This window comes from Trichosurus vulpecula, chromosome 6 (genome assembly GCF_011100635.1).
Source record: "Trichosurus vulpecula isolate mTriVul1 chromosome 6, mTriVul1.pri, whole genome shotgun sequence".
NCBI lineage: Eukaryota > Metazoa > Chordata > Mammalia > Diprotodontia > Phalangeridae > Trichosurus > Trichosurus vulpecula.
Genome location: NC_050578.1, coordinates 191,079,868 through 191,224,046, shown reverse-complemented (window position 1 = coordinate 191,224,046; position 144,179 = coordinate 191,079,868). Strand labels below are relative to the sequence as shown.

At 38.9% G+C, this 144,179-nt stretch overlaps 1 long non-coding RNA gene across 1 annotated transcript; it reads left to right on the top strand.

The window, feature by feature from the left end:
• The first annotated feature begins 29,797 nt into the window (after nucleotides 1–29,797).
• On the top strand, nucleotides 29,798–114,373 carry LOC118854380. The gene is made up of 4 exons (XR_005010715.1): nucleotides 29,798–29,879; nucleotides 32,949–33,067; nucleotides 97,443–97,543; nucleotides 114,054–114,373. It is a non-coding gene; the product is annotated as an uncharacterized LOC118854380 (long non-coding RNA).
• The last annotated feature ends 29,806 nt before the right edge of the window (nucleotides 114,374–144,179 follow it).

Sequence of the window (144,179 nt, the reverse complement as noted above, 5' to 3'; positions counted from 1 at the left end):
TGATCTGCGTTTGGAGTCAAAAGAGCTAAGGCATTTACAAAGATCCATCCTGAACCAATCTTTCTTGTCTTCCACAGAAAGTTTCTTCCAAAAGAACGTATTTTCTCATGATAGTGTATGATGTGAGCATAGAGCTAATTATCCAAATGCAACTTTAAAATCTGTCAAAATTCATGAGTGCCCTGCACTTTAAAAACATTGTTACTATGGAAGGCCATTAATTACCGGAATACCAGTTATAATTGCCTACCCTCAAAATTGATGAACAAAGTCATTTTGGAAAGCAATCAATTTGAAATCTAATTTGTTGGCGAAATGAACCATATAAACAAAATGCCACTTGCAGTTTGACTAAAATGAGATGTGCTTAACGAGCCCATCATCGGCTGCGATCCTCATCATGATGGGTCACAGTGACATCAGCTGTCATAAATCTGATCCAATGCACACAAAGCAGGAATAAATAGAGCAGTTGGGTAAGAAGGAAACAGGAAACATATGGCGCCATGGCTCCTACTCCAAAACTTTGAGGCTAGCTCTGGAGTGAGTCTTAGGATCACAGATTTAGTGGTGGGAGGGACCTTAGTGGTCATCCAGACCAAGCCCCACTTTGTAGTTGAAAAAATGGAGGCATGACAAGGTTTAGAGAGTTACATAAGGCCACATAGGTTATAAGTAGAACCAGAATTCAAACCCAGGCCTTCTAGCATTCTTTTCATGCCACCACACTGAATGGCTACTGAAATCAGTGCAACAGTACATTACTGTCCAACAACAAGACACATTTATATGTTAAATATTTCCATGTTGGGTACCATGTTAATCATAACATGAAACAGATTCTGACCTTTAGAAGCCCCGATTCCATTGGAGAAAAACAAAATATACCTGGAAAATTAAATGTAAAATGTATACAAAGTTATAAATTTGGAGATGAGAGTTTTAGTGCTACGAAGATCAAGATAGACTTTTATCAGGAGCTGTCACCTGAGATTGTGAGAAGTTAGGGATTCCATGTACAGATGAAGAGGTCATGCATTCCAAATGTTGGTAAAGATCTGCGTGAAAGCGTGTAGGTGGGAGAGTAAATGTCATATAGATTGATTTGGCTAGAATATAGAGAGAATGAGGAAGACTAATATACAGGAAGCCTGGAAAGAGAGGCTGGAACCAGAGTGTGAAAGACTTTAAAAGTCAAATGCAGAAGTTTACATTTTCCCTGAGAAGCAAGAAGAAGCTACTGATTTCTTGATGAAGGGAGTATCCGGTCTATGTTGTATTTTGCTCTGACAGTAACTCAATGTGGGTATATAACAGTAAAATCCAATTTACTCAAGAACAAGTAAGAATAATAAACATTTGTTAAGCAGCCTTTTAATAAGACTAAAAAGCATCACTTACTCTCTTTCTGGATTTGTATCTGAGACTTTTAGGCAATATCCAAGTAGCAGGCATCATCACGGAAGAGGAAGAGGTACATAACTTTCAGCTCTGGGTTACTGAAATATATTTTCAAGAGGTGAGGGCCGGTGAATGGTTTAAAAGATGCCTCAGGATCTTAGAGTCTATTCTTTCAATGAACATAAAGCTGCTTTCTCTCTTCCTTAGCTGCCATTCCTGTATCAGTAGATTAACTAGTGACTCAGTACTTGGTATTTTTATAATAAAACAAGAGATTTCCCAATTTTTCACTTAACAACTTCATAAAAATGTTTTCACTCAATGGTCTTTGGTTACATTTTTTGTTGTTTTTCAGTCATTACAGTCATGTCCAAATCTTCATGACTCTATTTGAGGTTTCCTTGGCAAAGATATTGGAGTGGTTTGCCATTTCTTTCTCCAGCTCCTTTCTCAGCTGAGGCAAATAGGCTTAAGAGTCTTGCTCAAGATCATGCAGCTAGTTAAGTATCTGAGATCAGATTTGAACTCAAGTTCCTCTGACTCCATTGTGCCACCTAGCTACCCCTAACAGACCAGGCACATGCCCTGCAACTGATTTTGTGTCTGCGCATGAGATCCATCTTTGCTGTTTAGAGAGGCTTGGTTACTGGAATGCAACAGATGATGAATGCTTTTGGCCACAGTAATTCATGAAGACCTTCAATTAAGGTGTGGAGTGGCTATGATCTCTCTCCAATGAAAGGATAGAGTACTGCACTGATGAATTCATAGATCCTTTAAAGTATTACAATAACTATAAAGAAGACAGGTATTTTTTAGTTAGAAATTTGAAGCAAGATGGAATGGAAGAGATGGAATTGTAATAAAATTCTATTTCAATGGAGATGAACTTTTTAGAAAAATTAACAGATGAGCTGGTTTATATGGATAGTTACCATGTGTATAGGATGTATAGGACATTTGTACCTGTGGTGTGAGGGCCTGCCTAGCCCTTTTCAGGGTTGCTCATCCCCTTTTGGTATCCACCTGGCACTCAACTCTCACCCGTGGCTCCTAGAAGCTGCAGAATTCACAGTGGCATCACCCTGGTAAACTATCTCAGCAGACAACCTAAACCAGGTTGAGGGTAACCGATGGCCTTCAAACCAGTTGGTGAATTGTGTGTCGGGGTGTCTACCCAAGCATGTGAAGACTTCCCCCAGTGGAATGAGTGGATGAGAACAATTTGGTCCAACAGCCATGAAGGCGGCTGAAGTAGGTGCTGTGTAGTTTTGTCAGACATCAAAGATGCCAAGGCCATGCAGTGCATTCAGGGCCATTGCCAGTCATCGTGACTTTTGTCTTGCCACTGGACTCTGATGACTCTGAAAGAGAGAGTTAGTATGATAATGTTGTGTAACTCTGTCTTACTTAAATACAATTCACACACGAGTCAAGACATCACCCTGTGACGTCGTTGGTCCTCTTCAAAAATGACTGATGAACAAGAGACCACTTATTTATTATATTATTTATAAATAGTAAAATTTATTTATTTTTATTTATTTAATTTATTTTAAATAAATAAAATAAAAATTCCAAAAAAGAAAGGGCATCTTACATAGCACTTTAGAACTGCATAAATATGGAGTCATGATGTAGGAAGGAAGCAAAAGATTATCTTGTTTAACATTTCCCTTTTTTGGCTGTGCCCCTTTACTAGCATCCATGAAGTTCATATAACCTTGGCTTGACTCAATTGGTTATGGGAAGCTCACTCTTCAAAAGGCAACACATTCCATCATAGAAAACTATAATTCTTACCTATATTGAACCAAAATCTATGTCCTTGCAATGTCCATCTGTTTATTGTCCATAATGTTGCTCTCTGAAGTCAAACAGAGAAAATCTACACTTATTTCTATATAATAACTTTTTAGATTTTTGAAGATACCTATCATTTCCCAATTACATCTTTTCCCCAGGATTAGCATTCTTAGTTACTTAACTGGCTATTTAGATGATGTATTATCCAGACTTCCCAGAATCCTGGTCACCTTCTCATGCACGTAGGAAATGCCTAGTAAATGTTTGTTGGGCACTTGGCTTGTGGGGGAAGCAGCATGATATGTGTAATCAAAAGAGAATTAGATTTGAACTATCAGACCTGAATTTGAGATGTCCTAGCTATGTGATCTTGGAGAAGTTTCGTCACTTCTAGGACCGCTGTTTCCCTTTAAAAAGAGGAGGATAAAAAAAAACAAACATAAAAAAGAGGATTTAATCAGGTAATTTCTAAGGTATATTCTGTTGTGGGCCGAGTTAGAGCCAAGCCCTGTCCTCCTCGGACCTCCAGGCCCAGGGGCCTGCTGAGATAAACTCAGGGCTTTGGGATGGGGGTGGAGCCAGGAGGAGGGGTCTCGCCTTTGTTGCCCCCCTAGGGATTCCAGGTCGGACCTGCCTGACCACGTGGAACTTCCGGCTCTCTGGCAGAGCATGTGGAACTTCCGGCTGCCTGACCACGTGGAGTTTCCAGTCTTTGCCTGGACTGCCTGCCCGCAGGGAGCTTTGGGTAGTGCGGGAGGAGAGGGGGAGGAGAGTAGGCGGAGTCAGGGCGGTCCTAGGACCCAGGTGTATTAGCTTTACCTGTCTTTCACCCACGTAACCAAAGAATGTACCTACGTCACTAAAGGTATAAATGTGCTGCTTGCTGAAATAATAAACGGAGTCATTCACCATCTTTTTGGCTCCCGCCCCGTAGATTGTCCACGAGATCAGGTCCTTTGCTTAGGCAGAGGCCTGGGGCTTGGGGGGAACCCCGAGCAGTTACGAGGCTTCGGAAGCCCGTGACTATATTCCAGCTTTATATTCTGTGATTCTGTCCTAGTCCTCTCTAAAATTCTGCATATAAAACTGGACACAACACTTGTGGTCTTATAAAAAACAAAGCACATGTGGATTATGACTTTTAATTATCTGTCATCTTAGTTCTATCAATGTAGTTTAATATTGCTTGAATTGACCTAACCGGGGTGTGGGAAACTGTGGCCTTCTAGGTGCTTGGGTGTGACCTTTTAACTGAGTCCAAGTTTTACAGAACAAATCCTTTTATTAAGGGGATTTGTTCTGTGAAGTTTGGATTTAGTGAAAGGGCCTCACTTGAAGACCTAGAGGTCCACATGTGGTCTTGAGCCCACAGGTTCGCCACCCCTGAGTCCTAGCATATGATACTGTTGGTTCATATAGAATCTGTGGTCACCTGTAATCCACACATCTTTTTCATAATAACTGTTGCCGAGCCATATTTTCACCAACCTATACTTCAATATCTTGGTATAATTGAAAATATCACTGAATTTGGCATCAGAGGGCCTGAACTTTAATCTCAGATCTGCTACTTACTCTCTCTATATATTACTTTTGGTAAATTATTTCTCCTCTCTGGGCCTTAATTTCCTTACCTCTAAAATGAGAGTTTGATTTAATTAGCTTTAAGATCCTTTTCAACTCTGTTATGATCCTATGATTAATTTATTTAACCTTCATGCAGTAATTTACATTTATCCCTGTTAAATTTCATCTTGTTAGATTTAGTTCATTGTTCCATCCTGAGAAGGGGCTGAATTCCTAGGGTGATTTGCAAAAGGGATCATTGTATTGCATTTTATTCCATTTGACAGATGTTTATTTCGACTCATAATAGGCACTGTGCAGGGCCCTGGAAACACAAAGATGAAAATGAAACAGCCTCTGACTTCAAAGAGATTGCATTATATGTAGGCACACAATGCTAAAATATAAGGTAATTGGAGGAGAAAGAGAACAGCAAAAACTGGGAGGAAGGAAAGGTTTTGGCTAGAATGTTGCACCTGAGCAGAGCCTTGAAGGGAGATAAGGGTTTGGAAAAAGAGAGCTTATCTGGGGGTGCATTAGTGGCATGGGGATGGTCAAATGCAGGGAGGCAGATGAGAATGGCAAGTAAGAGGGGCAGCTAGGAGACCAAATAGGCTAGAGAGTGTAGAATTTGTGAAAGGGACTGCTGCAAAATAAGGCTGGGTGACTCTGGGTGATGAAGGGCTTTAAATACCATGCTTAGGAGTTTGTCCTTAAGCATAGAAGACAGGGGATTTGCTGAAGGTGTGTGAGCAGAGCAAGGGCATGATTGAGCTATAGGGAATCTATTTTGGAATATGTGTAGAGGATGGACTGAAGAGGCAGAAATTAGAGCCAGGACACCATTAAGAGGCTATTTCAGGAGTCTAGCTAATAGTAATGATAGGTTTAATTAGGGTGGTGGCTAGATGGGGAGAAATATAGAGAAGGATTTGAGAGATGTTGTGGAGGTGGAACTGAAAGGATTCTTTCTCTCCCCCCCACCTTTCTCCTCTGCCCCCTCTCTTTTCCTCCCTCTCCCTCTTCCCCCTCTTTCCCTTCCTCCTCTTTCTCTCTCCGTCTCTCCACCCTTCTCTCTCCCAACTCTTCCTTCCCCCCTCTCTCCCTCCCTCTCTATCTGCACATGAATGTATCCAAGGGATGAAAGAGAAGGAAGGATCAAGAATTACTCTGAGTTAATAGACTTTGATGACTGGGAAGATGCTGCTACTCTGAATAAAAGTTGGACAATTCAGAGGGGAAAGTAGTTCATACAGGCAGGCAATCTTAGTCATCTCTTCTTAAAAACACACTTCACTTTTTCCTATATCTCTTTTATTGCCAAGCTCCTAGAAAAGGGAGTGAGTCTATACTTGTGGGCTTCTGTGACCTCATGTTTCACTCTTCAATACTTAGCAATCTACCTTCTTACCCTGTTACTTAACTAACACTGCCCTCCACACAGTTTACCAAGATCAAGCCTGATATGATGATCTTCTCTCAGTTCTCATTCTATTGGAACCACCTGCAGCTTTCGACACAGTCAACCATCTTTTACCAGAAGCTCTCTTATTTTGTTTTCTATGTCACAGGCCTTCCTTCATTCCCCTCCTTATCTATTGGGCAGCTCCCTCTCAGTCTTCTTTAATGATTCATCCTCTTCCTTTAAACGTAGTCATCTCTCTTCTTACCAAGTTCTCTATAATCTTCCTCCATGGTGGTCTCTTTAGCAACTAGAGATTCAGTTATCATTTCCATGCAAAAAGTAGATAAGCCTTTCAAGCCTATATATACATATATATTCACATACACACACACACACACACACACACACACACACACACACACACACACACATATATATATATATATATATATATATATATATATATATATATATATATAATATAAACACATACACTACAGCCTAGATATATTCCAAGCCTAGACATATCTAGAATTTGTCTTTCTTCTGAATACCAATTTCATATTTCCCACTACCTGCTGGACAAATCAAACTAGACCTCTCACATTCTAGAATGGATCATTAAACTGGTGTATGATGAACATCTAGAAAAGGAAGCTGTGTCAAGAACAGGCATTACCACTAATCTTTACTTATTCACAGGGTTATTGGATTGGAAAATGAGAGAATGCCATACACATAACTGGGATTCCCTCATCTAAGTAAACTATATACAGGGTGTCCCGGAAGTCCTAGTGCAGTTCAGTAGCTTTAAACTGCATTAGGACTTCTGGAACTCTCTCTCCTTCTTCTTTCTCCTTCTCTCTCTCCCCCCACCTTTCTCCTCTGCCCCTCTCTCTTTTCCTCATTCTTTCTCTTCCCCTTCTTCTTCCTCCTCTTCCTCTTCATTGTTCTTCTTCTTCTTATTATTCTTCTTCTTCTTCTTCTTATTGTTCTTCTTCTTATTATTCTTCTTGTTCTGTCTCTCTCTCTCTCTCTCTCTCTCTCTCTCTCTCTCTCTCCACCTCCTCCTCTCTCCCAACTCTTTCCTCCCTCCTCTCTCCCTCCCTCCCTATCTGCACATAATTTACATATACACACACATATATATATGTATGTTTATATAGAAAGAGAGTAATATCTTAGCAAAACTTTTAAAAAAAGCATCTCGTATTTTTGGAGAAGACAGAGGAATGTGGCCTAGATGATAATACACTTAGCGCACATAACTGAGGACAGCACAATTTTGTATGGAGAACTCATTCCTATGGAGTCAGAATTCAGGCTCTCGTTCCTCACTTCATTGGTCCTATCATGATTAGTTCCCCACTAGTACATTATCTTCCTCTGGGAATGCAGTGTTGAAGAAACCTTGGCACTCAAATAATACTCTGGAGTCTGTATTTTGTACTACTTAGCACTACACAAAGCTGCCTCCTGAAATGACTGTGTATTTCATATTTACTATTCCGTGTTCATATTGTACATCTCCCTGCCACCTCCCTCCCCTCCCCAAGCACCATAGAATGTGGATTCCTTAAAGGCAGAGACAGTTTAATTTTTATCTTTGTGTCCCTAGGGCCTAATAGTGTCTATCACAAAAGTAGGTGCTCAACAAATGCTTATGGAATGGTGAACTTGCCTCTCTATAGCAAATTTCAGCTTACAAAATACTTTCCTCAGGACGTACTTCTGAGGTAGAACATAGCTTTAGATATAACGTCGACCTCACATGAGGTGGATAGAATTAAATCTGGTTGTCTAGTCTAGCCTTCTTTTATAAGAAGACCCTGAGAAACAAACAGGGTAAATGACTAGCCCAAGGTCACACAGATACTTAAGAACAGAACCTAGATTAGAAGCCAGGTCCTCTGACCCCAGAGTCATAGCTCTGATTAGTCAAAGTATTAAGACCAATAATGACTTCTGGTTTTTTTTTCAGAATCCCTGAATTTTAAGATGAGAAAGAATCTGAGCAGCCATCTAGCCCAACTCACAATCCAAAAAGATTTCTGTCACAACACTCCTGACAACTGATTCTCCAGTTTTTGCTTTCAGACCTTTGGTGAGGATGAACCTACTACCTTTTAAGGTACATTGAATATGTGTCATTGGACAGGAAGAATAACTCAATGCTTACCATACACTGAAGATAAGAATGTGTCACGATGGCAATTTCTATATTTTTAAAGTCTTAAACGGAACAGAGTTTTTAAGGTCAAACAACCTAATCCTACAAAACTGAAACCTTACACATTGCAATAAAACTTATGGCTTATTACCATCTATTTCTGTCTCTGTCATCTTTAAATCCATCTTTCTTCCTATATCTATCCATATCCCTTCCCTGTCCCTCTCTCTCTCTCGCTCTCTCTCTCTCTCACACACACACACACACACACACACACATCAACTCTATCTGTATCTCATCTCTATCACTACACATCTATCTAAGTGCATTTTATATTGAAAACATATATCGTTTTGTTCAGATATCAAAATTATTTTGTGCGTAAGACTTTTGTTTTCCTTAAAAATGAGGTCCAAGGATATCCTCATTTACAGGGATTTTGAAACAAATCTTTTTGAATAGTAAGGCTTCCCATACACTTAAGGTGAGATCCACAACATTGCAAGCCACCCCTGAGACCAATGAGATATTTGTTGGGGGTTAAAAACAAACACAAAGCAGGGAGTAATTATTACTTTTTTTGTATACTGGCAGAACTATCCGAGTGTTCTGTCTCTGTTTCCTATGCTGTCTTTTAACACTCTGAAAGAGTTCTATTTCAGTAAGCCTCTGGGATTCCTTCTAGAAGACATGATTGTGAGGCCTGGTGATGACAGCTCTATCTAACACTTAATATACTTAATGCACTCATTTGAGGGCATACTTGTTCATCATCTGTTACATATTTAGCTCTCTTTCTTTTCTTTTAGCTTGTGGCTTTCAAGCTGCTGAAGTATGTAAGCTTCCAAAAACCCATAAAGGGGAGAAGTTAACCACAGGCTTTGAAGTCACGGGGTATGATAGGGCCATTTGGCCCAAGTTAAAGCGGTGAGCTCTCAAAGAGTGTTGTTAATGTTTCTGAAGGGCAGGCCCCTTAAATATAGGCTCTATTTCTTTTAAGGGTGAAATGAGATGTTACAATAGCAAGCCTAGAAAAGGTACCTGCATTTAATAATAGCATTCAGATTTAATGAACCTTTGGGCCAGAAGGTTATAGAGACTAGAGGTTTCTTGTTTCACAGAAATTCCAGTGTTCGCAGCTTCTTAAAAACTTTAGCCAATGCAACCAAAGGGGAGGGACCATTAACACTTAAAAATAGTCATTCAAATCCACAGGGAGTGATGTGAAATCCTCAGTGTTTCATCATTGTGGTGTAAACCAGTGTTAAATGGCAAGGCAAGGCCCCTAAATCTGAGGTTCTAGAATTTAGCCAGTTTACTGGTATTCATTTGCTGCTTGTGGGAGGGACAGTAATAATATTGATAAAATTAATAGATTATGTTCTTGTGTGTTTTATATTCATTTAACCCCACAATAACCCTGTAAGGTGGGTATAAGTGTTAGGAAAAAATGGAAGTCATAGTCCAGTCATCCCTTTCATCTCTTCTAATATAGGTAAATGGTATGGAGTTGTGGAAAGGTCATTGGGCTTAGAACCAGAAGGACTAATTTTGTGTTCTAGCTCTGTCAGTAAGTGATAGAGCAATTTTTGAAAGTTTCTTATTCTCTTTGAGCCTTTATTTCCTCATTTGAAAAAAGTGGGGGCGGGATAATAATACTTGAACTATCACCAGAACTGCAAGATTGGAAAGGAAGGCGGGCTGATCATGGTGAAAGAGCAAGGGATAATTGATGGATGTCCTGAAGCCTCTGTTGGCATCCACACTATGCCAAGAGAAATAGAGGGTTGCCTGGAGGATGTGGGGGATTTATGGGAGGATGTTGTTGTTGCTGTGGTTGGTCTTTCATTCTTGAAGAGGACCAATGGAATCATGAGCCTAATGTCTTGACTTGTGAATGAACTGGATTTCAGGAGACATATGGAAAATAAAGGCATTTCACAGGGAGAGAGGGTATAGATCTGTTGTGATCTGTATGACTGGGGGAATGCTCACATCAATGAGTTGAGAGATCATAGATTCATGGAAGTGTGGGAAGTGCTCTCTACATCTCAAGGTAGCTGTGAGAATCAAATGAAATAATGGATACAAATCACTTTGCAGAGGGCAGTTAGGTGGATAGAGTGTCAGTCCTAGAGTCAGGAAGCTTCATCTTCCTGAGTTCAAATCTGGCCTCAGACACTTACTAGCTGGGTGACCCTGGGCAAGTCACTTAACCCCATTTGCCTCAGTTTCCTCATCTGTAAAATGAGCTGGAGAAGGAAATGGCAAACCAATGCAGTTTCTTTGCTAAGAAAACCTTAAATGGAGTTGTAAAGAGTTGGACACTACTGATAAGGGACTGAACAAGAAATAAATGTGAGCTACTATTCTCATCACCATCTTTCATTTGAAGACCAGACTGCAGATAATAGCAATGAGGAATGGAGTAAACTCTTTCTGGATTGACCTCAGTGCCTGTCATATACGAGGTACTTAGTAAACACTGACTTGTTGATTAACCATGAATCAAAACTGTAGTCAGAGATTCACATCATGTTATAGTTTGCTCATGAATGTTCCCCGGTAATAAAAAGCATGCACACCAGTACACCAACAAAGTGCTTTGCTAGTGCACTGGGTGTATGAGCTGGTTCCTCCTTCACCAGTGCATGTCAAAACCCTTCCATGCTCTCTCATCCTGTGCAACTCTCGGCACCTGGAGGGCATAGTGGATTAAGTATTAGACTTAGAGTAAGGAAGACCCGAGTTTGAATCCTTTCTTAATGGCCTCAGTTTGTTCATCTGTAAATGTAGAAAATACTAGCATCTACCTCACAAGGTCATTGTAAGGATCAGATGGGGATCTCCCCATTCTCACCAAGATGGCTTCAGCTTTGCTACTCAAATCCTCCTCAGTACCTTCAGCTGCCTCTACCCCTCCGATGGAGGGCTGGAGTGCAGTGCAAAAAATGCCTCCCAAACCCTCTGTGGCCCCCTCCCCTCCCATCCCCTTTCAGTTTCCTTTTGTGTTTTGTTTTCCTCCATTAGATTGTAAGCACCTTGAGGGCAGACTTTTTTTTTCTAATTTGTATCCCCAGTGCTTTTCATAGAGCCTGGCACAGACTAGGTGCTTAGGAAATGTTTATTGGCTAATTGACCGGATGAAGTAACAAATGCCAAGCCCTTTGCAAACTTTCAAATGCTATCATCGTTGCTGCGGTGGTGTTGTGGCTATTGTATAAATAAGTCCTTCAAAGAGGATTCACCCAACAACATGCTGGAGGCCTTTCTCGTCTTTTAATATGTGATACAGAGCAGTTCAGGACTCGTCCTTTCTCTTCATTATCCTTCACCTTGGCTGCATGGCAGTGATGCCTCATCCTGGTGTAGATAGGTGACCCTGGCTTCTCAGGGTGGGGACCCTAGGCCCAGAGAGTGCAAACTCTAACAGGTGTTACTGAGCTGGAAAGACTGCCAATGTCATTCTGATGTTTACTTGTGTCAGCTCTGGGAGGACCAGTCTAGCTATGGACAGGAAGCTCCTCATCAGAGGGCTAGCCACCAGGGGATGAAATATTGGGGAAATGGTTTAAGGTCAATGGGGAATAAGATCTTCCCCGCCCATCAATAGGCCTCACGTGGAGCCCATTAAGGGAAGCTTGCTTGTAGGAAGGCTTTTGTTAATTTCTAATTAGGCACTGAGCCTATTTGCGGAAAGAGTATATACTCTGAGAGGTGAGCTTTTGCTTTGCGGGCTTGCTTACAGGAAGGATCTTGTGGTTCCCTGGTTGAGACTCTGAGTACCCGAATGTTCAGAGCTCCCCAATTGCTCAGAGGTAAAGGCTCTCTCGATCCAGTGGTGAATGTAAAGTATATATAGCAGTTTTGCTTTGATTCAGGGCCTGTCTGTTGGTCTTTATTTCTCTTCTCTGTATTTCTTCTGTTTGTATTTTATGTGATTAAAGAACATTGTTGAGTCCCAAAACAGCTGTCTTTCCTTAGTAAATCAGATAAAAGAACATGCACTAACAGCTATCCTGGGTATGCCAGTGTGGTTGCCATTACAAATGGCAATCTCTGAAATGTTACTACTACTACAGCCACCATCACCCCCACCATTCCTTTTCCTCCTCTTCTTCTTCCTCCTCTTCCTCTTGCTCCAACTTCAACTCCTACTCCTAATACTGCATAGCTAGGTAGTATAGTAAACAGAGCGCTGTGCCTGGAGTCAGGAAAACTTGTGTTCAGATCCAGCCTCAGACATTTGCTAGCTGCGTGACCCTGAGAAATTAACTAACCTCTATTTGCCTCAGTTTCCTCAGCTGTAAAATAGGGTTAACAAAACCACTTATCTCACAGGGTTGTTGCAAGGATCAGATGGGATAATATCTGTAAAGAGCTTATCACAGTGCCAGGCATATGGCAGGCCAGGCGATATATAAATACTTATTTCTTCCCTCTTTATTTGCCCTCCTCCTAGCTAGAGTGGATATAGTACTTTAGGGTTTGTGAACTGCTTTTCATATGTTAACTCATTTGGTTGTCATAACAACCCTGGGAGGTAGGTGCTATTATCATGCAAATTTAATAGGTGAAGAAACTGAGGCCGAGATTAATTAAATGGCATGCCTCTGGTCCCACAGCTTGTATGTGTCTGGGGCAGAACTGTGGTCTAGCCACTGAGTCACTTAGCTGCCTCAAAAATATGTGAAAACACATATTAGACAATTGCTCATGCCGATAATGAACATGTTTATTATAACTATATTTATAATAATGTTTGCTGGATCAAATGATACATGTTGACCACTTCTAATCAATGTCCTGTTCTTTTAAGTGTTTAGCAAAATGATAAATGTCTTCATGTGTCTATTGGTTGGAGCAAACACTCCTCAAGCTGCAGAAGGTCAGCTGCTTCATGTTCCAAAGTTTACGCAAGATTCAAGTGCATTCAATTCAATTACACAAACATTTATTAAGCACTTACTATGTGCCAATCACTGGTAATTTTTGTGGATAAAAGATAAAAATGAAATATTACCTATACCAAAGGCACTTGTATTCTTTTAGGGAGATAAATATATGCTAAGATAAATAACTAGAGGTCAATGGGTAGAAGGAGGGAGAACAAACCATGTCTGGGAAAGGAGGGAAAACATATCACTCTAGGTGAGGGGTTGGCCAACTATGGCTCTGGGCCACATCCTATCTACTGCTTGTTTTTGTACAGCCTTTCAACTAAGATTGTTTTTTACATTTTAAAATCTGGCCCACAGCCTGGAGTTTACCAAACATTTCCTTAAGCCCATATGTGACATCTCTATACAACATAGTTTGACATCTACATCTTCTGGACAAAAACTCCATAGGTCCATATTGCCTACCATAAGGGTGGGGAACCTGTGCCCTTGAGGCCATGTGTGGCCTTTTAGGTCTGTGGGTGTAGCCTTCACAGAACAAATCCCCTTACTAAAAGGGGAGGTTTGGATTCAGTCAAAGGGCCACACTTGAGGACCTAGAGGGCCACATGTAGCCTCGAGGCCACAGTTTCCCTCACTATTCTGCAAAAACGCTGTCTTCCCACTCATGTCCATGCCTTTGCTCACAGTGTGTATCAAACTGTCTCCTACATATCACTGATAGTTGCAATCCTATCCATTCTTTGATCCCCATTTCAAATAATAACCACTTTGTGTAGTTTTCCTGATCCCCCTGCTCATAGATGATTATTTTTTTGAAAGTTCAAAGTACTTCATAATATTCTTTTGTACTTACTATAAGGAGCTCATTTCTTTTGAATTATTATAATTATCTGTGTATGTGTCCTCTCTCCCCTACCAGGTTCTAAACTCCTTGAGGGTAGGGACTAGGTCTTATTTATCTTTGCATCTATCTCAGTGTCTACCATGGAGTTCAGCACATATTTCGCCTTTAATAGACATTACATATTTTGTGTCGGAATTTCTCTCCTTGAGGTAGGCTGTGGGTAGTAATAGGAATAAAGATAGGGATACTGGAAAGAGAGAAGGAAAAGGAAAAAGCTGATTTGATCACAAGGGAGACACATGAAATAAATTAAAGGGAAGATACATTTACATTTTCACAGAAAAAAAAGAATTTAGAACTGGAAAGGAGCACCCAGTTCAACCTCCCTCCTTTTTAAGAAAATGCAGCTAAATCCCAGAAAAGTTAAATGATGTGGATGACATCAGACAATGAGTCAGTAGCACAAGTGGGATATGAACTTGGGTCTTGGGATTGCAAATCCCTGGCTCTTTTTGAAACATCACAGTTCCAGTCCTGATATTGCTGTCTGGGGTCAGCATGGCAAGTTTTGTTGACTCTGCAGGGACCTTACAGTTCTCTGTGTGCCAAGATGTCCCCACTGACTATTTAAACACCACCTTAAAAGGATCTACTATCCAACCAAAGGCTGTACTTGCCCTCTTACCAACTAGGAGCCAATTATTAAGATGCTCATTAATTAGAATTTTGACTTTTATGTATTTTGAAAAGAAGTAATCATTTTAATATAGTATAAGTCAAGCCCTATACCTTCTTTTGAACTGTCATTTCATTAAAAAAATGACTGATGTAGGCTCCCTCCTAGAAATGCAAGATAAGCAATTTGCACACACTTATGAAGTTCAAATATATCATCTTACAGTGACAGGCAGAAAAGATAATTAATGAAATACTTCCTACAAAAAGATTATTTTAGTTTATAATAAGTATAAAGGTGACCTTAATTAAATAACTAATTATTTCCTGTTTCTGAAGAGTATATCAACTTTTGCCTTAAATATATAAATACATAATATATTCACCCAAACATATACATGTTAATATTTTCTCCTTTTATACATGTGTACATGAGCCTAATTAATGAGTTGTTTCAAAATGTCTCTTGATTACAGGTATAAAGCCACATTTTGCCTTAGCATGTTATGTGATACGTAGAAAAATATAGAGAATTTTACAGACTACTCAAGCTTCATGTATTGAGGGAATAAGATGGGAGCGGCATAATCCGTAAGGTCTTTTCCGAAATTCTATTAAGTTATTTTGTATGTGGATACACACGTGCTTACACATACCTATATTTATATTAGAAAAAAAGACATACACACATTTATCTATATCTATTTATCTTTCTATCTATCTATCTCAGGAAGACCTGGGTTCATGTCCTAATTCAGACAATAACTAGCTGTTTGACAACAGGCAAATTATATAATCATTCTAGGACTATAAATGATATAGGGATTATAATTTGTATCAGTAGAGAGAGTTCCATTTCCTAAGACATTATAGGTCTTTGATACAGTCACACACACACTATCTATCTATCTATCTATCCATCCACATATCTACATGCACACACACATACACACATATGTATACGTATATAAAATACTGAATATATATACTGAATATACTATTAGATTATCATAGACAGGGATGGGGAACATACATATTTTTATCAACCATTCAGCAGGCATTTAGTAAGCATCTACTATGTGCCAGGCATTGTGCTAAATGCTGGGGATACAAAGGCAAAAATTAAATGGTCCCTGGCCTCATGGAGCTCACATTCTAGCTGAGAGAGACAACATATAGGTATATACAAAATACTTGTAAAATAGATAAAAAATGGTTTTGGACAAGGCTGGGAGGAGAGGTAGGATGTGAAAATGGGCAGAAATCAGGCAAGGTTTCATGTTGAAAATGTCCCTTGGGCTGATCCTAAGATTCTAAGAGAAGAAATGAAGAAGGAATGAAGGAATGAAGGAGTGAAGGCCAGACTGAGAAGACAGACAGTTCAACAGCATGGTAATGGGAGATGGAACTCTGTGTATGAAGAATAGTAAGAAGGACGATTTGGCTGAACAAGTGAAAAAGACTGATGTGTAATAGAGTTAAAAAGGCTGTCTGGGGCCAGGTTATGAAAAATTTAAGTGACAGGCTAAGGAGTATACATCTGATCCTAGAGCTAATAGGTAGCCATTGGACGTTATTGAATAGGGGAATGACATGGTTGACCTTCACTTTAGGAAAATTGATTTAGCAACAAGTGGAGGATGGACTGGAGCAGCAGGGAATTAGGCATAGAGACCATTTAGGAGGCCATTGCAGTAGTTCAGGTGAGAGGTGTTGAGGGACCACATGAGTGTGGTGACTTTGAGTGTGGGAAGATTCAGGAGAGAGACACTATAGAGGTAGAAATGGCACAATTTGGCAACCAATGGGATATTTAGGGTGAATGAGAGGGTGAAAAGTAAACTGAGGCTGGGACTTAGGTGACTAAGAGGACTTTAATGTCAACAGAAACAGGAAGCATTAGAATATTTGTACTAGCAGGGACCTCATCCAACACTCCCCTTCTTTTTGCCCCTTCAATGTCTAAAGCTCTAGAGTCCTATATTCTCTTTGAAATAGAAAGGTAATATTATAGGGTAGATAGCTGGTTTCAAAGTCATGAAGACTTTCAAGTTCAAGTTTCTCCTCTGATGCATTCTGGCTTTGAGACCTTGGGCAAGTTATTCAAACTTTTGGTGCTCTAGGCAATGTTCTTAAGACTGTAGGGGTCCATCTCCAGTTGTCCTGATCTATATATCTTGCCACTGGACCCAGATGGCTCCAGAGGTGAAAGTGAAGCTGGTGCCTTTGTACAGCCCTCCCTCACTTAAATCCAGTTCACTTGCAAGTTATGCCACCACCTTCTTGATGTCATGGTCCTCTTCTAGAATGAAGGACAAACAATAAGACTGTAAGTTACAGAGAAGGTGGTGACCTGTAGTGGTAGATAGAGCTTCTCACCTGGAAGTTCCCTATACCAAGAAATCATAGGGTTCATTTCCCTCTTTGAATGTTTCATATATCTTCTAAGTCAGGAAGTGGCCTAATATTTATTGTCACGGAACATTTTTAAATTACTCATTAATTAGGCTCATGGTTGTACTTTTACTGTCAGCTAAAAGCATTTGTTTGTACAAATCATGATCTGCTTACTTATTTTCATTACTATTGTCAGTCATGAGATTTTATATATATTACATGTATATGTACACATATAAATAAATATATACATATATACACATGCATATATTATACCGTTCACCACCCACTATGTATAGAGCTCCTTGAGGGAAATAACTTTATTGTTTAAAAATATTTTCAATCCTTATTTCCTTGGTGTTTTTGATCTTTATATCCATAGCACCTTGTACAAAGTACTTATTAAATATTTGTCAAATGAATAAATTAATGACCTCTCCCTCCCTCTCTCTATCTCTCTTTCTCTTCCTCTCTCTCTCTCTCTCTGTCTGTCTCTTTCTCTCCATATGTGTGTGTGTGTGTGTACATGTACACACAGTCTTCACCCTTAAAGAACTTATTGTCTAGTTGGCAACAAGAGATCAATGAAAATATAACAGAAAGAGCACTGGTTTTGGACTTAGCCTCAAACTCAACTTGTGTTGGAACCCTGACTCTGCTGCTTCCTATCTATGTGACCTCAGGCATGGCACAGCTCAGACCTCTCTGGGACTCAATTTCCTTGTCTGTAAAATGAAGGAGTTGTTTTAAAGGAGGACCCCCACAGTCCTTTACTAGATCTAAATCTATGAAAAAAAGGAATAGATTTCCTTAAAAACCACAGTGAAAATGTCAAAAGGGAGCAAAAGTGACAGAGATTCTCAGCAAGATAAATAACCGTTGAGATAAATTTGCAGTTAAGGGAAACTGAGACATAAAAGTCTACTTATTGGTAAGGCCAGCAATTACCAACAATTGAGGTCAATGATCCCTTATTGATAAAGACCCATCCATACAATCAGAGCATCCTTTTATACAGTCTGGTTATGTAAATTTGTTACATAATGCCAACTGGTGCCAGCTAAACTAAGACTGTGATTGGTGCATAATTATGCTGATTTACAAAATGGGTTTCTAGAGCCTATGGTAACAGGGACATAGAGTTAGTCAACATCCTTAGAAAGTCCCCAACCCCACAGTCACCGGTACTACAGAAACCCAGTAGTAGGAAAAACACCCCATGAGCAGGTTGAATCATCCTCCATTCATCTTCCCTGTCTCCCTCAGGGGGTGGTCAGCAGCCATCCTGACCTATGTCTTGCCATTGGACACTGCTGACTCTGGAGGAGAGAGTGAGACTGATGACTTTGCTCAGCCTTCTCTCACTTAAATCCAATTCACTTGCAAGTCAAGTCATCACCCTGCTGATGGCATTGGTCCCCTTAGAGAACAGAGGGACAAGTAACAACTACAAAAACAACCTCATCTCTCTCAAGAGGCAAATGTGCTCAAAGTGACACGTATAGCCTCGTATCAAGTACCATTCCCCCATTGCCTATACAGAGGAGTTCCAAGTCTGAGCTGTTAGAAATCGGTTACAATGGCTATTGCTGTGATGAACAAAACTTTACAATTCAGTCAATAATCGGTTTCATATAACACATCATAAATAGGTCTGAAATGAATGGAATTCACAATGCTGTGGATATATAGAAGAGGGAAAGATTTCCTAGGCCTCAAGGTGTTGGGGGAAAGCTTGGGGGGGAGATCTATGCGGGACCAAAAAGGATTAAATAAATGAATGCAGCTTAAACTCAAGTTTATCAAGTCATTTCCCAGCGAACGCATCTCTTGCAAATCCTCATCCATCAAGGTTGCTTGGCTACCCTGATGGATTTTTCTTTTCTTTTGTATCTAAATACAGTAACATCAGTAAATTCCAATAAGACATTGTACTCTTCAGAATGATATAAATAAACATCCATCCTATAATGAAACTTCATTTATTGCACAGAGCGTGGCTGGATGCTTATTGTGTGGTTGGAGGGAAAGCAAGCAAAATCTTGCTTTTAATTATCTAGGAATGTATGTGACATGCTAAAATTAAAATATTCCCCTTCCTTGGGCCCTTTTCAATTATATTCAGGGAAGAAGTGAAGAGTGCTGCCTGCCTCTTGGCATAATTGAAGACAAAGGCGATGCAGAGAGAGCTATGCATCTAACTCTGCAGTTACTCTTCCCAGAAATTCTGTGGTGCCCTGTCTAAAGTACATTGGAGCCATTTCTGTGCGCTAGGCCATCCTTTCCTAATTTAAGGTTTATGGAGCTTGTAATGCCAAGATATATGAATTTCACAGACTCTATGTGTCCTTGGATCAGGTTCTGAAGAAGTCAATGAAGTGAAACAATTAATTACAGAAGAGAGGGGGGTGACGGGGGAACCCAATTACCCTGTGTATTGTTAGGGCTGAAAGAAATCTTGGAGATGATCTCATCCAACTTTCTTTTTTCACAGGTGAAGAAACTGAGGTTCAGAAAGGGGTAAGTAACTTGGTTAAAGTCAAACAGAGCACAAAGGGTTATACATATATGATGACATTTGTTAAGAAGGCTGGGCCATCAGATCTTCTTAGACTGGCTCACCTAGCAATGGGAAATCCCTCGGTTGAAGGGTAATAATAAGTAATATTAACTGATATTGTAATGATAGTAAATAAAATTATAATAAATATAAATAATAATAACTGACATTTACAGAGGACTTTAAAGATTGCAAAACACTTCACAGATGCGATCTCATTTGATCCTCATAACTAGTCTATGAACCACTCTAGCTGTTGTTATCATCATTTTACAGGTAGAGAAACTGAGGCTTAGAGAAGTTTACTAATTTGCTTATGGTCACTGTCTTAGGTTAGGGACATGCTGGCTCCATATGAAAGCTTAGGATTGAGAAAGATTGGATCAGTGAAGCAAATAATTAAAAAAAGTAGCCCTACTTGTTTGGCAAATGTAAACAAGAAGCAAGAATATACACCAACGGGTTCAGCTCTTTAGTTCCCTGGCCCCAGGAGACATCCTGTTTGATCATAACAACTCCCAAAGGAACGAAAAAGTCTTTCTAGTCCGAAGAACTCCTTTCTTGACACTAGTTTATGTAGGATTGACCAAAAAGTAGGCCTCACTACATTTAAAAGCCTATCTCCATTTGAGTTCTATGATGAAGGGCTGTGTATGAGCTTTAATTCACTGACATCATTTAGCCTAATTATTCTTTTAGAAGCCAAGGTCAAAGGACAGAACCAATAACACCTAAGGAAGTCACCCTAGAAGTAAGTGAAAAAAGTGAGAGTAGAATTCAGGTCTCCTGTTCCCTAATCCCCTGGTCCTATTATTCCACACAGCCTTTAAGCACGACTATTTCTAGAACTCATAAAGCAGGCCAATGTTGCTGTCTGGCAATAGTCCGGGTGATGAGAAGGAGGAGGAAGAGGAAGAAGAGGAGGAGGAGGAGAGTTGAACATCTATATGGTGCTTTAAGGCTTACAAAGGGCTTTACTTTCATTATCTTACTTGAAAAGATCAGTGGACCATCCCACCATCTTCTTAGACTGGCCTGCATAGCAATGGCAAAATTCTCAGTTAAAGGCATAGACTCCTGTACAAGCAATGAGTCCTAGCGATTGATGTTACAGCGGCGGATGGGTGATGGGAAAACGCACAATTCCTGCCTAATGCTCTATATGGGCTCTCTGTGCCTTGAAGCACACAATTTAATTATTCTCATCATTATGCTAGCTTGTGTAGCAAGCTATCAATGTTATTGGTGGCCATAAAGTTGTTCAACCTTTCAAAAAAATGCAACCATTGTAATATTTGACTTGATGAACCCTTAAGGATATGAAGTCCCTTAGATAACCAGGTGCTATTTCATTTTCTTACTAAACTGTATAAAGAGCAACTTAAAAATGAATTGGTGAATATACACATACATAAGAGAGGGACAGAGACAGAGAGAGATAAGCACAGATATTTTTCAAAGGAGTAGATCAAGTCCAGATAGAAATACATATATTCTTTTGTTGAACAAATTAATCAAGCTCCCAATGGTGATGTGACCCCATAGTGAGCATTCCCAGGAACCTCCATTTTCAGCTGTATTTATTGCTGTTCCTAGTACTCGGACTATCTCTTGTCTCACTGTCGTTGCAGTCTGACCCTGGGCTGGAAATTGCCTCTCTTAGAGTCTCTTAGAGTTTCTAGCTTTCTTCAAAGCTCAGCTCAAATGCCTCCTCTTACCTTTTCCGATCATCCTCCTGTCCTTAGCTTGTATTTAATATATGTGTGTCTATGTGTGTATGTATGTGTATATATATAATATATATATACATAAACATATACACATAGATATATGTACATATATGCATGGAGCGTATACATTAGATATGCTATGTACTATTCATATAGCATGTATACTTTATATTATTTGTTATTCAATTGTTTTCAGTCATGTCTGACTCTTTGTGACCCCATTTGGGGTTTTCTTGGCAAAGATACATTTCCTTCTCCTTATCATTTTACAGGTGAGGAAACTAAGGCAAACAGGATTAAGTGACTTGCGCAGGGTCACACAGCTGGTAATTGTCTAAGGTCAGATTTGAACTCAGGTCTTCCTGACTTCAGGCCTGGCACTGTATCCACTGCACCTAACTGCCCTACTTTATATTATATGGATACTATATAAAATATGTAGTGTTTATTTATATGTGCACCCAAGAGATGCTCAATAAATGTGTGTCATAAATTGTCAATAAATGGACTAATTCCATGTAGCTTGAGAGAGTATGCCCATAAGTGCTTGCCACAGTGGCTGCCACCGACTTGTCAGGAGAATGACAGAGAATCTTCTTCCTTTCCTCCCAAGTTCCAAAAGTTGTGCCCCCTCTGGCACTGGCCTACTTTACGAATGGAAAACTGAACTCTGGCAGTCCACTCTTACAAGGTCACCATGTTCTGTGTGTGATATCCCTGAGGCAGTGTTGTAAGAATCTGATGGGTGTTTTGGAAGGTGAAGGTTGGACCTCAGTGAGTCCTGGGCAATCGCTAAGAACCTTTTCTGTAAACCAAGACTGGAGCGGAGAGGCCTCTTGGAAGTGACAAGTGCTTAAGAGGAAGCAGGGAAAGTCATAGGCCTATTATGGAGAAAATTAAGTCCGAGATGATAAGGAAACACATATTTGTTTTTCTTTTTTTCTAAAATTAATTGCACTTCATTTTAATTGACTTTTTTGTTTTTTACAAAAAAGTAATTTTAACTTACATGTTTTATTTTTATATTCCTTTTGTTTCCAAATATATTACACCCCTCCCCCCGCTATCTAGAGAGACTTCCTTTCTAACAAGAGAGACAGACAGACAGAGACAGAGACAGAGAGACACAGAGAGACAGAGAGACAGAAATAGAGACAGAGACAAACAGAGACAGAGAGACTGAGACAGAGAGACTGACAGGGAGGCTTTTACCCTCACCCTGAAATTATCTTCTATTTGTACCAATTCCATCTTGTATGTAGTTATTTGCATGTTGTCTCTCCCATTAGATTGTGAACTTCTCGAGGGCAGGGATCCTGCTTTTTGTTTGTTTGGGTTGTGTATGTGTGCTTTTTTTTTTGTATCTCCTGTGTTTAGCATAGTGCCTGGCACATACTAAATACTTAATAAATGCTTGTTGAGTGACATCAACCTAGTCTGAATATACTTTAGCGTACCACCCAAAGACTCCCATGTGTGCAAAGTAGAGAGGGAAGCTTGTTTTCTCCTTTCTTGTTTGGGGCCAAGATTGGTCATTATAATTACACATGGCATCCCATTTCGTTGTTATTGCTAGATCCATTTACATTGTTTTAGTCACCGTGCATATTGTTTTCTTGGTTCTGCCAGTTGGAATTTCATAAACGAGGACTACTGGAACCATAGTGTAATCATGGGGAGTTTAACACATGCTCTTCGTTTTCTGTCTTAAGTATATTTCATGGTGAGGTTACTTTTTTTCAGAAGAGGGGCTGAATATTTGCTTTGGGGCCTATTCGTGACATACCCGACATGCTCACCAGGGCAATGGTTATAGAACAATTCTAAATGTACCTTTTGTTTGAACTTTTCATCCAATACTGTCTATGTAGGGGAGTGATCAGTAGAGTCCTGGTGATGTTTCATTGCCTTGTGTTAAAATTAATTTAGTAAGGAAGAAAGCAGGTATGTATCTATTGCCTACTATGCGCCAGGCACTGCAGCAAGTGATTTACAAATATTATTTCTTTTAATCCTCACAAAAACCCTCAGAGCATAGGTGCAGTTATGATTCTTATTGTATAGTTCAGAAAACTGAGCTAGACTCGGGTGACCCTAGGGAAGTTGCTTAAAGCTACCCGGACCTCAGCTTCCTTATTATAAAATGAGGGGGTAGGAAGAGGCGTCCTCTGAGGGCTCTTGATTTATAGTCTGAAGTAGAAACCTAAGAAGGAATTTATACCTAGATATTACACGCCCCTAATTTAGCCCAAGATCAGATGACCTGACTTGGCCACCATGACTCTGTTGACTTACACTGAGTTTGCAGTCCGTTAATTCTATCCACTCATTTCATCTTCCCAACAGCCCTGTCATGTGTATAGTGAATAGATTATTATCCCCATTTTCTGAATGGGGAAGCTGAGACTCAGAGAGGATAAGCCTTACTTCCCCCAGCTAATCATTGAAAGAGGGCCATTGAACCTGGTCCTGTGATACAGTGATATCCGCTGTGATACAGGGGAAAGACCACTGAATTTTGAAACGGAAGACCAAATCCCAGCAGGTTCCTTTAGATTTTGGGCTCCTCTTTGTCTTCTCTGAACTTCGGTTTCCTCATCTCTGAAATGAAGATATTAGACAAGAAAGCCTTTATGTTCCCTTCCAGTTCTAAATCCCTTGGTCTTCCTAACGGTCCTAGATTACTGTAAACCACTTGGTGAAAATAAATAAAATAAAATACTTGCCAGAAAATTTCCAAGAACTCAGTGAAAGCTGCATGAGTCTCAGTTCAGCAGAAACTAAAGCACTCTCTGCTCTCCTCCCACACACTGCAGCAATCAAGTGACTGCGGACTCAGGGAAGTTATTTTTATGATTTGTATGTGTTGTTAGTACATCCTGAGGCCTTGAAGCATTTAGAACCAATCCATTATACACGACTCTGCTTAGAGAAAAACCACATGCCAGGAAAACCGTTAACATGATTTTAGCATGGCGTTGTCCATCATTGTAGGGTCCTTAATGACTAAGGATGGAAGGTATGAAGTAAACTAGCTTGGTCTTCACGTGGTATTAAGCACTATTTAGGAATATAAGTGAGTGTATAGTCTAACTATTTGCTCTCCTGAATTATTTTCTGACCTTGAGCCATCAGAGGTGACATTTATGTGCTATTTTCACACCCAATAGACTGTTTGACCCCCACAAGGTGCGTTTTGAGATATGGTGTGGTACATTACACAATAAGAGTTGGCCTTGAAGTTAGGTGAGACAAGGGCTTGGCTCTACCTGCTCATGCTTATTTTCTGGGTGCCCTGGGGGAAGCCTTTGAACCTCAGTTTCTTCATCTATGTAGTAGGGACAATACCTGCCCTACTGATCACACAGGATTGTTATGAGGATTAAATGAAAAACAAAATGTAAAATGTTTTGCAAACCATAAAGTACTAAAGAAATATCAGTTATTATATGATCAATTTATATTGTGGGAAAGCTCAGGTTCAGAGTTTAAATGTTGCCTTAAATGTGATCTTGTGTCTAGTGAATAGCAGAAACCAGGACTTTTGTCCACTCCAAATCCAAGGTGATTTCCATTAGTCTGCACTGGCCTCTCTCAAATCAATCCCATTTTTTGCTTGAAATTTCTCTTTAAATGCATTTGTCTTATTGACATAAGGAAGTAGTGAAGAGAAGCGATGATAGTTTAATTTTTTAAATAAAATATACTGTTTGGAATAGATGTTTTGAGAGTTCCCTTATTCACTAGAGGTAGCTAGGGGATATAGTGGATAGAACACTGGGCCCACAGTCTGGAAGACCTGATTTCAAATCTGACCCTAGATTCTCATTAACTGTGTGACCCTGGGCAAGTCACTCAAATTTCTGTCTACCTCAGTTTACTCAACTGCAAAACGAGGATCATAATAGCGTCTACCTCATAGGGTTGTTGTAAGGATCAAATGAGATATTTGTAAAGTGCTTAGCACAGTGCCCAGTACATAGTAGGCACTTAATAAAAGCTTTCCCCGCTTCCTTCCTTGGTCTAAACTCATTAATTAAATTAATTAATTAAACTCATTAATCCTTCTAATTTGAGTCTACATTCCAGATTCCTGTTCATAATAATAATGGTGCCGCCTAGGATTCATTCTTGACTTCTCCCTGTACCCCACTCTCCTGCCCAGCTAGGTGATAGAGTGGATAGAGCACCAGGCCTGCAGTCCAAAAGACTCACCTTCCTGAGTTCAAATCTGGCCTCAGACACTTGCTAGCTGTGTGACCCTGGGCAAGGCACTTAACTCTCTTTGCCTCAGTTTCTTCATTTGTAAAATGAGCTGGAGAAGGAAATGTCAAACCCCTCCAGTATCTTTGAAAAACCCAAATGGGTTCATGAAGAATCAGACAGGAATGAAATGACTAAACAGCAATGACCACTCGTATCTAATCTGTTTCCAAGGCCTGTTGATTTTACCTTCATAACACCTCTAGCAATGTCATCTTTATCTCTTCTGACACTGCCACCATTCTGGTGCAGATGGCCCTCATCAGCTTATACCTGGATGATTGCAATAGCCTGCTGGTTGGTCTCCTTGCCACAAGTCTCCACCCACTGCGGTCCATCCTCCACCCGTGTGTCAAAGTGACCGCCCTAATGTGCAAACTGTGGATGACTGAGCTCTTCAAATTAGACAGCCAAGCATGGAATGGCCTTGCAATGAAATCGCTTCACATTATAGCTTGGATCTAAAGCCTAAAGATCTTTCATGTGTGACATGGTTTGGAAGGGGCAGGCGTTATATTCCATTTGACACACTGAGTAACTTCCATACTATAGTTGTCAGAATAACTTTGAAGGTGCCTTCTAGTTTCAGACACTACTTATTTAGAAGGAGCGTATGTGGTAGTTTTGGGGAGGAAAGGGGAGGAAGACTATAATGAGTGATTTAAAAAAGTGTTTATTGCCCAGCTTTTTATTGTTTAGTTGTTTCAGTCATGTTTGACTCTGTGACCTCACCTGGAGTTTTCTTGGCAAAGATGCTAGAGTAGTTTGCCATTTCCTTCTCCAGGTCATTTTACAGATGAGTAAACTGAGGCAATCAGGGTTAAGTGACTTGTCTAGGGCCACACAGATAGTAAGTGTCTGAGGTTGGATTTGAACTCAGGAAGATGAGTCTTCCTGACTCCAGGCCCAGCGTACTATCCACTGCACCACTTTAATGTTCAGTATTTTTTCCCTAATGAAAAAAAGAACCTAGTTCAGTAAAAACAAATAATCATGACTCATAGAAGGGACTTGACATCTTTGTAATTGCCAGGTTTTATATGTGTTTCCTATTTTGTGAATATTTGGAATGAGAAGCTTCCTCCAAATTTTAATGACTTTCCTTAATTTACTTTCAGCATCCATGGAAATTGGTCTTAAGTGACTTGGCTAGTACAGCTTCAGATCTTTGTCCCTGCAGAATCCACTCTTCACCCCCGCTGCAACATCTAAAGCTTAGGAGGAAATGCATTTACCCCAACAGCCACATGCAGCAGCTACTAATAGATGCGACATGATGTCCTAATGAATAAGATGTTCTGAGTTAGCCGTTCAGCAACATGACCTCATAAAGCCTAGTCTGAAGACAGCTTTTCATCCCCGCCGAGCGAGCATTCATAATTCAGAGGGCTCTTGGTGCACATACTAATGCCAGCCCTTAATAGTCATGCATGCTCTGAAGTTTTAGGCTCTGAGGAGTCTAAGGAATGTTTTGCAGCTTCTCCTCAATTAGGCTTTATGCAACTTTCAGTGAGCTTTTGGAAGGTTTCTGGTAAGTGTGGCTTTTATCCAATTGTTTGCAAAAATCTAAGGCTGGTGGGATGAGCATGAGATTTACATCTGCAAGGGAATGGATATCTTCATTTTTCAGATGAAGAAACTGAGGCACAGAAAGGTTTAAAGGTGTGCCCAAGGTCACAAAGGTGGTGGTGGTCTTCTGACTCACAATCTAATGCTCTTTCCTTGGTATCACCAGATAGTTTAATTTTGTGGATTAAGCAAAAACCCTGGACAGGAGGATCAGGTTCAAATCTAGCTCTTTCACTGATTAGCTACCTGAACTAAAGCAAGGCACTTATTCCCTTTGAGTCTTAGTTTCTCCATCCACAAAATGGGGCCAGTAGTCCTTTCACTGCTTGCTTGATAGAGTTGTTAAGAGATAAAATTAATAGACTGCAAGGTCAGTGAGTCAACAGTGTCCCATGGTCACTGAGGAAGTTCAAGCAATCTTGGGTTACATCAGAGAGGCTTAGTGTTCAAAACCACTACTGTGAGACCACATCTAGAGAGTAGTATTCAGTTCTCCCTGCCACATAATGGGAGGAAATTGATCAGATGGAGAAGGTCCAGGGAAGGGCAACTGGGATGGTGAAGGACTTTGATTTTATGTTATGTGCCACTTGGTAGAAAGAATTAAGGATGGGGTCAGCTAAGTGTGTAGTGGATAGAGCACTGGCTCCAGAGACAGGAGGACCTGAGTTCAAATCTATCCTCAGTCATTTACTAGCTGTGTGACCCTGGGCAAGTCATTTAACTGCGAATGACTCCAAAAAAGAAAACAAAAGCAAGAACAAAACAAAAAAAAAAGAAATTAAGGATGCATAGCCTGGAGAAGAAACATTTAAGGAGCAGCTATGATAACTGTCTCCAAGTACTTGAAGATCTAAGGAGTAGAAGAGAGATAAAGCATATCTGCTTAATGACAAAGGACAAAGAATAGTGGGTAGAAATTGCATAAAATCCAATTTAGATTTGAGGGCAGGAAAAGCTTCCTAGAAATGGAAGGTACCCAAAGATAAAATTAGAGAACAACCTAGAGTGATTGGATAGAAGAGGATGGGGGGAGACAAAAATCAGATAATGCAGGAAAATTAGTTTGATACCAGAATAATGGGGGCCTTGAATGCCAGGTGGAGGATTTTGAATTTTTATTTGGGAGATGGTAAGGAGCCACTGATTATTGCTGAGCAGAGGAGCTATCTACCCACCTCTGTGTGAGAAAGCTCATTCTGGCTCTGTAAGTGAGCGTAAGTGATGCGTGTAAGTGAAGGATGGATTGGGTATTTGCAGAGACTGAGGAGAGTGAAGAGCAGAAGCCTTGTTAAGAGGCTGTTATAGTTGTCCAAGCAAATGTTGTGAGAGCTTGTGTTAGATTGGCAGCAGAGAGAATAGAGAAGGGTTGGAGGAAAATAGATGTGTGCTGGAATCGGCTTGAACTGACCAGCAAGAACCAATTTAAAATGTTTTTGTGTGAGTATTTAGACCTCAGAAATCAGCAAATGTTACAAATTAGGGCTAGATTTATTGTTTTGTTCATTGTCTAGACTTAAGAAAGTGATCGGGAAAATGTTAATAATACAGATGAAATTTAAAATATGTTGTATGTATTTTCCCCTCCAGGAAGCTGGTTGTTAAACATTTACCAAAATTCTGCTAACTAAGAGAGCTATGGACAGAGGTAGAATTGAAAGGATTTAATAACCTTGAACATGACTGTTTATTCCATTTACACATTAACTAGTTTTATTGGCAAGAAAGCCCCACACTGAATCCATAGGCCACATATTTGAGTCACATCATTATCTTCAGGCCAACACCGTTCGAAGCACTTAGGTCAAAAATGATGTAGACAAAATGGGCATGAGTCAAATAAAGGTAGAAAAAAAAGACATATCCTCTTGGAGAAACACGTGTTGAAGGAAAGTCTGAAAAACCCAAGTGTATACTACCCTACTAAGAGAAAGGAGGTCAAACATCTTGTAGGGGACAAAAGTACAGGCCTTTGAGTCAGAAAGATTTGGTTCAAATCTCACTTATTTGTGTGACCTTGGACAGGTCCCCTAACTTCTGGGGACATCCATTTTCTTCTTGTAGAAAGAGCAGGTTGGGCTAGGTGACCTTTAAGCTTCCTTACAGACTCAAATTTATGATCCTATGAGCTTAACTCTCCTAACTTTTCAGGTAAAAGTCCCCAGGGTTGATCTATTAAATCGCAGACTTAATGTGTCCCCAGGCTGATAAAATAATAACTCCTTTGCAGATCTGAATATGAGGATATAGCGATATATTCTTAAACAGCGGCTTTCATATTTTTTTTTCCAAAAAGGTAATGGGTTATCCTTGGCTAAAGTAAGCCATCACCGCCATTTTTCTTACTCCTTCTCCTAAGCAAAGTGGGTGGTGTGGCAAAAGAACACTAACTTTGAAATCAGAGGAGGAGTTTGAGTTCTGGCTCTTGTGACTTTTAACCTTTGTCACGCTCAGAAGGCTCTTTAACTCTCCCCGGACTCACTCTTGTTCGTTTATAAAATGAGAGACTGGGGCTGAGGGATGTCTAAGGCACCTTCCAGTTCTAAGTCCTAGGGTCTCCAAGGACAAAGCTGGCACTAGGATTCTGGGGTGAGTCCACCTGATTCAAATCTTGAAAATAGTAGAGGTTCCCTTCCCCCAGCTGTGTTCCGTGTGCATTTCCCAGCATGCTTGATGCTAATTGCTTTGTTCTGGGCTGGGTCAAGTGCACTGCCACTTCTTTCTGATTATATTTTCCTAGAGCTCTTTAGTATCCAAACTTGTCTTGCTTGATCAGACACAATAGATGTTATACATGATCAGCAAATTAACATACTGCCCAAGCAATTTCCTGTGGGTTATTATTAGGCATTCTGATCAGAAGGTTCTCTTGGCTGTACAACAAATAAGCAAGCCTAATTTGAAAATGTGAGGAAGAAAAATAAACTGTCCCAAGCCCACAATAATGTGTAAAACATCATGTCCCTCCTTGGAATTATTCAGTTGTGTGGTTAAGTTTACATAAATTATTGCTTCTTTGAGAAAGGCATTTCTGAACACACAGGGACTCAGGTTCATGCACACATACACACGGTCGGACTTTGGAATTGGACCATGAAGACAGAAAAAAAAAACACACAAACAAACAAAAAAATCCAACACAACGAGTTATCGATCAATCAATATTTTCCAATCACCTTTTGTGTGTACCAAGTTCTATGGTAAGTTTTGTAAGATCTATAAGGCAGGAAGGTGACCAGGATTGTGAAGTTGAACATGTAACTAGCTGTAGGGGTGCCTGAAGCAACTTTCCTTGGGGGGGAGTGAAGGCATGGAAGCAACAATACAGATGATTAGTCCCACCAGGGGTACAGATAATTAGGGGAGGGGCAGCCCTATGCCCTTTGGGGGTGAGAAGACAGGACTTTATTGGTAGTGGCCTAGGGGCAGTTAGGTAGGATAGCATCAAAGAACTCTGAACTGAGACACAGAGACAATAGTAGCTTGAGGGGAGGTGTGCCCTCCTTAGGTGTCAGCATCTTGGGGCAAAGTCCCTTTTGTCCGTGACAGTCAAGACTCTAGTGAAAATACTCAAAGTATTAATTAACATATAATAGAAGAGAAAATATGATTACTGGGAATGTTTTATTTGGAGAAGGGAGGAATATATGTGACTGCTGCCTGCAGACATTAGAAAGACTGTGATGTGGCATAGGGGATAGGCTTATTCCTTATGGTTCAGAAGATGGAATGAGGATGGATCTTTGGTTCTATCAGGTAGTCAGCATGGTGTAGTAGAGAGACTGCTGGGCCATAATGGACCTGGAGTCTCTTGGAGTCAGAAGAGATGGATTTGAATCTTCCTTCAGATATTTACTAGCTGTGAGACCCTGGATGACTCACTTAAACTTCTATGAACCTCAGCTTCCTCATCTCTGCAATGAGTGAGGTGAGACCCAATGACTCCAAAGCTCCATTCCAGCTCTAAATCTATTATATATGATGTTATTTTAAGATGCCCCAAAGTATTGGGAGGAATGAATGGCTGCTTTCTGTCTCAATTAAAGTAGAGTCTAGACAACCTTTTTCAGAAATTTTGCAGTTAAAAATTTTGGGTACAGGTTGAACAAGATGATTTTAAAGGTCTCTTCTAGACTTTAGGATTCATTTATTCTGAAACCAATGCCCTAAACTGAGTCCCTGGCCCAGGACTGAAGCTTTGGGTTTCTTTGGATCAACTTGTTTGTGGGAATTCAGCAAAATAATTTCTCTTTATTTTTGGCTTATGCTTCAGTCTTGGATTTCCACTGGGGCCACAAAGTTTGGCTTATGTCTAGGACTCCGCATCAAAAGGAAAAACACCCTTCCCTCTCATGCAAGCACTTAGGCTAACATGACATTAAACAAAGAGCATGCTTTATTTCAACTGACAGAAAACACAGAAGACTTACATCTGAGCCTACAAACCATCAAAACTACTTTTCTCTCCCTCCTCATCTCCTCCAGGAGTTTATACAGACTTATACTATTACCCTGGAGTTGTCCAGCCCCCCACCCCTCCACCCTGTAATGGCAGAAAATCAGGAAAGCTTTTTCCTCTCGTGAGCACCATCACCTCCAGGCACTTATTTATCTAGACTTTTAGAATAAATTTAGGTTACAGATACTGCAACCCTTCCTTCCCATGTACATGTCCACACATACAGACAAAGAAAAAGGAAAGAACTCTTCTCACCATTTTAGAATGACCTTTAGTGATTAATCACAGTTCACCTGAACCCAACTACATCCCTCCTCTCCCCATGACTCTTGGCCAATAAAAATCACAGGGTGCTTTCTTGAGCAAGGTATAGAATAACCATCATTCATAGGACCATAGGGTGTGTCTAGTTCATTTCACATAATTTTGTAGATGACCATGATTCAATTCAACAAATATTTATTAAGGACCCACTGTGTATGAGGTAGGGGCAGCTAGGTAGCACAGTAGACAGAGTGCAGGGCTTGGAATCAGGAAGACCTGAGACCAAATCCAGCCTCAGAAACGTCCTATCTGTGTGACCTTGGGCAAGTCACTTAACCTCTGTTTGCCGCTGGAGAAGGAAATGGCAAACTGCTTCAGTATCTTTGCCAAGAAAACGATGTTCATGGGATCACAAAGAGTCAAACGCAACTGAAACGACTGAACAACAACACAACCGATATTGGACACTTTATTAAGTATTAGGAATGCAAAAATGAAAACAAAAGTCTCCTAGTCCTCAAGGTGCTTGCATTCTGGAAGCATATTCACAGTAGGTAAATATGAAATGTAATAGTTGGGGAGGTATCCTAACAATTGGGAGAATTAGGAAAGACCTACTGTAGAAGGCAGAATTTGAGTATTGAAGGGAGCTAGGGGAAGAGTCTGAGCCCCATAGAGGGGAAAAGACAGTCAAAGTAGTACATGTAGTAAGAGAGCTAAGATTTGAACCCAGGCCCTTGACCTCAAATCTGGTTCTTGTACCTCTATATTCAGCACTACATGCTATACTCAGTATGCCTAGGTTTTTTGCCTATCAATCAGTCAATAGATACAACACTCGACTCGGTTCTAGGAAGACTTTGGTTTAAATCTTTCCATCAACACTTATTAACTGAATGACCCTGGGCAAGTCATTTAACTTTTCTGAATCTCAGTTTTCTCAGGCCAGGATCCTGAGCCTAAAAGCCTTGGGAATAGCCACACTGAATTTCAGCCCAGTGCCCTCAGCTGTCATCCTGAGAAGCAGCCCCCGTGGTGATCCAGCTTGGCCACCGTAAGTCCTTTAGACCCTCCCCTTTCCCCGACCCAAAGCTCTTTCCACTAATGTCAAATGGTTCAACATCAGATATTGATATGATTTTGTCAGTGGACTTGACACTAAAGATGAAGCATTACCATCTGCTTTGCTGCTGTACCCTAAGGACTGTAGGACTTTTCCACCTGACTTGCAGCTGAAACCTTCCTTCCATCCTCTAGTGAATGTGAGTCACTTGGGAACAAAGGACTATCTTCCCTTCCTGTCTGTGTCCTCATGGGTTAGTAGAGTGCTTTGTACACAGTAAGGGCTTAATAAATGTTCTATTCCTATTTTCATCTGTAAAATGAAGGGTTGGACTAAGTGGCCTCTAAGGTGTAAAACTATGATAATTTATTGCGTGCTTACTATGTGACAATTCCCATAAAGTACCTTGGTTTTGCCTTTACCCTGCTGTGGCTTTGAGCTGCACCTTGATGGTTAGGGCTGGAAAGCTGAAATCGCTCAACCATGGATGTGCTCCCAGGCCACAGCTGAGCTCCAACAGCTCCTCGAAGCAGCTGCTGCCCTCTCCTCCCAGGGCCAGGATGCAATTAGCTCCAACCATGTGACTACTTTGCTTCTGCATTTTGGCTTTCAACAGCCATTCTTCATTTCCTTGAGTCTCCCAGGGGAGGGCCCCAACAGTGGGAGGAAGGCTTTTCTTCAAAGCCACCCTGTGACATAGCTCACAGAGGCTTCAGTCAGCCAGTTCCCTTGGGGTCCCACAGTCATTTCCATCGAAAGGGAAGACTGGAGCTTGAAGGAAGATCCGAGCTTCATGAAGCCTTGTCTGAGCTACCCCTTCTCTGCTGAAAATAGGGCTGAAGGTTAGGTCACCCAGGAAAAATGAAGAGAGTGGCATTAGCATGGCTCAGGCAGACCTGGGCAATCATGCTATCTGTCTGAATCCATTTCACTGAGTGGGGAATTCACAGGCCAAATTCAGGAAGGCTAAGGCATCCATGGAAAACATTTTTTCTCAGTGACAAAAAAAAATAGATTATCTAAAATATTCCTCGCTGATAAAGTAAATAATGTGTTTCACTCTGACAGGGAAGGAGTGATTCTTTTTTTTTTTTTTTGATGAATGACTACTGAGGAAATTACATTCCTCTTTTGTTTCTTCCTGGAAAACAAAAGAGGTAAGAATGGGGGAAGACTACTACCCTCTGCAACCTCTGGTGAGTCACTCCCTTATCTGCCTCCCAAGCTTCTCAGCTGTAAAATGAGAGGGATAGGAGTAGATAATGTCTTAGCTCTACATTAATCTGTAAGTCTATGGACACAGGAACATTTCTGCATGAACTCTAGCAAGGGGCTGCTAGAGGTAAGATAAACCATACCTGGTGTGGTTGCTTTTCCAATCACTACAACAGAAATATTACTCAGCAATCTAATTCACAACCCACTAGTGTTCTAGAGTGGCATAGTGGTAGGTGCAGCGGGGGGCAGGGGTGGGGAGAGAAGCACAGTGGTAGGTGCTGGAGAGGTACACTGTGGTAGGCAGTCTAGAGGGGCATTTGCTAGGTGCTACAGGTGGGCACAGTAGTAGGTGCTTTAGGATCGCAAAGAAGTATGATCTGTGGCCCCATAAGCTGAACTCGTCTGCCTGGCTCTTCCTCATGATACCGAAGTTGAAGGATCCAGAATTGCTGCTGCTGTACACTCTTACAGCTGTGGCTGATTGGTAGACAATGTAATACTATCAGAAAGGCTGGAGTAGGGGGAGAGTATTTCTTCAATCACTTTTGTTGGAGTAGGAAGATGTAGGAAATATAGAAGGTCTCAACGTGTTAGAATTTTAGCGGATTGTCAAGGTCATAAAATCTAAACTCCTCGTTTTATAGATGTTGAAAGAAAATCCTGAAAGGTTTTGGAATTGTCTCATCCAGAGTCCTGCAGATAGTAAAGAGCAGAGCTCCAAACAAGTTGAAATCAAGTTCTTCTGTCTCTAAATCTCACATTCTTTTCTTTAAATTAATTAAATTCACTAAATCAGAGTTAGGACTCAAGACAAAACACTCACCTCTGAGCAGATGCTCTTTTTAATAGCCTTTAGAAAAAAAGGTTCAAATGAACAATTCTGGAAAGCAATTTGGAACTATGCTAAGCAAGTGACTAAAATGTCCATACCCTTTGGCTAAAAGACATACACCTCAAAAGGGACAATGACCAAAAGAAAGGCCATGTACACACCAAAATATGTAGAGTAATATTTTTATAACAGCAAAGAACTGACAACAAAGTGGATTCTCCTTGACTGGAAAATGGCTAAACAGATTGGGGTACATGAAGGTAATATAATAATACCACAAGGGAAAAACAAAACAAAACATGACTATGATGAATATAGAAAAGCAGCAGAGGACTTATATGAATTGATACAAAGTGAAGTAAACATAACCAGGAAACCCATATACATAACAGTCAAAATAATGCAAATGGAATGAACAATAACAAAACAATGGAAAACAATGTGAAATTATAATGACCATGCCTGGCCGCAAAGAATAAATATGAGAATGTACTTCCCTCTCTCTTTTTAATCATTTTCCTTTTCTTTATTTAATATTTTTTAGTTTTTAGCATTGATTTCCACAAGATTTTGAGTTACAAATTTTCGCCCCATTTCTACCCTCCCCCCACCCCAATATGGCATATATTCTGATTTCCCCATTCCCCAGTCAGCCCTCCCTTCTGTCACCTCACTCCCTCCCCCTTACTTTCTTGTAGGGCAAGATAGATTTCCATACCCCATTGCCTGTATATCCTATTTCCCAGTTGCACATAAAAACCACTTTTTTTTTTTTTTTTACCATTTATTTCTTTCTCTTTTTTTCAAAGATGGTAGACAATTGATGTGAAGCTGTAGAGGAGATCAGACTTGGTGGATGTAGGAGTTAATTCTGTTGAACTTATTGAAAAACCCTTTTATCCTTTGTTATAAGGAATGGCTCTCTGAGGGGGGGGTCTATTGAGAAATATAGGCAATGGAACAACAAAAGGTATTAATAAAATTATTTTTAAAGGTAAACTGGCTTTTCCTTGGAAAGCTTCATTCCTTGTAGCTGATGTTGTCAAAACAAAAGGAACAAATTAGTTAGTAGATCTTTGTTAGTAGATGTTAGTAGATTTTTGTTCAGTAAACTGTCATGACCTAAGTGTGAACCTAATACATTGGTTTTTCATAAACGTTGAATGCATGCTATTATTTGGCAATTACCATTAAGAGGGATTGAATAATGCTTTCTCCTCCTACCCAGAGAACACTTCATTCTGATGCAAGAGACAGAGGTTTCAGAGGTAGAATGTGGTACAGCAGGATGTGGAACAATGTAATTGGAAAGGGGCCAGTTTTGGAATCAGAGGACTGATTTCAAATTTTTGCTCAGGTGAAGCACTCAACCTCACTGAGGCTCAGTTTCCTCAAATGGAAAATGAGGGGTTTGGACTAGATTACTTTCTTTTTGGCTTCAGGGCAATTGGGCTTAAGTGATTTGCCTAGAGTCACAAAGCTATTGTGTCAAGTGTCTGAAGCTGGATTTGAACTCAAGTCCTTCTGACTCCAGGGCCAGTGGTCTATCCACCGCACCACCTGGCTGCCCTGTGAGATGACTTTTGGTGGCTGATCTAACTCTAAATCTACAAAAATCTACAGATTTTTTTGATTAAATCAGTTGTCAATGAGGTAAATGAAAAGCCTTTTTCCCCAAATCAGTGATGTAAGAAAAAATGTCAAAATGCCTCTTTTCCTCAAATCAAAATTAAAATGTTCAAAAAAGGTCATTTAAAGTTAACTGTAGGGCAAATCCATAACTGATTAGAAACAAAGGAGACTCAAGTGAATAGTAATGAATACATTATTTGGATAAACTAAAAATTAGGTAACAAAATATGTCATTACCTGGTACAAATGAAACAGTCTTTTAACCAGTGTACTTTTAAAATGTACCCAAGGAATTACGTCTTCCATATTTTTCTGCTCAAACTTAATAGTCTGAAATGCAAAATTCATTATGACCACTAGATGGCAGGGTTCCCTTTTCAACTGGAGTCCTGGCTTTTCTTGTGGAATGATGGATCAGTCAGAAGGAAAAATTGAAATTTGTTTATTTGCACAGCTATAAATATGGCACATCTGATCCAGTTTTCCATTGGGTTCCATGTTTCTCAGTGATTTACTGCAAGTTTTACCAGATTGGGGAAGTTATTTGATATGAAGCCATATTTCTCCAAAATAATCAGAGTTAATCCTTTTTTTCTTTTTAATCAAATATTGCATTTACACAGCTTGTACAATATGGAACCACTCACAAAAGTGTGTGACTTGTGAACATAGGCTTTCAGAACCATAAGATCTTAGACTTAGGACTTAGGAGGGTCTTTACAGTTCATCTAGTTCAACTACTCTTAAAAATACAGAAACTCAGACCCAGAGAGGTTAAGTGACTTGTCTAATGTCGCACAGGTAATAAATAAGTAATTTAGCCAAGATTCAAGCCCAGGGTTTGTTTGTTTTTTTTTAATTTGAAATTTCCTATTCTTTCCATTGTTCCAAGATGCCTTTGGCAAAGGTCCCCGGGAATGCTTATGGAATACTACACAAGTCCCTGGAATTCTCTCTGCCACTTTGCCCCCCTCCCCACCTGCTTTATCTTATTAGTTATACTCCTGGCACTGCAGCCTTCACATAACTAAGCTAGAGCCATTTGGGACTGTTAGGGACTCAAGACTGAAAAGGTGAATTGGAATGAATTTCCGGCTAAGGCAAGCTCTTTTTTTCCCCTCCTCTTTCGATTTTCAAACCTGTCCCAAGAGCATTTTCCATGGGACTTGGAGGTCAAGAAAAAGGCGGTATATTTCTTTCAAAGCCACTCATGTAAACCGGCTGTGTTTGAAGGCAAAGCGGATTTTCCACTTGAAAAGTCTATATCGAGGGAGCCCTTATTAAAAAGAGGGAGGACTGCTTCCAGCCTGGCCTGGGAATTCCAGACATTCCTGTTCCCAATATTTATCATAAGTTGCTGGAGCTCCCAGCTAGAATTGAGAAAGAGAGAGAGAGAGAGAGAGAGGAAAGAAAAAAATGCCAGAGGCTAGATTTTCCCCAAGTGTTATAGCCCTGCCTTGGCATTTCTAAAGAGTTAAAAGAATGACAAAGAGCCATCCTTTACATGCTATAAAACATGGTCTTGGAGATAAAAGTATTGAGCAGAGACTAAGATGATATGCTTTAAATTTGTCTCTGTTATTGACTGTGAGGTACAATAGGGTCTTGTAATCCTCCCATAGCCTTCTGGTCAGTGTTTCGACACGTAGCATTTTAATATATCATGAGGTCCTCGACTTCCTGCATGATCCTACTGTATCATAATGTATTACAGCACACAATGGAGACACATACATGGTTAATTTCCATAAATTACACAGCTCCGGACATTTTCATAAAGACAAATTCCCAATTGTAAATGATTAAACCTAATACAATGTCCTTTGATGTCTTGAAGAGAGACTGTGGGGAAGTTTAAGCATTCCCACATGAGAACGTTTTCCCTGGAGTAGGTAAACTGAAAGAAAGGAGAGGATGCCTTACCCCCATGTCCCTTCATTAAGTGCTATATGTTTTTCTGTGACTAAATCACCCTATTTGTGAGAAACCGAGACAAAGACCACAAAAGCTGCATAGCTGCAAGACTACCCCATCTCCAGAGGGCTGCTTAAGTCTAGATTTAACCTGAATCAAAAGAAAACCTACTTGTCTAAACCCAAACTCTGATTTTTAACCCCTGCAAGATTAAAAAGCAGAATCATGTCCTCCCTAAGCAAGTGTTTCATGATTGAAGTAATTAGGCAAATCACTTTTCTCTGTGTGTGGGTACATATGTATACATATATTTACATACCTCAAAGGATCTCTAGGCACTGAATATACAAAATAATATCTTATGTATTTTTAGCATCAGAAGGAACCTTAGATATCACCTAGTGTCTCTAAACCCCTCATTTTACATGTGAGGGAACTGAGGTCCCCAAAGTTAGGTGCTTTGCTCAAGGTCACACAATTACTGTTAGAACTGGGATTTGAATCCATGTCCTCTGACTTCTTTGTTCAGGCATTACCAGTTTTTGGTTTTCTAATCAATTCTGGATTGAGAAATCATTTACTTATTGATTTGACAAATTTGATTAAGCACCTACTACAAATTGAGCATATGTTAGGAGGTGAGGGAGATACAAAGATTATTATTGTCGTTACCGCCACCACCACCACCACTACTACTACTACTTAGTATTGCTACTGCTACTACTACTACTACTACTACTACTACTACTACTACCACTACTACTACTGACCCTGGGCCTGTATTAAACTGTATTTTAGGTAGTAGTAGCAGTTGTCATATTACTACTACTCCTACAGGGGAGGGCAGGGGAGAAGAGGAGAGCAGAAAGCCAATGACAGACCCTAAGGGAACAGCAACATCAGGTGGTAGGGAATAGTAAGTGATAGCAGGAGGAGTCAACAAAGAGGCAAAAAGAGTGGTTAAAGAGGTAGAAGGAAAACAAGGAGTATAGGACATCTCTGAAGTCAAGGGAGGGGAGAAATATCAAGATGGACAGGGTGATCGACAATGACAATTGCTATAGAAAGGTAAAGGAAGAAGGCAGCTGAAAAAAGGGCATTGGATTGGTGGTTGGGATGTCACTGGTGACCTTAGAGAGAAATCAGATTACAAGGGACTGACAAGAGAGCTGGCAGCAGGGAAGTCAAGGAACTGGGGGAGGATAATTTTAAAAGAAGCTTGGCAATGAACAGAGAGGTGATGGGTGCAGAATGAAATAAAGATTTTGAACATGGACAATGTAGAAATTTGTTTTGCTTGACTGTGCATGGTTATTACAAGGGCTTCTTTTTTTTTTCTTTTTCCAGTGGGGAAGTGAAATGGGAAGGAGAGAAAAATTGATTTTTGTTAATTGAACAATTAAAAATTTAAAAAGAATCTTAGCCATGAGTGGGGGATAGGGTGATGGATAGATGGACTAGAAAGGTAAAGGTAGGCTTGTTTTTCTTTCAAGGATATGGGAGAACAGAGGAATAGAAGGAAAAGAGCCAATGGAGAAAGACTACAAATGCAGGACAGAGGGGATGATGTCTGGAGCAAGGTCCTAGAGGTGCTTGGAGGGAATGGGATCAATGGCACCGGTAGAAGGATTTGCTTTAGTGAGAAATGCATACATCTGTGAGTAGTGAGAAGCCATAGAGAGGGGGAACTATATTCCTATTAATAATAACTGGGCAGTATAAAATATAAAGAATTATATTTACAGTCCCCTTTTCCTTTTCAAATTTTTGACCCCATGAAGCCCATTTACTTGTTATCTTCATTATCTCCCTTCGTGGTAGTGAGAAGAAACAAGGGGCCATATGGTATGATGGACTTGGAGAGTCAAGGTCTGATTCTATTATTACTTTGCTAAGTCACTTAACCTCTTGGTTCCCCAGGCAACTCTAAACTTTAAATTTCAGAGAAGTTACTAATCTGCATTAGGGTCGCAGTAGAAGGAAGGATGAAAAGGAGGGAATATACGAACACAAACACGGTGAGAGTTCAGGTTCTAATTGGCGTTTTGTGCTATTCTGAGAGAAAACTCTCTCCACCGTAGAATATGGATCAGAGGAAAATTCTGAGCAGGAAATAGGGTGGAAAGAATCTACTTTCTAGTTTCTGCTGAACTAGCCCTTCATAGTATGACTTTAGACAGTAAGCTCTGAATAGACAAGGCCTTCATCTCATTTACTTTTACCTCTCCTAGTACCTAGGACAGTGTTCTCTGCTCAGTTGTGTCTTTTCAATTGAAAAGATATCTATCTATCTATCTCTAGTTATCTAATTATAAATCTTTGATTTTATATCATCTTGATTTCCAAATCTCTCTCCTACTCTTACTCAACAAGCTTTCCCTAGTAACAAAGAATAAAAAAGAAACATAAAGAAAGAAAAAGTAGCCCAATAAAAATAAACAACATGTGAACAGATTCTGCTAGCATAGGCAATATTTCACATCCCTAGTCTTTCACCTTGGCAAAGAAGGGAAGAATGGATGTTTTGTCATCTTTTCTTCGAGGTGAAGCTTGATTATGATTATTATTATTATCATAGAGTTGTTTCATTTTTTGTTTGTTCTATTTGCATTGTTTTAGTCATATTTTAGTGATTTCCTGGTTCTGCTTATTTTACTTTGCTTAGTTTCATATTAATCTTCCCATACTTCTCTAAATTCTTCATATTCATAACTTTTTACAGGTAGTACTTACATTTCATTATTATTCTTTAATTCTATTTTATTATATTCAATTCAATAAACATTTATTAAGCACCTACTATGTGCCACACACTGTGCTAAGGGCACAAATTATTTAGCCATTCTCCAATCAGTAGACACATATTTTGTTTTCAGTTCTTTGCCACCACTAAAAAGAATTATTATAAATATTTTAGCATAGATAGAGTCTTTGTTTTTGTCTTCAACCTCCTTGGGGTATACCCAAGGGCTGAACAGTGATATCTCTGAGTAAAAATGTTGTAGACATTTTAGCTCATTTTTAAAAATTATTTGATAAATGTTGTTTGTCAATTATTTGATCTGAAGTGTTATGAATTCCAATACCACAGTCACACATATTCAAATTAAAAAACCTTCAAAAACCAAATAGAACTGTTTGTGATAATTCCCTTCCTGCTTTTTTTTTTTGGTCAGAGGAGGGTTATGAGTAGTTGGATTATCTATGGATATCTATGGATTATCTATACCAGACCCCTTTAATTGACACTTCAGATCTTCAGCTGACTGAGAATTGATTGTCTAAGTGACTTAATTGATGAAAGTTCCTTGAGGAGGGTCTGTCTTATTTTTTAATTTCGTTGTGTGTTGGGGCCTAGTTTGGTACCCTCAACCTAGGAAGTACTGAATAACTTCTTGTGAATTGAATTGAATGATTACACATTGGCAACATAGCCCTTGTATATCATCTGGGAAGACAACTTTTCTTTTCTTTTCTTTTTTTCTTTCTCCATTGCATTTGCAAACCCTGGACTGAAAGAATGGGAGCTAAGCCAGAAGTCCTCAGATGAATTACTTCACGTCCAAATGAGGAAAAGTGTCATAACAAAGAAACAGATGCCAAAGGTTCCTCCTATAGCAAGTTTAAACTTTTCAGAAATGGCTGTTGATAGCACAGTTTGCAAGGGACTGGGAGTGGCTTTGTGAAAAGGATGTATTTGTGGAAAGTTACCAGAAAACTTGGCTTCAAATCCTGATGCTGCTACTTAGTGTGTGACTTTAGGCAAATCACTCAGCATGTCCAAGTCTCAGTTTTCTCATCTGTAAAATGGAGGAGCTAGACAAAAATGTTCAGTGGTTCCCTGTTTCCTATAGAATAAAACACCAAATCCTTAGCTTGGCATTAAAAGCTTTCCTCAATCTTGTTTTAGCTTACTTCTCCAGGACTGTTTTACATTATTTTTTTCATGAACTTCAAGTTCCTGTCGAACTGGCCAAGGTTCTATCCTAGTCTTTGCAAAGGTTGTCCCCCATGCTTGGAGGGCACTTCTTTCTCACCTTTGCCTCTTAGAAACTCATTTCTTTTAAGGCTCAGCTTGGGGGGTTGTCTTCAATGGAAACCTTTTCTGACTCCTGCCCCCTTAATTAGTATAGTCTCACTATTCAAGTTATCCTGTATTTATTTATCTATTTACCTATATTATCCCTAAGTAGAATGTAAATTCCTTGTGGTTATGTATTTTTATTCCCATTATGGAACACACAGTGCATTGTACAAAGTAGGTGATTGATAAAATGTTTGTTGGATGGAATAGATAATCTCAAAGGTCCCTTGTGGTCACCTAGGTAGTTTCTCAGGGCTATGTTCAGATACAGAGGAAAGGGAGAGGCAGCCTCCTTCAGCAACTACCACCCAATCCAGAGTCCCGGGGAAACACTTGGCTTGACACTAACTCCTGAAGGGACTGAATGAAGTCTCATAAGGTGAATTTTGCCACTCTGCAAAAAGACTGTGTGCATCTAACCAGAGTAGGGGACAGCAAAGTCATCGGATACATAATGCCTAGTTCTGCTGCATTACACTGTATTTTAAAGAGATGAGTCATTAGGCTAAGGTGAAAGTCAAGTCTCAAGCAGAGGGCAAATCCATTGAAGAGATCCAATTGATTCCATTTGAGACATCATAGAAGTTGAGGGCATTTACTAGTTTTAGATGAACAGATTTTCCCCTTTGCTACTCGTCTTTCCTATCAGTCATTCCCCAAAGTTACATAAGCTTGTTAAACATCGAGTCCATGGAGACAACTCTGATGGTATTTTTATCTTTTGAGGGAGAATTAAATTAGAAAAATTTTCACTTCCCCAACTTCTCTCACCCATGTAGTCTTATTTTACTCTCTTTGCTCTGATTGGTAAGATGTTAAAAACTAATATTCTAATAAAGCTAGAAATAAGAGCACGTCATTTGTGTGCACATACAGTTAGGGGAGTAACCTGGATGTTTATTTAAAGCTCATGTTTTTGAATTTCACTAAGCACTAAAAAGGATGTCAGTACCTGTCTCCTTACTTTTATTTTTCTTTGAAGATAACAAGTGGGAATGTGTATGTATGTGTGAGTATGAGTGTGTGAGTATGTGTGTAAAATGGAGGAACAAGCATTTATTAAATGCCTACTATGTGCCAGGTACTGTACTAAGTGCTTTACAAATATTATCATTTGTGAAAACTATTTTCTTAACAACGTCCTCTAGGAGGCATTCCCTGGCTATTCTATCTCTTACTGATCTTTCTCATCTTTTCCATGAAATCGTTCCTAATTATTTTTTATAGCGATCAACTTCTCTCTACTTCTATTGTACTTAACAACCTGTATCGTACCATTGAGCACTTGGATAGCTAGCATCCTGTATTGTCGGCTCTCATGTCTATGTGGTGGCTTGCAAGCTATAGGAACTTCTTATGGACAAGGATCACTTATCTTGTATCTGTTCAAGCAGCCTCACAAAATATTGGTTAGTGAATTCTCAATTAATATTTGTTGATCTATTTACTGACATCATGGAGAATAAGGGCTGGTTCTGGAGCCAGTAAGACCAAATTTTAAGTCCTGTCTCTTAGGCATGATAGCTGTGTGACCCTAAGGAAGTCACATAACCCTGTTTGCCTCAGTTTCCTCATCTGTAAAGTGAGTGGGCAGCTATGTGGCAGAGTGAATAGAGCAATGGGCTTGGAATCAAGAGGACCCATCTTCCTGAGTTTAGGTCTGGCCTCAGACACTTACTAACTGTGTGATCCCAAGCAAATCACTTAACCCTGTTTGCCTCAGTTTCCTCATCTGCAACATGAGCTGGAGAAGGAAATGGCAAATTCCTCCAGTATCTTTGTCAAGAAAACCCCAAATGGGGTCACAAAGGAAAACATGACTGAACAACGACAACACAACTGGAAGACTGATTCCTCTCCTATCACCGTATCTATGATTTTTCGTACGTAAGAATTAATGGTTTATTGTTTTATTAAGTTTATATTTTCTAGTGTAGGGTGAGAAACAGTGAATGGATCAGGAAGTTCCTTTAGGAAACAGGACATAGGATAGATCATTTTGGATGGGGAAAAAATTAAAATGGAGAGCTAAGAGCAGAGCCTAGAAGAGGTGAGATACAAAATAACCATGAGTACCCTGAAATGCTGGAATACTGAAGATGCGAGTCCCTGCTATGGCTCTGCAGATGGAGTAAATATCCTCGTGGTGGTTAACTTCACAGTTTCTTCCAACCCTCAATAATTTGGGTAAGAGTAGGGCAGCCCTGTGATTTTTCAGTGCAGGGAACTCCCTGGTGAGAAAACTCCATCTACTGATGCAAATAGGCAGTTGTTAATGCACTTCCCAACTGATGGTCATAGGGAATAAACTGGAGGTACTAAAATAATAAAGGATTTGCTCAGGGTCATATAACATAGCTAGTATGTACCAGAGATAGGTCTTAAATCCAGTTTTTCCTGACTCTGAGGCTGATCCCCTATCTATTTAGCCAGTTTTCTCCTCTTAATTTATGGTAATACTAGCTAATATTTATGGAGCATTTATGGTTTTTAAGCATTTTTTATGCATTATCAAGATTGCTTGCACAATCCTGACAAGTTCGATCATTATTAATTACATTTTACAGAGAAGGAAACTGGGTTTCAGATAAATTAAGGTCACATGGCCAATAAATGGTGAAGTTGGGACTCAAACTCAGGTCCTGTGGATTCAGTCTGGTATGTGTTCTACTTGGGATAGTGAATACGCTGCATGATTTTAAAAGATTTTGATGGGCTAGGATGCTGGGTAGAACTGAAGTAGATGGAAATTGGGATAAATGCATAGTCTTCCCCAGGGTTCAACAAATCTGTGTGACCTTGGGCTAGATATTTAACTTCCTGGACTTGAGTTTCTTTACTTACAAATGGAAGGGTTTAAACTAGATGACTCCAGGGCTCTTTCTAGCTCTAAATGTGTGATACTATGATCTTCACATACACAAAATGGTGGAGGCATGGTTGCTCATTCAAAAAAAAAAATAATGGCAATTTTGCCTGCATTAACAGAAGCATTTCAAACAGGAGCAAGAAAAAGGCAGTCTTTACCGTATCCTGCCCTGGTCAAATCCTATCTGGAGTATGGTGTTCAATTCTGGGTGCCACATTGTAGGAAGGATATTAATGAACTAAAAAGGAAAGTGTTCAGAGGTGGGTGACCCAGAAGGGTCTTAGGATCATTTAATCCAACCCTATACAGTCCAACAAATATTTATTGGGTCTGCTATGTGTAAAATGCCTTAGGAATTAGGGGGTACAGAGAAAAATCAAATAGCTTTTAAGGAATGAAACAGTCCTATTCTCAAAGAATTTATACATTATTGCTATACTGTTGTTGTTTGTTTTTTGTTTTTGTGGAGGACCAATGAATCATACGGTGCTAGGTGGCTCAGGGGATAGAACACTGAGCTTTGAAATCCAGAAGACTCATCTTCATGAGTTCAAATCTGTCCTCACAACACTTACCAGCTACGTGACCCTGAGCAAGTCACTTAACCCTGTTTTGCCCCATTTTCCCTATCAGTTGAATGTATTAATGGAAATGGCAAACTACTCCAGCATCTTTGCCAAGAAAACCCCCAAATGGGGTCACGAAGAGCCTGAAATGACTGAACAACAACAAATGTTAACGTCTATTGCTGTATGTGGATTGGTTGAGGGAACCCAGGGTATTTAACCTCTAGAAGAAACTATGTGGTATGGGTGGAGGTGGAGGTGTTATAGTTGTCTCCATAGCAAGGCTATGCCCAGTAAGAGGGATTAGATTTGTTTTGGTTGGCCCCAGGAGGAAGAACTAAGATGAAATAAGAAAAAAGTCAGGGTGGATAGAGTGCTGGGGACAGAGAGCTGGCCTTGGAACCAGAAAGATGCAGGTTCAAATCCTGCCTATGACACATACTGGTTGAACAAATTGCTGAACCTCTCAGGGCCCTAGGCCACTGGTATCAAACTCAAGTAGAAACGGAGGCCACTCAACCATACATAAGGATCTCTGCAGGACACATATTGACTTGGAATTACATTTTCATCTGGTTCAGGCTCACACAGCCTATGATGTTTGACAGTTCTGCTCTATGTAACTCTCTAAGACTACACATTAGAGAGAAGATACTGACCTGCATTGGTAGAGGGAACTTCTTTTTTTTCTTTTTTTGTTTATGTAACTGAACCTTTACTGCAAACAAAACAAAACAAAGCCCAAGCAAAGAAACCCCAAACAGTAAAGACAAACAAATCAATGGAAACAGTGCAAATGATATCACAATCATAAACTTATGTGGGAAAACTAGGAAACAGACTGGAAGGAGAGTTTACATACCAATTGGTCTTCTCCAATTCAGAATACTTTATTTACCAGAAAAAACTTAGAATTTTAAAATTAATTAAAACTATTTTGTTGTTGAGTCATTTTTTTAGTCATGTCTGACTCTTTATTACCCCATTTGGGGTTTTCCTAACAGACCGGTTTGCCATTTCCTTCTCCAGCTCATTTTACAGATGAGAAACTGAGGCAAACAGGGTTAAGTGACTTATCCAGGTCACGCAGCTAGAAAGTATCTGAGGGTGGATTTGAACTCACTAAGAGGAGTCTTCCTGACTTCGGGCCTGGCACTCTTATCCAATGTACCACCCTACATCACCCTAAATGTGCTTAGGAATATTTTTTTTCACCATCCTAGGGAACAGCCATTATATTTTCAACTGTGCTAAATCATCAGATGCACCTTCTGTTGTGCTTAATCTTAGGACCTTACTCTGAATTCCCTTGGAGGATAAATTAATCTTTCCCAGGGAAGGGAGGAACATTACCTTTAAGCCACTGGGGAAGGGTAAGTAGGGAAAGAGACTTCAGATGCCTCATATACATTGCCTGACACCAGAATGATCCTTCCTTCCGTCCTTCCTTCCTTTCTGTCTGTCTTTCTCTCTCTCTCTCTCTCTCTCTCTCTCTCTCTCTCTCTCTCTCTCTCTCTTCCTTCCTCCCTCCCTATCTCCCTCCCCCCCTCCCTTTTTCTTTCTTTCCTGCATTCAGTGCTTCCCTACTGTCTGTTCCTTCTCTCCTCTCTTTTCTCCTTATACCAAAACTTGTTCCAATGGTATTTATAGCTTTTAAAACCTCATTTTAGTGATGGAATCTGGCCTCTGGCAAGTGATCTCCTTTCTACATCATTGTTTACTAAAAAACCCTTGGGTTGTAGAATCTGGCAGGGCTCACTGCCAGAGAAGGGGCATACTTTCTGTTTATCTGTCTGGGCCTGGTTCTGCATAGTTAGTAACACAGGCATGAGGAACATTGGAAGAGAGGCCCCCAAAATGCTGATCTTGGCCTTGTAGTTGAATTTTTTTCAATTTTAAAAACATTTTATTTAAAATTTTGAGTTCCAAATTCTATCCCTCCCTTTCCCTTTGCCCTCCCTGAGATGGTAAGAAATCAAACATAGGTTATACATGTGCAGTTGTGTAAAACATTTCCATATTAGTCGTTATGTACAAGAAGACTTGAATAAAAGAAAAAAATGAAAGTGAAAAATATCATACTTTGGTCTGTGTTCAATCAATATCAGTTCTTTCTCTGGAGGCAGATAGTATGCTTCATCATTAGTCCTTTGGAATTGTCTTGAACCATTGTATTGGTGAGAATACCTAAGTCATTCACAGTTCTTCATCAAACAATATTGCTGTTGCTGTGTACAATGTTCTCCTGGTTCTGTTCACTTCACCATGCATCAGTTCATGTAAGTCTTCCCAGGTTTTTCTGAAATCATCCTGCTTATCATTTCTTTTAGCACAATAATATACAATTACAATCATATACCACAACTTGCTTAGCCATTCCCCGGTTGATGGGCATCCCTTTGATTTCCAATTCTTAGCCACAGAAAAAGAGCTGCTATAAATATTTTTGTACAAATAGGTCCTGTACCCTTTTCTAGATGTCTTTGGGACATAGACCTAGCAGTGGTATTGCTAGGATAAATGGTATGCTCGGTTTGATAGCCCTTTGGGTGTAGTCCCAAATTGCTCTCCAAAATGGTTAGATCAGTTCACAATTCCACCAACAGTGCATTAGTATCCCAGTTTCACCACATCCCTTCCAACATCCAACATTTTCCTTTCTTGTCATATTAGACACTCTGATAGGTGCAAGGTGGTGCCTCAGAGTTGTTTTGATTTCCATTTGTCTAACCAATAGTGATTTAGAGCATTTTTCATATGATTATACGTAGCTTTTATTTCTTTGTCTAGAAACTGCTTGTTCACATCCTTTGATCATTTATCAATTGGGGAATGACTTGTATTTTTATAAATTTGACTCAATTCTCTATATATTTGAGAAATGAGGCCTTTAGCAGAGATACTTGTTGCAAAAATTTCCCTCCAGTTTTCTGCTTTCCTTACAATTTTAGTTGCATTGGTTTTGTTCATGCAAAAACTTTTAAATTTTATGTAATCAAAATTATCTATTTTACATATCCTCTTTGGTCCTAAATTCTTCCCATATCCATAAATCTGACAGATAAACTATTCCATGCTTTCTTAATGTACTTATGGTTATCACCCTTTATGTGTAAATCCTATACCCATTTTGATGTTATCTTGGTATATGGTACGAGATGTTTGTCTATATCTAGTTTCTGCCATACTGTTTTCTAGTTTTCCCAAGCAGTTTTTGTTAAACCATGAGTTTTTGTTCCAAAAGCTTGGATCTTTGGGTTTATCATATACTATGGTTACTATGGTCATTTACTGTAATGTAATTTGTACCTAATCTGTTCCACTAATCTGCCACTCTGTTTCTTAGCCAGTATAAGATTGTTTTGATAACACAGTTTGAGTTCTGGTATGGCTAGACCACCTTCTTTTGCATGAGGGAACTTCTTCATCCAGTAATTTCCTGTCAATGAAATTGTTGGGTTAGTGTCCATCCCTGCTTGGCACTTAGAGCTATCTAATATGTGGAAGGGGCTACCACATGAGGCAGTGGCTTACCTTTTAAATTAATTTTTAAAAATTATCAATCATTTATTTTCTCTCCTCAACACTCATTATTGAGAGAAAAAAAGAAAAAGAAAACCCTTGCAACAAATAATCAAGCCAATTCCCACAATGACCACATCCAAAAAGGTAAATATCGTTCTGTACCTTGTGTATGTTTTTCATCATGAGCCTTCTGGAATCCTCTAAAACACTCTGGATTCTTAGTTTATCAACTTCCTCAACTTCCATGGCCTCAACCATACACAGGGATGGTCATACTCTGGGTCTCATTCATCATCACACCTGTCCCACTTCCATGATCCTGACCTCTGAAATTCTCTCTGTGTATAACCCTCTCCACTTTAATCTTTCTCTGAGCCATTCCTCACTCTATTCTTCCTCCTCATCTTCACTAACAGTCATCTCATCGCTCAAGGTTTTCCCAGGCCATTCCATATGTTCTGGCCTTACTGCACTCTTCCTCATCTCATGTCACCCAGATCCTTCACCCCTGCCTCACATGATGAGGTGGCCCTTCTCCTTGCCAAGGCAAGGTAGATGCAGGAGTGATCCTGTTTCATCCTGTCTTTTCTAGTAGAGATTGCCCCCTCCATCATTTCTCAATTCATTCTGCATCAGGCTCTTTCCCTGGAGGTCTTCAAGCAAAGGTGGATGACTACTTGTCAACTATCCTATAGAGAAGATACTTCATCAAGTGGCCCTGAGGTCCCTTTCAACTCTGAGATAGTGGGGTTCTGTAAGTAAGTGACTTGCCCAGGGTCACACAGCTAGTAAGTGTCTAGATGAGATTTGAAACCAGACTTTCCTGACTCCATTTCCAGTACTCTATCCACTGTACAGCCTAACTCCTACAGGAACTGTTTCAGTGAGGCCACCTAGCATGGTATGGTGAAGAGGGCTTGACTTGGAATGAGGAGAGATCCACATTCATTTCTGCGTCTGCCATTTGACTGAACCTGCTCTGTGACCAAGGGTAAATCCCTTCACTTCTCTGATCTTCTGTCACCTCACATGTCAAAGGGGGATAATAATGCCTATAGAACCTACTTCACAGGGTTGTTGTGAGGATTGAATGAGAGCAGGGTTGTAAGGCACTTTGAAAAACTTGAAGTACTCTACAAATACCAACTATTATTATTTGGACAAATGGGATCCCTAGCATGGAGCATGGGTTAGTCCAGAGATTGTTTTATGGCAGCACTGATTACTCAGAAATCTAATAATAATAATGATAGATTATTGTCTAGCCTCATACTCTCTATAGGGCACTCCACTTTGCCCAATGACACCCACTTCCATTCAAGCTAGGAAAATGAAGCCATAGGCTGCAGGTCTACAATATCTTCATCCCCTTTTCCTCCTCCTTGTCTTCCCATGCCCAACAAAGGAGGAGGAAGTTGCTTACCAACCTTGAAGATGCTGTTCTCCCTCTTGTGCTCAGGATTCAGTCATGAAGATAATGGTCTTGTCTGCCTTTCCTATTAACTTGTAGATCCTTAAAGTGTTCTCTATGTCTTTTCTTAAAATTGAGAGGTAAAACTGGGGGCAGGAGGAACAACAGGGATAGAATGGGTGATTGAGAAAGAATTATAGTGCATGTTTTGAGATATCTCTGCCACTCAAATACCACTGGTTGGGTCCCCTATCAGTTCACCCATTGCAGCTGAAATGAGGGGTTTATTTCAGAGATTGTTTTGTGAGAGTACTGAGCACTCAGAAATAGCTTGATGTCTTATTTCATACTCCTTGCAGAATACTCTGCCCAATGAGATCCATTTCCATTCAGAGTAGGAAAATGGAAACTTGGTAGTTAATTCATCTTCTCTCCCCTCACCATTGTCCATATAGACTGAAGGTTCTAAACCTGGAGGATAGACAAGATTATATCTTCCTTTTCCCTAAATTCTAACTGAAATTTAGCATTTCCTTCAATGATGAATGTAGGCAACAAAACACTATTCTGAGAAGGGGTTCACCAGACTCCCAAAGAGGTCATTGACACATAAAACGTAAAGAAATCCTCATACACTTTCAAGTTTGCAACAATCCAACATTTCCAATGTCTCCTATACAGAGTCTATGAAGGCGTGTTTTATTTCTGGCACCTAATTAATGCAAGAAATCTCTTGCCCTGTGTGTTTTCTGTTTCTTTCTAAAAATGGGTTCACTTTGATGAAAATGACATCTAAGGAATATTTTCAGGATTGATTAATGGGAATTCTAAAAGGGAAGTTCTAGCTTGAAGATTCTCAGACTTGAATTGAAATCTCAGATTGAACAAGCAGAGACTTCAGAGCCTGAGTTTATTGAGTCTCATAGACCAGCTTCTTTCTGTTTCTACTTTAATCAATTTAGTCATTTTAAGTTTCACCAAGTATAAAATGACTCTATGAGGTAAGAAATATGGATGTTATTATTCTCATGTTTTAGATGAGGAAACTGAGTCTTAGAGAAGTTAATAACTTAAACCTGATGATCACACAACAAGCAATTAGAAGAAATTGACCTTAAACTTAAGTCTTCTGATACATGTCATATCCCACTAGTAGTATGTGAACTCCTTGAGGACAAGTTCTGTTTCCTTTCTTGTTTTCTTTTTTTTTAATCCCCAGGGTCTAGCACATGGTAGGAGCTTAATAAATGTAGCTACTGAGCACTTATAGTCAAAATACTATGCACAGACCATACCGTTCTGGGATGTCAATGTCATTGGCTTGCCTTATCACAGAATATTAGAACTGAAAGGAACTTAGATACCATCAAATCCAGTTCCTTTATTTCATAAATGAAGATATGTAGTAATCCAGGAAGGTTATACATCTTGATTGAGGTCAGAAATCCAGCAAGTGACAGAACCAGGATTCAAACTCCTGTCAAAGCCTTGACTTCTTTTTTCCACTCCAGATTCATTCCTCTTTCCATTATGCTAAGTGACAGGGACTTATAGTGAGGTCCTCTTGTTGAACGAGAAATTAAACCACTTCGAGAGGTGGGAGTGGAGCATGATTAATTGGCCAAATCACCATTGAAAGCATTAAAGCAAGGATCCAGTGTGTTAAAATGGACAGTCCTAGAAAAGGGTCATTCACAGGGGTGCCCTTCAATCATTTTCCCATTCACAAGAAGCCTCCATTTAGAAAGGACCTCAGAGTATAAATCATAAGCATGATTTATCAGTAAAAGTCAGCAAGAATAGTATGCATCATTTAGGAGATGAGCATCAGATTTGGTCAGTGTTGTGTCAAGAATGCTGTAATCAAGCAAAAAGAAGGTACTGCATTTCTTACTTTCCCCAAGAAAAGTTGTTTGTGTTCTCCGAGTTAATGGAATTTGTTTTGGCTGGTGCAGTTGGGGGTGGGGGTAGGTTGTCATTCTTCTTTAGTTAGTTGTCCTCCTGTACTAGAAGCAGTAAATCAGGAAAGAGGAAGTCCATTCAACTGCAAATCAAAGTCTAGACAATAGTCATTCTTCATTTTCTTGTTTTTGCTTTTTGTTCCCTCTCCTGTACCCCCTGCCACTGTCTGTATAGTTAAGTCAAACACTGCAATGATTATGGATTTCATTTAGGAACCTCTATGGTGTTTCAGGGCTTGATGCAATCAGCACTCCATAGCCCATAGTGCCTGGCCTATGGTAGGACCTTAAGCAATATGCCTTGAATGAAAGAGAACAAAGGAGCTTCTGGAGACCTACACCATCTATAGGGCATCCTGCTTCAACCTCTATGGACTCTGCTGGATATCACTTGTTACAGTGACAAACACATTTGATGAGCAAACATCTGTCTCCTTTTTAATGCTCCCCTTGATATTAGTGACTAGATGAACATCAAAGTAATTTGCTATCAAATATTTCTAGAAATCTTGTATACTTTTTACATGCATTGGAGACCTTCTTTGGGATAAGAAGCTTTAAGTTGGTGCTTCATTCTACTGTATGAAGCATTTTTTTTAATGGCCAAAAAACAATAAGCACAGTGAGGTTTTGTATTGTTTTCATCTTTCAGTCAATTTTGTTATGGCAAAAATATGGACTACTGTAGAATATTATTTACAAAAGTTTTTCTCTTCCTTTCTAATATTCTCATCAAGGGTGTGCTCCAAATATATAAATATTGCTCATACATATATAGATGAGAAAGTAGGCATAATTCTCTTGAAAACTTAACAAAAGAACTAGTTGTCAGATTTGGTTCTAATGGACCTTCTTCTTTTAATTTAGCTACTGTTCCCATCAGAGTTGTTGCAAGTGGCATTTCTACCTCTGCTATGGGCCCAACTGGTACTGTGATATTAGAGTCCAAATATGGTGGCTCCAATGTCCTTGACGGATGAAAAGTTGCTATTACATTTTTATTGATATTTTCTATTTTCATCTGTTTGCTTTCATCCTTAAATGCCCTTTTGATTACTTTGCTTCCTTAGTTTAGACTCTTGCCAAACTTTTTTTAAACATGTTTTTCCTTTCATTGCTTCTGTCTGATTTATGAGGTGAGACTCTTCATAATCATCCATTCTCCATCTCTGAAAAATTTTACCAATGAATTTCTATTCTAAAAGCGTTAGCTATCATTTCTCTCTGGTTGGCAAGGAGATCAAGTGTTTGCTGGCTAGGTTCTTTGGCTCTTTTTGTGTCCTGATTATGGTGCTTAATTTGCCTTGTTTAATTTATTGTGTGAATTTATTATAATTGATGTTGCTGTCTTTTCATCCATCCATTTCCAATATTTCAGATTACTAATTTGTTTTAATAGGTTATGTTGGAGTTGTTTTAATTACACCCCATATATTTTTTTCATTTTATCTTTCTAGTTTCATAATAATTTTTATTTTTCCTCTAATAAGTCACTGTTTTAACTATATACGGAGAGTTGATTTAGGAACTATTTCCACATCAGTGATGAGTCATTTCCTGTCTGTTAAAATATGATAAATTAAGTATATTGTGATATTATTGGTGCTTATTCTTTTCTCAGAGAAAGAATTTGGAATGTATAAATTTGAATGTGCGCATTTGAGCTTCTGGGTAACCTATAAGTATTTGGGTTCTCTTATTTCTTAGTTCTGATCCATGTTTTCTGACATTTTCTATCCTCTCTTGTACCTACCTTTGCATTGCATTTTCAAGTAACATGGTATATATTAGATTTAATTGGAAAGGTCTTATAAAGTTCCTCATAAAATTTCTCTGCTAAGTCAACTTTTGAATGAGATGTTTGTATATATACTATATGGTACTCTTTTTGTAGACTTTTATCATGAAGGCTTCAATATGAAATGGACAAATGTCCCATGGAATGATATTTTTTTGTTGCCCTTGGACATGTGATAAAACTAGCTCTACTAGCTACCTACTAATTCTAATTAATTAGCTATTAATTAAATTATTAGCTATCAACTCCCTCCAGCTGTCCCTTCCTTTGTCTTCTGATTTTACTTATTTATTTTTAAGTGTTTTTTTTTGCAGGGTGGAAGGCAGGGAAATTGGGTTTAAGTGACTTGCCCAAGGTCACACAGCTAGTAAGTGTGTCAAGTATCTGAGGTCAGATTTGAGCTCGGGTCCTCCTGACTCCAGGGCTGATGTTCTACTTACTGCACCACCTAGCTGCCCCTTCTGATTTTATTTATATCAATAATATTAAGGTTGATACAAGTCAGTTCCTCAATTAGTATGTATACTTGTTGGCCACTGGACAAGGATCTCAATTTGGGGTCCCAATAGCTAAGTTACCCAGTATGGGACAAATGAAGACTTCTTGAAGGAGGTGGCATTGACTTTAGTTAGTACTTCTAGAGGAGAAGGAGGGCATGCTAAGCATATGGACATGTTTCAGCAAAGGTAAGGTGGCACAAAGCTGTGATGAATTCTGGGTATGGAGGTATTGGGTAGGGGTGAGAGGATGGAGTGTTATCTAGCTTACTTACAGTGAATGGAGGTGAGTAATGTTAGATTAATCCAGAAATGTAAAGTGGTTAAAGAAAGACTTGGATGTTAGATAAAAGCATTTTAACTTGGGAATAGGGCATCATTGATGATTTTGTGAGCAGAGGAATAGCATGGCCATATATACACATACAAATTATTTTCTGGCAGCAGTTTGAATGTTAGATTGGAATGGAGGAAGGAATACAAATGGAATAATTCTTAGGAAGTCATTGTATTAGTCTGTATACATGGTTATGAGGACCAGGGAGGATGTTGAAGAAGGGAAAGGTGTGAAAGATGTTACTCAAATGGAATTGAGTAGATTCAGTAACTGCCTTTATATGAAAGATGAGGGAGAAAGAAGATACCAGAATTATAAACATGGAGGACTGGATGAATGGTGATACCACAAATAAAAGAAATTTAGAAGGAGGAACAGATATATGAGGGAAACATATGAACTAGCCCTAAGTATATTTGTTTAATCATTAATTGATTGAATCAACTTTTATCAAACACTGCATTATGCTGTGCTCTGAGGAGGAGTCAAAGATGATTGATACCTAGTCCCTCAAGGAACTTACTATCATATAGTAGAGAAACTATGACATGCACACAAATAACTATGATGCAAATTTGAATGCAAGTGAACAAGTGAGTTTTAAGGAGGCAGGAGTTCCACTCATGTATGAGTTCTGCCCTTTAGAATTCTTGGTATTTTTCAAAGTATTGCTCAAGTGACATCCTCTTAATGAAACCTTTCTTCATTCCACTCTCCTTCCACTCCTAGTTTGTTAGTTATTCTCTCTCTTGAATAATTTTGTAAAAACTTTGTATTAACTTATTGGCACACACATTATATTCCTTCAATACAACATCAGCACATTGAAGGCAAGGATTGTTGTGTTTTTATCTTCCCACTCTGACACTGTGCCTTGCACGAAATGCAGTAGACTCTTCATAAATGCTTGTCTAATGGGATGGAATGGGGTGGGGATCATAACTAGTTGGAAGGACCAGTGGAGAACTTCATGAACAAAGCAGTATTTGAATGGGGACTTCAATGATAGATTTCAGCTAAAGAAGAGATGGAGAGTGAAAGGATGGGACTGCTTGGAGAGGACATTATAGGTATAAGGAATGGTAGGATCAAAGATAGGAAAATGACCAATCTAGGCTGGGGAATAGGGGAATGGCTATTTATTGAATTTGACTGAAGTGTAGAATACATGGTGGGGAATGGTGTTAAGAGATAGTTCAAAAGGTAAGTTGGAAGTTTATTGGAGCTCGAAGTTAAGGGCAATACTCTAATATTACGATTATGTATTTGCTGTATCTGAATGTCTGGATTTTGCTAAAACTACCAAGTCAGGCTGATTTTTCTTTTGGAAACTATTCATTGTTCCTAGAGTGAATCATGTGTCTCTGGGTTTAAATAGCACTCTGCATAAAACATATGCTATTTTTCTCATTTTACTCCTTACACTGAGTTTCTGTGGCCAAAAACATTAAAAAGAATAAATGATGGACAGTAAATACATTTATTGCTAATTTATCATTTGTCTATCCAGGATTTCTTGCTGACAAGCACACAGAGAGTCTCTAGTCAGCTCAGTAATGATAAATATCTTCAAAATGTTCTAGTTCGTTGTCTATTCATTATGTAAATGGAATTGCTACTGTGTGAACGGAATGGCTACATCTCTTTCACACCTCTCCTCTTTTCCTGCCTCTTCATATGCTGTTAGCCTATTCCAGTGCATGCCTTACTGTATTTTTCTGTTCTCATGGACAAGTCTTTAAGCTAGTGACTATTCAATGCAGTTCTTATTTTTTCAGCTCCTGAGAGAGCTTTCAATGCCCTGGTGAAATAATTCCACAGGACAACTGGAATAATTCCCAAATCATGGAACTTATGAATCTCTCTGAAACTTATAAGACTTATTTGTAGTAGATTGCATCTTCTCTGGGCATCCTTCTCTGCCTAATAATTCCTACCAATCCACCCCTTCTCCTACTTCAAATGTTCTGCAAATCTCCATTTTACGTGCTTTTATTTTTCAACCAGCTTATCCTGAGCCAGTCCCATGATGGATGTAATTACCACTAGCTGCGATGTCAGAGAGAGAAAGCAATCAGATTTGTCTTAGTTACTTGGCTCAGCTCTAAGCCCTTTTGTTGCTTCATCAAATTGGCTTTTTATGGAGGTTATGAGAATCCAGGCGTCGCCCACATTGAAGAAGAGACATGATAGAAAACTTCACTGAATCATAGAATATCATGGTTGTAAGGAACCTCAGAACCCAACTAGTCTAACCTATCATCAACAAGTCATCCCAGCTATAATATACCCAACAAGTGGTCATCCAGCCTCTAGGAGTTTCAAGTAGGCATGATAAAACTACTTACACTACTTACTTCAGAGAGTTAATGTAAGGACCAAATGGTAGAAAATAATATGAAAGCATTTTGTAATGATAAAGCATTTTAGAAATAATGTTTTTTCTTTTTCTTTTCTTCCTCAATTTCAGTTCAAGGACACATCATCTCTCTGTATAGTCATATGGGAATTTCACTATGCTAGTAGCTAGAGACACAAAGATGAAAAATGGCATCTTTTCTGCCTTTGAAGACTTTACAGTCTTATAGGAAGATAAGCTATGTCCCATTCTGTCTCTCTTCACCTCTGTCTCTTATAATCTCCAGCTTTCTTCAAGGCTTAGCTCAAGAGCTACCATATAAGGAAAGCTATTCATCATCCCCTTCATTGTTAATGTTCTCTTTCTGCTCACATTGTCAAATATTTACTTATCTATTTACATACTGTATTTCCCAGTAGAATGCAAGCTTCTTGCGGGCAGGGATGAATTTTCCTTTTTGTCTTTTTATCTCCAGGACCATGCCCGATCAATGCCTTGCACCTTGTAGGCACTTAGCAAATGCTTATTGGATAAAATTTACTTCAACACAATTAAATATGAGGGGAAGAGTCAAACTGAGGTGTAAGAGAGTGGGAAGAGAGAGATCACGTCTATTGGAGGGATTAAGGAAAGCTTCATGAGGAAACCTTTGAAGGAATAGAAGGCTTTCAATAGACTCTGCCACTGGAAATGGCCTACTCAAGTGTGAGAAAGTGAAAGAGAGCAAGATGAGATTAGAAGATGGCGTGTATTCCAGTCTATAATGTAGAGTAACAGGAAATGGTGTGAAATACATCTGGAAAGCCAGATTATGGAGGATCTTTAAAGCTAAGTTCTTCTATTTCCTGCTCTCCATCCTCCTTATCATTCTTCTCTCATCTTTCCTTTTCAAGGAAGAAAAAAATGTAGACTAAAAAGATGTCTGTATGGCCAGAGCAATAGCCGTTCTTTGTACCCTGGACCACAATCCAAGACTGTTGCTAGGGGCTGATCTTTCACATTTTGCATGCTCCATTGGTGAAGCAGGATATATTCCTCCCACTTAATTTCTGACAAGTCTTTTTGATCTCACTTGCCCTGCTCAACCTCTTCGGAAAGTAGACAATGGAATGACATAAACCCTTCAGGTAGGTAGGTGCAGAGAAGAGCTGTTTTTCATCAGGTCAGCATAAGTAGCATGTGCTGCCAACTTCTGATCCAGACCCCGTAAAATCTTTTATGATGGATGTAAAATGCTGAGTGCTTCTTCTTAGGGGAGAGAGAACTGGGCCAAATCAAAACTATTTCCTAGCCTCAATTTTTTTCAGGCTTAATTTTACATATGCCAAATCCTCCTCAGAGAAAGAGAACATACAAGGGGAAAAAAAGCCAAGTAGCAAAGCTCTAGACATTCAGGCCAAGACTCTTTCCTAATTCAGTACACACACATTGCACATGAATGAGTATTTTATTAGTCTTTAGCACATTTCTGTGATAGGGAATAAGTAACACCAAGTATTCTTGGGTTCCCTCTTTCTCTTTGTTTCTCCTCCCCTCTCTTCCTCATCTCTCCTCTTCCCTTTCATGGCGTTGTCCTTTTCCTGGCCCAGAAAGGGAGAGGTGTCAACTACTCTATACCTCCCGTGTTTCCAAATACAATCTGGCAATACATGGCCAGAAAGGAAATGGAAATATACCAATCTAAGCCCTGGTTCCTCCACTTGCCAGGTGGGGTGAGTTATTTCATTTCTCTGAGCCTTGGATTTCTCATTTATAAAAGAAGTTTGATGATACCTGTCCTGATTATCTCATAGGTTTGTTGGATAAAATGAAGTAATGTTTAGAAAAGCACTTCTAAGTGGGAAATACTATAGAAATTTGAGATAGTAGTATCGTATTATTTTTTCTTTCTCATTTTATTCAATGAAGTTTAAATAGAAATAGTGCTGCTACAATTCACTGTTAGGTTTATTTTTTGTTTAATGCTTGGTCAGTTATTATTATTATTATTATCAATAAATATCTCACTTTTCTCATCCTTTTAGATGGAGTTAAGCTAGAAATAGTCCAGTGACAGGTTATTACCATCTGTTATTATTTTTTATAAATGTTTAATCTTTCTGTGGATGAATATATAAATTGAATATTATTTGTAATTGAATGAAAATATTGGAGTTTAAGGTTATCTTCTAGCAGGAAGGAATTCTTAACCTGGCTCCATCAACTAATTTAAAAAAAATTGATAACTCTATTTTAATATAATTGGTTTCCTTTATAACTCTGTTTCTTTTATGCATTTAGAAGTATTATTCTTAGAAGGAGTACATAGGTTTCACTAGATTGCCATAAAAATGGTCAGAACACCCTGTTTCATAGCCTCTCAGAAAGTATCCTTGAGACAATTCCAGTAGTAGAAGTGGGGAAAAGGATGTCATTTACTTCAACCTACTTCCAAGTGCTTTTGTTTTCCTCTTTTGATTTCTTCTCTATGCTTTGAAAAAAAATTATTCTATATAGCTTGTAGATGATGACTATCCATCATGACAAGATCTACAATTGTTCTTCTCAATGTTTTAGGGATCAATGAGAGATTGTGCCCAGGAGTTTGTGGGTAACAGTTTTGTCTGTGATGATGCTCTGTTTTCAGCACAGCTTATTTGGTTGAATCTTCAGTAATATTTTGAGACCTATATGGAGATTTATTCTCTTATTAGTTAATTGAATAACCTTCTGGTGTGTTATTCTATCCACCAGATGGTATCTTGCTAGTTATTTGGTAGGTGCTGCAGCAATGCATTGCATAGTTTCTACCATTTTCTTGAATAATCTGCATTGATCAGTAAGAGCTCCTTAAGAACAAACTTCCTGTAATTTCTGTTAACAATGACCTGGTCTTTCACCAGTCATTAACACTTTCATTTTTGTAAACACATCTGCATGACAGCCATTTGTTCCATTCTTCTCTGATAATATATTATTGGTTAAGTTCATGTAGTTCATTGGTGAAGCTTGAGTGCATTCTTGAATCTTAGATAGTTCACAAGTCCTCTTTGGAGATAAACCTTTTCATTACATTTGGTTACAGACAAATCCAGTGGTATGTATTCAATGTCAGCTTTTAAATTTGCTCAGTGAAATGATGTATGGTTGTTTTGTTAAGTTTTTAACCTGCTTATAATGTGCTCTGAGAATATCTATCAATCTTCTTTCTTTTTGACTGGAAAGTTTTGGTCATTCTATAGCTGTCTTAGGCCAATGGGTCCCATCTTTTATTAATATTGTATTGGTTTTTGCTTAGATAAATCTATTGTCTATCTTATTGTTCCAAAGCGTATGTTCAGACTGGTATTTCATAGGTATTAATTGTTCAAAATTTTTTTTCCCATTGGGCTTTGACCTTAGGAAAGTTACCTAAAATCCTGGGCCTTATTTTCCCCATCTGTAAGTGCCTCCACAAGGTTGTTGCTAGAATCATGCTTTGTAAACTCTTTGGTGTTATATAAATGTAATCTGGGCTTCCAACCAAGGCTGGGGTATTTTGCATGCTGCTTCCATGGTTCCAAATTGGTAGAGAGAATGCTAAACATGATTCTGTGTCTTGGTTTGGTAGGCAGAGTTGGTGTGACAGCTTGTTGGAAAGTGACATGTGGGAAAAATTTGGAAGTTGTAGATGTTTAGGGAAATCTGGCTCTTCAACATGTCCTTAATTTTCAGCTTGCCTCACTAGAGACTTCGAAAATTTTCCCCTTGAGTAAGATTGAGACATCTCTTTGGTCTGAGCTGAGATCTCATCTTGTTCCCATCTAAAAGTACTATTCACTCTTATGTAGTGGTGTCAAATTAAAATAGAAATGGGACGGCTAAACAGTACATACAGATTCATGCTGGCTGCATATTGACTTAGAAAATCACACATTAACATTATCTATGTTCTATTGTAATTTTATTCATGTTGATAATAGTTCCCAATTACATCTTAATCCGGTTCAGGCCATACTCAGGAGTGTTGTAGGCCATGGTGATCCACAGAGACTCCTTTGCTCTTATGTATTTCCTTATATTCTAATCTCAGGATCATCATCAGGCTTAAATTAATTAACACTTGTAAAACACTTTGTAAACCTTAAAGTGCTACATGAATGCTATTTATAATAATAATTATGATTACTTCTCCAATTGCTATTTGCTATTTTGCTTGGACAAGTGAGTTTATTTGCTAGGCACTGTTTATGTAACTTTTGTGTGACTAGTGTTTGGTGGAAGAGGCCAAGACAACAGGGTTAATCTTGGGGCTATCCTGCCTCCTAAGATCTAGTGACCAGGGAAATGGATTTTGTTATGAACCTCTTGCACCTATAGATCAGAGATATGTAAGTAGCATATGTTTCTGTAAAACATATGTGTGTATACACATATGTAAAATACGTATATATTGTAATATGTGTGTATCTATATCTATCTATCTATCATCTATCTGTCTATCTACAGAGAGAATTGTTCAGTCATTGTCTATTGTGTCTGACTTTTTGTGACCCCATTTGGGGTTTTCTTGGCGAAGATACTGGAGTGGTTTGTCATTTCCTTTTCCAGCTCACTTTACAGATGAGGAAACTGAGGCAAACAGGGTTAAGTGACTTGCCCAGGGTCACACAACTAGTAAGTGTCTGAGACCAGATTTGAACTCAGGAAGATGAGTCTTCCTGACTCCAGGTCTGGAGCTCTATCTATTGTGCTAATATATACACACATACAGACACCCGTGTCCATACATACACACACATCTATACACATATATGCATATGCTTACACATAAACACACACATATATATATATACATATATAATATGCACATCTGCACAATATATGTGTGTATACGCATATATACATACTGTATATATGTGTGTATGTGAATGTATATATGTATGTATGTATGTATGTATGTATGTGTGTATATATTTGCCCCTTCCTTCATCTCTATCTCCAATAAGGATATTAGACTATAGTCTTTTAGATTATATATCTAGTCTAGATGAAAGAAGAGGCACTCTCCAGCCACAATGCTCCAGCCTTCCTGAATGGATGAAACTGCAGTCTTCCTTGGAGAGGGGTGGGCTAGGTTCCAGTATCATCTAGTCATGCCAATTTTGTAGCCACCTATCTATATGTCTAAACATATAGCCATGTGGACACACATATATTATATGCACACCTACATCTTATATAAATATGAGCTGTTATAATTATATTATTTCTATCAGGTCTGAAGATCGCAGGATTCAGAGCTAGGAAGGACCTTAGAGGTCACATTTTCCAACTGAGACAATGAACCTAGAATAGGGAGATTTCCCTTAGACCACATAGATGTTAAGTAGCATAAATGGGTTTTAAACTCAGATCCTCTGGTTCAGAATCCAGTGGTCTTTGCAATTCTGGGTTGCTGCCTTCCCAAGTCTAGTCTGCTCCTCTAATGCTCTTGGCAATGCTTTTCACAGAGCCACCGTATGGTTGCACATTCCCACCATACTACAACGGGCCTCCGGCATTCCCATTAGCCATGGCACCTGAAGAGCTATGAACCTGGGCCTCCAAATGGGCAGAATGGTAATGGGCACATGTGAGATCGAGGATCTCTTGAGAGGAAGGAGTGTTTCTATCCAGGTTCCCCCATCATAGAAGAGGGAAGCATTGAGTATATAAAATACTCATGGGTCTAATGTGTTAGCCAAATATCTCCCTTCACATCCCCCTGGGGCCAATATTTCTTTGCTCAATAGACCATCATGAGATGGTCCAACACCATAGAATGTTAGAGCTGTAAGTGACCTTAGAGATGATCCAATCTAGCTTCATTTCACAGATGAAGAGTCTGAGGCACAGAAAGGTTAAGTCTTTTGTAATACTGTCTAATGGAAAGAGCTTTAGATTTCAGAGGAGATAGTGTAGACCTTAAAGCATTATGTTAATGTAAGCTACTGTTATAACTTAGACTACTCATACACCATGAGTTTAAATCCTGGCTCTGACCCTGACGAGCTGTGTGACTTTTGGAAAGCCCTTTCAGTTCTCTGAGCCTCAGTTTCCTCATATGTATAATGAATTAAAGCTATTTTTACTACTTGTACCCCAGAGCTGTTATTACGAGAGCACCTTCTAAACTTTAAAGGCGTATAGAAATAGGAGGCATTGTTAGTGTCATATGGCTAATAGATAATATATCAATTTAAGATTTGAAAGACACTTTTCATATAATATCTCATTAGATTCCCAGATCACACAAGTAGCTAACGGAAGCGCCAGAATCCTTCCTCTGATGCCAGATCCATTCATTTCTTCCCTTCACTCTTTCTTTTATGTTATGAAATGTTTTTCTGGGTTAGGCAGGGGAGAGGTCTTGACTTTTAGGAGGTACAAGGAAGTAATAAGAAAATTTAAGATCAGGATATGTGGTGGAAAGTGTTGTGGTCTAATCTGATGACCTAGGTGTGAATGTTGGCTGTGACAAAGTATGGAACCCTGGGCCAGTGATTTCACCTCTCTTGGCTGTTGCTCCCTAATCTGTGAAATAAAGGGAATTGATTATGTCAGTGACATCAAACTCAAATAGAAATGGAGGCCGCTAATCTGTACATAAGGATCCCTATTGGCTGTACATTGACTTAGTTTTAAAGTGTAATATTATCTACGTTTTACTGCATTTTCATTTATTTTGTTAAATATTTACCAATTACACTTCAATCTCGTTCTGGCTGTTCTCAGGAGTATTGTGGGATACATGCAGCCTGCAGACCATCTGTTGGATACCTCTAGATTAGATGATCTTTATCATTTTTTCTAACCCTGAAGTCTTGTGATTTAGTTTTAAAAAATCAAGACCTAGAAATATGTTCTAGTCTCCCCATTCTACCTCTACGTCTCAGCCAAATTTTCTATCTCTGACATTCTAAGAAGTGAGAATTGAGGCTTCAAATGTAAATCTTTCAGGAACTACAAAGTTTACTACTTGGATAAAGGTATAGATGACATGCTCATTAAAGTTTCAACTAGGAGGGGTAGCTAACAAAATGGATGACAGGATCTAAAAAGATTCCATTATTGTCGCTAGACTGTACTTTATACTGTGGAAAAATGTACTCATGGACGTTAGAAATGTTTTCAACAAATGTTGTTGAAACAAAGGGCTTCCTACTTAATCCCTAGACTATCAGAAAATGCAACTTACCAAAACATTCCACCTCTGAAGGTTTTATTATGTATTATATTTTTCTTTGTGAGAAGCCAAGCTAGAGTATGAATGACCTAGGTGAGTATAAGTAAGGCAGTGTGGTGTGGTGAATAGAGTAATGGTCTGGGACTCACAAAAACCTGTGTTCAAATCCTGATTTTGCCTTATAGTATATGTTGGCTTACCACTTAACCTGCCTGAGCCTCAGTTTTCTTATCTGTAAAAAGGGTTTAATAATACTTATAGCACCAACCTTATAAGGTTTTTGTGAGAATCATTGAAATAATGTACACAAAGTGCTAGATGAATGTTTTTAATAATGTTTAATATATGATTGATAAGATGGGATAGGAAGCACAGAGAATAGGTCCACATGATACCAGAGTGTTGAAACTGGAAGGACCTTAGACGTTATCTATCTTAAACCTTTTCATTGTAGATATGAGAACATGAGCTCTGGAGAAGTTAAGTGATTGGTCTGTAGAGAATTGCTGGCAGCTATACTCGTCTGCAAGTAAACTTTAGAGGATATAGAAAGGAGAAGGAGAAAAGGAGAGAGACAGAGAGAAAGAGAGAGGGGGGAGAGAGAGAAAGAGACAGAGAGAGACAGAGAGACAGAAAGAGAGAGACAGAGACAGAGAGACAGAAAGAGACAGAGAGAGAGACAGAGAGAGACAGAGATGCACACACACACACACAGAGAGAGAGAGAGAGAGAGAGAGACAGAGACAGAGACAGAGAGACAGAAAGAGACAGAGAGAGAGAGAGACAGAGAGAGAGAGAGACAGAGACAGAGACAGAGACAGAGAGAGACAGAGAGAGTTTTGATATCAGGAATCAGCTTAAAAGACCTACCAGACAAGCCTAGGAATCCTTCTGGTTAGTGTTAACCTGATTAATCTTTTTTTTTTATTTAAAAAATTTTGCTTTTAGTTTACAACACTCAGTTCTGCATGTTTTTGAGTTCCACATTTTCTTCCCCTCCGTCCCTTCCCTTTTCCCTCCTGTCCAAGATGGCATGGAATCCAATATATCTTGTACATATACCTTCGCATTAAGCTTATTCACACAATAGTCAAGTCATAAAGAAGAATTATGACCAATGGAATGAATCATGAGAAAGAAGAAACAAAATTTTTAAAAAAAGAGAAAAAAAAGAAAAAAGAGAGCAAATAGTTTGCCTCAATCTGCATTCAGAATCCATAGTTCTTTCTCTGGATGTAGATAGCTCTTTCCATTATGAGTCTTTGAACCTTATGTTGCTGAGAAGAGCCAAGTCTTTTCGAGTTAGTCATCACAGAATCAATATATCTGTTTAACCTGGTTAATCTTGAAATCTGAGAACAATTAATCTAAACTAAGCCTAGTATGAGAAGTGGTTCCTATGTTTGCCAAAGAGAAAGGAGTTCCTTGTTAGGACAAACATTTGGTCTATATGAAAAAGACAGCTGTGATTTCCTGATCCAAGATTCTTTCCTTCTTTCCTTCCTTTGTTCCTTCATTTGTTCGTTCATTCATTTGTTCCTTCCTTCCTGCCTGCTTTCCTCCCTGCCTTCCTTCCTCTCTGTTTGTCTCTGTCTCTGTCTTTCTGTCTCTGTCTGTCTCTCTCCAGCTCTATTGCCTTTGGAAAGTATAAAAAACTGGAACCTTGGCCTTTGGTTGAATTAAATCTGTCTGAATGGCTATGGGCTGGGAAATTGTTGCACCTGCTTCACTGAGTAACAGAAATGTTTTTTGAAAGAACAGTCTGCATAATTTCATCTGTGGATGAAGTAAAGTCTTAAAAGCCAGTCTTCTAAGCTTTGTTTCTGCCAGGCTTTCCATGGTGACTGTTTATGGACATACCTATTTATTAGACAGCATACAAGTGTTAAGAGTTCTGATAATTGTTGGTCATAGAAATAGATTTCTTTGCAGATTAGAAAGACATTAAGGTGGCCAGGAATCTTTGCCCAGTTTGTGTCTCCAGAGCACATTTTTCCTTCCTAAGTTCTTAGCCGTTCTCTGTTTGGTGTAAAGATTGAAAATTTACTCTGTCACATTGTTTAGATATTGTTACTGATTCAAGGTCCCAAAGCTTTGACTTTTTAAAATAGTGCTATGACTTTGCCAAAATATTTTTCTCTGTAGAACTGGATATGTGCGACAAATGTGCATAAGGCCTCCCCCTCCACTTACAGTTTTTTTTTAAACACATTGGAATAATTATAATTTTGTGCACTGAGAATGTCTTCTATTAATGTTAGTTATTTTGACTATGTTTAAATGTCTTTTGCGTTAAATGAAGGGTATTTGTACATGCATGGATGCGTTCTGGAATGGACAGAGGGCATACCTCCTAAGACCTCAGAAAGACCTCAGTTCAGGTCCTATTTCTGGAACATTCTTGCTGTATACCCATGGACAAGTCACTTAACCTCTCTGTGACTGCAGACAGCCCTCAAAGACTATAAATTGCAAATGAGTTGCCAGATCAGCATAAATCTACATTAATGGACAGAAGGCTTTCCATACCAGGAGTTCCCTATATCAATAAAATTCTAGGTAGTAAAATAGGTGGTAAGGCTAGATTTGGTCCTTGGACCATAGATTGCCAATTCCTGGTCTAGATTATTATATGTAGCTAGATGAACATTCCACAGGACTAGTATATCAATGTATATTTTATATCTATATCTATCTGTATCTATATATTTGCATATCAATCAATCAGCACTTGTTAAGCTTTCTCTATATCTTAGATAGATGCTGCAGAGGGAATTGGGACCAGAATTTAATAGGAGGCCACTGAACTGAATTATATCTAGGAAGTTGTTCAGTGCTTTTAATGATCTCAGGCTCCTCCCTGAAAGTTCAATTTTTTTTAAACACCAATAGCCTTCTAATCATTCTGTATGGTTTTGCTTCATGAAATCTCAGTCTCTGAAGAATTAACATTTCTATTCACTCAAAGGCTAATGGAAAGATTCAAGCTTAGCTTAAGTAGGTTGTAGTACATTAACCAACAAAGAATGTTACGATGTTTCAATATCATTGGTTTCCTTTGTGAACCTATGTATTTTATCTTATGCATTTAAAAGCATTCTGAGAAGAGGTCCATAGTTCAGTAAAGCTGAACTTCAGTAGGCTGCCAGAAGAGTCCAGTCCATGACACGGGAGATCTTAAGAACACAGGTACCAAAGAGATGTATGATCATAAAAAGAGGTTGGCCCATCATGATAGCTAACTGAGTGTCTTTATGTTCCATAGGTATTCTCACAGTGTCAAGAAATCTAGAGAGCCCAGGATATTGGGTGGAATTCTAGGTGAGCATTTATAGAAGGATGTGGAAAGTAGTACAGAATGAGAAGGTGTAGTCGGGTTGTTGTCTTTAAGTGTTGCCCTAGGTGTTCTCCAATGCTGTAGGTTGAGTCCTTTTTTTCATCTCTCTCTAAACTCCCTTTGTTGGTGATCTCATTAGCTCCCATGGGTTCAATTTTAATCTGTATTCAGATAACTCTAGTTTATATGCTTAACCACTACCAGTGAAATTCAAGCCCCTTGAGGGCAGGGACTGATTTTTGCTTTTGTTTTTGTGTCTCTATGCCGCCCCACCCCCACCCCCAATTCATCCATTTTTCTCCATTCACATGTTCATCACATTAGTTTAGTTTTTTATCTTCTCTCTCTTTGACTATTGTAATTATTGTAATTGTAATTTTGACTATTGTAATTGTAAATATTGTAATTTCCATGAATACAGTTTCTCCCCTCTCCAATCCATCCTCTGCACAGATTCAAAAATAATCTTCCTAAAACATAGGTCTCACTATATCATTCAGGAGGCAGCTAGGTGGCTCAGTGGATAGAGTGCCGGGCCTGGAGTCAGGAAGACCTGAGTTCAAATTCAGCCCCAGTTATTTATTAGCTGTGTGACCTTGGGCAACCTCCGTTTACCTTAACGCACTGGAGAAGGAAATGACAAATCGCTCTAGTCTCTTTGCCAAGAAAACCCCATGGATTTAGGGTCCATGGGGTCATGAACAGTTGGATGTGACTGAACGACTGAACAACAGCTTGTCATTCTGCTACTAGGATGAACTACAAACTTCTTATTTTCACACTTAAGGTCCTTCACCGTTTGGCACCAATCTACTTTTAAAATTATTTCATGGTACTTCCTTTCAGTGAAACTGACCTTCATGCTGTTTCCCAATTCAGCTTCCTACCCTGTGATTACATGCATTTTGACAGGCTCTCCCTTTGCATGGAATGGATTCCCTTCTAATCTCCACTTCTTAGTTACCTTGACTTCTTTCTAGGTTCCTCTCAGGTGTCCTCTCTTTTGGGGAACCTTCTCCCCATATCTATTGTTCATACTCTTCCCTCCTCAAAGCATCTTTCATTTACTTATCTGTTTATATGTTGTTCTCTACCAGTGGAGTACAAGTTCCTTGAGGACATGAACTGGTTTTCACTTCTGTTTTTGTATCTCTAGTGCCCAGAACAATGCTTTGCATTGAATTAGATGCTTAAAAAATGTTTGTTGAATTGTGTTAAAAAAGTAAAATATAAATAAAAATTCAGAAGCATTATAGTTGGGTATGATTCTCTCTGTCTCTGTCTTTTACCTGTGTGTTTTCATTTTGCCCATTTTTCTTTCCATAGGCATAATTTAACGTATGAATATTTATTTAATTTTGCTGGTGTTGGTAGATTTACTGTCTTTGAAAACCGAGTGTGACATAACTGGATTTCATATTAACAATGCTCTCCGTGCATGGTTTCCATGACCATTGGCTTCCTTTTGGATCATAAAGACAATTTTCTGGAAGTGGGACAAGACTTTCACAGCTGTGCTTATGTTAAATGCTTTATGTCCAAAAAAAATCTTACTCTTGCTTTACCATGGGGCATTATTCTTTCTTTAACATTTAAAATTGTAATAGCTCTATAAAGTTCAGTATGCCAAGTTTGTCATCGAGCCACTTGGAACTTGGGAAACAATGGAGTTCAGAGCTAAGGTTGCCGAAACGGGACCTTCATTAATATTGGAAAACAGCCACATTGATTGAAGGGGGAAAAACACACTGTGACTCTTTCAGTTTGAAACAACATGAAATCTCCTGCTAGTGTTTCACTTCAAAGGGTACACAGTGTCGGGCTGGCTGGGAATCAGTACTGGTGGGAGAGAGAGAGAGTAAATTGAGTTGTGTGTTTGCTCCAAAAAATTTCGGGCTTGTTGCCTGAGTCAGTTCATCTGCCCAGTGCTCTCTGGCTTATGTTGAATCCAAGTTTTAACATCAGTCACATGATGTAACAAATGATAAAATAGTACAGACAAGTCACGAATGTAAATTTATTTCTGCCAGCAGTAATGCTACTCTTGTATTGACATTGGGAGCCAAGGTGGGCCAGGGCTTGAAGGGCAGTTCAGAAGAGTGGAAGGTAAAGAGAGAACTAGAGTTATATCTTTGGGACTTAGTTTCTTATCAGCCAAATGGGGGATAAGATAGATAGCTTCTAAGAGCCATTCTGCCTCTAAAGCTTTGGTTCTATAATTCTATTCTGAAGCCTGAAGATGATTTGTCACAATGCAAAAGGATGAATTATGTTAGAAATGTGTTGTAGACATAAACGGAACCTTTGTTTAACAGTTTTGTTAGGAGTCACAACAAAGGTTAGGAATTGGATGGGCCCGTGTTTCTTTCTCCTATGCTACACTTTCTCCCCTTCTTTAATTCAACATTTTAGTGACAGACGATCTTTGGTGTGGATCTCCATGAAGCAGTTCACCAGTAGCTATAGAACATCATCCTGTGGAATTCCTGATCATATCCTTCCATAAGTCCATCACAGATGATCCACCGAAGTTGTTCAGGTCTCTGCGACATTTTGAGAAGGCTGGCATAGTGATCAGGCTATGTACAATCCCTTTCTCTGACTACATGCTGAGCCCAAATTCTAATTTCGTTTGTACTTTTTTTGTAGATGGTAAATCTACAAATTGTATATCTTATACCATTTTGGCATGCAAATTATAATTCATATTATGAAGCTGACTCTTATGCCCAGCTTGTATAGAAGCATGGAGCTTTGGATCAACAGCAATTTTAATTCTTTGGAGATTTTGATTTTTCACGATCCATAACCATATAACCTCATTGAGCGAATAATGGTGTTAAAAAGCTGAATTTTGTGCATTTGAGACTAGTTTGGGATTATTAAAAATGCTACCCAATTTCACAAATGCAATCCATCCCACACTGTTACTTTGTTACAATGTTACTGTTAATTCTGGGTCCTTCTCATCATCTGTGTAGGTCCCAGATATAAATACTGATGGCTTAACTTAATGGACATACTATACAATTGCATGCCATGATTTGGACAACAGACATTCTTCATCCACTTGGTTATTCCCATGGTTATTGTTAAACTGATTTCCTTTTGAGTGACCATGAATCTCATTGGGAAATTTCATAGATTTCAGGAGAACTAAAATTTATTCTTAATTGCAATTATAAAGGATCTTGCCAACTCTAGGAATCTCTCTTCAGTTTCTACTGTACCCTAGACATCCTCTATATTGGGGACAACACTAGGGGTAAAGCATATATCAACTGGTTTTATGCCTTACTGATCCTCTTTGAGAACAAAGGATGAATAACAACAACATTGTGTCTTACTTAATTTTAATCATCAGAGGGTTGTTGAACAAAGTTATCTGCTTTCACATCTTTAAAGGAATCTTATATTTTGGCCAATCTAGAAGAAAAGCCTTCTTGGAGCAGAGCCTTTAAGATAGCAATTTGTGCTACCAAATTAAGTACTTTTTAAAATTTAGGTCACAGACAATGGGCACAGTGGGATTTTGCATTCTCTATGCCTTTAAGTCAATTCTTTGATTGCAAAGATGTGCTATGCTTTGGAATATCATTTGCAAATGCCCGTCTGTTCCCTTTTCTTACCTTCATCAAAAATACTCTTGATGAATTTTGCAGAGATGGAAAGGTAAACACACAAGTTGTTAGTTATTAATATTCTCTCAGTCACCTCCAGATGCTCCTGTTCTGGGATGACATTATATTGATTGCATTTAGCCCTGGAACATTGTAGATCCTTCTAAATTACATCTATGATCAAGCAAAAGAGTTGTGCCTATCCTCACTGAAAAAGCCAAGCAAGTAAAGATTGCCTGTTGTCCAGACTATGACATGCAGTTGAATGGACAACTCATATAGATGGCCTGCTTATCCATTTATCTTTCTATCTATCATGATATATATCTATTAATTACATATTAATGTTGTATGTATATACATACATATACTTATATATCCATCCATCCATATATAAATACATATATGTTTGTGTGTGTATATATTTATATGTATGTATGATTGTGTATATATGTATGTGTGTGTATGTGTGTATGTGTATGTTTACACATACACACAACACAGACACTAAGTCTGGTTATTGAGCAGAGCCTAGGATCAAATAAGAGATCATTAGTGTACTGGATGTTTTATAGAAATTGATGCAATTATTATCAATGCCACCAAGCTTCACTCTAAAACAAAAGAACATCTTTTTAATGCCAAAATTGTTCCATTGCTGTATGGGATACAAGTCATGGAATGTCACATTATCCAAAACACTAAAGTTGAGGATTTATCCAAGAGACACTGGAGAGGGCCATGGTGGGTGTTGGGCAAGCTGTAATACATTGCCACCCAAGAGTTGCACAAAAAGGGAGCATAAAGGATGTCAGAGACAGAATATAGACAGAAGAAAAAATGGGAGAGGTAGGTAGGAAAGGCAAGGGATTACAGATGGACAACTTGCAGACTCCATCTGTATCATTGGAACATCAAGAGAACTAATAGAAAGGCCCAACACATTGGATGGAGCCCCTGTGAGGGCTCTATGGAAAAATATGCACAAGAAAAGTACAGGATAAGAGGTGTGGATGGGATGTAGCATGTATTGTTGGAGAGAGAGCCTGCATCAATGGGATTGGATTTCCATGAAATCATTAAAATAATACAATTAACAATTAATTATACTATTAATTAATTAATTAAGTAAGTAAGTAAGTTTGAGTAAAATATAATTTTTCAGGGCTTCACTATCCTCATTAGCAAAATGAGGGGGTTGGGCTAGATGATATTTAAAGTCCCTTCCTACTCTAAAATTCTGATGCTATGATAGGCATAATAGAGATAATTATTGCTTATAACTAATCTAATTGAACTTATCACCTAGGAGTTTGGTACAATAACATAGTGGCTTAGAGCATGGCACTCATGAGTTTTGAAGAGCATTAGGAGGATAATGAGATTTAGAAAAACTGGTTACAAACTACAAAGAGGAAGATTTAGGTCGGAGGCAGCTAAGTGGCACAGTGTATAGGGTCTGGGCTTGGAGTCAGGAAGACATGAGTTCAAATTTGACCTCAGACACTACTAGCTGTGGGACCCAGGGTAAGCCATTTAAGCTCTGCCTGCCTTAATTTTCTCAATTGCAAAATGGAGATAGTAGTACCAATACCTAGAGTTGTTGTGAGGATCAGATAGGACAATATCTGTAAAGAGTTTAGTAAGGTGCCTAGCACACAATAGGTGCTTAATAATTGCTTGTTCCCTTCTCTTCCCCTCAATATTTGAAAACATTTCCTAACAATTGGAGCTCCATGAATATGGAGTGCACTGCTCTGGGCTGGGAGTGGGACTGGGATCCTTGTGTTCCTCTCCTTGGAGGTATTTAAGTGAAGACTAAACATCTACTTGTCAGGGATATTGTAGATGGGATTCTTTTTCAAGAATTAATGGGCTCTGAAGTTCCTTCAAGTTGTGAGAGATTCTCTGAATAGTCCATAAGTTATGGTGTATTTAGTCTCATGAGAAACAGTTGTGTCTTAGATCAGTCCACTTAGCTTATGTCTGTCCATCCAAATCAGTTTGACAATTTTGACTAAGTTAACTCATCTTTCTAGACAAATATTTACCAGTTAGGAAATACTGGCTTAATAATTTGCCAATTCAGTCAAGATGTTTAATTCATTTTGCCATCGGTAAATGAGCTTTGTTCTAAGCCCACAGAGAATAAAATCACAGATACATATTCTGGTGCTCAAAAGAAGCAATGGAAGGCTGAAAAGGAGAAACATTTACAGTGGTAGATAGCTCAGTGCAAGCTTATCACCACAGTAGGAAAAAGACAAAACTGGCCATGATCCCTTCTTACCAGAATGGTGTATGGATAGGTGGGATTGTTTTTAAGCCAGAGATGGAGCACCATGTGTCCATCAATTCAAGTGCATTCAAGAGAGATTGTTTTTCATGATTCTGTGCATGTTTAAAGAGAGCTTGAGTTTCCCCTTTATTTGGTTTCCTGTGTTTTCCATGTGTTTTATTGAATGGTTAAAATTTTATTCTAGTGGGTAGGTATTAAATACTTTTGGGGACCTGGGGGGGTTATTTTAGATAGAACTGTGATCAGTGTTTGATGGGAGAGAATAGGAGAAGCAGACTAAATAGAAATAAATAGAAAAAATGGGTTGTGATTGCATATTAGTATTATTTCCTTATTTGGCTTGAGGCACTGCCATTTTCTCATTGGCTTTTATGCTGGGGGGGGAGTTTTCCATTTTTTTTTTCATTCCTCTAGCTTGGTGTGATTTAACCTGAACGAATGTATCACACACTCTCATTTCCACTGGCCCTTGAATGCACTTGGTTCTTCTGTTCAGTGGGCTTTTGTTAAGAAAGAATGTAGACTCTCTTTGACTTGCTCCATTTCTCTTGATTTTGTGGTGAGCAGTAATTATGCCTTTACTTGCTAAAGAATTTGCTCGGCCAACCTTTCTTTTTCTCTTCTGTCCCACTGCTTCCTCTAATAGAACTAGCACTAGAGGACCCTTTTGAAAATATAATAGTCTCTGTTCATCAGAGACCACTAGCAAATTGTCTTGCATATTTCTGTAGAGGGCTGCAAGCCATATTTAACAGGGTGTGTATGCCAGAAGCTACAACAGGGTACACTAGCTCATCTTAGATCAGTTTCTTTAGGCTGTGTTTATCTGACAAATGAGTTGGGTGGTTTTGATTGTGTAGATTTGTCAGTGAGATCATAGTAATAGATCTAGGGAGCTTATTTAGTTTATTTATCCTCATCTCACAAATGAGGAAATGGAGACCCAGAAATGGCTCAATATAATCCAGGTTGTTAGCTTCAGGGCTTGGATTTGAACCCAGGTCAAATCCAAATCTAATGTTCTTTCCACATCCTCAAGCAACTCATTAATAACTAATTCATAATTAGTTGACCACTTGTCAATTCAGTCAGATTGCCTACAGAATGACTCCAAGGTATGCTTGGGGGAAACTCTCAGACAACAACAGTCAGCTCAGTGAGTCATTGAAACCAGAACATCCAAGTATGTAATTGGCTCTTCTCAAGTCCCCTTGGCCTTTGGAGAAGAGGCCACTTAGGTCATTAAGGATGAGGGACAGAGAAGGATCCTGGAAAGGACATTGGATTTGGGGTTGGACAGACCTGGATTCAAGGAGGGAGAGTGACTCTGAAACTAGTCGTGTGACAGCAGACGCATTGTCCTCTAAGTTCTCAGAGCCTTGGTTTTCTTCTTTGTAAAATGAGGTTAAGAATAGGTATGCTGCCTACTTTGAAGAGTGGCTGTGAGGAGTGTGTTTGGAAAGCTGTACATGACCATTTACTAAACTGCCGCATCTCTCTGTTTTTCTGAAAGCTGATAGATTATCCCTATTTTGTGAGAGGAGAGAAGAACATTACATAAGAATTGAAAGAAATCATAGTCTAATGGAGAAGCACAGTTGTTTTAAAACTTAATGATGCTTCCATGACAGAAATGGCTTGTTCATAGAGAGATTCTTAGAGACGTTGTTGCTATTCAGTCATTTCAGTTGTGTCCAACTCTTCATGACCCCATTTGGGTTTTTTTTGGCAAAGATGCTGGAGCGGTTTTGCCTTTTCCTTCTCCAGGTCATTTTACAGTGGAGGAAATTGAGGCAAACAGGGTGAAGTGACTTGCCCAGGGTCACACAGCCAGGAAGTATCTGAAGCCAGATTTGAACTCAGGAAGATAAGTCTTCCTGGCTTCAGGCCCGGCGCTGTATCCATGCTCTTCGTAGACACTTAGCTCTTGGATATAGAAAGGGCCTTCGGGATCCAGCCCAGAACCATGACTAACACAGGAGAGGCGAGTTGGGGCAGTGGATCTGGAATCAGAGGAAGACACAAGTTCAAATCTGGCTGCCCATACTTAGTACTTATGTGACCCTCGGCAAGTCATTTTATAACTGCCTGCCTCAGTTTCCCCATGTATAAAATGGAGAAATAATAGCAACTATTGTTGTGAGAATAAAATATTTGTGGGGTCCTTTGCAAACCTTGAAGTAGCTAATAATAATAAAATAATAATAATAAGATTGTCAGAATCATTTCCAGACATAACTTCTAGCCAGTGCCTTTGCATGGACAGTTCTCAGATGAGATGTGTGAAGCACAGCCAGGACAATGTGATAGTTGCTTTATGGAATAAAAAGATGACTTGCCCCTCAATTGAAGCCTTTGTGGACAAATAACTCACACTAATGGCTTATGAAAATCAGTTGATTTCCTTAAGCATCTCCTGTGTGGTCACTCCAAGAAATGGGCCAGGATGGGATCCTGCAGAGTTGATCATGCAATTTTATCAGATTAGAAAGGTGAGATGATAAAAGGTCTTTCTACATCAAAACTTTCAGTGGTAGTGGCAAAGAATGGTCTGAGATCATCAGAAAGCCAACATCTCAGGACATTAACTTTTGGCATTGTGTTAATATTATGGAATAATACAATTGTGCCAATACATCAATGGATATCATCTATGTGAGTCCTTCCTCCATTAATGTATGACCCAACCCATCCCTGATGGCCCACTTTGTACAATTCTTGTGCACATCCTTCCATAAATCTATCCCAGGGATCCACACATGATGCTGGAGGCCTTCCTTCAACTCTCTTGATGTTGTGCAGATATGAATGAACTACATGGCCTTCCCTGTATAAGATGATCCTTGCTTTTACAGGCCCATTTCTTTCTCTTACTAGTAACCAATATCTTTCTCTCTCTCTCTCTCTCTCTCTCTCTCTCTCTCTCTCTCTCTCTCTCTCTCTCTTTCTTTTTCCCACCCTCCCTCCTTCTCTCTCTTTTCCATTTCCTCTCCTCCTTTTCTTCCTGCTTCTCCCCTTCCTCCTCCCCCTCCTCTCTCTCATTCTTACTCTTACTCTCCACCTACCCATCTATTAAATCACAGTTATATATTACCTTTTAAGCTTGCAAAGCACTTTCTTTCTAGTAATCCAGTGAGGTAGGTAGTAAAACTATTACTGTCCTTACTTTTTGGGTGAGTAAAGTGAGGTTCAGCAAGGACCAATAATTTTCACCATCACAAAACTAGCATAGACCTGGAATTGAAACCTATTTGGACCCCACACTCTAGTGCTCTAAGGTAACCAAAGTTTATTGGTATAAAGCTTACTTTAAAACTTAATCAATTCCATATGCCCTCATGGCAACAGAGTGGTTTTGTGTTCTTGAAGGCCAGGGCAGTGGACTATAAACCCTGGCAACCTATGGTAGTTGCTACCGAGCCAGAATGACAGAATCTGCAAATTTCAGAGTCATAAGTGTCCTCAGCACCTTTGGGGTGAACTATAAATGAACGTGTATCCCCTCCACAACATCCTCAAATGATGGTTCCTTATCCATCACTTGAAGAACTCTATTGAGGGGAATCCTTCTGAGGAAGCACATGTTGCTTTGGGATTGCACTAACATAATTGTTAGAATGCATTTTTCTTTAAACCAAGCCTAAATTTGCTTCTTTGTCACTTTCACCTGTTTCTCCTAGTTCTGCCTTCTAGAGCCAAGTTGGATAAGTCTAATTTCCTCCTTATGTGACAGCTCTTCAAATACTTTAAAAAGATAGTTATCATGTCCTTTAATTTTCTGCCTAAGAAGTGCCAGTTCCTTCAGAGCCTCATATAAAATGAACTTGAGATCAGAAAGATTTCAAGACCCTGTTATCATAGGACCAGATTCTACATGCTCATAACCAGAACACTGGAGAACAAATGATAATTTCTCCCTCCCTTCCCCCAAGTAATAGACATTAGATATTATGGCAATGATACATAGAAAATTCACAAGGATCAACAACTCAAAAGAATCAAATACTAACCTTATACTATAGTGTCCTCTGGGTTATATATATACATATATACATATCTTGTCTTTTTCCCTTTGTTCCTTTCATCTTTTTTGACAGAGTTAAGAAAAAAAGGACCCTGAGACAAGTTGCTATCCTACTATTACTCATTCATATTTAATGTTCGGTGGACCACTGCAAAGGCAGATAAAGTGATTACTTTCTGTAATTAAGATTATTTGGATGCAAGCCCAATCTGTAGACTCACTGAAAATATCTTCTAAACAGTTCCAGTAGCCAACAGGACAACAGGGATAGTATAGACCTTGTTTTGTCCCCACATCATTTTATTCTTCTGCTTGGTCTCTATATCTTGAAAGCTTTGCATTCCATGTAGTTTGGAGATTATGTTAGCAGCTATTAAAACTGTTCTTATATTTTTATGGTTCAATGTTACTTCTAAGCAAGTTCTGTAATAATAGTCTGGTTCCAGTACCACAGTTTATGTGTTGAGCTCCCGTAGATATCCTGCAGTTTATATTTGTAGTACAGGGGTTGTGGCTTATTTGTTTCTAAAGATAGTGAGTTTCTGGTGGATAATTCTAGCCACCTGCCTGTGTCTTACTACTATGTGGTCGATACAACCTGTAGTGATATACTTCACAATTTCCACCACTTCACTATATGATCTTCACTGATCAATAAGTCCAGGCTCCTTAACGATAACCTTCTAACCTTTCTGTTGGAGTAAGGGGGAAATGGAGGGCAATGATCTATCATCATTATTATCATCAGTCTATGGAGAACAAAAACTTTAAAGTAATTTCCTCTTCAGAGAAAAGGAAAACCTGTATAACTATTATCCAAAACATCTTTCTCAACTTGTTGCTTGACTAATGGAAAGCACTTGTGTTTAAAGCAAAGGCAGCTGATACCACTTTTCTCTGCAGTATTGATACTTGGTAAACAGCACTTTTATTGGGAAAATAAAGGAAGGTAGTTTTGGTATTTGTGCTGCATGTTATGGAATAAGTGACAATGTGGCAAATCAGAGGATTTCATCAGTGTGTGTCCATTGATTTTGGCACGAGGAGTCCTTAGGAAGATGGAAATGATTGTCACATTTTTATTTACTTATAGAAGAAAGATTAAATGAGTTTCATGACAGATGCTTATCCAAGAGATATTTTTCTATAGGAGGAAGGAAATAGCTGCTAAGTGGATCCTGATTTTGGATTTAATAAAAAGCTTGACAATTTCCATATTTATTTATCTGTGAACATTTCCTACGCTGATTTCCAAATGGACTTCTATTTTTAAAAAGCTTACTATCTTAGCTGAAGAAAGGCAAAAAGAATACAGCAATTTTGTAATTTGAAGAGGCAAAAAATACTTTAATCTCTCTTTCTGCTTCTCTGTGTCTCTGTCTTTCTGTCTCTCTCACTCTCTCTGTAGGAAGAGGGAGAGAACTATTGTACATATTTAGTTGTGATTTGGCCAGTTAGGTGGCACAGTGGATAGAATGCCAGCCCTAGAATCAGGAAGGTTCATCTTCTTGAGTTCAAATCTGGCCTCAGACACTAACTGGCACCTTGGGCAAGTCACTTAACTCTGTTTCCCTCAGTTTCCTCATCTGTAAAATGGGCTGGAGAAGGAAATGGCCAACGACTCCAGCATCTTTGCCAATAAAACCCCAAATGGAGTCACAGAGAGTCAGACATGACTGAAAAAAGACTGAACAATGATATATTCACACATCTAAATAGACTTTGTATCTTCCCCAGTTATTAGTAGAATGTTTTGCATGCCACAAATATTTTAAAAGTAAGTTTATAGTTTTTGGTTGGTGTGTGTCTGCCTCCTTGGACACCTTACTAAAATAGATCTGCCCAAAACACCTTCAGAATTTTATGTAAAGACCCACAGCTCACAATTTTGAGGCAAAGTTCAGTACAAAGCTTTATCTAGATTATTATTATACATCCTGGCAGGAAGATACTCAAGCTAATTCAAAAAGAAACATCTTGTAATTCACATTCTAAATGGGTTTAGAATACAAGGCATTTTTCAAAAAAATTGTATGTGTGTGTGTGTATATATATATATATATATATATATATACACACATGTACATGCATATACACTTATAATGTATATAAATATTTTACATATATACTATTTATATACACACACTATACATACATATATTGTTGTTGTTCAGTTGTTTCAATTGAGTACAACTCTTTGTGACAGCATTTTGGGGTTTTCTTTGCAAAGATATTGGAGTGGTTTGCCATTTCCTTCTCCAGCTCATCTTATAGAAGAGAAAACTGAGACAAACAGAGTTAAGTGACTTGCCCAGGGTCACAGGTGGAATTTGAACTCAGGAAGATGAGTTTTCCTGATTCCAGATCCAGTGCGTGTGTGTGTGTGTGTGTGTGTGTGTGTGTGTGTGTGTGTGTGTTTAATGTATGTATGTATGTATATACATATATAAACTCTTGTCTCTTGGTATGAATTTCTCTCCTTTTTGGTGGAGATGAATATCCTGTCCTGTGAGAGGGGAAGGGCAGAGTTGGTGAGAGATGAGAGCTCCAGCCTTCACCAGTCCTCCTTCAGGATTCCTTAGGGCAGTTTTCTTTGGGACTCTTTAAGCATCAAGACTCTTGGGGTGCTGTGGCTTCCAGCTTTAAGAGGAAAGATGGAAGGGGCCAACTCCAAGCTTATATAGATGCTCTACATTTATATACCACTCCTTCTCTCCTCTGATACTGCTACCACTCTAGTGAAAGAAAGCCCTCATCACCTCACACTTGGACTATTTCAATAGCCTGAAGGCAAGTCTGCTGCCCCAAGTCACCCCAATATATCCTCTGTTCAGCCACCAAAGTGCTTTTCCTAAAGCACAGGTCTGACCATGCCAACTTCACTTACTTGATATACTCCATCAATCCAGGAACAAATACAAAATGCTTTGCTTTTCATTCAGCGCACTTCATAACTTAGCCCACTCCTACCTTTCCAGTCTTCTTATCCCTTACTTCCAAGCCACCTACTCTTTGGGCATTTTCTCTGGCTTCCCCTTGGGGAAAATTAATTTAATGCTGTATCATTTGATTATTAATATTAATTTGTAATATTCCCTTTTCTGTTTAAAACCCCCATTTTTTAGTTTAGCTCTGTATCTAGAAACTGGCAGAAGAATGTGGTCACATAACAGCCCCTCCCAAGGCCTGGCCTGGTCTTCTTTGTTTATCCCATAAACAAAAGTTAAACTGAGTTTCCAAAAGTTACTCATGTAACCTTGGTCCCTTCATTAGAATTTGGGGAGGCCTGGCTCAAGAAGGAGAAATAAAGCCAGAGATATCTTGATCCAGAAAGGGTTTGCTTGCCCAGATTGCTGAAGGCTGCTAAAACTTATAACCAGGCCTCATTCCTCAGCTGACCTCTCCCTGTTGACTATGGTGTAAAGAAGAGGGCTGAGGACTCTTTGCCCACCTCCTCATTAAGTATCTACCAATTAGGCTTGCCGTTTTCTTGTCAGGAGAGGGCCCAAAGATATGCTGTCAGGAAGACAGGTGGGCATTTAAAATGACCAAAGACACTTCCTATCGGTCTTTGGTTATGGAGAGAGACTACTGACCATCAATTTATTGATTATTGGCCAGCCTAATTAATAAATTGATTTTTAATACCTGGAAACTTTGTCAGTATTTTATTTGTGAAACCCACCTGCCTGGAATGTTCTCTCCCTCCATGTTACTTACTCCCCTGGCTTCTTTTAAATCTTAAATAAAATCCCATCTGTTATAGACTAGCCCTTCTTAATTCTAGTACCTTTCCTCTCTTATTTCATATTTATAGCTTGCTTTATATAATATTTTTTTGCTTATTGTCTTCCGTATTAGATTATAAGCTTCTCAAGGTCAAGTACTGCGTTTTGTTTTTGTTTTTTGTATTCTCAGTGCTTAGCATAGTGCCTGACACAGAGACATTTAATGAATCTTTATTGACTAATTTATATATGTAATGGATCACATATTATACATATGTACATATATATTACATAAATATGTAATAGAGAATGAAAAAAAAGACAGCTAGTTTGCTTCACAAGATGTGTGTTTCTATCCCTTGGAAGCAGGACAGGGCAATTTGTTGTTTTCAAGAAGCAACAGAGATTTGCTCTCTGCTAATCTGTCCTTGCCCTTGGGGCTACATAAAAGGGCAATTTTGGTTTTGCCTGTTGTTGTCTCCTTCCACTTTGCGTCTGCTGCTCTGCTGGTTTCAACTCCGTGGAATGAGATTCTCTCCTCCTTCCTCCCTCATTCCTATCTGATACCCTGTGATATCCCCTGTTCCCTCTCCTTCCTCCCCCTTTCCTGCCTACTTTCGTATGTTGTCTCCTCCATTAGATGGTAACCTCTTTGAGGTTATTTTGAGGTCATTGCATCCCCAACACTTAGCGCACTGCCTGGCCCATAGTATATGCTTAACAAATGTTTTGGATTGGATTGGATTGTCTTTGCGGGTGAACTGAGATAGTGAGAAAATCTGACTCCAAATGGAATGTACATAACTACTCTTAGAGACTGAAATGGAGGCTTGTTTAAGGATGGAGTTACTCATATGAACATAGGGAAGGTACAAGACCTTTCTCTCTTTGCCTCCATGAGATAGCGATTCTGCTTGATCTTGGGTATCAAAGGTGCAAGAGATGAACATGAAGCTCATTTGTGCAGTCGAGTTTTTATTAAGCTTTTCTCCTTTGCACAGTGTGGTGTCAAGTAGTATATAGAGGAGAAAAAGACGTGATTTCTGCCATCAAAGAGCTCTTTGGGATCATAGGTTTTGAGCTGGAAGAAACCTAAGGTCGTCATGTCCCTTCACTTCCTTTTATAGATGAAAAAACAGGCATAGAGTGCTCAGACATCACAAAGTTAGTCCAATGTTTGAGGTGGCCTTTGAACCAAGCTTGGTCCTGAATCTAAGTCCAGTGCTCTAATGTCTCAAAACTTCGCAGGTCTGTCATGAGGATCCAATGAGATATTATGTATAAAAGAACCTTGTGCTATAGAAACTCATATTATTATCATTACCAATGTTATAATCTGGTTTGAGTTATAGCTATCATAAAGACAATGAAGGACATAATCCCAAAGTGGTTTTTCAGTGTCCAGTTGCATTAGGTAACATGGCAGGCTTTACAAAAGAAGCGTGAAAACCAGATTGCTGTTCTTTAGAAACTTAGACACTAAAGGTATGCCCAGGATTCTAAGATCAATAGCAGGTGGTGGGGGTGGGATAGGGGTAAAGATGGGGATCAGCCATTAAGCCATTTTATGAACAGACAATTTAATAGTTTCATTATGCCTGGGTAAGGGCATTTTAGGGATGGGGAGGTGGAAGTAGGAGGAAGTGTCTAAGCCTTAGGGAAAGTAACTGTGGTAGTTCATTATCTGAGCTAGTTGGTCAAGCAGAGGAAAATATGAAGTCTTCTCTAATGATGAATGAATGAGGCTGATTTCTTTAAGGAAAATACAAAAAAACAAAAAACAACCCAATTTTTAGGTTGATAATGAAGTACTTAAAAGTGGACATATTTTTTTTTTCCTCAGTGAAATGAATCACATTAGTACCTAAGGGAAGAACTGCCCATTTCTCCTGCCTTGCCCAATAGAGACAAATGGAAAATCCATTCTGTGTCTCACTCGTTCAGATCACAGAGCTGGATGGAACAATCTTGCAAACCGAAGTTTTATTTACTCAGGAGGTAAATGAGAATACAAATGAGAGACAGTGTGATAGGGGGAAAGGATATTGTTATTAGAATGAGAAAAACAGGATGGTAAGTTCCAACTTTGCCACTTACCAGCTGTGACATAGTCTGCGAGCTTTGGTTTTCCCATCTATAAAATGACTATGATAATACCTGTCCTATCTCACTGAGATGTTCTAAGGCTCCAAAGGAAAGGGTGAATGTCAAAGTGCTTTTGAGCTAGAGGGTGTCCATATTTATCTTCTAGAATAATAATAAAAAACTTCAAAGTTTTCCAAAGCTTTGCATAGATGACCTCATTGGAGTTTCACAATAGTCCTTCGGTTCAGGTTCTGTAAATATCATACTCCTCATTTTACAGAGAAGAAAACTGAGGCTGGCAGAGATGAAGTGAATTGCCTGTTGTTGTTGAACAAGTGTTGGAGACTGAATTGGAATTTGGGTCTTCCTGCACCAAAGTCAGAGCTCCAATCATAATACCATCCTGTCTTCCCTGTTCTCACCAAGTGTGTCGTGTTTATGTGCACAGTTACATCAACACACACATATATACAGATAAATATATGTTCATATATGCATATTTGCGCATACATACATTTATACATAGACTTATGTCCCCAGTTATGAATGTATGTTTATATGTAACTGTGTATACAAGCCTGTACATATAGACAGTACACATTTGGTGAGAGCAAAAAAGGCAGGTTGGTATTATGGCTAGAGTGCTGATTTTGGAATCAAAAGACCTGAACACATTTGGGGGGGGGGGGGTGGAGACAGACAGACAGAGAGACAGAGACAGAGAAATATACATAATTGATAGGTAGGTAGCTTCTGAGTTAAAAGAGGGTTGTTTTTGTTCAGTCATGTACAACTCGTCGTGACCCTATTTGAGATTTTCTTGGTAAAGATACCAGAGAGGTTTGCCATTTCCTTCTGTAGCTCATTTTACAGATGAGGAAACTGAGGCAAACAGGGTTAAGTGACTTGCCCAGGGTCATGCAGCTAATAAGTGTCTGAGGTTGCATCTGAACTCAGGCCTTCCTGATTTCAGGCCCAAAGCTTTATCCACCGTGCCAGGGTTCAGTCCCACTTCTGATACATACTGGCTATATGATTCTAGGAAGTCATTTAATTCCTCTAAAAAGCAGGGTTCTCTAAGTCTACAAATTGTAGACAAGGTATGTTCTGTATTAGGCGAGGAGTTCCTTGAGCTGATGAAATCCCAAGTCCATTTTATGTATTCCACAACTGGTTTTGATTCACTTATGGTTATTTATCACAAAGAACTGTGCCCTTGGTCAGTTCTTACGCCTAACCCTCCTGGCCCTGACAAGGAGACTGGTGATTCCTTCCTACAACAGAAATGAGGAGGAAGCCCACACTTCAGACACAATGAGCAGGACAGAGCTGGGCTCCACCCTTCTCCTCTTCAGTCCCAATTTGTGGTGTCATTCTCCATTAGAATGTAAATTCCTTGAGGGCAGGGACTCTCTTTCCTTTTGCTTGTATAACTATCCCCAGCCCTCACACAGTGCCTGACACACAAGTGCTTAACAAATTCATATTGCCTGCCTGCCTGCTGTCAAGCCAGCGAGGAGCCTCCCTGAATTTAGCTATGATAGTCTTTGGATAATGGACACATAATCCAGCCCACTGCTGGGCCTTGAAGCTCTTCCAGCTTAGGAGAACCTGCCAGAGTTTTTATTTGGCTGGTGTTGCCTTTGAGATCTGCATGCCACAATGAAGCATCAGAAAAAGATTTTATTAGAATCAGATACTTATATCAATGACTTAATTAGAAGAAAAAATATTTACTAATCACCACCATGTGCTGACATTGCACTAAGGTCTGGATGTGGAGGGGAAGGGTGTGCAGGACAGATCCTACATTTAGATAAGGCAGAGTCATAGCTCTCCTAGAGTTTACAAGATAGGTAGTCAGGAACTGTTGATAGACTGCTGCCTTTAGGGCAGGAGTTCTTAACTTCTAGTCCATAACCTTAAATATAATAATGATATTAATAATTAATAAAAATGACAACAATAATAGCTAAGATATAGCACTTACTATGTGCCAGGCACTTGCTAAGTACTTTACAAATATTATCTCATTTGATCCTCACAACAGCTTGGGAGGAAACTGCTATTATTATCCCCTTTTTACAGATGAGGAATTCAGACAAACAGAGGTTAAGGGACTTGCCAAAATCCCACAGCTAGTAAGTGTCTGAGGTTGGATTTGAACTCAGGTCTTCCTGACTGTGGGGCAGCAAGGTGGCACAGTGGATAGAGTACTGGGCCAGGAGTCAGGAAGACTCATCTCACTCAAATCTGGCTTCACTTACTAGCTGTGTGACTCTGGGCAAGTCACTTAACTCTGCCTTAATTTCCTCTATGTATAGGTGTGTGTATGTGTGTGTGTACATATATATAATACATGTATATATATATATACACACACACACACACACATACACATATATACATATGTACTATATATACAAAATGTATACGGACACACATATATATACACATATATTTATTTCAATATATATAATTTCCTTTGTAATCCTATGTATTTGATTTTATTCATTTAAAAATATTATTGTCATAAGGGGTGCATAGACTTCACGAGACTTCCAAAGAGGTTCATGATAGAAAAACTAGAACTTCTAATATGGAGACAAAAAGACCTGGGTTTGAGTCCTAGCTACACGCTTACTCTCTGTGTGACCATGAGTGAGTAACAATTCCTATGTTGCCTGGGATTTATGTACCAAGTTATAGATGGGTTGGGAGGCAATTACAGTACCAGGAGTTCCCCACACTTGTGAAATCACAGCTCATTTGCTATTAGAATAAGTAGGAAATGGCTAATGAGGCAATGGAAGCCTTTGAATAACTTTTTCTTGGCTCTGAATATTTTCGTAATTAGGTTATATAGCCATAGGTATCAAACTCTGGCTGTGGCCTGAAATGGATTAAAATATAATTGGGAAAATGTTTAACAAAATAAACAAAACTAGATAACAGAATAAACAAAAATATAATACAATGTAGATAATGTTAATTTGTGGTTTTCTAAGTCAAGATGAGTCATTTTGAGTTTGACACAATTGTCTTAACAGGATTGTTTCCTTTGTGCCTTCCTATTTTTGCATTTATCACCAGTGTGTTTCTCATACTCTCTTTATACACAACAAACTTACTGAAATCCAGGGGCCATCTGTGCTGAGTGAGGGCAAGTAGAGTTGTGAAATTTGGTAAGGAGCAGAGCAAGTCATGAAGAAACTAGCCTTGGTCACAATGGGGACTTTTTACGTTGGGCACAGAAGGAAAATCTCAACCCGTGAAGGCAGTTGCACCCTTAGGAGCACTCAGCATCAACAGTAGGGAAGGGAGGGTAGAACTAGGCTCAGCTCTCCTCTGCTTTTTTACTTGATTGCACAGAGTAGCTCCTCTTCAGACCAGGATAGTTTCCTTCTTGTCTTGTTCCAAGATGGACACTTTTGCCCCTGGAGTCAGATTCTAATAGGCCTGAGCATTCCTCCTTGCAGTTAAAGCATAACCAATCAGCTAACCAGCAAGGGGACACTTCAGCAATCATCCTAATGAGGGCTCTTAGAGTCTTTCATTGTTTCTCCACTGCTGGTCTTTGGTGGAGAACTCCCCTTGGCTTCAGTAGGAGTTTTAAACTAGTAAATTGGGCCCCAAGGGTTTTCTGGAAGTCAGAAAAACAGATCTTTAAGACTATCTTGCATTGCTTTTCCAAAAGCACTTTGCAAAATTAATGCCATGACAAGGAAAATATAGAGTGTCTGTAGTGCTATGCATTTTTCAGCTACACTTTGACTAAAATAATATCTGACTCTACAATTGGTTTGCATAGAAATGAATCACTTGCCAAATTTGGTCCCCAAAACAAAAAGCATTTAGAGTTACTCAAGGACAAAAGAAAGTGTCTCAAGTCCTCAAAAATAGACAATTTTTTTACATTCATATGATTCAAAAATAGCTAAAGCATATTTCTTTATATTTAAGGGAAATTTTACTCCCAGGCTAAGACCACACATGCCAAGTATCATCTGGGAATGGATTTTTGTTTAATTTTGTAGCTAAAATAGAAGGTTGGACTGAGAGTATTGTCTCAGTTTTCATTATGTAATAGTAACTCATGAGTAACTGTGTTTTATTATGTAATAGTAACGCAATAGTGACATTATCATTATGTAATAGTAATTCATGAGTCTATCCTTTCAGCAGCTTATTGAACCCCCTGGAAAAGTCATGCTGTCTTCATACAAGTCATGGCTGTGTATGTCTAGTTTCTCCACTCAGGTGTTAAACTGGAGGACAAAGGCTAAATATAGCCTTTCACAGGATCATAGAACTAAGTGCTGGACATAAGAGACCATTTAGTTTCATTTAACTTTATAGATGAGGAAAATCGAGACCCAGAGAATTGTTGTGATTTGTCCACAGCCTTAGAGGTAACAAGTAGCAGAGCCGAGATGTCAGCACAGGTCTTTGGATTCCAAATCCATGTCTTTTCCAGCACAATGTAATGCTGGGCACTCAATAAATGCTTTAGAAAGAAATAGTATAATTCTGTAAGCATTTATTAAGTGTCTCCCATATGACATTGTGCTTCACACAACAGGAGATACAAATATCAAAAAAAAAAAAAAGATTGACTCTATCACTATCATGTATATGCATGTACATGAGTCTTTTGTTTGGTGGGAACAATACAAATAATTATAATATAACTTGAAACCTGATTATGCATGAGATGTAAATCAAATGCCATGTGAGGTCTGAATGGGAAAAGATTGTGAATGAAACCATTTAGCCTATGGAATTCAGGCTTCCTAAGCATCCATCAATTAGTCAGTAAATACTCTCCTATTACCTCCAGGATCAAAGATAAAATTTTCTGTTTGACTTTCAAAACACTTCATAATAGACGTGCTTACTACCTTTGCAGTCTTTTTAGACCTTACTTCTCCCCATGTACTCTTTGGTCCAGTGATACTGGCCTCCTCCTACTCCATCTCCCAACTCTGAGCATTTTTATTGGCTGTCTGCCATGCATTCTCTCTCTCTCCCTCTCTCTCTCTCTCTCTCTCTCTCTCTCTGTCTGTCTCTCTCTCTCTCTCTCCTAAGTTCCCTGGCTTCATTCAAGTCCCATTTGAAGTCTTATCTTCTTCAAGAAGTCTTTCCCAGTTTTCCTTAATCTTAGTGCCTTCCTTATGAGATCACCCTCAATTTATTCTGAATATATCTTGTTTGTAGACGCTATGTCTCTGATTAGACTGTGAGCTCCTTGTGAATGGGGACTTTTTTGTCTTTCTTTGTATCCTCAGTGTTTAGCACAGTGCCTGACACATTGTAGTTGCCTAATAAATTCAAATTGAATGATTGATTGTTGAGGAGTACCAAAGTTCCTTTCACAATGAGTTGTTGCCACTGAATAATTCCTTGGAAGAGTTTTCTCCATAGTCTTCTGCAGAACGGTTTTTAAGATGTCTCTCCTATCTGTTCCTGAGGCCAGCACTCATCCTTTTTTAGGATTATTAAGGCCTCTTACTATTGGTGCATATGGGGTGTTCGGGGAGGACTGGCACCTTTGGTGTGAGGACTTGCTGAGCCATCATCAGGGTTGCTCATCTACCTTTGGAATCCACTTGCTGCTCCAAGAAGCTGTAGCATGCACAGTGGGGTAACAACAATGTTGCTATCCCTGCTGTGGGGGTATAAAGCCAATAACACCTGCACACAGGAGGACTGCTAGCACAAGTTCTTTGATCTGCTTTTCTAAGGAAAGCATCTTTAAGGGGTTTACAATCTCACTTTAATTAAACATACATATGTCATTCACTTAGTTCAGGGGAAAAAGTCAGCACCCTGGACTTCAGAGTAAATACAAACAGAAATTATATAAACAGAGCAAATAACACAAATCAGCTGACAAGCTTCTAGCTGTCTGTCCATAGAAATGCATACATAGTTACCAGAGAGAGAAGCACCATCATCTGGATTTTCAAAGCCAGGGAGCTCCTTAATGGCTACCCAGAGTCTCCACATGAACACTCTTCTGATGAGTGAGCCCCAAAGCAAAATGCTAACCTCAGAGTATATATATATATATTTCTTCAGGGTGAGCCTACAGAAGGCGTCACAACCATGTGACTCAAACTCATGTGACTTAAGCTTTCTTGTGACTTAAGCAGGTCATCAAAGACTCTTGATTCAAACAAAGGCAAGGCTCAATCAAAAGCACTTGATTACCTTAGTGCTGAGAAGCACTCCAAAAGAAAAAAACAGCCAAAAAAGTCTCACTTTGCTTGCCATTACAAGTGGTCACACCTAGGGGAAACTAGTTGTCTCAGCAGAGTGGTTAGACCAGGTTGAGTAACTGACAGGCCTCAAACCTGTTGTTGAGTTGGGGGTTTCTACCTCAACTACGTGAAGACTTTCCTCAGCAGAATGGGCAAATGAGAACAGTTTGTTCCAACAGCCATGAAGGTGGCTGAAGCAGATGCTATGGATCACTACCTTCAAACATTGAAGATGCTGAGGTCATCCCCTGCATGCCAGGCCATTGCCAGTCATCTTGACTCTTGTCTTGACTGGACTTCAATGACTCTGGAAGAGAGTCTGATGACTTTTGTAACTCTGACTCACTTAAATCTAATTCGTACATGAGTCATCATCCCATGATATAATTGGTCCTCTTTGAAAATGAAGGAGAAGCAATCATTGGGGGGTTAAGAGGCTCTCCTATTCTCCTCATACCTTTTTTAACTATAAAATTGGCATATAGATGAAATTGGGGCATCTGGCAGATTGAAAGACTAGCCAATATAATATGGACATCAGCAGGCTCAGGCTGTTATAGCATCTGGGTGGGATTTGGAGGGACTTGGGTGAAGAGGTCCTTCCCAAAACCAACATGAGGCAAGGAGTGGAAGGAACAGAACTAAATTTTACCCTCCCTTCCATTTTTAATCTTGCCACTGACATCTCCATCTTTGTGCTAGCTGCAAGGATAGGATGTGAATCCTGGAATCAGATAAGAGATTGGGGTTGGATTGTGGTTTTGGGCAACATCAAACTGCAGAAGGAGATGGAAATACAAATGGTGGCAACTAGGAAAGAAGGGGAGTTTTCCTGTGGCTAGTAGGCCCTTGGCCCTGGATGGAAGGGTTGTAATGGTGCTGATAGTATAAGGAAAATCAGCTGACTGTGCCCAGAACAGCTCCGGGACCTTTTAGAATGACTAAGGGAGTTCCACCCTTCCTGGCTTAGGAGATAGAGAACAGGACTCAGAGTTAGTAAGGCATTCTAACACAGGGCTTCTGACACATGGCTGCGTCCCTGCTGAGTGAATGTCTCAGGATTCCCAGGTATCTCTAGGGCTATTTAGTTGCTATATAGTTCCTGATTTGCATTAATAAAACAAGTTTCTCCACTGTGAGTTCCTTGCACCAATGAAATCACAGTCCAGGATCACAGCAAACAAACAGCTGTAGCTAATTCTACCCCACCTCATGTCATAATCAAGGAATTGGGAGGGATGGTGGAGAGAATATTCTTTAATCCCACAAGACTGTTTTTCCCACTCTTCTATAAACGTAAGCCTTTATGATTTGCCAAGTCCTCTGCAAAGTTCCAGAACAAGAAAACGAGTTGCTGTTGTCCCCACAGTCCGGTTCCTAAGCATATTGCCTTGTAGGGCAGAACAGAAGGAGATTCTATCCCCGCAATGTTTTTAATTTGTATTATAAATGTATTTTCTAATAATAGTAACTCCCATTTATATAGTGATTTAAGGTTTGCCAACACTTTCCCTGTGCGAACTCAGTCTATCCATTTATCTGTGTACTTGTTGAACATTCTCCTTCTCACCTTTACCCTCAGTAGAAAGTACATTAATTGAGGACAGGGAACTTTATAGATGTTTCTGTAATCCCGATGTGGCCAGCAAATAGATTAATAACTTGTTGTTGAGTTGAATTGAACCATGACCAAAGAACGTATCCCCAAATGGCAGCCTCCCTATTGGATGTGACTGTCCGCATTTAGCTGGGCTGATTCTCTGACAGATGGCGGGCCCACTAAGCTCAAAGCCTTTCCAACTTCCAAAAACCTGCTGGAACTTGTTCTCTCTTGGCATAGCTCTTGAGAGCCCAGATCGTCTCCATGCCATGCCACAGTTCTAATCCTGCCAGGCCTGAATCATGACAAAGTCACCTCAGTTAATTTTAAAACAGAAAGGGATTTACAAGATCTCACCAGGCCCTTTTTCTTCAATAGAAAGTTTCTACTGTTATTTCTTTACTTTGGAAGAATGAGTTGCCTCCAACGGAATTGAAAACTGTGGATCAAGGGGATTCTTCTCTACAAGTGATGCTTCTGATCAGTTAAATCTTCAAATCTTCCCAGAGGAGGAAAATGAGATATTCAAACTTAAAAAGATGAGAATCTATTGGGTAGACCAACACTCTGCCACTTTGCTATGCTGAATGAGCAAATTAAATGCTCTCATTGTTCACAGAATATTATCTCCAATATATCTTCAAAAAATCACTTTAGTCTGATAATAAAATATATTGGCATACAATAGGAATAATGATAGTGGTGCTATGAATCCCACTGAATTATTATAGGGAAAAGACTACACTGATTGAAAAATGTTATAGAAATTGAGTTATTGTATGAAGAACACTGACATATGCATGAGAATGAGGGAGGGGAAGAATAAAGACAAAATAAGTTATAGCCCCTGCCCTCAAGAATCTTATAGTCTTCTAGCAGTGAGAAGGCATATACATAGATACATAAAGCAGTTTAGAGTGTGATAAATGCAGAAGAGATCACAAAACACCACGAGATCAAATGAATAAATAATTACTTCCATTTTTGTGGTGTTGGGTCATCTGGGAAATCAAGGAGAAAAGTAGCCCCTGACCCATCAGTATAGCGGGATTCTAACTTATTTTGACTCAAAATTGGATGAGCTCTTTGGACTGTCTCATTCTACCAATGGTCCTCGGACACTAGTATCTTTCCACTGTATCATGCCACTCCTATTAAATCCAGTAATTAACTAATCAATGAACAAACATTTATTAAGCACTCACTATGTGCCAAATACTGTGTTGGGTCCTAGGGATACAAAAACAAAACAAAAAAAACAACACAAAAAGTGAAATAGTACCTGCCCTTGAAGATATATCAGGGGAGACAATGTAGCTAGCATTTATATAGTACTTTAAAATTTGCAAAATACTTTACAAATTCTACCTCATTTTTTTCTTACAACCACCCTGATAGGTTCTATCATTATCCCCTTCCTATAGATGAGGAAACTCAGGCAAACAGAGGTTAAGTGATTTGCTCAGGGTCACACAGCTCGTAAATGTCTCTGACAGGATTTAAACTCAAGTTTTCCTGACTCCAGGTCCAATGATCTATCCACTGCACCACCTAGCTACATCAAACATTTTTGGAAAAGGTCTGAAGGGGGATGAAACTGGTCTGCAGGAAGAATAATTAAGAGAGTATTGTAATAGTCTAGCCTTGAAAGAAGGAAGGTCTGTCTAATAGCACTAACAGTGGAGAAGACAGAAAGGATACGACCAAAGCTGGGGAGGTAGAATTGCTAAGATTTGGAATTTGATTGAATGTGAAAAGGAAGAAGAATCAGAAGTGAACCTAAGATTTCAAACCTCTGTGACTCTCAGAATAATGGTGCTGTCACATGTAACAAATTCCATCTGTTTTGACTGGCTTTCAAGGTCCTCCTCAATATGACTCACACCATTTTATTTCCCATTGATCCCACTATCTGGTTTGCTCTAACCAAAGCCTTGGCAAGTAGATGGGAGAGTGTAATGAGTGTTGGTCTTGGAGTCAGGAAGACCTGTGTTTAAATTCTGCCTCAGATGCTAACTAGCTATTTTTACCCTGGGCAAGTGATTCAACCTCTCTCAGTCTTAGGTCATTTATCTACAATTAGGAGGTTGAACTCAGTAGCATTTAATATTCCTTCCATCTCTAATTCTATAACCCTATGTTCTGCCTTTTTCTTCTTGGCACATTATGTTCATTACTAATTCTGTCTTTCCTCACTTATTCCTCACGTTTTTGTTCTTCCCTAATTAGGGAACGTTTATCCTAATTCTATCTATTCTTTCTATCTGTCTACCTATCTACCTACCTACCTCTCTTCCTTCCTTCCTCTCTCTCTCTCTCTCTCTTTCTCTCTCTCTCTCTCTCTCTCTCTCTCTCTCTATCTCTCTCTCTCTCTCTATCTCTCTCTCTCTCTCTCTCTCTCTCTCTCTCTCCTTCAAGTCCCAGTTCAAAACCATTTACTGTAAGAAGACTTCCTGACTCCTCTAGCTCCTCTATTAAATAAGTTTCTTGAGACCAGTGTAGTACCTGGTACATAGTAGGTGTTTAATAAATGCTTGTTGATTGACTCTTGGCAGTGATCTCTTTTATCTCCCTAGTCCAATAGCACTTTTAATTTGTTCCCAACAATTTTGCCCTTAATTATATGTTACCTTGTCCTGTTGATTATTTGTTCTTGTCTCACCATTTAAATTTTAAGTTCCTTGAGGGAAAGGACAATGTAATATTGCTGCCCACTACATATTTGTTCAATGCTGATGAATTAATTGTTACAGTTTCACAGTAAGAATTTTAATGAATAGTATTTGTGGTCACCTATTTGCCCAAGTTTGTTTTTTGTTTTAGGATTGGGTAAATAAATTGTACTGGAAATAGAGGCATAGGGTTCTAAATTCCCTTTCAGATTAAGACTATTTATCTAGATAAAACCAAACTGCCTACAAATGGGTAAAAAACCTGCTTTTCCCCCATTAAGTACTTTTTTCCTTTACCCTAATGCTTTAAAGAACTATGATTCTCAGCATGGACCCTCCATCCCTCTGTTTATGTCAATCACAATGATTTTGTGCTATAGAAGAAGGAAGGAGGAATAGAAGGAGGGAGAGAGCGAGGAAGGGAGGGGGAAAAAGCACTTATTAAGTGCTTACTATGTGCCAAGCACTGCATGCAGTACAGTCAGGTGACTGGTGAGAAGATGGCCATCTAGTAAGGTGAAGCCTGGCTGGAGGTTCCTTAACTACAGTGGGCCATGTGATGCACTCACTAATCAGGACAGCATGAATCCCAGTTTGGGAGTTCCAGAGCTGAAAGGGACAAGTCTTTCAGGGTTTGGTCTCTGGTTCATAGTCAGTCTTTATGAATTGTCACTGCTGGGGAAAAAAAATTATCACTTAGTGGCCAAATTTTTGGAAATGAGCCTCTCCTAAATGAGCTAGGTTGGTCCTCAAATGACAGACACAATCCATCAGCGGGCCCATACCCAAAGCCTTTACAACTCAGTAAATGTTGGCTGAATTGAGTAACAGTGCTCAGTGGAGCCTGAACATCATTAGCATTGCCTTTGAGGATACACGGGTACCTCCATAGCCCTTAGAATCTAGCAGCATTAGAAGCCAGTGCCTAGCACAGTGCTGCAACTCAGTAGGTGCTTAATCAATGCTTATTGTTTGAATAATTGGCTTAATTGGAGGGATTTGCTAAAATAAAATCAAAAGAAGAGGGAGCCAGAGTCAGTTTGACTGAATGTTTCTACTTAATGGATCATTTCACTCCTAGTTCAACTGATTCTTTAAATTGGTCTGACTCTTTACTGGCTGCCTTGCCTCCCCCAGGGTATCCTTTGGTATCTAGATTGCATTCCCTATTAGAACATAAGCTCCCTTAAGAGTAGGGACCATGCTGTTTTCTTGTATTTCTATCTCCAGCACTTAGTACAATGCCTGGCATATAGTAAGTTATTAATAAATGCTCTCTTCATCTACCTCTCCAGCTTTATCTTCTTTCTATTTTTTTATAATAAACATGCTTTAATCAGATTATTTTAGAGCAAATAAAATAACACATTAGAGAAAAAACAAATTACTTAAAAATGTATTATGTTCCACAATTTGATCAAATACTGGTTCTCATAATAAATTTTTTACAAGTTGTTTTGAAAACAAATTGTTTACGTTTTGTCTTTACTGTGTACTTACAGAATTTCAGGGAAATAGCTCCGTTTGTTTTTATGGCTTAACATGTACTAGAGGAATGGCAGGTAGTTACATTCAGTCCATATGGAATTCTAACGTTACAATTAATGAATTTTCTGACGTTGACCATCTCTTTGATATTGAAGGCAATGGTCTATCTATCATCTCTCTCTATCATCTCTCTCTGTCTCTGTCTCTGTCTCTCTCTCTCTCTCTCTATCTATCATCTTCCTATGTTTATTTCTCTCTCATCTATCTATTATCTGTCATCTAGCTAGCTAGCTATCATCTATCTGCCTCTATGATCCATCTGTCTATCACAGATCTACAATACTTTGTAAGGTACTTTGCCCAAATTCTCTCACTGGGATCACCTTATGGTAGACCTGTGGGGCTTAGTAAATGTTTGCTGAATTAAATTACTTGAATTTCCTATTTTATAGGCAGGGAAACTGAAGCCCAGAATGGGGAAGTGACTCACACAAGGAAATATAGCTACTAACAAGGGTTCCAAAGGTTAAAAGCAGGTCTTCTGCCTTCAAATCCAGTTCCCTTTCAAATATGCCATGCTGCCTCTCAGAGGCACAAAGGAACTGACTAATCCAATTGGTTATTTTGAATGGAGACTACTCCAGTGTGCCCAGAAAACCAAGCCACAAAAGAAAAGAATTCCATAGTAAATAATTCAACAAACATCCACCAAGTGCTGGGCCCTAGGGATATGAAAATAAAAAACAACACAAAGCAGGGTTACAGATGTGGGAGACCTTAGAAGTCATCTAGTTTAATGCTATCTATGACATTGGGAAAGTCACTCAAAATCTTTGAGCCTCAGTTTCCTATCTATACATTGAGAATGATAATAATCTCACTATATCTCACAGCTTGTTATGGGGGAAATGGTTTGTAAATTGTAAAGTACTAGATAAATGTGAGTAGATTTTCATTATTATTATCTAAAAACTCCCTTCATGCATATCCTTTCAGGCAGTTCTATGAGAAACTTCTTTTTCCCCTCTTTTAAAAATACATTTCTTTCAATTTATTTTTAGATCCCCAACATTTACCTGTGTATCTCTTTGCAATTTCCAAGATGCTTTCCTAGAAGTTTACTACTTCCCTCCTGTGGCTTCAAGACATTCAATCAATTCAGGTAAAAAGCTGCAAATTCAAACCAGTTTAAAAAAAACATAAAAAGGTGAAATATTGATTTTTTTTGGTCTTTGCAGCATGGGTTAGTTATAGCTGGGAACTCTAAAATGTCCTTCCTAATGACATAACAGACTTTAATTTCTGGTCTCTAATAGTCTGGAAATAGAAATAGCCATGGAAAGAGAATAGAACTAGGAGTCAGGAGATCAAGGGTTTCTGTTAACTTGCCATGTACTTTTGGGCACTGCCTTCCCTTCTGTGGATCTCAGTTTCTTCTTTTAAAAAACGAGAAACTTTGATCTGATGACCTTTTAAAGCTGTTAGAAAACTGAGATTAAATGGGGATCTAGTTGAGGACAGAATACAGTCTAAATGGTATCTTTTGCTCCTGGAAGGAGTATCACAAACTATGCACAGCAAATGACAGGAAATGCGGGAGGAAGATGGGTGTGATGTTTAGAAAGGTTGGAGAAACATAATTTCTAGGTAATTTTATAATTTTATTAATAATGCCAGTATTTTAATAAAAAGATGGTCATTTGCCCTTCTCTCAGACCAAAGACAATCATGGCACTGGGCTCACCATTTATATGTCCTTTTGAAGAGTAGGAGTTCCTGAGGGTGGCAATCAACTCTGATTGGTTAATTATTAATGAGAGAGAGAGAGAAGACAGACAGACAGACCGACACACACACACACACACACACACACACACACACACGCACAGAGAGAGAGAGAGAGAGAGAGAGAGAGAGAATATTACAATGAGGGGCTATACCTGAACTTTATGTCATTTACTTCTTAAGTTACCCCCAGCCTTGGCAATCAGTTCAAAGAATTTATCCCCAGCCAAACCTGAGTGGAACACAATGGTTGCCCCACTTGGGTGGGGTCTGGATAGAGGAGAAGGTTAGCTCCCAAACTTCTGTCTTGTAGTTTCCTATTTAAGCTAATTATTCCTGCTTACTAGCAGCTAAACTCTGTTGTTTCTATAGCAAGAAAAGACTGGGGTGCCATCAGCAACTTCTAAATTTTGTGCCCTGGGACAAAACTCCAGTTATCTCTATAGAGTTATCATTCTGGTGGAAGTTTGTTCTGGAATATGAATAGATGAGTAACTATTATTACAATATACTAGTCAATCTTGTAAGTTCTTTTGGCTCTGTTTTTTTTTCTGAAGTAGAGGTAAATCTATAGAGTCTACTGCCAAGATTTATTTAACATGAAACTTAACACATGACTAGGGACCTCTGGTGGGTGGGCCCATATTTTTTTTAAATTGGAAGAATGTAAAAGAAATAAATAACAGGTGGTTAAAAAATTTAAAAAGTGGATAGCTGGGAAATGGACTGCACTGCTTCATTGAAGATGATAAAATTTTGATGTCTATTTTTAAAAACAACCAAAAGGAGAAACACATGAACTCATTATATGCATTTACTTTGGAAAATGGAAGAAACTGGGGGGCCAGCTATTGCTACATCAAAGCAGGCACTGCATGGTTATGATTTACCCATCCACCAAGGTTTAATTGTGATACTCCACAGTACCTGTGTTGGAACTAGTGACAACTCTTTGGCTCTAACAAGTGTTTTAGCCTTTGAAACATTCCTAGACCAGCTCATACTAAACTTTTCTGCCTATATTTTCCATAATTCTTTGCATCTTCTGGGCTTGTCTTCCTCCTGTTCCTACCTACCCCAATCTTATACTTTTTCAATGTCATTTCTAGGTCCCACCCTTGAAACCCAGGACTTCCATGCTGTTGAAAACCTCCTGTCATGGAGGAGAATGATTTAAAGAACTAATCCACACAAAGATGTTAGCCCTAATATTATGTCATATCAATCTTATATAACATTGTACAACAAACATTATTTTGAAATAACATCATTAAGTACATTGAGAAACTAGAACCCATCCAGAAAATAGCAACCAAGATGAGGAGAGACTGGAGACCATATCACATACACTTGGTTAAAGGACCTGGGGATGTTTAGCCTTGAGAATGGAAGTTTTAGAGAGAACATGATTCCTATCATCAAATATTTGAGGAATTGCCATGGAGAAGAAGGACTAGGATCATTTTCTTTATGCCCAGAGGGCAGATCTAAGAGCAGTGGGTGAAAGCTAAAGAGAGGGGCAGATTTCAGCTGAATAAGCACACATACTCACATACACAATTTCTTTATAATTAAAACTATTCAAAAGTAGAACAAATTTCATCTGGTGTGAGAGCTCCTCCTCATTGGAAGTCTTCAAGCAGAGAGGCTGGATTGTGACTGATTCTGCTGTCATATTCAAAACCAGTATAGCTTTCTCTACTTTTATTTCTATTGATGATAATTAATGACTTGGACCTTGGATTGCTCCAAATGCCTTTCCTACCACCTTTCATAGCCCCATGGCTGTGACAACGGCTCTGTTGGACTCAGCTACACTTCTCTGAACTAACTGACCCCTTGTAATATTATTCTGCCTAACATCGATGAAAGGAAATGAATGAATGAATGAAGAAACTAATGAATAGGAGATGTTACATGGGGTATGCCCACGTTTGCATTTCAAAAGAGTCTAACTGGATTGGAACGGCTTAAACCAATAAAATGATCTCCAATGGTAAATAAATAAATATATATGCATATGTATATTATATATATACACACATATATGTATAATATATATTGTAAATTTGTAAAAATATATAGATATATGTGTATATATACATATATACACACACATATGAGAGAGAGACAGAGATTTCTATCTCTATCTCTATCTCTATCTCTATCTCTATCTCTATCTCTATCCATCTATAAGTCTTCCTAATGCACAGATCTGACTATGTCACTTGCCCTGCTCAAAAATCTTCAGTGGCTCCTTATTGCCTCTGGTAGAAAATATAAACTCTTCAACTTGTCACTTAAAGCTTTTTAAAGTCTGGTTGTAATATAATAACCTTTTCAGACATCTTATCACTTTCCTTCACATACTTATTGTTCCAGCCAATATGGCCTAGTGACTAATCTTGTCCATCACATCTTCCACCTCTAAACCTTTGCTCAAACGGTTTCCCATGGCTGGAATATACCCCTCCTCACCCCTGACTCTTAAAATTCATAATTTTCTTCAAGGTTCAACTCAGATGTCCTTTTCTAAGGAGATAATAAATTCTTGACCCTTCCTCACTTTTAACATGCTTATGTAAATGTGGGGGAGGTCAGGAGTGGGGAAGAGGGGAGATATTCCTAATAGAACACAGTAAGTTCTTTAAGAGGAGAAACTATTTGAATTTTTTTCACTTTGTATCTCTAGTGAATAGCATGGTGCCTTTCATGTAGTTGGTTAAATTTAATTGAAAACATGACAGATTTAGGCTCCTCCTTTGTTGGGTTACCGATTGTGAAGAAGACATATTTAGAACTAATTTATGAATTACACATGGACATTAGTCTCATTGTCACAGTTCCTTAGCTTAATCACTCACATTTTCCCCCAGAATGAACTTTGAATGACCTCAAGGGATGACAATTTCCCATCATTGAGGGTATTTATGTTTTTAGGTAGAGCCAGGAGTGAAGGGATAGGAATTAAAAGCGGGATTTCATTAGTGTTGGGATCTCCTAGGTGAAGAAATTCCCTCTTCCAATGCGGGTCAGCACCTTCTCTGTTACTAAGACTCTTAGAGAATTGCCTAGAGTTATGAGAAGTTAAATGAACTTGCTGAGAGTCACATAGTCAGTATGTGAAATAACAGAACTTGAACTCAGATCATTCTGGCTTTGAGGCAACTTCTCCATCACTGTGCTATATGCTGCCTTGAGCATCAGCTCACACTGATAGAATCAGCACAAACCTTCCCAAGGGGACTGTGTCACAAGGGATAACACTCATTTGGTGCATGAGTTCTTTGTTTAAGAAAAAAAATCAGCCTCCTCACCCTACTGTAGATTCATCACGTATTTAGGAAAGGAATTATTCTATTGACATTCTTTCTAGGGGAAAAAGAAAAGCTATCTCTCTCGGTGGAAAGAAATGGGAGCCACCTTGCTATAATTCCTTCTGGGTGTCCCCTTGTACACGCATAGCAGTGAGGAGGAAGTACAATATACTGGTTTTTCAAACACTCATGATCAATGTCCCTTGTCATCCCTACAGCTATCGCTTGTTCGACCTTGCAACATCTCTATTTTTTCCTGACTCAGTGCCCCTCCCCACTCTTCCTCTTTTCCTTTTTATAAACATGCTAATTTTCATTTTCAGAAACTATCTGCTTTGTGTGTATGTGTGTGTGTGTACGGAGACATTAAAAAAATCAAAGATGTACATTAGAACATACTAACTTTAAGAGATAGCTAAGAGGTTATTAATATTCCTTAAACTGAAGGGTTGGACAGAATGTGAGAAAGTTGCAAGTCAGAATGCTAATAGCGTCAAGGTATAGAAAAAATGGAAAAGTAGCAAGAGATAAAGACAGAGAAACTCAATGTGGCTGATGGAATATTGAAAACCTTCTTAAGACAGAACTGTTACAAATTGGATGCTACCTTCAGGCCTTTCTATCTCCCATTCTTGTATTTCATCTCTTCTCCTGATATTCATTCTGAAGTATTTCCTCTTATAGAAAGGAGGGAGGTATTTTTCAAACTCAAGAGCCTAATTAGGCACAAGGTTCTCTCTCCTTTCTCTGCTGCATTAAAACTCCAGCTTCTCTCTTCTATGCTTTCTACAATAGAGGCCTTTATAATCAAGGGGTGCATCAGCAGGGAACTGCCCTTGCTTATTGTATCCAAATGGGAACTATGGAGACAAAATAGACCCAAGTTCAAGTGCTGCTGTGCACAGTCTTTGGGGGTGTTTTTGTCTAATGAGCAATCAGCCTCCATATTGGAAATAAACTGAATGAATTGTGAAGCTCCCAGACACTACACACCTTCAATCCCCACAACCACCTGAGGCAATACAATCAATGCTAGTTGTGTCATCTTAAGAGGAAAGTTTCCTTCTTTTCGGTTTTCATTGAGCCACAGGATTTGAATCCTAGATAATCTCAGATCTGGTTGGTTTTTTGGTATGCTTGGGGAGAAAGGATGGCCCTGGGTAGGAGGGAGAGCCAAGACTTTCTGTTAGGACATAACACGTTTATTGGGCTGACCTGAATCCTATAGAGTCCAAAGGAAAGGTTCAACAGCCTGTATCAGGTGAACCAGGATTTTAAGACCTACTCAAGGTCCCAATAAGTTATAATTAGTCAGCCTCTTTCAAGATTAGGGTTTTGTTTTGTTTTTTTTTAAATGAAAGGGATTTTAATGATTCTGAAGTTTCTCTCTCTCTCCCCCACCCCCACTCCAGTCTTACTACGGATGACGAAAATGAAACTAATAAAACTTAAATGACTTTAGGTTCACAAATTTTCAGAGTTGAGAGGAACATCAAAGACCACCTAGTCTAACTTATACATGAAAAAGAAATCTCTTTATAATACACTTGATGAATTTGCTTTTTGAAAAGATTCCAAGGGAAGGCAACCTCAATTACCCCCTGGTACAAGTATACTGCACAGTTTAAAATGTAGGAAGTTTTTCCTTATGCAGAATCTAAATTTCCCTACTTACAACTTCTATCCTTTGTTCTTAGTTCTGCCCTCTGGGATCAGAATACTTCTTCTACTTGATAGTCCTGCTTGAAGCAGTTGTGAACACACTTCTCCTCAGCCTTCCCCAAGTCTTTTTCTTCTTTAGGCTAAACTTACTCATTTCCTTCAGTTGATTCATATTTGGTGTGATCTTGCTTAGGGCTCCACCTTATCAATGTCCCTCCTAAAATGAGATGCCCAGAACTGAATAAATATTCTTCCCTTTGTCAGATTAAAACAGAATACAATGGGTCAATTACCTCTTTAGGTCTGGACACTATTTATCCAACAATAAACATTTACAATGCTTCTCTTAATTCAGCCTAACATTGCATTAGCTTTTTTTCTGGCTGGCATATCACACCGTTGACTTGCTTTGAGTTTGCAGTTCATTAAAAGCACCCAATCTTTTTCAGACAAACTGCTATATAGTGAACCAAATCTTTCACTTCCTATGATTGTGAAATTAATTTTTAAATCTTTGCATTTATCAATTTTCTCCCTAGTCGACTCAATACAGATGTTCCTATTTGCCAATATGTATTAATTTATCTATTTTGCCTAAGATCACATGGGTAGGAAGGGTAAAATTTGAACTAAAGTTCAAAGATTCCAAGAACAATGTTCTTTCCATGCTGTCCCAAAAATATGAATAAAATGGAGAGGAAGGGAAAAGGAAAAGATTGTGCCAAGGACTAAGTGAAAGCTGGACTCCCAAGTGAGGTGTCCATTAAAACGACCCTCTCTGTTGAAATGCAATGGTTTTATTTTAAAGAAGCTTCTATTAACTGCTCTAAGGAGCAGCTGATTACTTAAAAATTCTTGAATTCATCTGCCTTAAACCCTCGTCTTGAGTGCACTCCTGAAAAGCTTTGTACTTTGTGTGAAAATCACAGACTTTCTGTGTATTTAGTTGTGAATACTCATGGTTTCATTATATTCAAGCCAAGATTGGTTTTGGTCAAACTTTTGTACGGCTTTAACTTGCTAAATATTAAGCCTTCAGCAAGTGGGAAGATTTATAAAGGATACATTTTCTTGCTATACTCTTTAAAAAGCACCTGAAGAAAAATGTTAGCTTAACAACTTAACAACAACACCTTTCCTTTGGTCCTTTCCCTGGTTTGGAAAGCTTGGAGCAGGCCTAGGGCTAATCTGTTACCTTGACACTGCATTAACTACTTAGCCATCTCTAATGCCCCGAGCTATAGTCCAAAGCTTTCAACTTTAAGAGGGACAGAACAAGAATTCTAAAACCAGACCCTCTTGGCTAGAGACACTAGTTGAACAAGCCAGGAAAAATAAGTCGGACTGACAACAAAAACTTCCTGCACAGAGCTCTTTGTTTCTCACTGCCAGGCAAAATGAAAACAATAAACTCACAGGCAAAGCTCCTGATGAGGTCCTGCCATCATTCTGGATCTGCCTCAGGAGCTGGCCCGGGCTGGCTGGCCTTCGATATCTAGGAGGAGGGAGGGTGCAGGCCCTTCTCCATGCAGCTGGGAGGGGGCGGAATATAAAGGTGGGATATGAGCTGACTATGCTCTAAATTTCATCTTTATGGGAAACTATCCTTGTGTAGCAGAAAGAGTTGTGCTGGGAGTCAGAAGATGGATTGAAATCCCAGCTCTGCCACTTATTATTAGCTGAATGACTTTGGACAAACCATTAAACTTTTCTCCGCTTCGGTTTTCTCATTTGTGAAATGGTGATTATATTCTCTGAATTCCAAACAGTTGTGAGGTTCAGTATTAGGTTATGGTGTATAGAAAATGCAATGAACAGATTAGCCTTTAAACAATTCTTAGGTTCTACCTCAGACCCATTCGTTTTGAAGAACTGACAAAAAGGGAAAAAAACAGTTATAGAAGGGATTGTTTGAGGATCAATGTGCTGACGGCACCGTGCATTGACCCATTCTTGAAAACTGTAACTATATGCAAAGTGCCACTAAGCTGTGCATACTCTTTAACCTTGTCATAGAACTACTGGAGATAGACCTCAAAAATATCAGAGAAAGGGCCCATATGTAAGAAAGCACTTATATAAAGGTATGCAAATTACTTGGGACAAGCAATAATCTTGATACAGCAATACATCTACCATCACTAAGCTAAGAAATAATAGACTTTGACCTGATGAAACTGTATTGAGCTGGTTTCCCATCTTTAATTAGTTTTCTGTCAGTAGAATGCTGGATTTTGTGCTACACACATATTTTGTTGTTCCCTTTTGTTGAGTATTTAATTCTGTGGTTTTTAAAAGTGGCCAAATACTTCAAGGAAATGTGCAAAAATGATAGCTCTTAAACAGCACACTTGAATGACTATTAGATATAGTGGCTGTTGGTGTTGGGAAATCAGGAGTTTCAAGAATCATTCAAGACCACAATGAAATAGTCCCACCAAATCACAAATGAATATATGATTAAAAACAAACAAACAAACAAAACCAACACAATGCTACACAGCAGTCTGATTAATACTCAGAAGATAAAGAACTTCAAAGAGAGCCCTAAGCCAGATGGGTTGTTATGGATTCCTGTACAGTATGGTACAGGATTCTTGAAGTTGGAAAGACAACAGAAAGACATGTTTAAAAAAGTTGCAAACTATTACTTTGAAGGAAAAAATTATTATGGACAATAGAAAGATGGAAATACTGTAGATTAGAAAAGGTACTATTTTCACAATATTCCCTTTTTCATTCAAGGCTATACTGAAATCACTGTCAGAAGAATTTCAGGTGAGTCAATAGGTTCTGGGCATCTTCATTAGACCATAAAGCAGCCACTCAAAAGAATGTTTGGGAGATTTTTTTGTACTTCTGGTGAGCCTGAAACTCTCATTCCTAACAAAATAATTATGAATCATGACAAGCATATTAATATACTAAGGAGCAAAATAATTCCAGCATCATAGAAATTCTTTAATGGAGATGAAATACTGCCACATGGATCTGAACCATGTTCCTGCTAGGAAAGGTCAAGAAATTTATTCTAGAGATGGAGATAAATATACCTCAATGGACTGGAAATTCACCTGATTTAAGTACTATTGAAAACTCATGGGGTCTAATCAAGGCTAGACTTGTAAAAATGTTCCATTTGCTGAAGGTATGCTGAATATCCAATGTGATAAAAGTGTGGTTTCATGATGAAGAATTAAAGAATGTATCAAAATCTTATGAATTCAATGCCACATCTTGTAAAACAAGTAATTTCATCAAAAGGAAGACATAGTACATACTAAACATTTTTAAGATGTAAAAAATTGTAAGTTAATTTTATGGCAATAAGTTTAATAATTTTACTTTATCACAAGTAATTTGTATACTTCCATATCAGTATTTTTAAAATATAGTAAAGATTTGAGAAAAGGAAATCCCTCAATTGGTAATTGGCTGATCAAATTATGGTATGTGAATATAATGGAATATTATTAGCTGTAACAAGTGAAAAAAATGGTCTGATTCAGAAAAATCTGGAAGTTCCTAGATTAATTGATGCAGGGTAAAGAGAAAAAACTTAGGATAAAAGATTTTATGATGACTTTTCAACATTGCAAAGGAAGACAACTGTGAAAGAGTGAAGAAATATGATCAATGCAACGACCAAATAGGTTTCAGAAAGACTGAGAATGAATTACGCTCCTTCTACTCTCATCCCATTGAGGAGAGAATCAAAGAACAAGAGGTGCAGAACTACAGAAGAAGGCGTATATTTTCTGATGTGGCCAGTGTGGGTTGTTTTTAAATTTTGTTTTGTTCTTGCTTGGAATATATACATATACATACACATACACATACACATATACATATACATATACATACACATATACATATACATATACACATACACATACACATACACATACATATACATATACACACATACACATGTACATACATATACACATATACACTCATATATATATTTACAACATGGGGGCTTTTACTGTGGTGGTAGGGAGAGAGTTAAGGGAGGTAGCCATAGTGGTACCAAAAAAAAAGAAGAGAAAGAGAATCAATGAAACATTTTAAAAACAATTAGAAGAGGGCAGAAGGAAGTTAAAGTGACATGGACAAGCAGGGCAGTGTTGGGACTATCCAGTCAAATTGATCATATACTTAAGCTTCACATAATAGAGATTTGCAATTTGATATATAGTCTTCTTTTTCTGTTCTTCTGTGCATATGGAAATTTTTTTTTGTTTCATCAAGTTTATGAAGTAAATACAAATTTAAAAAAATGAATAGGAAAGGTCAGCTATTCTTGTTATTATTCCAAATACTCTTAGCATAATTACATATTATTATTATTATTATTATTATTACTTTAACCTAACCTCCTTGGCCTGCTCCTCCAAGGACAGTTCTTCAGTCCACCTTAGTTACTCTGACTTCATGCTCCCTCCCCTGTAAAGCACCCTCTAAATCCCTCCAGTATGAATGGATCTAATAGAATTTTGTACTAACCTTATGCATTTATCATATTCTAATTTCTGTGTTTTGTTCTAATTTGTATATCTTTCTTATCTCTCCTACTAGATGGTAAGCTCACCAAAGGCAGTGATTTTGATTTAATATTTGTATGCCCTATAGCAAGAAGCAGTGTAATCTAATGCACAGAAGACTGGTTTTCGAATCAGGAAGAAGTGGGTTCAAATTCTACCTCTTTCTAGCTACATGATTCTGAGAAAGTTGCTTAAACTCTTCATGCATCAGGAAACTCTGTAATCAAACAAAGATGAATTTATTGGGTACTTCCAGTGTATTAATTACTGAGCTAGATGCTGGGCATATAGAAACAAAAATATAACAGTGCCTCCCCTCTTTCTCATTATTGCAGAGGGGGCAGCCCTGTCCAGTCTCAGAGGTACATCATTATAGTTATGGACAGTTGAACTGCTATGTCCAGGAATGGTCTCTGTCCTTTGAATCAACACTTTTGCCTTCCTGTTTGCTTCTCAGATGCTGGGAAGGGAAAAGGCCAATTGTTACTAATGTGAAACCATTATATCTTTCCTGCCTTTCCAACAGCTGTTGGCTCCAATGGGTAGGGAAAAAGATAGTCACCTCTCCCTTGCCTCTCTTCTCTTCTTCTCCTATATCTGACTCTTCAGTCCTAAACTTTGGTGGGTTTTTCTCCAAAGCCTTCTCAAGTTCAATTCATCCATCCCTCTTTCAAGACACCAAAACTACGTTTTCCAGAAGAATATGATCTTAGTCCACAGAGACTTATCCCACCCTTGAAGATGTCTCCAAGGATGCTACAGTCTAAACTGAAGGGTTGTAAAATAAGAGAACTTAGCTCCAGAGGGAGTTGAACCAATTGATTTCTAAATTCCCTTTGAGATATAAAATTCCATGAATCTATCAATTTTGTTAGTTCATTTGTTCCAGAGTGTGACTAGAGTTGCAAATTCACACAACTTACTCTTCTTGCCCTCCTCTCTCTCTCTCTCTCTCTCTCTCTCTCTCTCTCTCTCTCTCTCTCTCTCTCTCTCTCTCTCTCTCTTCCTCTCTCTTTCCCTACTGACACAGGCACTTGCATGTAGCCTTGCAGACTGGTCCTGTAGTTACCTTGTTAGGTGAAATTGGCATTTTCTGCTTGCAGACTCTATTTACAACTTGTGACAGCCTAGAGGAGGCTAGTTGATCTAGAGGTCACTGAGAAAATCAGGAACATCGAGGTTCACTTATGAATGAGCTTTTTTCACTTTCTTGAGTATTCAAAACTACATTTTATTATTTGCCATTGGCCAGAGATTATCCTAATATATTATTTTTGTTGAGTATTTTATAGAGGTATGTGTTTATATAATTTAAAAGTATTTTTAAATTGTTTTGCTTGGCTTGCCAATGCTATATTAATTTAGCATTATTATCATAATGCTAATAATGATGATGATGATAGAGATGATCTTGATGGCAAGCTTATACCCTAATGTTTTTAAAAAATTATAAAAGCAGTTACTTCAACTCACCTATGCACTAGAACATTAAATATAAAAAAGGATAGCTATTTGCCTCAGGATCAAATCTATATGAACTCCATTGGGCAAGATGAAAATAATTATCCCCACCATCCTGTCTGCTGCTCTAGTTTTTCTGAAGATGTTTTCAGTGAGCCTACAGAAGATGCTTTCTGGTAGAACCAGTTTTACCATTATATATGGAAGATCCTCCGAATGACAAGCCCTATCCTCAGACCTAGGGATTCTTCTGGTCAAGGAGTTTACAGTTTAGATGGAAATTCAAAATAAACATACAAAGGTATTTAAGTGACAATGGAAAAAATTATGATGATGATGATAATATTTAGGATGATGATGATGACAACCCCATATTTCTCCAGCACTTTAAGGTTTATGTGATGGGCAAACACTTTGTCCTCTGACAGCACATCAACATCCTGTCCTAACTTCATTTGCTTAATTTGCATTCTGACGTTCATTGTGCTTGGAAAGACAATAAATGTAGAACAGTGATGTTAGAAGTGGGATAGGCTTTTGAAGGTGAAAGAAAATGGATGACATGGGAAACTGAGAGTAGGATTGATCAGAAATACGTCTGACTCTTCGTGATCCCATGGACCATAGCAAGCCAGTAATGTCCACGGGCCTTTCTTGGCAAAGATATTGGAGTGGTTTGCCATTTTCTTCTCCAGTGGATTAAGGGAAACAGAAGTTAAGTGACTTGCCCAGGGTCACATAGCTAGTCTGAGGCCACATTTGAACTCAGGTCTTCCTGACTCCTGACTCCAGGCCCAATGAGCCACCTAGCTGCCTCCAAGACTGAGGTAGACAGGCAGTTTATATCCATGGGGAAACTTCCCTGAACCCTGCTTGATATTATAGGGACAGAGACAAAAAATTAAATATATGCCTTTGAGTGAGCTAGAGATCCTGGAGTAGGGCTAAGACCAGATACTGGATTGTTTCTGTAGTTGTTTATGCAATTCTCTGGGAGAGATGGTGGAGTTCCCTATGTTTATATATCTCATCAGCAGATTGACCACTAATCTACCAGGGAGGTTTGTAGCAAGTGAAAAAGCCATGGGTAAATAGCTTTGCCAAAGCCTCTGTGAGAAGGAAGGCCAGGGAACAAATTTCTGGGCTTTAGGAGTTATCTCTTGCTGAGTAATTGAGGCTGGAACTGAAGGAGGATCATGTGCTCAGGACCTGGAATACCCCAGGTTGTTGTTCAGTCATTTCAATACTGTCTTACCCTTTGTGACCCTATTTGGCATTTTCTTGGCAAAGATAACGGAGTGATTTGCCATGTCCTTCTTCAGCTCATTTTACAGATCAGGAAACTGAAGCAAACAAAGTTAAGTGACTTGCTCAGGGTCATATAGCTAGTAAGTGTCTGAGGCCATATTTGAACTCAGGAAGATGAGTCTTCCTAACTCTAGGCCCTGCACTTTATTCACTGTATCATCCACTGTAGTAACAATGATGTTTGCAGCTGCTATGGAGGTGTAAGGCCAATAACACCAGCACACAGGAGGGTTGCTAGCACAGGTTCTTTGATCTACTTGCCTAAAGGAAAGCAATTGTAAAGGGTTTACACACAATCTCACTTTAATTAAACATACATATATCATTCACTTAGTTCAGGGGAAAAACAGCACCCTGAACATCAGAGCAAATATAATCAGAAATTACAAACAGAGAAAATAACATGAATCAATAGGCAGGCTTCTAACTGTCTGTCCATAGAAATACATATATAGTTACCAGAGAGAGAAGCACCAACATCTGGGTTTTCAAAGCTGGGGGGTTCCTTGATGGCTACCCAGAGTCTTGTCTGGCCAAATCACAGGAGCACTATTCCAATGAGTGAACCCCCACAGCAAAATGCTAACCTCAGAATATACATATACTTCTTCAGGGTCAGAGGGCATCACCACCATGTGACTCAAACTCATGTGACTTAGGCTTTCTTGTAACTTAAGCAGGTCATCAAAGACTCTTGATTCAATCAAAGGCAAGGCTCAATTAAAGGCACTTGATTGCCTTAGTGCTGAGAAGCACTCCAAAAGAAAAAACAGCAAAAAGTCTAAATGGCCATGGATCCTGGAACAAATAGAGACAGTATACTTTGTGATCCCATCACATAATAACTTATTAGTAAGGTAGCCACCCAGTCTTAAATAAAACATATCATTCAGTATATCTTATAGCATTTCTCAGAATGCCCACACAGCATATATCATTGTTCAATAAACTAAACCATAATGTTCACAGTAACATCCTTAAGTAAAACATCATTCAGTAGCATTCCCCAAAATACTTGTTTACACAAGAAAGGGGTCCCAGGCCAGGGTCTTTCCTAGCATAACATATCATCCTTAAGGGGTGGCAGAAAATACAAATACCACCCCCTCCCAGGCCACAGCAAGTTACAATTTCTTCTGTCAATACAGAATGTTAAAGCAAAGTTCTTCTTGGGGATGTGTCCTTCTCCTCACACTGCCATTGCAGGCTTCCTCCTGGCACTCTCAGGTTCAGGCATGCTATAATGAGCAAAGTCTCAACACAAACAAAAAATTCCAAATAAAATTCTCTTGTAGGTGTGTCCTCCCCACACTGCTCCAGCCCATGCTTCAAGTCCTGAGAGGTAGCTGGACAACAAAGCCAACAGGGTGGAGTCCTTTGGGGTCCATGGGCACTTGCCCCCACCCACCGTAGACAACTCCACTCTCCCCCTGGGTTCCAAACTGTCCCAGGGGAGGCAGCAGAAAAGCACAAATAGAGCCTTGCTGCAAAGTTTTCATCTTGCCCCTGGGCTGCATTCTGAGGTCTAATGTTCCTCCTCCTCCTGCAGGAGCTGGCTGCTCCTGGCTTCTGCCTGAGTCCTCATGTAGGCAGCTCTGCACTTTTGCTCTCTCCTCACCAAGGTCAGCTGGCAGGAAGTCCTCCACTCCTGCTGGGTTGATATGCAGGCAGCTGTCCACTCTTGCTCCAGGGTTCCATTCCAAGCTCTTACTCTCTGGCTTTTGAATACAATACCCTTTCAGAGTGTTCACCCCCCACTAGCATAGTCCAAGGATGGGTTAATCCACTCAAGTTCTGGTTCTGGCCATCCCTACCTCCCCTAAGCCTCTGCTTCTTTTCCTCCCATAGCTGCTGCTCCAGCCTGTCTCCTCCAGAGTGGTAGTAGGACAGGGAAAGAGAAGGAGAGGTTATCTCCCAGGAGCCCTGCTCTAGGCACCTGGGAAACCACTCTCATCACTGCTACTTGCCTGTTTTCCCTCAGACCACTGCTGTTTCTGGGGCTCCACAGAACCATAGCCAAGTATAAAGAGCAACCCAATAATTGGGAAACATCCATCCACTATCCCTGTTCCCCAAAACCCCATACTTTCCTTTTAATTTGCATATCCCTGCTGACTATGCCATTTTGTAACAACAATGTTACCTGCAGCTACTTGGAGGTGTAAGGCCAATAACACCAGCACACAGGAGGGCTGCTAGCACAGCTCATACATATATCATTCACTTAGTTCAAGGGAAAAAGTCAGTACCCTGAACTTCAGAGAAAAGACAAACAGAAATTACAAGCAGAAATTATGTTAACAGAGCAAATAACACAAATCAGCAGACAGGTCTTCTAACTGTCTGTCCATAGAAATTCATACATAGTTACGAGAGAGAGAAGCACCAACATCTGGGTTTTCAAAGCTGGATGGCTTCTTAATGGCTACCCAGAGTCTTGTCTGGCCAAATCACAGGAACACTCTTCCAATGAGTGAGCCCCAAAGCAAAATGCTAACCTCAGAGTATACATACACTTCTTCAGGGCCAGAGGACATCACCACCATGTGACTCAAACTCATTCGACTTAGGCTTTCTTGTAACTTAAGCAGGTCATCAAAGATTCTCAATTCAGTCAAAGGCAAGGCTCAATCAAAGGCACTTGATTGCCTTAGTCTGAGAAGCACTCCAAAAGCAAAAAACAGCAAAAAGTCCCACTTTGCTTGCCATTACATCCACCTATCCCAGGTGCATTGATAGTCACATGTTTTCATTCTAATATCCTGATTACAAAACCTATAGTCAAACTTGTCTACATATCAACCTTAACAAAAATGTAGCTGAGGCAACATGAAATTGGGAGTTTCTCTAGTTAGGATGGGGGTCTACGAGCCGCGATCTGATTGGGTGGTCCCTTTAGATAGATGAAAGAAGAGACATACTACTCACACACCAAAAAATAGCACAAAAGCATTCTCTGAGAGTCAGAGGGAAGCACAGAAGCTTGGTAGTTCCTCAGATATGTATTCTGGTATTAGATGATGCATTGGCAGGTGGGGCTTAATTATCTGTCCATGCTTTGGAGATGACTGCTGAAAAGAAGTTGGCACTGGTTACAGTTACCCACTTGGTATCACAGTTACAAACAGCATTTCTCAAAAAAAAACAAAACAAAAAAAAAAAAAAAACAAAAAACTCTGAGGTTACTTTAAATAACACCCCCATTTTACAGATGAGGAAACTAAGGCCCAGTCAGGTGACCTTTCCATGGTAACACAACTAATAAATACATAGTTTGGATTCAAACCCAATTTTTCTGCTTTCAAATCCATTGCTCTTCCCATTACTCCATCCTATCTCTTGAATTATGTGACTAAGTTCCAGAAGGAATGTTGGAGACAGGAAGTGTTACTAGAGATTGAAGGAGGGAAAAATCAGCTCCCTTGGATCCATTAGGGAGAGCCTCATGGAGAAAGACAGACTTGAATTAGGAATGGAAGAATGGCTAGAACTTGGATTGATAGTGAGGAGGGGAAATACATTTAAAACTGTAGGAATAATAAAAGCAAAAGGCCTATCATTTTATTCCCTTACAATGAATATCTCTCCTTAGTTACAGGACAAAGCCTCAGGAAGGAGACAGTGGGATTTGTTGGAATGAACACTGGCTTTGGAGTCACAGCATGAGGGTTCAAAGCTCATCTTTGCTATTAACCATCTGCATGACCTTGTCACTTCTCATTTCTGGGCCTCCCTTTATTCATCTGTAAGATGGATCAATTGGGCAAGATACTTTCTAGTTTAGTTCTAAATCCTGTGACCTGGCTGCTATTGCCCAAAGAAGGGAAACATTTTTTTCAGTCAATAAACATGTACTAAGCAACTACTTTGTTCCAACTATTTTATGTGTAATCTCCAGGACTGTGCTAAGTGTGGGGAATACAAATACAAAAACAAAACTAAAAGACAATCTCTGCCCTCAAGGAGCTTACAGTCTAATTGGAGAAGACAATACCCAAAGGAAAACTGTAAAGGAAGGGAGGGTAAAATTTGAAATTATTTTGAATTATTTTATATCTCTTTGATATTTACTTACTTATATGTATGTTGTATGAATCCCACTCACTATCCCCTAATACATTGTAAGGTCCTTGATGCCAATTTTTATGTTTGAATCTCAGCATCTAGTAAAGTTCAGGCACATAGTATATACTTAAATGCTTGTGGTTGAAATAAAGTTCCAACTTAACTGATAAAGGTCCTAAAACCACACAAACTTTCCTGGGTGGCCAAGTGTCTGTTACCCTGAATGTACCTGAAACTTTTCTAGACTCTGTAGAGCATATGAATGAAAATAATGTTTAAGTGAAACAAATAATTACAGGGGGTTCTTGTCCCATGAGTTCAAATTGCATTGAAAATTACCCCTGTGCTGGTTCAATATTAGGAAAACTATTAGTGTAATGACCATATCAATAACAAAACCAACAGAAATCATGTGATTATCTCAATAGATGCAGAAAAGGCTTTTGAAAAGATACGGCACTCATTCCTATTAAAAATACTAGAGAGCATAGGAATAAATGGAGCTTTCCTTAACATGATAAGTAGTGTCTCCTTAAAATCTTTAGCAACCATTATCTGTAACACGGATATGCTAGAAGCCTTCCTAAGAAGATCAAGGATGAAACAAGAGTGCCCATTATTACCATGATTATTTAATATTGTACTAAAAATATAAGTTACAACAATAAAAGAAGAAAAAGAAATTGAAGAAATTAGACTAGGCAATGAGGAATCAAAACTATCACTCTTTGTAAATGATATGGTGGTATATTTAAAGAATCCTAGAGAATCAACTAAAAAAACTACTTGAAATAATTAACAACTTCAGCAAATTTTCAGGATGTAAAATAAACCCACATAAATCATCAGTATTTTCATATATTACAAACAAAGCTTTTAAAATAAATGTAGGCAATAGAAAATATTTGGGAGTCTACTCGCCAAGACAAACCCTGGAACTCTGTGAACACAATTACAAAACACTTTCTCATGCAAATAAAGGCAGATCTAAATGACTGGGAAAATATCAATTGTTCATGGGCTAATATAATAAAAATGACAATTATACCTAAATTAATTTACTTATTCAGTGTCATAGCAATCAAACTACCAAAAATAATTTTATAGAACTAGGAAAAACAACAACAAAATTCATCTGGAAGAACAAAAGGTCAAGAATATCAAAGGAATTAATGAAAAAAAATGTAAAAGAAGGTGGCCTAGCTGTACCAGATGTAAAACTATATTATAAAGCAGCAATCATTGAAACTATTTGGTACCGGCTAAGTAATAGGGTGGTGGATCAGTGGAATAGATTAGATACACAAGACACAATAATAAATGACCGTAATAAAGTACTGTTTGATAAACCCAAAGACTCTAGATTCTAGGATAAGAACTCACTATGTAACAAAAACTGCTAAGAAAACTGGAAAATAGTATGGCAGAAACTAGGTATAGACTAATATGTCACACCGTATACCAGATAAGGTCAAAAGGAGTCTGTGATTCAGACATAAAGGGTGGAATAGTTTACCTGTCAGATCTATGGAGAAAGGAAGAATTTATAGCCAAACAAGGGAAAGAGAACATTATGAAATACAAAATGGATAATTTTGGTTACATTAAATTAATTTTTTTGCACAAACAAAACCAATGCAAGCAAGGTTAGAAGGAAAGCAGAAAGATGGGAAAATTTTTTTACAGCAAGTGTCTCTGATAAAGGCTTAATTTATCAACTATATATAGAACTGAGTTAAATTTATAAGAATACAAGTCATTCCCCAATTGACAAATGGTCAATGCTTATGAACAGGCAGTTTTCAGACAAATTAAAGCTATCTGTAGTGATATGAAAAAAATGCCCTAAATCACTATTGATTAGAGAAGTACAAATTAAAGCAACTCTGAGGTGCCACCTCACATCTATCAGATTGGCTAATATGACAGAAAAGGAAAAGGATAAATGTTGGAGATGTGGGGAAATTGGTACACCAATGCATTGTTGGTTTAGTTGTGAACTGATCCAATCATTCTGGAGAGCAATTTGGAATTGTGCCCAAAGGGCCATCAAACTTGTGCATACCCTTTGATCCAACAATACCACTACTAAGCCTGTATCTCAAAAAGATTATACAAAAGGGGAAGGGAACCACATGTTCAAAAATAGTTATAGAAGCTCTGTTGTGGTGGCAAAGAATTGGAAAATGAGGGGATGTCCATCAATTGGGGAATGGCTGAACAAATTGTGGTATATGAATGTAATGGAATTCTATTGTGCCATAAGAAATGATGAGCAGGTGGATTTCGGAAAAACCTGGAAAGACTTACATTAACTGATGCTGAGTGAAGTGAGGAGAACCAGGAGAATGCTGTACGCAGTAACAGCAACATTGTGCCATGATCAGCTGTAATTGATTTAGCTCCTCTCAGCAATATAATGATCCAAGACAATTCCAAAAGACTTAATAATGGAAAATACTATCCACAATCAGAGAAAGAACTATAGAGTCTGAATGCATATTGAAGCATACTATTTTCACTTTGTTTTCTGCTTTTGTGGCTTTTCCCTTTTGTTCTGTTTCTTCTTTTACCATATGACTAATGTGGAAAAATATATTTGTATGGTTGTACATGTAAAACCTATATCTGATTACTTGCTGTCTTGGGAAGGGGAGATGGGATGGAGGGAGGGAGAAAAAATTGACATTCTAAATCCTATAAAAAATAAATGTTGAAATCTTTGTGTATCTTTACATGTAATTGGAAAAAAATAAAATACTATTTACCAAAAAAGAGAAAAACAAATAAAAGTGACCCTGCATCAAACTAGACTTAAGAAATGAGTAATGCAAAATACATTCTTCATTTGTATAAAATTGGATACTGAAACCTATTGAATTCATTATTGAAAAGACTTTCTAATTCTCTACTGGTTAAGTCATTTGGAAAGAATTCCTTAAATTTATTACTGAATGAAATCAAAGACAGACAAATGGAAAATACAACTGCTCTAGGCTCTACTTCTCCAAGATCTGATGAAATGGAGGTGAACAGATCCATTGGAAAACTTGTCTTCATTCTGTTTCAGAAAGGTGAGGAATCCTAGTGATCTCCCCAGTAAATGCAATGTCAATATTTCCATACCTTTTTCTAATTTCACATCTGCCCGGCAAGCTCTGTTTAGTCTAGGGCCTGTGGGCATCAGCCTCTCAGGTCTAGGGAAAAGAATGTTGAATAGCTCACAAACAATTTTAGGAACATACAGGATCAATCTAGAGTTTTGGTGTACACAACAATGATTCCACCATCTAGAAGAATATGAGAAGGGAAGAGGGTGATGGGGAGGATAGGCAAGGAAGAAAGGGGTTAATGCCAGGAAAAGCAAAGGGAAATGGGGTATTTGTATCATATGTGCCTAAGAAATCAGGAATTGGGCTGTAAAAATGGCACATTTAATGTTTTTATTCTCAGAGGTGTTTAAACTTAGTTCTTTATGGCGTTTGCCTCTAAATGCCATTAGAAACAGGGCTTTAAATGATCACATTAAAAAAACATCATGCATCATAGGCTTCAGCTCAGCCATGAGAAAAAGGTGCAGGCCTAAAAAAAAAAACCTATTGGCCCTCAGTGGAAAGCAGAGAGTGGGCCCACCACATGTTGAAGACGCTCAGTTTTTCAGTTTGTGTTTCCTTGTTTTGGTTTTTACTGTGGCTGTTTTGCATTAATTGCTTCAATTACCTGAGCCTTGTGTGAACATACCAGTATGGTTAGTTATCTGGCAGAAGAGAGGTGAGGTTGGGGGTGAAAATTGACTAATAAAGAGAAGGCCTGCCATTGGTAAAGTTGACTAGGATATTTTTAAGACTGCTTCAAATGAAATTAAACCACAGTAAAAATAGATATTTTTCCATGCTTTCATACTTCATATGTTCTCCATGTCTTTTATTCATCTATTTTTAATGAAACCTTAGAACAATATCTTTTACATAGTGGCTGCTTAATAATTGTTTAGCAAATTGAATTGGATTAAAATTAATTGTATGGAATTGATATATATTTGACTATTTTGTATAGTAATTAAAGGAATTTCTGGAACTGGAATTCAAATGGGGTATTTCCATTGTTGTACTTTGCTATGGGAATTTTATCCTAAAGAATCAAAAAATTCTGTAGAGAATCAGTCAATAAACATTTATTAATGAGAGAGAGAGAGAGAGAGAGAGAGAGAGAGAGAGAGAGAGAGAGAGAGAGAGAGAGAGAAAGGATGGAGGAGGGGGGTTGGGGAGGATGGAGAGAGAGAGAGAGATGTCTTCCAAGAGAGCCTTTAGGCTCTTAGGTGGATCCTCATTCCCCCCCCACCCCTTATTTTGCTGATGAAGAAACCGAGTCCCAGAAAAGTTAAATTACTAGCCCAAGGTAACACTTTAACTATTGTTAAAATCAGAGTCAGAATTCTGGTCTTGCTTCTTGGTCCAGTACTCTTTCTGCTCCATCACACTTTAGCCCTATGCTAGCTCCCTTTCTTGATAGGATGGTTCCAATTTTGTGAATTAGCCTCTGGGTTTATGAAGTTAAAAAGGAGTTTGGCCTTCAGTGTTCAACAAACATTTATTGGGTATCTACTATGATCAAGGCACTGTGTTATTCACTGGATGAGCTAGAGAGATAAAATTGTTTTTATACTCATGGAATTTACTACTAGGAGAAATAAAACATGTACGCTAATAACCATCCAGTTCAATTTAGAGTCTGTCTTATATTGTCCTGGAAGGATTAGTGATTATGACTGTCATCCACTGTAACAATGCTTTGCTGGTTTTTGCATAAACTTAACAACAATTTCCGTAATAATTGTTATTCTTGCTGTTATTATCATTCCCTGGGAATGTGAGGATTGTGGGGACACTGTGTTCCTTACTTAAATTCTTAACCAATTATTGGGGGAAAAAAGCAATTTGGATAAAACATTTTCAAAGGCAATTTCTACTTATGGCTATAGCTAGATATATTGGCACTCAGGGCCAGCCTCACAAAATGTGTCCTCTCAACAACTTTATAGTTCATAATATAAAAAGAATAAAAGAAGTAATTAAGACAAATTCAGTGACTCAGGAAGGGAAAACCTGGAACACTGATGTATAAACAGGAAACTTGGTCACTGGTATTATTACCATCCTCCTCCATGGGGATGGAAGATAATGACCTCAGGGCATTTATCTTCATGGGAGGAGCCCCATGCAAATCCACCATCATTCTTGCGGAGGCAGCTGCCTCCAGACAGGGATGTGAAGAGGGCAGGCCACAATGAGCTCATCCAGTAAGCTACTACTGGGGAATTGAAGCTCACCATTCTGGTAAATTTCTAGTTTAGCTAATTATTTGTACATATTAGATAATAAACTCACTGGTTTCTATATTATTGAAGAACCAAAAGAGCTATCAAAATGTGAACTTAAATTTTCTAAATGTATTATCTTTTAAATAAGTATTTTAAATATTTTTACCCTCTAAATTTTCATGCCCTGTCTCAGAGTTCCAGTCATCTCACCCCAGTTACCTCATCCTAGGTATAACTCTTTTTCCATTCCCTCTACATAATCAAGAGGCAAGTTTAACTGAGGTGGCTATTGTCAGAAGAAAATGCAATCTTTGCCCCCCAAAAAAATTGGTTCCAGTTTAGTAAAACTCCTCTCAAGGCAGAAAGAGAATTCTGGGAAAAGAATTCAGAATGCTGACCTATACTTGGAGATGTTGGTGGTATACTCCAGAATGAAGAAACACTTTTAAACATTAATTAAAATAGCAACACCATGAATTAGCCCATCTTTCCTAGTGCAACATAATGATCAATAAGGGAAAGACACAGGTACCTTAGAGAAAAATTTAATCAAAGTACAAATCTTTTATTCATAAGTTTCAAATTAAAGGCACTTGGCTTTTGAAAGCTCAATTCAAATATTAATAAATGTTTTCATATCAAAGGGAAAAATGCCATGCTTCTTTTGTAAAAGAAAATGTATGCATTTCCAAAGGTTCCCAAATGAAAAAACAAGAACCAAACAAGGAGAATAACAAATATAAAGATGAAGGGAATGTAATGAAGGCATCTTCTTTTACAGTGAGCCAATTCTGTTCCTACAAGAAGAATGGGGTTCAAGTATTTCTATTTGTAGCTTGAAGGATTAGTGACATGGACTGTACCATAGATATGTGAAGTACATGGCCTTTGGGCTGCCTGCTTCCTACAGCACTCTCCAGTGTAGCCCGAACCAGATTAAAATGTAATTGGGAAATATTTAATAAAATAAAAACACAATAAAAATAGATAACATTACATGTTAAAATGAAATTAATATGCAGCCTGAAGAGATCTTACGGACAGTTCAGTGGCTTTCATTTCTATCTGAGTTTAGTACCACTGCTGTACTAGATTATGGGGTTTAATGCTAAAACAGAGGTTGAGTCACAGCAAATAGCTTTTGTAGACCATCACTGCCCAGCTGTCTAGTTTGGGTGATAATCTATGGGTTATAGGTCTTTGAGGTCAGTCTTGCAAGTAGAGCTAGATGAAGCAGCCAGTGGTGATATAGTAGAATGCTGGGCTGGGAGTTCAAGTCCAGCCTCAGAAACTTAGCAGCTGTGTGACCCTGAGTAAGTCACTTAGCCTTTCCCTGTCTCAATTCCTTTATCTGTAAAGTGGAGATAGAAATAGCATCTACCTCCTGAGGTTGTCATGAGGACAAAATAATATTTGTAAAGTTCTTTAAGCATTACATAACTGCCAGTTATTATTATTATTATTATTATTAACTACTCAAATCTAGGTCATTAATTCAATTCAATTAAACATGCATTTATTAAGCATTAACTCCACAAGCATTTACCTGTCCCTTTTTGAGTATGTTATAGTGGGGATTCATTGGATGATAGTCACAGTGTCCTCCTCAAACTTTCTACTTCTACGGTTTTGTGAAGCACAAGGCCCTGGGGAAGCAAAGACAAAACAAAACATTCTCTGCCCACAAGAAGCTTATGTTCTATGGGAGGTGGGGTGGATAGCACAAACTCATACAAGTATATACAAATTATATAGATGGTAAAAACAAAGTAATTTGGAGGCGGGATGAAGGGTGCTACCAACTGCAGTCATCAAGGAAGGCTTCTTGTAGTATGTGCTGACTGAATTGAATTGTGGAGGGATCTAAGGACTCTTGGAGATGGATATAAGAAGGGAGAGCATTCTAACAGTGTGCAAAAGCATAGGGGTGGGGGATGGATTACCATGTTTGGGGAACAGCAAATAGGGTTGTTGACCAGAATGCAAAATTTGTGAGCAGAGTAATTTATAATCAGCCTGGAAAGACAGGCTGGATCCAGATTGTGAATGGTTTTAAATTACAAACAGAAGAGTTTCTATTTATTTTAGAGGTAATAGGGAATAACTGAAGCTTCTTGAGCAGAGGAGTGACTTCTATAGATCTGTGCTTTAGGAATATCTATTTGGAAGCTAATGAATTGATTATGGATGAGAGAGACTGAAGTTAATGAATTCCTTTAGGAGGTTCAAGCAATAGTATGTGTGAGAGGTGGTGAGAAGCTGAACGAGGGTAGTGAACATGTCAGAGAGAGAAATGTTATTGAGGCAGAATTGACAGGATTTTGGAAGCTGACTAGAGATAATGGGGGATGAGGAAGAATGAGGAGTCAATGAAGACTCTGAGGTGAACCTGGGTGACTGGCAAGATGGTGGAGCACACCATAGAAATATGGGAGTTAAGAAGAAAGGTGAGTGGGAGTGGGGCAGGGAGATGATGATTTCCATTTGGGGAACTTTGAGATTTAATTGTCAGTGGGACAAGCAGGTTGATATACTTAGAATACAATAGATGATGCAGGACTGGATCTTACTAGAGAGATGAGGATTGGGTATGCAGATCTGGGAGTCATCTTCAGAGAAACAACAATTCAATCCATGGGAACTTATGAAATCCCCATGAGAGGAGGGAGGGAGAGGCAGAGATAGAGACAGAGAGACAAATAGAGAGAGGGAGAGAGAAAGAGAGACAGAGAGACAGAGACAGAGAGACAAAGAGAGACAGAGACAGAGAGAGAAACAAATAGAGAAGAGAAGAGAGACAGCAAAAGAAGAGAAGAGAGAAGAGAAGAGAAGAGAAGAGAAGAGAAGAGAAGAGAAGAGAAGAGAAGAGAAGAGAAGAGAAGAGAGGAGAAGAAAAGAGAAGAGAAGAGAAGAGAAGAGAAGGGAAGGGAAGGGAAGGGAAGGGAAAGGGCTCAGGACAGAACCCTAGGATATAGCCATTCAAAGACCATGAGATGTAGGTGATGTTCAGGCAAGGCAGTCTAAGAAGGAACAATGTACTATTTACTGTGATATTGTACAGCTTAAACATAGAAACTTCTTTTTTTTTCTTTTTTTTTGTAATTTAATCAATATTATTTATTTAATATTTTAGCTTTCAGCATTGATTTTCACAAGAGTTTGAATTGCAAATTTTCTCCCCATTTCTACCCTCCCCCCCACTCCAAGATGGCATATGTTCTGGTTGTCCCGTTCCCCAATCAGCCTTCCCTTCTGTCACTCCACTCCCCCCATCCCCTTTTCCCTTTCTTTCTTGTAGGGCAAGATAGATTTCTATGCCCCATTGCCTGTGTATCTTATTTCCTAGTGGCATGCAAAAACTTTTTTTTTGAACATCTGCTTTTAAAACTTTGAGTTCCAAATTCTCTCCCCTCTTCCCTCCCCACCTCCCCTCTCTAAGAAGGCAAGCAATTCAGCATAGGCCACATGTGTATCATTATGAAAAACCCTTCCACAACACTCATGTTGTGAAAGATTAACTATATTTTACTCCTTTCTATCCTATCCCTCTTTATTCAATTTTTCCCTTGACCCTGTCCCTTTTTGAAAGTGTTTGCTTTTTATCACCTCCTCCCCCTATCTGCCCTCCCTTCTATTGTGCCCCCCCCTTTTTTATCTCTTTCCTCCTTCTATCTTGTGGGGTAAGATACCCAATTGAGTGTGTATGTTATTCCCTCCTCAGGTCAAATCCAATGAGAGCAAGATTCACTCATTCCCCCACACCTGCCCCCTCTTCCCTTCCAATGAACTGCTTTTTCTTGCCACTTTTATGTGAGATAATTTACCCCATTCTATCTCTCCCTTTCTCAAAATATTCCTCTCTCATCCCTTAATTTGATTCTATTTTTTTAGATATCATCCCTTCATGTTCAACTCACCCTGTGCCCTCTGTGTGTGTGTGTGTGTGTGTGTGTGTGTGTGTGTGTGTATTCCCTTCAGCTACCCTAATACTGAGGTCTCATGAATTACACACATCATCTTTCCATGTAGGAATGTAAACAAGACAGTTCAACTTTAGTAAATCCCTCATGATTTCTCTTTCTTTTTTACCTTTTCATGCTTCTCTTGATTCTTGTGTTTGAAAGTCAAATTTTCTATTCAGCTCTGGTCTTTTCACTGAGAAAGCTTGAAAGTCCTCTATTTTACTGAAAGTCCATATTTTGCCTTGGAGCATGATACTCAGTTTTGCTGGGTAGGTGATTCCTGGTTTTAATCCTAGCTCCACTGACCTCCGGAATATCATATTCCAAGCCCTTCAGTCTCTTAATGTAGAAGCTTCTAGATCTTGGGTTATTCTGATTGGGTTCCCACAATACTCAAATTGTTTCTTTCTGACTGCTTGCAGTATTTTCTCCTTGATCTGGGAGTTCTGGAATTTGGCAACAATATTCCTAGGAGATTTCTTTTTGGGATCTATTTGAGGAGGCAATCGGTGGATTCTTTCAAATTCTATTTTGCCCTGTGGCTCTTGAATATCAGGGAAGTTCTCCTTGATTATTTCTTGAAAGATGATATCTAGGCTCTTTTTTTGATCATGGCTTTCAGGTAGTCCAATAATTTTTAAATTCTCTCTCCTGGATCTATTTTCCAGGTCAGTGGTTTTTCCAATGAGATATTTCACATTGTCTTCCATTTTTTCATTCCTTTGGTTCTGTTTTATAATATCTTGATTTCTCATAAAGTCACTGGCTTCCACTTACTCTAATCTAATTTTTAAGGTAGTGTTTTCTTCAGTGGTCTTTTGGACCTCCTTTTCCATTTGGGTAATTCTGCCTTTCAAGGCATTCATCTCCTCATTGGCTTTTTGGAGCTCTTTTGCCATTTGAGTTAATCTATTTTTAAGGTGTTATTTTCTTCAGTATTTTTTTGGGTCTCCTTTAGCAAGTCATTGACTTGTTTTTCATGGTTTTCCCGCATCATTTTCATTTCTGTTCCCAATTTTTCCTCCACTTCTCTAACTTGCTTTTCCAACTCCTTTTTGAGCTCTTCCATGGCCTGAGACCAGTTCATGTTTTTCTTGGAGGCTTTTGATGTAGGCTCTTTGATTTTGTTGATTTCTTCTGGCTGTATGTTTTGGTCTTCTCTGTCACCAAAGAAAGATTCCAAAGTCTAATTCTGATTCTGAGTCCTTTTTGCTACCTGGCCATGTTCCCAGGCAACTACTTGACCCTTGAGTTTTTTATTGGGGTATAACTGCTTGTAGAGTAGAGAGTACTTTGTCCCAAGCTTTAGGGGCCTTGTGCTGTTGTTTTCAGAGCTATTTCTGCACAGCAAGCTCTGCCACACCAGCAGTCCTCCTCCCCCAAGAACTGCCAACCTGGACCTGACTCAGATCTTAAGCAGGCTCTGCACTCCTGCTCAGATTCATCACTTAATTCCTCCCACCAGGTGGGCCTGGGGCTGGAAGCAACTACAGCTGTAGTTGTGTAGCTGTACCTCCTCTGCTGCCCCCCAGGGCGGTGGCTGAACCGCGAACTCCTTTCACTCTGTCCCCCTCAGCTTTCCCCACTAACCTTCTCTGTTGTCTTTGGTGTTTGTGGGTTGAGAAGTCTGGTAACTGCCACAGCTCACTGATTCACAGTGGTAGGGCCTGTTCTGCCCCGCTCCTGGCCTGGTTGGTCCGGGCGCAGCCCATGGTGGGCTCTGCTTCCCTCTGCTCCCAGCATGGTGTGGTAGACCCTACCCAGCGACCATCCAGGCTGTCCTGGACTGGAACCCTGCTTCCCTCTGCTATTCTGTGGGTTGTGCAGTTCTAGAATTTGTTCAGAGCCATTTTTATAGGTGTTTGGAGCGTCCTGGGGGAGAGCCCTAGGCAAGTCCCTGCTTTCCAGCCACCATCTTGCCTCCACCCCTCACAGAAATTTTAAAAAGAAAATAACAATTGACTCTGGTGTCAATAGGGAGTTATTGGAATTGTTTCATTAGGAGAGTGACATAGTCAGACATGAGCTTTAGGAAAATTCTTTTTCCACACGTGTGGAGAAGGGATTGGAGGAGGAAGTGACCTGATGGAGGGAAGCAAGTCAGAAGGCTATTGTGACAGCCCAGGGAAAGGTAATGAGGACCTGACCTAGTGGGATAGCAGTGTGGGTAGTGAGCATTTATGTGCGTTATGGGTAGTGGGTAGTGAGTTATTATGTGCGAGGTACTGTGCTAAGTGTGGATGATAAAATTACAAGTTAGAAAATGGAACTTACATTCTAATGGGGGGAAGATAAGAGAAAGTTGAAAAGCAGTGGGTAGTGAGAGGAGGCACCCACACTGGGACATGTTGCAGAGTCTAAAGAGAGTCAGTTAGGAGTGAAGTTCTGAGGGGGATGAAGTATGCTCAGTCTTGGCCCAGGGATGGGCTGGAGCCAGCTCTAACTAGCTCGTGAAAGCCCATTATTACATTTTCAGTGTGAATAGCCTGATTTTGTTTTGTTTTGCTGTCTAGACTTAAGAAAGTATTAATAATGCAGATTAAACTTAGAAGTGCATGAGCATGCTTTTCCCCCCTAGAGAGCCCAGTTGTTAAACACTTACCAGCACACCTCTGTATTGTTGTATAAACATTGCTTAGGCTCAGCAGGAGTGCAGCAGAGACTCAGGGAATGAAGCCATCACTAGACTGGGGGCCTGACAATGGTAGAATAATAATTAATAATAATAATATGTATTTTTATAGTTCTCTAAAGTTTGCAAAGTGCTTTACATCCTTTATCTCATTTGATCCCCACAACACTCCTTCCTGGACCCATCTACAAAAACAAAATCCCTAGAAGGAACTTACTGATGGAAGAACATGACCATCATGATGGAGTGATAAACCAGAGTGAGAAGGCTCCAGGTGATGAGGGAAGTCCCAGAGGGAGAAGGCAGCTGAGAAATGGTGGTAAAGTTGAAAGGGAATGGGATAGATGCAGGGTATGACAAAGTTTATCAATTAAGTGGACATGGGGGCCAAGGAGTGGTGGTGGTAAAGATAAGTGAGGAAAAGCAGAAAGCATTTGAAATGGAAGATGACTTTAAGGTTTTGACTCTGGGTAACTAGAAGGATGGTGGTGCCCAGAACAGAGCTAGAGAAGTTCATGAGAGGGGTGGGTTTGAGGGAAAAAATAATCTTCTAATATGGGTGATGCAGACCACAGCCCATCCATGCCTGCTCTTCCAATGAGATTCACTTCATCTCATAAGAATGAAAAATGTTGACAGGCAGAAGTGGGCTCTAACTCTGGAGTCCCTTCCCCAGAATAAAGAGCCTGCTCCCTAAGGAGCACCTGGCAAAGCCTAAAGGTGAAATGGGGGATGGGAGATAGATATGCTAGGGTAGAAACAGTAGGAACAAGTATAACTGTTGTGTGTGGGTGCTTATGTAGTAGTTCTTGGAGGGATCAACTGACTCAGAAGGAAGGAGGCTAGGAGTTTACTTGGAGGAAGGAGAAGTAAGATTGGGGAGTGTTGGAGGATTCAAGATAGGGGTGGTTGTGTTGGAGATAAGCTCCATGATTGGCTGTAGTGGGGAGCATGTGATGCATCACCTTCTGATTGGACCCATGCCCTTAGAGTCAGAATATGGCTTCTACTTTAGAGACCCTGAAAGAGAGAGTAGGATGAAGGAATTTGAATTTTAAAAGACTTGAATTAAATTGAACCCAGGTCTTCTGATTTCAATCCAGTATTCCTTGTACTGCCTTTGCTGGAAAAAATACATAGGAATGATCTATTTCTTCAATGTGGAATTGCTGGCATCCCACTTCTGCTCTCAAGGCCACAGCTCACTTCCAATCCAATCTGTTTCTCATTTGTTGTCTTATAATCATAACCTTCCACCTGCTGAGTCCTACTACCCAAACACCCACAGAATCTGAGAATCACAGAGTTGCAAAGAATTTATGAGGGTAAATAGTGTGCACTCCAGACCTGAACAAAAATCTGCTCTGGCTGTTCTGTACTAGAACTCAACTAGCTTTTGCTTTAAATTTTCAGTAAGGAAGAAGAATCCTTGATTTGTTTTTTCAGACAAGCTAATAAGTGTGAAGTTGATGCTTTGGGACAAAAGTATAAGCATGTATCCTTATCACATGTCATCTTATTAGATTTGGCCCAATGGGTGAGCCTCTGAAAATGTTTTGGAATCTTGAATGTCATCCAGCACATTTGGTGTCTGTCCTTGATTTGTGTCATTTGAAAATCTGATAAATATGTCTTCCATGCCTCCTGTACCTCCTTATATCTGCCTTATGTTCTTTACCATGTCCTGAGTGATGGAATCTTCCTTCAAAGCCCCTGGAGGAAAGAGGCTCTGTAATCTCATCCATTACAGTACCCATCAAATGTCAACATAGCACGGGGGTGGAAAGAGTAACTCAGATGCTCTTTTTGGCCATAGAAGGCAGAACACGGAGCAATGGGCTCAAGATGTAGAAAAGGTGGATAAAGCTTGATGTAAGAAAAACAATTCTTAACACTGACCTGTTAGGATGAAAGAGTGAGTAGATTCCTCATCAATGGAGATCTTTAAGCGAAGATTGGATAGCCACTTGCTTGAGGTAGAAGTTGGATGAGATGACCTTCCATAGTGCATAAAGTTTTGGATTTGGGAACCAGGAAGACCTAACTTGAGGAATTTTTTTTTTTAATTTAAATTTATTTATTTAACATATTTAGTTTTCAGCATTGATTTTCACAAGAGTTTGAATTACAAATTTTCTCCCCATTTCTACCCTCCTCCCCACTCCAAGATGGCATATATTCTGGTTGCCCTGTTCCCCAGTCAGCCCTCCCCTCTATTACCCCACCCCCATCCCCTTTTCCCTTCCTTTCTTGTAGGGCAAGATAAATTTCTATGCCCCATTGCCTGCATATCTTATTTTCTAGTTGCATGCAAAAAACTTTTTTTTTTGTTTTTGAACATCTGTTTTTAAAACTTTGAGTTCCAAATTCTCTCCCCTCTTTCCTTCTCACCCACCCTCCCTAAGAAGTCAAGCAATTCAAGATAGGCCACATGTGTGTCATTATGTATAACCCTTCCACAATACTCATGTTGTGAAAGACTAACTATATTTTGCTCCTTCCCAACCCATCCCCCTTTATTGAATTTTCTCTCTTAACCCTGTCTCCTTTCCAAAGTGTTTGTTTTTGATTACCTCCACCCCCATCTGCCCTCCCCTCCATCATCCCCCCTTTTTATTTTTTTATCTTCCTCCCTCTTCTTTCCTGTGGGGTAAGATACCCAATTGAGTATGTATGGTATTCCCTCCTCAGGCCAAATCTGATGAGAGCAAGGTTCACTCATTCCCCCCTCACCTGCCCTCTCCCCTCCTCCCACAGAACTGCTTCCTCTTGCTACCTTTATGTGAGATATTCCACCCCATTCTATCTCTCCCTATCTCCCTCTCTCAGTATGTTGCTCTCTCATCCCTTAATTTGATTTTATTTCTTTTAGATATCTTCCCTTCATCTTCAACTCACCCTGTGTCTGCTCTCTCTTATATATATATGTATACACACACACACACACACACACACACATATATATATATACACACAGAGATATATACATACATACACATTCACTTATATATATATACATAAACATGTATATATATATATATATATATATATATATATATATATATATATGCATATTCCCTTCAGCTACCCTAATACTGAGGTCTCATGAATCATACACATCATCTTTCCATGTAGGAATGTAAACAAAACAGTTCAACTTTAGTAAGTCCCTTGCAATTTCTGTTTCTTGATTACCTTTTCATGTTTCTCTTGAATCTTGTGTTGGAAAGCCAAATTTTCTATTCAGTTCTGGTCTTTTCACTGAGAAAGCTTGAAAGTCCTCTATTTTATTGAAAATCCATATTTTGCCTTGGAGCCTGATACTCAGTTTTGCTGGGTAGATGATTCTAGGTTTTAATCCTAGCTCCATTGACCTCTGGAATATCACATTCCAAGCCTTTCGATCTCTTAATGTAGAAGCTGCCAGATATTGGGTTATTCTGATTGGGTTTCTACAATACTCAAATTGTTTCTTTCTGGCTGCTTGCAGTGTTTTCTCCTTGATCTGGGAGTTCTGGAATTTGGCAACAATATTCCTAGGAGATTTCTTTTTGGGATCTATTTGAGGAGGCGATCGATGGCTTCTTTCAATTTCTATTTTGCCCTGTGGCTCTTGAATATCAGGGAAGTTCTCCTTGATTATTTCTTGAAAGATGATATCTAGGCTCTTTTTTTGATCATGGCTTTCAGGTAGTCCAATAATTTTTAAATTCTCTCTCCTGGATCTATTTTCCAGGTCAGTGGTTTTTCCAATGAGATATTTCACATTGTCTTCCATTTTTTCATTCCTTTGGTTCTGTTTTATAATATCTTGATTTCTCATCAAGTCACTAGCTTCTACTTGCTCCAATCTAATTTTTAAAGTAGTATTTTCTTCAGTGGTCTTTCGGACCTCCTTTTCCATTTGGCTAATTCTGCCTTTCAAGGCATTCTTCTCCTCATTGGCGTTTTGGAGCTCTTTTGCCATTTGAGTTAATCTATTTTTTAAGGTGTTGTTTTCTTCAGTGTATTTTTCAGTATTTCTTTGGTTCTCTTTTAGCAAGTCATTGACTTGTTTTTCATGGTTTTCTTGCATCCTTCTCATTTCTCTTCCCAATTTTTTCTCTACTTCTCTAACTTGCTTTTCCAACTCCTTTTTGAGCTCTTCCATGGCCCGGGACCAGTTCATGTTTTTCTTGGAGGCTTTTGTTGTAGGCTGTATGACTTTGTTGTCTTCTTTAGGCTGTATGTTTTGGTCTTCTTTGTCACCAAAGAAAGAATCCAAACTCTGAGACTGAATCTGGGTGTGTTTTCGCTGCCTGTCCATATTCCTAACCAACTAACTAGACCCTTGAGTTTTTCAGCGGGGTATGACTGCTTGTAGACTAAAGAGTTCTATGTTCCACGTTTGGGGGGGATGTGCCAGCTCTGCCACACCAGCACTCCTCCTTTCCCAAGAACCCCCAGCCTGGACTGGACTTAGATCTTCAGCAGGCTGTGCACCTCTGCTCTGATCTGCCACTTAATTCCTCCCACCAGGTGGGCCTGGGGCCAGAAGCAACTGCAGCTGTAGTTCTGTAGCTGCCCCACCTCTGCTGCCCCCAGGGTGGTAGCCTAACCGTGAACTCCTTCCACTCCCATAGCTTTTCCCACTAACCTTCTCTGTTGTCTTTGGTGTTTGTGGGTTGAGAAGTCTGGTAACTGCTGCAGCTCACTGATTCAGGGCGCCAGGGCACACTCCACCCAGCTCCTGGTCTGGTTGGTCCGTGCCACCCACGCTGGGCTCTGCTCTGCTCCTCTCTGCTCCCAGCTCTGTGCGGGATAGATCTCACCCAGAGACTATCCAGGCTGTCCTGGGCTGTAGCCCTGTTTCCCTCTGCTATTTTGTGGGTTCTGCCATTCTAGAATTGGTTCATAGCCATTTTTTATAGGTTTTTGGAGGGACTCGGCGGGGAGCTCACGCTAGTCCCTGCTTTTCAGCTGCCATCTTCTATACTCTGGTTCTAACAACCAGCTTGTGCTGTTGCCCAAGAATCTCTTGTGACCAAATTCACACCTCTCCTGGCCTCTACTCCATTAACTATTAGCATGTTTATCCAAGTGTTTCTAAGTTTGACTTTTATGTGTGTTCACCTTTCAAAGCACTTACATTTCAGAGTATAAATCATAGTAAATGTATTATTTCACATGCTAAAGCATTGCCCTCCACCCCCAGCAAATACAAGGCATTTTAGTCTAGGAATTAAATGCTGAATGTGATCTTGTTTTATCAGTGAAGGGAATGAAAAGCTAAGTGACCTAGCAAAAGACACACAGCTAGCCAGAGGCAGAGCAGGAATGCTTGACTTTCTACTGTGTTTCCTCTTCTAATACATCCCATTTTCATGATAAAAGAGGCATTTATTATGAAGAGGGGTCAAACCCTATACTTTTCCAGGACTAGTAGTGCAATGACATTGTTGGGCAGCCTCCAAAGTCACCAGGTCAAGAAGTATCTACTTGGCCACCATATGAAAGGGCTTAATAAATATCCCAGTATATTCAGCTGTATATCCTGCCTGGTGCCTGGAACATCTTGATAATTATCAAAGGGCTTAATTAAGCATGCTTTTCCTCTGTGGTATCCTTCCAGCTCCTTTCTAATTGTATTATTGCTATTCTCTTCTAAATAGTTCTCTGGATTCATTCACTTTTCTTATTATAGTTAATATCATGTTGATCAGTATATGGAGGTTTTATCTTGGTAGGTAGGGGTGTAGGTCAAAGCTAGAATGACTGAAATTATAAAATCAAAGTTAGGGACTTTAAAAAAAGAATAATTATAACCATTAATAACATCTTAAGCCTTATATGATGTTATTTCTTCTAAAAATCTATATACACATTTTATTTATATAATATGTACTATATAATTCAATATATGTAATATACATATAATACTTATATATGTATATATCATATATTACATGATATACCCACTAAATCTTTCTTTTATGCTCCATGTATTATTGACATCTTCAGTTATTTCTTTAGGGGGAATTGGCCTCTTTCCATATACTTAAGGAAAGTAAAAATTCAGAACATGGAGAGAAGGAAAATCTTTTTTCTATGGATTTTTCTAAGTTTTAACCTATATAAAGAAAATAGAAAAGAAAGCTGAGGGCTCTTCCTCTTCTGTTTGGAAAACTTAGATGAATACCTTAATTAAAGGGAATTTTGGAACAAAAATTTCACTTCGTGAAATCTATTCCTTACCAGCCCATATACTGTCTGTGTACATGGTGATGCTGACAGGCAAGGAGATACCAGAGCATTTCAGCCAAACAATCCTCTTCAGATCTAAATTTCTTTTTAATTCTTTGCAATGAGGGCTTCAGTTGGTTAACCATTTTGACTAATTAACTGGGGCTTGACTGAACTCTGATCATTTGATGAGTGAATTGTTAATTCTGGTAAAACTGCCTAAAAACAGCAAAATCAAACCCTCTTTCATATTAGACATAACTTGTATGCAACTAGGTAGCATAAAAGGATAGTTATTTAATTGACTAATCAGTATGATATAAATGAGGTAAGATTCATTTTAGCTACATTTGTAATTATCTTAATTTTCCACTATAACTTCTCTTTCTTCTCTCTCTTCCTCTTTTTTCTGGCCATGGGCATGAGGTGAGGCTTGAGTGAGGGGCCTATCTGAGCAGATTCTATGGAAGCCTCCCCAGTTGGGGCAATTAGGGGACAGTGGCGTGTTCATAGCCAATAAGTTCCTATGCATGTAGGGGCCAGGATGGCAATTCAAACAAACCCACGTCAAGAACCAAGAATAATGGTGATGTAGTTGAAAAGATGAGATAGGAAATGGACGTGGGCTCAAAACCAGGATCCCAAGAAGGTCAGAGACGGAGCTAAACCAGAGAAAGCTGGGGACATTCTGACTGCACTAATAGGGCGAGGACGAGTAACAGATTGTGTTGAGAGACAATGAGCTATCTCAATTTGTCATACTCAGTTTTGGAGGCAGCATGGTAGAGTGAAAAAAAAATGCTGGCATTAGAGTCAGAACATCTGTCACTTGTGCGACCTCATGCAAATCACTTAGCTTTTCTGAAGTGCAGTCCCCTCATCTCTAAAGGGCAGTGGTAGTGATGGTTTTTAGTATCCCTTCTAGCTCTAAGATTCTTGTCCTCTAGGTGTGCTGTGTGCCTGGCTTTGTACCACTGGCCTTACCCTTCCACTTCTGAAGCTCCCAGTGCTGCTTATTATTCTCCATGGCAACCAGGAACTAACTAACACCCATGCCCACTTTGTGTGTGAGTGTGTCAGCGCCTGACTCAGGCAGTGCCAGAGGGTCATAGGTTCATAGATTTAAACCTGGAAGTCACCTTAGATGCCAGCTGGTCCAACCCCCTCTTTTTAGAGAATAGAAAACCAAGACCTAGAACAGTTAAGGACATTGATCAAAGTAAGAAAGGTAATAAGTAGAAAGATGGGATTTGAACCCATGTCTTCTGATTCTAAAGTCTACCACTCTTTTCTTTGTTCTGAGTTGTCTCCTCTCATGTGACCTTTTGACATTAGTTGTGTTGGATGCTTCAGGTACTCAATTTTCTTTCTCATGATGTGAGTTGACACTATGTGTGAGTGTACCGAAGAAGAACATGCCCTATCTTAACAAGATAGTGACATTCACAAACCTCTGGACATGAGAATGTTATTTGTCTCTGTCTAGTGATTATTCTTAGTCTAGGGAGCAAATACTTTGCCAGTATTGCGGTTCCTGGAATTCAATCTGAGACTAAAATAGCCATTGGGTTGAGCTGTGAAGTGTGAATTTCTGTCAAACAATGAAATCAAATCCTATCAATAAATATTGGTTAAATTCAATCTCCTGGGTTATTACAAATGCTGAGTCCTTACATGATGAATTCTTTCCACCTGCAGGCATTTAATCATGTGTTGTTCTTAGTAAAGAAAGAGATACCTCAATTTATAAAATGGTAAAATTGGGACAATATTACCACCCCTTGCTGAAGATAGGTTGCTGGACCAGATGGCTTTTTGAGCTCTCTTATATGATTACATCAGTGTATGCCATTCTGTAATCAGTTGACCTCTGGGAATTAACAAATGAAGGAAAAAAGGAAGGAAGAAAGAAAGAAACAAAGAAAGAAAGAAAGGAAGGAAGGGAGGGAGAGAGGAGGGAAGGAAGGAAGGAAGGAGGGAAGGAAGGAAGGAAAGAAGGAAGGAAGGGAAGAAGAGGAAGGAAAAAGTGAATGAAAAAGCATTATTAAGATCTATGTGCAAAATACCATGCTAAGTACTGAAGATGCAAATAGAAAAGTAGGACAGTCTCTATTCTCAAGGAGTTCACATTCTAATGGGTGGGAGGGTGGTGAAAATGCATATAGAAAGTTTCAGCTGCAAGTCAGCTGAAGACCCATGGTCCTTAAGATACAGCAGTAAAGCAAATGAGAATTCACCCTGGTTAGTGTCATTTTCACTGATAAAAGCAAATCTATTTCTGATGACGAATCATTTGAGAGTGCCAAAGACTTTGGTGGTGAGAGCTTTCTTTTCTGGGTCTTTAGTATATGATTACTTTAGTTTACAGAACCTGTAGCACCTGAAGGAACACTTGCTAGGTTTCATCTCCACAGGGAAGCCATGGAGTTATCCTACCAGTCTGAAAGCTAATAGGCCCACCCCATATTGTTATTCCATTTTCTCAATCATGGTTATTAACAGTCACTATCATGAAGTTCTCCATGGATTTTTAGACATTAAATGGGCATCCATAGCATAGAAAAGACTCTAGTATCTATGACCCTAGAATTTAATGATAGGTACACGTTAGTACTCCACAGAGTGTGCCTAATTATGACTTGAGGTGTCTTGGGGTTCTTGAAGCCTATGCTATGGAAGTGTAAGTTCTGGTGGCTCTACCATGCCACAGAAGCCTCAAGTATGGCCCTGACAACAGACCATACCTGTTTTCTAAGGACCAACCTATGACTGAGCAGCAAATGACCTCGCTGACCACTGGTGATGACTTTTTTTTTGTCTACAGCAACCCACTGAAACAAAAGAAAAATTAAAAGTGGCTCTCAGTCCCTAAGTGGTTGGCTTCCTTTCATTTCTGCAATGATGGTGGCAGTGTTGGGGGGAAAGGGTGCAGAGGGTTCTGAGAATCACCCAGTTTTTACATAAATAAACTTTAATTTGTCTCTTAGCAAAATATAAATATGGGATCTTTAAATATTAAACTATTAATTATTATTAATTGAATATTTATATTTAAAGATCTATAGATACGTGATCTTTGCCCAGTGACCAAATAGAAGACATAATGCCAAAAGAGCTGAATGGCATTGATTTTTATATTTTTGCTATAAATTAATTAAGAGGCTAGAAGGAAATTGTAGCTAGATGGAAGGATAGCTCACAGGTTCTCCTTGAAGAGTTAGAGGAAAAGGGTTTATAATATGCCCAGAGGTGACAAAGAAACATTATTTCATTGAATGGTGGTCACTTTGTACAGCAGAACTCATGTTTTAGATTTTTAGAAAATGCCATGAAAACAATTGAAACATGCGCCAATGTGGATTGCTGAGGATTAAGTGGTAGAGAAAATCTGCGATGAACTTACTGATCAAAGCAACATTCTGTCTACTACTTGGTCACTTAATTACAAAGATAGGAAAAAAGTGAGGATGAGGGACAATTTATAGGAATGCATGCTTCAAGAAGGAGTCATAGAAGCCAAAGATACAGATCACACGGGAGCCATATGCCTCTAAAACATTTCATCAATAAAAGAGTTGGTAGAAGCTGGAGTAGGGAAGAATCTAGTAAACTGATAATGAAAGATACATATGAAATTTTAAATTGGGAAAAGAATAATTAATGCGGGAGTTTTCTCTGAGCTGTCTGTGTAGAGTGAGAACACTGAATGATCAGAGCAAATACTAGAATTAGTTTTAAAAAGAGAGATAATGGTAAGAAGATATGTTGTTGTTTAGTAGATCAGCCATGTCTGACTCTTCGTTACCTCATCTGGAGTTTTCTTGGCAGAGGTACTGGACTGGTTTGCCATTTCCTTCTCCAGCCCATTTTATGAGGATGCGGAAACTGAGGCAAACAGGGTTAAGTGACTTTCCTAGGGTCATACAGCTAGGAAGTATCTGAGGCCTGATTTGAACTCAGGTCCTCCTTGACTCCAGGGCCTGCACTCTCGATCCACTGTGCCACCTAGTTGCCTAAGAAAATATATATATATATATATATATATATATATATATATATATATATATATATATATATATATATATATATATAACATATATGCAACACAGCCCTATATAGTACTATTTTCTTTTAAACAAGTAATTGAAAATCAAGAATGAGGAGTAGACGATAGAACTGACATTGACATTGACACTAATAAGTTTACAAAAAAATTTAACCAATGCAAACTAATTGCCACAAAAGGAAGACCAATTACCCAGAATGTTCCTTAGTCACCAAACATCTGACTTACTTATAAAACAGAGAGAGATGCTTCTAAAGGCAAGACCAGCTTAGAATATAATCTCATTGATAAAAAATCTGGTGAAGAAGGAGGATTATGAGCAATATTATCTCATAAAACAGAGAGAAGAAGTAGAGAATAAAGACTATTTTAAAAAGCTTGGCAAGATATCCAGCTAGGCAAAGTCATTCTAGGGGCATTCAAGGGTGAAAATAGGAGGATTACAGAACAGAAGAAATATGGAAAAGATTTACCCTCCTCCAAAAAGAACTATGGCAAGCCCTCAGGAATGCCAAGGAGCAGGAAACCACCAGACTACCTGTTCAGTCATGACCAACTCTTTGTGACTCCATGGACCATAGCATGCCAATATTATCCACCGGGTTTTCTTGGCAAAGATCATTTGCCACTTCCTTCTCCAGTAGATTAAGGTAAACAGAGGTTAATTGATTTGCCCAGGGTCACACAGCTGGTAAGTGTCTGAGACTGGATTTGAATGCAGGTCTTCCTGACTCCAGGCCCAGTGATCTATCCACTGAGCCACCTAGCTGCCTCTCCAGACTGTCTAAGGAAGAGCAAATTTGCACAGGTTCAAAATGGAATAGATCAAAGCTCCTGTGTGGATTACTACTTGCATGGTGGAATTTGGCTGCTACGCTTCCAATCGGGGGAAAAAAAGGGAGACCCAGTCTCAAAAAAATACAAATTTAGCAAGGAAACAAAGAAACAAACAGATTTATCAGCCAAACTATTCTAAAACTTCACTTTCTATACCAAGGAATGCTGGGAAGATAATTTTATCTTTCTAGAAATCAAGACGCTAGAAAATAAGGAAGAGAAATTGGGGTTAAAAGGTAGTTTCCAAAACAGAGTTCTCATTGAGGGATGGTTGAACTAGGTTTAGTGTAGAAATATGGTAGAATATTATTGCACTGTAGGCAGGCACCAATATTGGGAACTCAGGGAAACATTTGAAAACTTGCAGAAACTGATGAAGACGGAAAAAAAGCAGAGCCAGGAAAACAGTCTGTTCAATTGAACAACATTTATTAAACCCCTACTGTAGGTCAGTCACTCTGATAGACTTGGGGACATACTGACAGGAACAAAACAGTCCTTGCTTTCAAGGAGCTTCCATTTGATCTGGGGAGAAAAATGTGTACATTTATAAATATATACAGAATATATACAAAATCAGTACAAGAAAGTTTGAGGAGGGAGGCATTAGCAGCCGCTGCGGGATCCAGAAAGGCTTCCTGTAGTTTCTATTAGAATGTAATCTTCTTGCAAATAAGGATTGTTTCATTCTTCCTACTTTATTTCCAGTGCCTACCACAGTGCTTGGTACATAGAAGGCACTTATTAAATCCTTGATGCTTTATTGCTGATTGACATAGAAGGATATGTCTGAGCTTATCTTGAAGGAAGTAACAGCTTCTCAGAGACCTTTAGGTAAGGAAGGAGTAGATTCCAGGCATAGTGGAGAGCCAAGTGCAAGGACACAGAGACTGGAGATGAAGTGTGATGTGCAAGGAACAGCAAGAACACTGGTTGACTGGACCATTGAGTGATGGAAGAGGAATCATGGGCAATGAGGCTGAAAAGATAGGTTAGAGCTATTGGTGAAGTACTTTAAAAATAAACAAAGTGATTAAAATAATACAAAAGAAAATCACAGAAAAAAGCGGCTGAACTCACACAAAATGCGATGGCGAATTGGTTTTAGAAGAGTGATGATGAGATACCCCTCCCTCCTCTCTGAAGAGAGTGGGGGATGTTAGAGATGCTGAATGTAGCTTATTAGAACAGATATGGTTGCTGCATTGGTCATTTTGGTTGAATTGGGTTTTTTTTGTTACAAAGTAGTTTTCTGGGGATGGGGTGGAGGGTGGTAAAAAGGAATATCTCAAATGATTGTGATACAAAAAAAGATGTACTTAAGAGCCGCCCAACGAACCAGTGAATGTTCAAAAATAGTCCTCGAACACGACTAGTCACAGCCTTCCTATGAGAACATATATAAAAAGTATTGTCTATAAGATACAATAGTTTGAGAGAGGTTTACACAAACAAATATCAGCAGATACACCAAAATCAAAGCTATAAAGAAAAATAAAATATTTATTAAAAAAACAACCGATTAAATGAAGAAGGGGTTGAGAAATGGGTAGAAGGCTATGTATTCTAAGGGTAAAGGTAAATGAATTACCAACCAAGCTCCTGGTCTTGATTTAAACTGCTGTCCTCTTATATCTATTCTCCTATCCCCTTATTTGTGCTTCTCTACATCAAGTTCCCTTTGGCTCTGTCTCCTTAAATCTGTAGCCAGGTAAAAGAGACAAAATATTATTTTAAAGGATTTTTAGATACAAAACTCCCCAGCTATAAAGAAAACTGCCACTTTCTGCCAGGTTAATTGGCCATTCTATTTGACAGGTATCAGAATTATTTTCTGAATATTCGAACATCTAGGAGTTTAGGTGAAGAAAGTAGAATATTGAGATTGCCAGTTTTCCAGGCAATGACAAATAGGACCTAATTAAGATATGCTCAGCATTTTATTATTCACATAGCTCTAGGAGCTTTGCATTTTAAGGTAAGATAGCCTTATATTTTTCCTTCTCCATTTCATTGGTGTGAAAACAAATTAATGACAGTTTTAATCGATTATCTTTTAAGTTCCCAGCTTATTAATTCTCTTACTAAACACTTATTAAGCACCTATTATTTACAAACCATTGAATGAGAAATGGAAGAAAGTATAAAGATACATGACTATCTTTGCCCTCATGAAATTTACCATCAAGTAGAATCTCCTACTCCCTCATTAGATTATTATTAGCTCCTTGATGGCATAGACTGTCTTTTCATCTTTGTTTTTCTATCAGGACCTAGCATAGGGTTTTGCACATAGTAGGTAATTAATAAATGTCTTTTGAGTCAAATAATCAAGTACATAATCCCCAGGACAGATACATAAAATATTATGAGACTTCAGAGGAGGAAGAGATCACTTACAGTTTAAATTTACACTGAACTTAGAAGGGTGGGTTAGGATTTCAACTAGTTGAAAGTTTAGATTTCAGGAAACAGAATTGGGAATCTTGCCTGGTTTTCATCAGCATTCCCTAGGCCGCCAAGTCTGAAATATTATAGGTTGAATTTTAAATTAAAACAAACAAATGCCACATATCTTATTTGAGGAAGATCTGATTCATTTTAAATTTTTTTTATATTTTTCCTGCTTTGTCTCCAACATCCAAAGTCAATGGCAATTTCTAGGGTTGAATTAAAATGACTTCCTCAAAGTCACATATCCAGTTGATATCAGGGACATACTCCATGTGTTGATATCATATCTGGGCTGTAGTTGATACTTTTGTTCTGTAGTGGTTGAATTTTTATTTGGTTTTCCAGGATAGACTCATGGCAAGCATATTGTACTATATAAACAGGAAGATGTATCGGGTCCTAGAAAACTTGTAAACACACTCTAGACGGGCAATGCATAGAATCTTGGAATCTTAGAGTTGGAAAGAATTGAAGGTCATTCATTCTAAGTTCCCATCCAAGTATGCACTGAAATGAATTGCTTATGTATAATTGTAAAAGCATAGCCAAACCTGAGAAAAGAAGCCATCACATGATTCAACAAAAACTACAGGCACTGATGCAATAATACTATGTCAACTCTTATAAAATACTTTTACAGATATTATTTTACTGAGAAAAGAAACTATCTCTTTGTGTACTTAAATGCAGCAGCAACATGCCAATGAATCACTCACCTTAATCTTGGCTTATCACTATTGGCAAAAATGGTGAACATACAACAAAACCTCATCAATTTAGATTTTGTTATCAGCATGTCAAATTTGTTATACAAAATTATGAAATGTTTTTAAAAATATTATAGTGACACTTAAAGACCATCTAGTACAACTTCCTCAGAGAAGTTAAATGACTTTCCCAAGGTTAACCAGAATTAGTGGTCTCCTGACTCCCAGTTCAGTGCCATCTCCATAATACCATATTTTCCATTCTTATTGTCTCTAGAATATATCCAGAGGAGTGTAAACACATTAGTGAGAGGATTGGAGATCGTGTATTTTGAGTCTTGGTTGGAGGACTTGGAGATGTGAAGCCTGGAGAAGAAAAGGTTTGGTGAGTCATGATGAATATCTTCAAGCATTTTAAGAGTGTTGTAGATGGACAATGAATTGGTCCCAGACTTGAAGAGGAAGAAGGCAGAGCAGAGTAAGTTGTATCCGGAAAGCTGCCCATTGCATTCAGTGATCACTATCTAGCTTCTTCCTGAAAGAAAAACCTATCTCTTAAACACCAATCTTTGCCCATTCATTTATATGACTACCAATTTTGAAAAACCATACTTTCTGAAGAATCAAAAGTGTACATCACACAAAGGGCATTGAACTATACGTAGTAGATGTAAATGGATAAGGAGGAAAATTTTCAATGATGAAATTAGCATGAGAAAAGGAATTAAAGATATTGTCAAAGAGATATATGATCAAAAAATACACAGCATGAGTAAAGGAAACCAGATGGACAGCTGATGGGCTGAATTGACATCCATGGCATTAAGAGACAGAGAGCCCCTGTGAGAGATTTATGGAAGAATGAGGACAAAAGTCACACAGGAGGGGGCAAAGAGTTATTAGGGCGAAGAGCGTCTGGTTAGTGAGAATGATAAAAAAAAGATCATCCATGAAACATTAAAAAATACAGAGAAGAGAGTAGACAACAGTCTAGAAGGGGACATAAACAGGGCAATTTTGTTGCTATTGTGTTATTTTTAATACACATTGTAAAAAATCTACCTGTCCATAATACTAGTTAAGTTTCGTAGAAATGTCTCTTTCCTATATTTAAATTTACATGTTTGTTAATAAAAATGATTAAAAAACAAAAGAAGTCATATAGGATAAGGCTCACTGTTCACCATTCTGTGTGGTTATCACTAATGGGAATATAAATATTGAATCAATCAATCAATCATCATGCTTTCTTTAAGTATCGTACCCATTATGTGCCAGGAACTGTGGTAGATGCTACAAGGGCAAAGAATGAAACAAACCCTACTCTTAATCAGCATGCATTCTAATGGAAGAGATAACAAAAATATCTAACACACACATATCACAAATATAAAGTGAATAAATACAAAAATGTATAAAGTAGTTAAATGCAAAATACTTTGGGAAGAAGGATATTAATAGTTGGAAGATAGGGGGGATCAGGAAAAGCTTTGTGCTTAAGATATGTTTGAGCTTCATTTTACAGGAAGAGAGAGAGTTTACAAGGCAGAAGTAAGGAAAGAATACATTCCAAGCAATTGGGACATCCAGTACGTAGGGAAGGCTGGATGATGATGCAGCGAATAAAGTGTTGGGTCTGGAGCCAAGAAGGCTCATCTTTCTGATTTCAAATCTGGCCTTAGAACCTGGTCAAGTCACATAACTTGGTTTGCCTCAGTTTCCTCATCTGTAAAATGAGCTGGAGAAGGAAATGACAAACCACTCCAGTATCTCTTGCTAAGAAACCCCCAAATGGGGTCACAAATAGTTGGACACAACTGAAAAATGACTCAACAACATATTTTGAAGTCATGTAGAAGAGCAGTTGCAAAACCCAGAGAACAGAAAGAAGCTGCAAAAAAAGCAAACTTAGCTTGACGTAAGAAAAAACTTACTAATAATTGCAGTTTTGAATGTGCTGCCTCAGGAATTAGTGAGTTCTCCTTCCCCGTGAGTTTTTAAATAAAAGGTAGTTTAGCACTTGTTCCTGGTGTAGCAAAAAAGATTATAACCATGAGGTATCTTTCAACCTTGAGATCCAGTGACTATCTGTGTTTCTCTAAAAACTGGATTTTCCCAATATATAGTGAATTAATGAGGTTTGTTACTCACCAAATGAATGTTCCTTAGAGATTCCTTAGAGAATACATCAATGAAATTTCATGAAACAAAGAATTTGAGATATTTATAGTCAGTATTATGATATATTATATCACAGTATGATATGAATACATGTAATATATATACATACTTACACACATACACATAATATACATAAATATATATTTACATATAAATATATGTGCATAGATATGCACATATGTATACATACATGTATCTGTGAATATACACATGGCAGCAAGGTGGCACAGTACATTGAGTGCTAGACTTGAAGTCAGGAAGACCTGAGTTCAAATTTAACTTCAGATACTTCTTAGCTATGTGACCCTGGGCAAGTCACTTAGCCATGTTTGCCTCAGTTTCCTCATCTGTAAAATGAGCTGGAAAAGTAAATGGCGAACCACTCCAGTATCTCTGCAAAGGAAACCCCAAAAGGGGTCATGAAGAATCAAATATGACTGAAACAACTAAACAACAAGAAATTGTGATATAATATATGGAGTACTGGTTTCAGAGTCAAGGAGAGCTGGGTTCAAGTTCTACCTCTGACACATATGGGTTATATGACCCAAGTCACTTAACCTCTTAGTGCTCTAGGCAACTCTCTGAGACTCTAATTTGCAGAATAGTTGATTAACTGCATTGGTTGAGGGAGATTTATCTTGGGGAGAAATTTGTACCAGCTTGTCATAACTGATAGGCTATTAAGGAGGAAAAAGCCCTTGGTTAGTGTTTGTGGGAAGATTCTTCATTTTTTCATGTGAAATGAGGTGAAATTTAACAAGTGGAGACAATGGAAGCTGTTCTTGTATATTTAACTCATTTCTCCCACATGCTTACAAATAACCCCCAAAAAATCACTTATTCTTTCTGAATCTCAGTTTTCTCATCTGTAAAATGGTGTTTGTGGTCCCTGCGGCTCCACTTTTATGATAGTGATAAATCCATAGGGTCCTAAAGTAAGAAGACCTAAAGACCAAATAGGCCGCTCCTTCCATTTTACAGATGAGGAAACAAAGTCTCAGATTGATGAAGTTATCATTTGCCAAAGGAGGAGGTAGAGGAAGAGGAGGAGGAGGAAGAAGAAGAGGAGAGGGAGGAGGAGGAAGAGCAAGAGGAGGAAGAAGAGGAGTGGTGGTAGAAGCTAGGTGGTGCAGTGGATAGAGCACTGGACAAGGAGTCAGGAAGGCTCATCTTCCTAAGTTCAGGTCTGGCCTCAGACACTTAGAAGCTGAGTAATATGGGGCAAGTTGCATAACCCTGAATGCCTCAGTTTCCTTATACTCATAAAAT